The 113,249-nt window shown below is 45.4% G+C and overlaps 14 protein-coding genes, 4 long non-coding RNA genes, 1 other non-coding gene and 1 pseudogene across 24 annotated transcripts; 12 read left to right on the top strand and 8 right to left on the bottom strand.

Moving 5' to 3' along the window:
* The first annotated feature begins 2,789 nt into the window (after positions 1 to 2,789).
* Positions 2,790 to 3,890, top strand: LOC120646045 (NDR1/HIN1-like protein 13). Its single transcript, XM_039922751.1, has one exon. The coding sequence runs from the start codon at positions 2,875 to 2,877 to the stop codon at positions 3,742 to 3,744; it is 870 nt and encodes a 289-aa protein (XP_039778685.1). The 5' UTR covers positions 2,790 to 2,874; the 3' UTR covers positions 3,745 to 3,890.
* Positions 3,891 to 6,840: 2,950 nt separating this feature from the next.
* Positions 6,841 to 9,691, bottom strand: LOC120646044 (non-structural maintenance of chromosomes element 1 homolog). 2 transcript variants are annotated; one of them, XM_039922748.1, is made up of 6 exons: positions 8,890 to 9,691; positions 8,526 to 8,722; positions 8,352 to 8,432; positions 7,794 to 8,027; positions 7,518 to 7,595; positions 6,841 to 7,438 (listed from the first exon to the last, which is right to left on the bottom strand). In XM_039922748.1, exons 1-6 carry the CDS (start codon positions 9,008 to 9,010, stop codon positions 7,133 to 7,135), a joined length of 1,017 nt encoding a protein of 338 aa, XP_039778682.1. In that variant the 5' UTR covers positions 9,011 to 9,691; the 3' UTR covers positions 6,841 to 7,132. The 2 variants fall into 2 exon arrangements, with proteins under 2 accessions (XP_039778682.1, XP_039778683.1); XM_039922749.1 differs by having other exon boundaries at positions 9,392 to 9,690.
* A 172-nt stretch (positions 9,692 to 9,863) lies between these two features.
* LOC120646043 lies at positions 9,864 to 11,192 on the top strand. The gene is made up of 3 exons (XM_039922747.1): positions 9,864 to 10,369; positions 10,472 to 10,622; positions 10,719 to 11,192. Exons 1-3 carry the CDS (start codon positions 9,926 to 9,928, stop codon positions 10,973 to 10,975), a joined length of 852 nt encoding a protein of 283 aa, XP_039778681.1. The 5' UTR covers positions 9,864 to 9,925; the 3' UTR covers positions 10,976 to 11,192.
* An 869-nt stretch (positions 11,193 to 12,061) lies between these two features.
* On the top strand, positions 12,062 to 22,707 carry LOC120646041 (formin-2-like). Of its 2 annotated transcripts, none has more exons than XM_039922746.1 (8): positions 12,062 to 12,443; positions 12,580 to 12,771; positions 14,608 to 14,855; positions 15,632 to 15,805; positions 15,887 to 16,043; positions 16,155 to 16,294; positions 16,386 to 16,421; positions 21,386 to 22,707. In XM_039922746.1, exons 2-8 carry the CDS (start codon positions 12,627 to 12,629, stop codon positions 22,253 to 22,255), a joined length of 1,770 nt encoding a protein of 589 aa, XP_039778680.1. In that variant the 5' UTR covers positions 12,062 to 12,443; positions 12,580 to 12,626; the 3' UTR covers positions 22,256 to 22,707. The 2 variants fall into 2 exon arrangements, with proteins under 2 accessions (XP_039778680.1, XP_039778679.1); XM_039922745.1 differs by having other exon boundaries at positions 12,543 to 12,771.
* A 5,585-nt stretch (positions 22,708 to 28,292) lies between these two features.
* On the top strand, positions 28,293 to 28,365 carry TRNAA-UGC. Its single transcript has one exon. It is a non-coding gene; the product is annotated as a tRNA-Ala (tRNA).
* A 74-nt stretch (positions 28,366 to 28,439) lies between these two features.
* On the top strand, positions 28,440 to 32,194 carry LOC120646040. Its single transcript, XM_039922744.1, has 8 exons — positions 28,440 to 29,043; positions 29,294 to 29,362; positions 29,473 to 29,529; positions 29,640 to 29,717; positions 30,149 to 30,538; positions 30,627 to 30,764; positions 30,880 to 31,113; positions 31,560 to 32,194. Exons 1-8 carry the CDS (start codon positions 28,441 to 28,443, stop codon positions 31,947 to 31,949), a joined length of 1,959 nt encoding a protein of 652 aa, XP_039778678.1. The 5' UTR covers position 28,440; the 3' UTR covers positions 31,950 to 32,194.
* A 3,387-nt stretch (positions 32,195 to 35,581) lies between these two features.
* Positions 35,582 to 41,219, top strand: LOC120646036 (AP2-like ethylene-responsive transcription factor At1g79700). The gene is made up of 7 exons (XM_039922742.1): positions 35,582 to 35,993; positions 36,319 to 36,404; positions 36,747 to 36,755; positions 36,885 to 36,973; positions 37,368 to 37,492; positions 37,961 to 38,037; positions 40,098 to 41,219. The coding sequence occupies exons 1-7, from the start codon at positions 35,746 to 35,748 to the stop codon at positions 40,796 to 40,798; spliced, it is 1,335 nt and encodes a 444-aa protein (XP_039778676.1). The 5' UTR covers positions 35,582 to 35,745; the 3' UTR covers positions 40,799 to 41,219.
* LOC120646039 lies at positions 38,310 to 40,098 on the bottom strand. The gene is made up of 2 exons (XR_005664260.1): positions 39,470 to 40,098; positions 38,310 to 39,240 (listed from the first exon to the last, which is right to left on the bottom strand). It is a non-coding gene; the product is annotated as an uncharacterized LOC120646039 (long non-coding RNA).
* Positions 41,220 to 41,239: 20 nt separating the features above from the next.
* Positions 41,240 to 45,272, bottom strand: LOC120646038 (ELMO domain-containing protein A-like). Its single transcript, XM_039922743.1, has 10 exons — positions 45,118 to 45,272; positions 44,359 to 44,520; positions 44,169 to 44,277; positions 43,633 to 43,745; positions 43,046 to 43,114; positions 42,276 to 42,391; positions 42,128 to 42,182; positions 41,917 to 42,037; positions 41,632 to 41,774; positions 41,240 to 41,547 (listed from the first exon to the last, which is right to left on the bottom strand). The coding sequence occupies exons 2-10, from the start codon at positions 44,494 to 44,496 to the stop codon at positions 41,446 to 41,448; spliced, it is 966 nt and encodes a 321-aa protein (XP_039778677.1). The 5' UTR covers positions 44,497 to 44,520; positions 45,118 to 45,272; the 3' UTR covers positions 41,240 to 41,445.
* A 175-nt stretch (positions 45,273 to 45,447) lies between these two features.
* On the top strand, positions 45,448 to 48,111 carry LOC120646037 (annotated as a pseudogene).
* Positions 48,112 to 50,220: 2,109 nt separating this feature from the next.
* On the top strand, positions 50,221 to 54,355 carry LOC120646029 (protein DETOXIFICATION 21-like). The gene is made up of 8 exons (XM_039922735.1): positions 50,221 to 50,818; positions 51,968 to 52,509; positions 52,682 to 52,768; positions 52,958 to 53,014; positions 53,101 to 53,339; positions 53,428 to 53,546; positions 53,635 to 53,721; positions 53,847 to 54,355. Exons 1-8 carry the CDS (start codon positions 50,453 to 50,455, stop codon positions 53,925 to 53,927), a joined length of 1,578 nt encoding a protein of 525 aa, XP_039778669.1. The 5' UTR covers positions 50,221 to 50,452; the 3' UTR covers positions 53,928 to 54,355.
* LOC120646035 lies at positions 51,141 to 54,593 on the bottom strand. The gene is made up of 2 exons (XR_005664259.1): positions 54,456 to 54,593; positions 51,141 to 51,810 (listed from the first exon to the last, which is right to left on the bottom strand). It is a non-coding gene; the product is annotated as an uncharacterized LOC120646035 (long non-coding RNA).
* Positions 54,594 to 59,414, top strand: LOC120646032 (bifunctional aspartokinase/homoserine dehydrogenase-like). Its single transcript, XM_039922739.1, has 12 exons — positions 54,594 to 55,018; positions 55,124 to 55,274; positions 55,486 to 55,563; positions 55,679 to 55,794; positions 55,915 to 55,968; positions 56,351 to 56,438; positions 56,522 to 56,614; positions 56,824 to 56,864; positions 57,327 to 57,380; positions 58,277 to 58,440; positions 58,612 to 58,681; positions 59,027 to 59,414. Exons 1-12 carry the CDS (start codon positions 54,908 to 54,910, stop codon positions 59,159 to 59,161), a joined length of 1,155 nt encoding a protein of 384 aa, XP_039778673.1. The 5' UTR covers positions 54,594 to 54,907; the 3' UTR covers positions 59,162 to 59,414.
* Positions 59,415 to 61,782: 2,368 nt separating this feature from the next.
* On the top strand, positions 61,783 to 63,386 carry LOC120646034. The gene is made up of 2 exons (XR_005664258.1): positions 61,783 to 61,918; positions 63,261 to 63,386. It is a non-coding gene; the product is annotated as an uncharacterized LOC120646034 (long non-coding RNA).
* Positions 63,387 to 64,359: 973 nt separating this feature from the next.
* On the top strand, positions 64,360 to 69,047 carry LOC120646028 (triphosphate tunnel metalloenzyme 3-like). 2 transcript variants are annotated; one of them, XM_039922734.1, is made up of 6 exons: positions 64,360 to 65,310; positions 65,708 to 66,458; positions 66,565 to 67,019; positions 67,473 to 67,557; positions 67,650 to 67,740; positions 67,983 to 68,430. In XM_039922734.1, exon 1 carries the CDS (start codon positions 64,673 to 64,675, stop codon positions 65,300 to 65,302), a length of 630 nt encoding a protein of 209 aa, XP_039778668.1. In that variant the 5' UTR covers positions 64,360 to 64,672; the 3' UTR covers positions 65,303 to 65,310; positions 65,708 to 66,458; positions 66,565 to 67,019; positions 67,473 to 67,557; positions 67,650 to 67,740; positions 67,983 to 68,430. The 2 variants fall into 2 exon arrangements, with proteins under 2 accessions (XP_039778668.1, XP_039778667.1); XM_039922733.1 differs by lacking the exon at positions 64,360 to 65,310 and having other exon boundaries at positions 65,711 to 66,458; positions 66,565 to 66,709; positions 66,862 to 67,019; positions 67,983 to 69,047.
* Positions 69,048 to 70,459: 1,412 nt separating this feature from the next.
* Positions 70,460 to 71,504, bottom strand: LOC120646033. Its single transcript, XM_039922740.1, has one exon. The coding sequence runs from the start codon at positions 71,245 to 71,247 to the stop codon at positions 70,783 to 70,785; it is 465 nt and encodes a 154-aa protein (XP_039778674.1). The 5' UTR covers positions 71,248 to 71,504; the 3' UTR covers positions 70,460 to 70,782.
* Positions 71,505 to 71,645: 141 nt separating this feature from the next.
* LOC120646030 (type I inositol polyphosphate 5-phosphatase 10-like) lies at positions 71,646 to 76,810 on the bottom strand. Of its 3 annotated transcripts, XM_039922736.1 has the most exons (7): positions 76,569 to 76,804; positions 75,447 to 76,092; positions 75,170 to 75,363; positions 74,978 to 75,086; positions 74,745 to 74,890; positions 74,475 to 74,623; positions 73,352 to 73,933 (listed from the first exon to the last, which is right to left on the bottom strand). In XM_039922736.1, the coding sequence occupies exons 1-7, from the start codon at positions 76,769 to 76,771 to the stop codon at positions 73,803 to 73,805; spliced, it is 1,578 nt and encodes a 525-aa protein (XP_039778670.1). In that variant the 5' UTR covers positions 76,772 to 76,804; the 3' UTR covers positions 73,352 to 73,802. The 3 variants fall into 3 exon arrangements, with proteins under 3 accessions (XP_039778671.1, XP_039778672.1, XP_039778670.1); XM_039922737.1 differs by lacking the exons at positions 73,352 to 73,933; positions 74,475 to 74,623 and adding an exon at positions 71,646 to 72,067 and having other exon boundaries at positions 76,569 to 76,810; XM_039922738.1 differs by lacking the exons at positions 73,352 to 73,933; positions 74,475 to 74,623 and adding an exon at positions 71,646 to 72,106 and having other exon boundaries at positions 76,569 to 76,809.
* Positions 76,811 to 98,997: 22,187 nt separating this feature from the next.
* On the top strand, positions 98,998 to 100,524 carry LOC120646026 (transcription factor MYB60-like). Its single transcript, XM_039922732.1, has 2 exons — positions 98,998 to 99,374; positions 99,479 to 100,524. The coding sequence occupies exons 1-2, from the start codon at positions 99,112 to 99,114 to the stop codon at positions 100,164 to 100,166; spliced, it is 951 nt and encodes a 316-aa protein (XP_039778666.1). The 5' UTR covers positions 98,998 to 99,111; the 3' UTR covers positions 100,167 to 100,524.
* LOC120646027 lies at positions 100,292 to 103,030 on the bottom strand. The gene is made up of 4 exons (XR_005664257.1): positions 102,544 to 103,030; positions 102,304 to 102,335; positions 101,695 to 101,993; positions 100,292 to 100,376 (listed from the first exon to the last, which is right to left on the bottom strand). It is a non-coding gene; the product is annotated as an uncharacterized LOC120646027 (long non-coding RNA).
* Positions 103,031 to 108,348: 5,318 nt separating this feature from the next.
* Positions 108,349 to 110,764, bottom strand: LOC120646025 (cell division control protein 45 homolog). Its single transcript, XM_039922731.1, has one exon. The coding sequence runs from the start codon at positions 110,644 to 110,646 to the stop codon at positions 108,814 to 108,816; it is 1,833 nt and encodes a 610-aa protein (XP_039778665.1). The 5' UTR covers positions 110,647 to 110,764; the 3' UTR covers positions 108,349 to 108,813.
* Between the last annotated feature and the right edge of the window lie 2,485 nt (positions 110,765 to 113,249).

Here is a 113,249-nt window from a genome sequence, read left to right as displayed (position 1 = left end):
GGTCTCATCCTTGGCTATGAATAGCTTTGTCCCTAAGCACGATGATGTCTCCATTTGGACGTGCTTGCATAGTGCAAAGATTTTATTGCTCTTTATTTAAAAAATTGTTATACAAAGATTTCCGTGCGATGGATGGATTTCCAAAGTTGAAAGAAGTGCACATGAGTACATGGCATGCGACTTCGACACGTGCTGAACCCTTTTCTTTTGTGTCAGTGAAGTTTGCGACCAGTTCGTTCAATTCATGCGTGCGTGCGGTACAAACACAAGAAGGTACATGATCGCGTTTGGTCAATTCAATTGGCCTACTTACTACGTGTGACCGACAGCTTTGATCGTGACATGCACACCCTTTTCTTTTGTGCCGGTGAAGTTTGCGACCATTTCGTTCGTGCGGTGCAAACTTATTAGCATCCTGCACGGTTTAGCTAGGATGACAAACAAGAGAACATCATGTCAATACACAGCAGACTGACCTTTGATTATTGGAGCTGTACTGTATAGAATTTCCTAATTAAAACTTGAACCTCACATAGCCTTTTGTTCTACACAAATGAGTGCAGTTATAATTTTGGGAGATTCGTGAGTTCTTAAACTTGGCCCTAAAGTTAAAATCCCGAATGAAAAGTACAGAGGTTTTAGGGGGGGGGGGGGGGGGGGGGGGGGGTGAGAAAAAATACAGAGCCTGTCATGGTCTGGAAGGCTGGAAAGCACACAAATTTAATAGCATTCGCTCAAACTTGCTCAAAAGACTTATCAAATTTAATAATAATAATGAAAACTGGCTCACCGAGAAGTCGCTTCCAATTGGACTCAACACAAACATAGATGTGAAAGGGGCATGATGGATAATGCCAAGCACAATCTGGACTATGAAATTAGACAAGTACAAAAGACAAGGGAGAGATATGATACACGGAATGACGGAATGGAGGTAGAGTTGCGTAGTTAATTAACTACAAGTAACCAGTAACAAGAAGATTATTGGGATGGACAAAGCAAAGGGGGGGAAAACTCGATCGTCTGCCTAAACTTTGTACCTTTCTTTAATTTGCAGCGCCAATTTCCCCACATTGCCAAGTTAATCACTCTTGGATTCTTTCTTTTCCTTCATACCAACTACTTCTGAAATAGTACATCGATCGTCTATGAATAGCACCCTAATCAAATGGTTTTGTATGATGTGTCGGCTGAGAAAGGTAGTATATCATAGGATGCTTTTGCCCCCCTCTGACTAGCTGATTTTAGATGTTTTTTAGCTCAGCAGGTCATGTTTGAAAACATGAGGACGAGCGTTAGTTCGGTTGGTCGGTCTCCCAGTTACCGCTGCTCGCGGGATCGATCTCCGGCTGGGACGATTCCTGCGTGCCTCACCGGGGATTTATTCCCCTGAGGGGTGCCAGGCTGTGGTGTGTGTTAGTGAGTGTGTAGGTGTGTGTGCACTCCGGTAGGCACGTCCTAGATTTTTCGGCAGCCCACTTGCGTTTGAGCGCGCGGTCGGCGCGAGTGCCCAACTGAGTTTTTATATGATTCCTCAGTACTCCTGGGTGTTTTAAAAAAAAGTTTGAAAACATACACCTTTTTCAGAGTTTGATGTTGGAGCAACAATATAGATTATAGAGTACTCATTAAATTGTTAACATGTGGATGTCACTTGCTGAATAGTGCAATCTGGTCAATTACAGACATCAATTCCAACTAGTGTGAATAGACAAGATGCCTCCCAAATTGAATGAAAGCTGCACGCGTCGGCGTCGGCGACCGAAAAGGCCACTGTCGCGCGTAGCATATACTCCCAACGTTCTCAAATATAAATTATTTTGGGATTCAAAATTTATCTTTAAATATAAGTCATTCTAGGATGAGTGTTGACTCAAACATTTTAATTGTGCATTGTTTTCGGATCTTTCCCAATAGAAAGATGTGTACGCAACTATATAGGGGAAGGTATATTTAGGGAAGGTGCATAAAAAAAAGACATACTAGTTTAATTAGTACATTCTCAATGCTTAATAATTAGGGATAGTAGAGTTTTTTTTTGTACACAATCATAATTTGTCCTAAAAACTTTGGAATTACTTATATTTCAGAACGGAGGGAGTATATTATGACATCAAATGCATTAGACGACTTTAAAGCGCAGTTAATAAGGTAGCTAGAACAAGATGCTGCTAATCTCTTTTGAAAAATGGAATAATGTTAGAGCACAGCAAACTGGACTACGGTGTGAAATAGTACTCGAGGCTCTGGCACGCATTACAAACAAAAACAAAAAAGGGGATGAAAACGTGCATTACGAGATAAGAGGAGGGTGCATAATAAAGTAGACAGCAGGCATGTTTCGCAATAGACAAATAAACAAAGCTCTAGCAGAATTATTTTTTTTAAAAAAAAAGGAGAGGAGGAAGGACAGTGTGGAACCTTGTGTTCTCTGACTCTGCCTTTCGTCCTCGAGCGCCGAACTTCATTATCACGCATGATCAAAACACAACAACTCCGAGTCAAAAAAAAAAAACCACAACAACTCCTGCACAAAATAAAAAAATAGAAATAATACAATGGCACCTGGTCTGGGCTCAAGGAGAAGCAGTCTATTTTATACTAGGTAGCAGTGAAGTATGAAGAGCGTGAGATGACCGTTTCCCTGGTGTCCCTTTCCTTCGTCGTCTTCACCAGTTCATCTCACGCGCTAGCTGCTCGATCAACGATCCATCTCTCTGTGTCCACCGTCTCCATCAACCAACGCGGCTTCGATGCCCTCACGCATACATAAGCTCCCGCAGCCGTCTCCATATTTCGTCGCCTTGCCTCCTCTCCACCGGCTCAGTCAGCGAGACCTCAGCCTGCAGCTTGCTCCACCATCACCCTCCCTCCATGTCCGACCGCGTCCACCCCGTGCCGGCGCCTCCGCCTCGCCTCCCCAATCAACCACCCGCCGACGCCGAAGCCCCCGCCGCCGGTGCCAGCGCGCCGCCCACGGAGACTGAGACCACGCCGCTGCGCGTGCACCCGTCCTTCAACCGCCCGCCGTCGCCGCCGCCCGGCACCTACATCATCCAGGTGCCCAAGGACCAGGTCCTCCGCGTCCCGCCCCCGGACCGCGCGCGCCGCTACAAGAAGCTCGCCGCGCGCCCGGCCCGCCGCCGCCTCCTCCGCGCCGCCTGCTGCTGCTGCTGCGCCGCGCTCCTCCTCCTGCTCCTCCTCGCCGCGGCCTTCGCCGGCGCCGTCTACCTCGTCTTCCGCCCCCGCGCGCCCACCTTCTCAATCGCCTCCCTCTCCATCCGCGGCCTCTCGTCGTCCTCCTCCTCCGCCGCGCTCTCCCCCGAGCTCGACGCCTCCGTGCGCGCGGACAACGGCGCCAACAGGAAGGTCGGCGTCGACTACCGCGGCGGCGGGAGCGTCGCGGTCTCCTACGCCGGGCAGCGGCTCGCCGCGGGGCCGTGGCCCGCGTTCCGGCAGCCGCCGCGGAACGTGACGGTGTTCGCGGCGGCGATGAGGGGCCAGGGCGTGCGGCTGACGGATGAGCAGGCGAGGCGGCTCGCCGAGGAGCGGGCCGCGGGCGCCGTGACGCTGGCGGTGGAGGCGAGGGTGCCCGTGCGGCTGCGCTTCGGCAAGGTGCTGCGGACGTGGACGGTGGACGTGAAGGCGCGGTGCGACGTCGCCGTGGACAGGCTGGAAGGGGATGCCGCGGCGGTGAACAGGGGGTGCAGGGTCAGGGTCAGGCCGCTCTGGTGGTGGTGGTGATCGCCGCCGCCGCCGGCGCTCCTGTCCGCCTAATAATTAATATAAACGGCTAGTGATTAACTACTACTATTCTACTCCGTATAGCAGTAACGGTGTGCTACTATTGAATACAGAGATTACTAGTACAAGGTTGCCAGTGGAGTAAATTCTTGCAAAACAAAATTCTAGAGAATTTTTTTGGGGTTATGGGTGTATGTGTACAATATATACTAGTTGAATTCCCCGCGCGTTGCTGCGGGAATTTGAGATTATAGTTAAGATGATAGTTTGAGGTTATAGTTTAGGTAACATATTTGGAGATTAATGGAAAAAAATCTAAATAAAATATTCCTAAGGATATATATATGAAGACAACAAATTAATTTATGAATGATGAATGATAGATGACTATATCCATTCTAATGGACATATGTATAATCTGTGAGTTTTGGAATACAGGTGGCTTTAATAGAAAAAGGAAAAAGACTCTCCATCTCATAATACTTGATTTTATATATAGAGTATTTAAATTGTCACATAATAACACTATTAGGATATGATTCTTGTCTGATTTCGCCCGTTGATGGATCCCGTCACAGGCGATGACCAAGACCGTCGGCACGCTCGGCCCCAGGTCACGCTATGTCTATACCATCTCCACCTGCCTCATGCCTGGCATGTCCAGTAATTTCCCACGCCCTCTGTTGCTCTGACTCCATAAAAAAAAATTATTCTGCTTTATACTGCAACTACAATCCTTTTTTCCCACGACACAATGACACCTATTGAAGTTTATGCATTTGCTGACATTCTATCATCGAACATAATTTTACCTTTAAGATGAACAGATATAATTATTGTATCGATATTTTGTCCCCCATATATGTACTGCATTATCTATAATTTAGAATATATTTAGCGCACAATAGTTTCAATGGCTTTTGTCAAGTGGTTCACCACATATTTCATGTATAATAATTTAAGGGAACAATTTATAGATGAGGGGAGAGTGACAAAGAACTTGCCTAGTAGATGCGCGCATCGCTGTCTAGTGCATACAGGAGCACAGTGTTTGCTTTCAGAGAATAACCACTTGCAGTATCTGCGTGCTTCCATTGACGGGAAAGGAAAGAGGGTGCTTGAGCTGGTGTGGTCGAAGCTGCTATATGAATATATATATATATGACCATCCATTTCTCCCACCATTTCGGCTACTCAATGCAGTTTCGGAGGAGCCCATGCTTACTTTTATCTTGCCATGATTAATCGAATGAGTTATTGAAATAACAGGTGAGCAAGTGGAGAAATGGTAACGGTAGTTAAGCACTAAAGCGAGACGCTGAAGGGTCATTGGGAACTATTCTCAATTCAGTGTGAGGCGAGCGGAGTGGCACTGCCTGTTGGAGGAATTGAAGGACGCGTGCACATTTTACATCTCAGGTCATTATGGCCTGATATATTATTAAAAAATTATGGGCAGCATGCACTATACCTGTTGGGAGATGAAACAAAAAGTCATATGGCTGGCACACACAAAAGGTTAATGAAAGAAATTAAATCAATATGCAAGTATTGTAACGGCCAGCAGAAGTGAACCATCGCCTGTATTGGATGATAAACGGCTGCCTACCACTTGGATGGACAGATGTGTTGCCCGGGCAGGCGTGGTGAGTTGGGAGCGATAGGGGCAGGACGGAGGACCCCATGACATGGAGATGACGTGGACAGGTTGCATGTCAAGAGAAATACAATAAATGATAGATAGTGGGTTGTGTTTATATAAGATATATAGATTTGGGGATGATGCGAGGGAAGGCTGCCGTCAGTTATTCAGTACATATATGGATTGCATCATGACCTGGTAATGGTGAAATTGTAGATAACCTTTATGTTACTGTGCAGAAAAAAGTGGATTATTGGATCATTCATTTTACTGTGCAGTGACTAGCGAGGGTGCTGTGAATGTGATAGTGGAGTGGTGATCAATGGCAGGTCAGCTCAAAATTTCCTTGTCACCAATTAATGCAATGCAAATTATTAGGACAAATCATTTTCTCTTGCATTCTCATTCAGAATAATAATCGAGGTTAGTTTTGCAATTGCCGTGACGCGGGGAATGGCATGTAACTAAGTAATAATGGTGACGAAAGGAATGGAATGCCCTAATAAGTGGTGGAGCTGCAGGTTGACTTTGTCAAAATCTCGATGCATTAGCAGGTAGTACAGTAACTTAGCATCATCGGCTTGTGCTGATGCTTGATTTCCTATACTTTCCGAGTCTGAGAGGAGGGCCGGATTTATGTCTGTATAGGATATGTAATGAGATGGGCAGGCCTTTATGCGCGCCAATATGCCGGATTTACAACTGTCATGCACTGCAGCTGTTCTTCTTCTCCCCCCCCCCCCCCCCCCCCCCCAATTGGGATTGTCGATCTAATCCTGTCTGTCAGTCACAATACCTGAATGACGTGAGAATATTCAGCTTAATTTAAGGTCGATGGGTGTCATCTTTGGGTTCCTTCCAGCTAGCTAGTTGCATCAGCAAAGCAGAGTGCGTCAAGCAAGCAACTCCAGGGAGGTCAGGGATCAGATGGCTGAGTCTCGGGTGCGCAGGCTGTGTGCCCCGGAGTGATGCGTGTTCATCATCTTGGTGCCGATGCGATAGCTCCATTCCAAAGCACAGAGACAGTTCCAGACATTAACCAATTTCTCTGAATTTTACAAAGAAACAGCCAATGTATACATTCTTTGAGAACACATAATATAAGGAACATTGATCAGATTCGAACGGATTGGGACAGGATCAGGCATAGCTCGGTGTAATTTGCTCAGCTTCACCAAGATCCTGATCCTGCTGAAGAAACCTCTTGGGCAACCTCTGGTATCGACCGGGCATAAAACCCACGTCTGCATAGTATTTGACTATTACTGAACAAGAACTGAGCAACCCACTAGGTTCAGATGTGCACATGCATGCAGATCTGAGCTAAAAGATCAGGCAGTGTACTCCAATCTTGCTTTTCCTGCACCTTCCATTCACGTCCAATGTAAAACTTAAGTCTTTATAATGCATTAGCGTCTTTCTAAATAAGTGGAATATAGGAACAAGCGATGAAAATATCAAAATAACATGCTTGAAACCGACTTCAACATGCTTCAGTGCTCAGATAGGTTCTCCGCTTCCAAACCAATAAAGTGTACCCGTCCAGCTAGATTGATAAACTGTCAGATAAATAATCTCTAGGAGTTTCTAACACCATCATCTTAAGGCCTGCCAGCATTAGAAGCTGCAGCATTGCCGCTTCAAAATAGCCATCTTATCTACTACCATTACACACCAGCTTCCATATGTACAGACATAAGAGAGAGCCTGCCAATCTCACTACCTATCATTCATTAGACAGCAGCATCACTTCTTCCTTCTTTTCGAAGTCCTGGTTGCCTGCGAAGCTCCTGCAGAAGACGCCTCTTGAGCAGCCTCAACCGCTTCAGCTTTAGCACGTCGAAGGGTCCTACTCCTAGGCACTGCTGTTGATGGGCCTGCGTTGTTATTTTCTTCCACCAGCTCGGCTTTGACTTGCTTGCGCCTCTTCCTTGATGAATGGTTAGCTGAAGGGGCTTCATCCTCACCAGGCTCATTCACATCATCATCGCAATTGGCTTCACCATCCTGGCGGGGCCATTCAGTACTGCAACCGGGACAAGCTCTTGAAGCCTGCATATGCAGATAAATTAGCAAGCTGCAGCTTTAACATCAATAAGGTTAACAGTGTCAACTACAGTAAGGTGACTACCTTTCGCTGTGAAAATTTCTTCCTCAGACAGTACTCGTGAATTCTTACATTGCATTCCTCATTGGGACAACTTGATGCCTGTTGCAAACCATAAGCAATAGAAAAATAATCACAACTTTTGCAGGTTAGATGGTAAACTTATAACAAGACCGAGGCAACTGAAAATCATAAAATCATCACGAATGAGTACCTTTATACAAGCTTTTGCAGGTTAGATGGTAAACTTAAAACAAGACCGAGGCAACTGAAAATCATAAAACCATCACGAATGAGTACCTTTATACAAGCTTCGTTACAGACCACACATGATGGGATGTCATTACCACAGAACCAGCTTCGGAGATCAAGAAATGATCTGGTGCCCAGACCAATCTTGCCTGTGGAGGTGTATGACAACCAACGATCCCGTATCAGCTCATCCAGGGTTTTCTCTTTCTGGCTAAGTGAGAAGTTCTTTATGGAAGTAGGAAGAAGAGATTGGCTGTCCTGTGAACCGCCTACAATTATGACCTGGGATAGAACAGTCAACAACTCATCAGTCATCACACCATATTGCAATCAAGATTAAGGTCTAACAATCAGTATATATAATAGTGCTGCCGTGCCATGCCAAGCCACAGAAAAGACTGAAAGGTGCTACTTCTATCATTGATGACATGGTAACAGAAATATAGTATATGAAACTATTATATGCTTAACTGCTTGTAAATTTGTAGCTATTAAGAGCTACAACAAGCAAATGGTCATTTAGTACATGTTGACATAAGACAAATGCATGGTAGATAAATACATGACAACCAACAAATCATGTTCCTAGAATACTGTACAACAAACCTGGTTGTCCAGCCGGACATTGAGAGCGTCAATACTGGTTATGCTCCCATCATTTCCAGCTTCCTGAACAATTGCTTCTAACTGCCGCAGGAATCATTAGTTACATCAGTACATGTGAAAATCATCAGACTATGTAATGTCAGATTGAGCTATACAAAGCAAGCTAACACATACCAGTCCCTTGTAGAATGCAATCTGGGGCACAGAATACTTTGTCCCAAGCTTTGATTCTTCGTCAGCAATGCTATTAGCCACTCCGTAGTACACCATTCCATCATACTGGTTTATGCATGCTCGCAACTCAAACTGCAGAAATGCGAGTTCCTTGTTGATCTTGAGAAGTGTATCATTGAACAGTTGTTGATGAGTTGCTGCAAGCCAGGTTATGAAATAAGTGATTGGAGACTAGTGACTAGACAGTTGGCAAAATGAATTAGAAGCTTGCAACCCATAGATTATATATGATTCAGTCAAGTAGCGAGCCAGGCATCATCATTTGAACTGAAAATGACTTTGAGACAGGTATAGGAAGGGGTACCAGGGTCCCTGTCAGAGACAGCAGCGAAGACTGCGTGGAAGTCGGGCTCGGCAAGGGGGCCGCGGGAGAGGAGAGCCTGCAGCAGGGTGTGATGGCGCTGGCGCCAAGGCAAGGGCGCCATGCTCCGGCTGCTCCCTCTCGCTTGGAAGATAGCCCAGCACTAGCAGATATATGCAGTGAAGGATGGGTTGGCCGTTGCGTTGCGTACTCTGGAAGGAGAAGGGGGCGGCGGAGTGGCTTGCACTGTAAGCTGCTGCTTGCCTCTGCATCCCCCCTGTTGAGCAGTAACAAAGGCCGGCCCCCCATCCCATGTCCACGACTCTTTTACCCCACCCCCACCCCAGGCTACCCTTTTGACCCCACTCAGGGTGCTCGAACCTCCAGCCCTCCCGTGCAGGTGGAGCCGGCGCGGCGGCCCAAGCGGGCATGGCGCAGGAGCATTTCGTCGAGCACTTTATATACGACGCATAAAGGGAGGAGAGGAGCTGAGCAGGTGGCTTACCGGGGTTCTTGCCGGAGACGGCGGCGAAGACGGCGTGGAAGTCGCGCTCGGAGAGGGGCCCGCGGGTGAGCAGCGCCTGCAGCAGGGTGTGGTGCCGCCACGACAGCGGCGCCATCGCGAGGTCGGTGACCGGGTGCTGCTAGGTTTCGGGGTCCCCGGTCGGATTAGATCCGGCGCGAATCGGGAAGGAATTCCTCCGCCCGAGGGGGATTGGGAAGATGAGAGTAGAGGACGGAGGGAAATCGATGGTTTGGGGGGATGGATGCCGATGGGGATTTCGCGGGAAGCAAGCGCGGGGAGACGGGGAAGGAACCCGGGAAAGGAAATAGATGCTGCTGGGTGGGTGGGTGGGTGGGTTGGGCTGGCAACTGCAGCTGCAATGAATGGGCTGGGCTTCCTGGTGAGGTCTGCTTGCTCTTGGGCCGGAAGTTTGTGCTAGATATTTTGGCAGCCAGCGTGCTGCTGGTGGTGGCCACACACGACACGACGACTCCCACTCCCACCCCCACCCAGCGATCCTTGCATTCCATCTCCATGGCCGGCTCTGCGGCGCGCATCTACGCCGGCCTCGCGCCCACCACCACCACCATGATGGTGGCCGCGACCGCGACGACGCTCTTCTCGCCCCGTCTGCGACCACCACCGCGACCCTCTCCTTCTTCAAGCATATACCACCTGCACCGCGGCAGAGGCTGCTGCGGGGCGCGCAACGCCGACCTCCGCTGCCGCCGCCGGCTCCTCACGGCGCGGGGCGAGCGCCCGCCTCCCGACGACGACGACGAGGAGGAGGAGGAGGACCCATCGTCGTCGGCAACTGCTGCTGGGTTCGACGCGGCGGTGGCGCTGTTCAACCGCGGCGAGTACCACGCGTGCCACGACGTGGTGGAGGAGCTCTGGTACGGCGCCGAGGACCCCGCAAGGACGCTCCTCCACGGCCTCCTCCAGTGCGCCGTCGGCTTCCACCACCTCTTCAACCAGGTCCGGACGAATATAATTGTTGGATTCGGGGACTGCATACGCATGCCAGCTGCAATCGGTCGATGAATTATTCTGCATTTCACGCCAACAACCCGCGTTCAGAACCACCGCGGCGCGATGATGGAGCTCGGCGAGGGTCTCTGCAAGCTCCGCAAACTCAACCTCCACGACGACGACCCCTTTTCCCGGTTCCGGGAGGAGGCCGCCGACGTGCTGCAGTTCCTCTACCGCACCCAAAAGGAGCTCGCCGCCTGTACGTGCAGACTTTATTACCACGTAATCGTTCCTCACTTAATTCCTTCTCTCGTTAGCTCGAAATGCTGCTGATCAATCACCATTGACGATTCAGGCACCGATTACCTTTGCTTAACCATGGATGGCTCGCCGAGCTCGTACCAGCTGCTCGGCAACTTCGCCGCCGGCCAGCAACTCTACCGCTTGGAACCTGCTGACGATACAGACGTTGGCGCTTCATCAAGCGTAATCGTCTTCTCCGTATCTGACGATCGCACTGCACAAGCGGCTCCTCCCAGAGTGAAACTTCCAACATTACATGCCACGGAGCAAAATCTGACAGATCTTCAACGTGACTACCAATATACATAGCTAGCGCATCAAGTTGTATCTTTAATTCAGCTGACAAGTTTACCTCAAGTGGCTGAAATCATTCATCTAACAATGTGTATGTGTATGTAGCCTACCTAGCACATCAAGTTACGTTTTCAGCTGAGGTCCGGTCAAATAGCTGAACCATTGACCAACCAATATATGTTGCCTAGTAGCCCTTAAAAAATAAATATATGTTGCGTAACTCACTAATTTACGATTTTGAGCGAGCATTTACTTAATTAGAACAAAGTAGTCAATATAATAAGTCATTTCATTCAAAAGAATTATAAAAGAATACTTTAATAAAATTTGATTCGGGTCTTAAATTTGATCTAATTGTAGTCAATCCAACAAAAATAATCAATAAAATATCTCACGCATGGGCCACACGTTGCCTCAACAAGAAAAAAAATTATAACTTATAGAAAAGAAATTATTTTTAAAAATATAAAATATTTTGAGCTTTCATTACACAACATGTGAATGTTTGGACTTTACACAACACAGCTACAGACAAATCTGAAGTGAACGGGCCAAATAAGAGTAACTCCAGCAATAGTCCCTAAATCAGACTCTCCAAATGCTAATGAGGGTTGCCTCTATTTTTTAGGAGCATTCAAATTTGCTCCAACTCCAACAATAGCTCTCAATTTTAACTTACAATAGAGGGCTCTCTAGAGACCCCACTAGGAATGGAGGATGGTGCCCATTAGGAATGGAGGATGGTGGAGGAGGGAATTTGAAGACCTCCCAAAATTGAGGGTCTGCTGGAGTGTATCCTTTTAACTTAAGCCTCTAAATTTGAGATAAGAGGTTGAGGGTCTTCTGGAGTTACTCTAACATACAGTGTGGTGATTTATTTCTAAACTCGCAACTTAAGTATTGTTCCTTAATGATCCATCCATCTTTAACTTCATAGAACCGATGGCAATAGTGGTAGAATATACTGTTTTTTTTTTCTCTGAACTCATAGCATATACATTTCTTCACTAATAGTATTTTCTTCATATAACGTTTACATGGCATTAAGCTAACACTAAGCTAGGATGCAATCAGACAATATTATTCTAATCTTAACACACATATATTTTTCTATAAGTTTTTCTTCGAATTTTAATAAGATACCGACACAATAATAATCTCACTATCGTGTGTCATGATATACGTATTTTCTTTCATTACCATCCCTTTGCTTTGTCAATATATCAGTTTTCTTTACACCATCTATCCTAGGTTTTCGCACAAAATAACCGGCATCAATATTTTCGCACAAAAAAATAAAGAAAATGAAAACCCCAGAAACACACACGCACGCCCAAAGGGCAAGGGGGAAAGAAAAGGGTGGAAAGCCACCGCAGCAAAACCAAACCCTCTCGGCTTCCCCCCTCCTCCCCGCTCCCCTTCCCCTTCCCCTTCCCCTTCTCATCCGCGGCGGCACGCTCAAGCTCAGGGACTCGCTACCGAGGTATGCATCTCTACCCCCTACAACTCCGAGTTTCAATCTCTCACCATAATCCCAAAATTTCTGATTTTCTGGGATTTTTTATGAATTTTTACGCGCAAGATTGGTTCGATCTTGCGAAGACTACACATTTGTCTAGGTTTTTGGGGTTACCGCGAGGGAGCTGAATTAGTTGGAGCCTTCGTGATGGCGGGCGCGAAGGCGGATGCAGACGCGGAAACGGGGGACGCCGGCGGCGGCGCAGCGGGCTTCGGGGTAGGCGGCTCCTTCAGCGAGCAGAGGCTGGTCGAGAAGCTCAACAAGCTCAACAGCTCAGCGGCGAGTATTCAGAGTATCCTTTTTTCTGTGGTTACTTTCTTGCACGCTCGCAAATCCCGAAGCCTAGGTGTTGCTGTCCGTTTCATATTCTTTTGGTTAAGTAGGCCTAACATGCAAATTGCAATGTCTATGAGTAGAACTGCTCAGGAGATTTCATTGGGCATACTAAGTGGCCTGTTCCATTCCGTGCAGTGCTTATTGTCTTCTTGTTAGTTTTCTGGTGCACATGAATAGAAGTTAAAAATCCTCTTTGCGTATGAATTTATCGAATCTATATGACAATGTGATTTTATGGTTACCGCACTGTCAGACATTTTTCTTGATTTTAGTGTCTTTCTCAGGCAGTTTATTTGAGAAAAATAGTATTGTTAATGTAAATACATCATGGTAAAAGTTTTGGATATCTAATGAGCTTGATTTTTTAAGTGTTTTTACCCTTGGACTTAAAGGCGTAGAAATCAGGACTCCATGTGTTTCAGGCCCTGTTTGGCTCCCAGACTTTTTTCATAAGTCCCTATCACATCAAAAAGAATCTTACTATTTTATAGTATTAAATAAAATCTGTTTATAAATGTTTTTTGACAGCTGAGTGCTAATTCGCGAGACGAATCTAATGAGCCTAATTAATTCATAATTTGCTACAGTGATGCTACAATAACCATTCGCTAATCATAGATTAATATACCTCATTAGATTCGTCTCGCAGTTTAGCCCCAGGGTTCTGCAGTTAGTTTTATAATTAACATTTATTTAATACTTCTAAATACTAAAAAGTTCCAGGGACTTAAAATAAGTCCCTGGAACCAAACAGGGCCTCACTTCCATTAGCTCAAAAGGTGATCTAGGCTACCATCATCTTGCTAATAGCACTATTACCATCATCTTACTGTCACTAATACCCTTTTCTCTTTTACTTCTTTGTCCCCTTTATTGCTGGCTTCTGTTTGTTTTCAGCTCTAGCCTACACCAACTTCTGGTGACTAAAAGGCTTTGTTATTATTGTTGTTAATGGCAATGCTTGGTTACCATCTCTATAAATATGATTTTCATAATCTTTTGAGGCTGTTCCCTTTGTGAAATGGAAATGATAACAGGAACTCCTAGGACTCTACATTGCATATATTAATAATCACTATGTCTTTCTGCCATCTTGTTCAGTTTGCCAATTAAGTGAGGAAAACAATTATATGACATATCCTTCACTGAGGACTAAGGAGCTAAATATTGGTGAGGTGGTTCTAAGTTCTAACTGCCAAATTAGCTTGCTCTGGTTGCTTTTATTTATGTACTATGATAGTAACTAGTAAGCCGTTTTTACTCTTGGTTCGTTGATTGAACTTTATGGTATTCTGATCTGATAACCTTATGTTAACTATGCCATGTCCAAAATAAATTGTGGCCGCATATTATTGCACTGAAAATGTATTGTGAAAACTACTTCACCTTTTTATATTATGCCTGTATATCTTCATTTTGAGCCAACTAACCAGTGAGATGAAGATACTTCCTACACCCGTGACCCCCTATTGATTAAACAAATTCTGTAAGGCATATGTTTGGAGTTTGAAGTAAAGGTACAGTCTGCAGTATTAGCATTCTGCATGCCCTTCTTTATTGACCGTAGGAAAAGAGAATCCTATGATTTCAATATTATTGTGCTGCTTATTTGTGAGGAATTGCATGCCATATGTTGTATATGCCACTCCATATCTAAGCGAGGAACTGTGAGATATACTGTGTATGTTCTTGTTTTGTCCTTTTTTACTAGAATTGCCCTTTTTCCTGTGTAAGTTTGCATTTAGAGATTGCATTAGTAGTTCTTTTTTTGTATTCCTTAATTCTTGTGCAGCACTTTCACAATGGTGCATTTTTCACCGCAAGAGGGCCAAAAGGGTTGTAGACACATGGGAAAAGCAGTTTAATAGTGCAACGAAGGATAAGAAAGTATCATTCCTGTATCTATCGAATGATATCCTGCAAAACAGCAAACGCAAGGGAGGAGACTTTGTGAATGAGTTCTGGAGGGTTCTACCTAGATCACTGAAACATTTCTATGAAAACGGGGGAGAAGATGGAAAGAAAGTAGTGGCAAGATTAGTAAGTTTCATCATATTTCACTGCTACGTAATTAACTTTTCGCGTTCCACCAGCTCCTTTTATTCTAGAGTTGTCCAAGAACATTATCCAAGAATTCAGGAGGATGTAAATGTGCCAGTACCATTGGATTGACCATCATTGGTTTAGTTTGTCATGGGAAATTATTTGAGCCATATGCTATTGCTGCTCTATATTATTCAACTAGCCTTATTACTCCCATGGTACGCTTAACTGGATTCTAGATAGCACTTTCGTTTGCTCTGATGTATTTTGATGATGTGATCATAGTCATGTGCATCAGGGCATGGTGCATTGTATTTTGATTTATATAATCATGTGTAGAGAAAATGTGAGCTTAATACTACAGATGCATCAATTAGTAAAACAATTAACCTTTTGATACGCTGCTTTCCTGCGTGTTCAGGAAAAGCAGATACCCTTCTTAGTTTCTAGCCTAATTCCTCTATTTCTAGGAGTGTTGGGTTTAATGAGTACATTATTCCTCAAATGAGTGTCTTGCTTGATATGTTGCTAGTCAGCTGCCAGAAACATCGATTCAGACTCTTCCACTGGTATTATATGTATAAAGTATTTGCATAGTGTTTGTGAGTCATAGTTTGCTTGGACCTTCATCAACACTCTGTAAGGAAAGTTCCTATTCATAGCATGACTATATTGATTATGGAATTACTGATGGTAAATTTATTCATTCACTTATCGTTTATTACAAGTAAAAAAAAACTAAGTATATCTTGCTATTTTTTTCGGAATTACAGATAGGAATTTGGGATGAACGCAAGGTTTTTGGGGCCCGTATCGAAAGTCTGAAAGATGGCATTCTTGGTGACAACCCTCATATATTGGATAACAACGGGAATAGTTCAAATCCTAGCTCTAATCCCCCTTCAAATTCCAAAGTTTCACGGAAGGATTCTGGTACAACAGTAAAAGTAATGCTTACTCTCCTGCGTAAATCTAACTTATTGGGTTGTATATTAGAGCACCTTCTTATTTGTTGGCTTTTGCTGTAGAAACTTACTGTTGGTGGGATGCCTGAAAAGATTGTGACTGCATACCAATCGGTCCTTGATCAACATTTTGATGAAGACACAGCTTTAAACAAATGTAAGAGTACTGTTGGTGTTTTGGAGAGGATAAATAAAGATATAAACGATGCTAGCACCAATGGTAAGGACATTTCTTGCTCATATTTAGTGTTGTGAATATTTACTGTTGAATAAAGTTTGACAGCACTCTTATGTGCTCTGTTTTTTTTTGTCCTGTATTTTTTTTCATAAGGTAATCAGCCAGCATCAACATTGATTTCTGACCTTCAAGAACAAGAAATGACCCTAAAGCAGTGCATCGAACAACTTGAAAGTGTAGATGTGGCCAGGATATCCCTGATCAATCAATTAAAAGAAGCTCTCAGCGAACAGGTCTTGAGGCTTTCTTTATCCCACCAATGCTCCATTTCAATTACATGCCTTGTGCTGTTCAGAACTGTATGTTTTTTTTCTTATATGACAGGAGTCAAAGTCAGTGGTTCTTCGCAGTCAGTTGCAAGTAAGAATTATTCTTTATCTTGTTGCATGATGTTGTCCTTTTCCTTTGTTGTTATTTCCTTGCAAAATCATGTCCTAGGTCATTCTTCCCTATGATGCCTTTACTGTTAATGCCCAATTAAATGGGGTTTATTAGGTCATAAATGCTGATCATGTTCTAGATCTGTAAGTATTCTCATTATGATGCTTATATATCTTGTCCTGTCTATTCTATTAATCTATTTTGGAGTTTATGGACAATATTCTTTTATCTTGGTACTAGCTAAGATGCCCTATGATATGTGGCCATAAGTAGAATGTTTCATCTATCTTTGGCATCCCGTAGATGAATGCATCCACATGTTCAGAGTGTGATAAAATAATTAGAAATAGAGGCGGGGCGTGCACAGATTCTTAGGGAGGCGCTAACATTATTAAACCAATTGTGGTTTGCTTGGTATGTGTTTGTTCTTTGTTGCATGTATATGTCAGCGATCATAATTCATAAATCATAACAACTTGGTGCGCCTTATGTTAAAGACAGTATTTTGTGGTACTTTTTACATGCATTTGGGCTGTGAATTCAGATGTTTTCTGTTTTGGTAGGTGTGGGAAACTCGATTAACATCCATACCCATCAGAATCTTACCTATACGTCCATAGCTATAATAGAGAGTGTCTATAAGTGGATATGTGTTGACCTACAAGTAGATAATATTATCCATTACCCCTACATTGCAAGTGGACTCACCTGTGCAGTTGGTCCTGCCAGCTCCGCACCCCCAAGTTTCAGTTGAGCTATTAAAATTTATGGTGTCAACACTAGGTTGAAATTCCAACACTAAACTTTTGGTCGTCAAGGCTTCATTCATTTTCTTCATGCATATGGAGTCTGCTTGTGCATCTAGTTTCCCAATCTGTGCAAAGCAGGTCCTTTATATTATTGAATCATGCCCAACACATTTAATTAATGTCGTTAGAATTCTATGTTGTCAACATGAGTTGAGTATAGTGAAATTTTGCTCAATTTAATAGAGTGGGTAGTATTCTATGTTAGGCATAGAATTTCAGCTGGCTGGTTGAAATGTCGTCAAGCTTCTGGCATCCTTTGTGACGAAAGGGTGCCACAAAAGCTAAAAGGCAAGTTCTATAGGACAGCAATTCGCCCAGCGATGTTATACGATGCTGAATGTTGGCCTACAAAAAGGCGACATGTCCAGCAACTGAGTGTAGCAGAGATGCAAATGTTGCGGTGGTTTTGCGGGCACACAAGGAGGGATAGAGTCCGAAACGAAGCTATTTGGGATAGGGTCGGGGTGGCACCAATTGAGGAGAAACTTACTCAATATCGGCTGAGATGGTTTGGACATGTCCAACGGAGGCCTCCTGAGGCGCCGGTGCGTAGTGGGGTTCTTGAGCGGGTCGATAATGTAAAGAGGGGTAGAGGTAGACCTAAACTGACTTGGGATGAGTCGGTTAAGAGAGACCTTAAGGATTGGAATATCTCTAAAGAGATAGCTTTGGATAGGAGCGCTTGGAGACTAGCTATCAATGTGCCTGAACCATGACCTTTATTTCTTTTTGGTTTCATCTCTAGCCTACCCCAACTTGCTTGGGAAAAAAGGCTATGTTGTTGTTGTTGTTGTTGTTGTTGTTGTGTAATAGAGTGGGTAGTATTAAATTTCTAATGATCTGTGCAGGCGTGGGTAGGGGAGTGGGTCCTGTCCTCATACCCTATATTCGAGTGAATTGGTAGATTGGTGGAAAGGATTCTACTGCAGGAGAGAGCTGTGGTGTGTTTGAGTGTGTTAGAAGGGGTCTTGTAATTCATTGGCGCGACTGGATAGCTGCGCCCCCCAGCAGTGCTCAGCTACCAGACAGCCCCAGGGAGGCAGAGGGTTGAGACGGCACTGGGAAAGGCAGATTGCTAATTCTTACATGACTAATCTTGGGAGTCATTTTACAGTACTGTTCCTGATTATGGTAATCTTTACCCAAGGGCATCCCCATTGAGATTGATGGAAATTGTAGAAGATCAAATCATCACCCTATCTAACTACTACTTACTGTGTGTCTTTGTTAGAGGAGTCAAGGGCCTATTGGGCCTTAGCCCATTAGGGTTAATTAGTCGCTTGCTTAGGGGTCAAGTATATCTCTCTATATAAGGAGAGGAGATGTACCAATCTAAAGCAAGAGATTAGAAGGAAATCCCTTCTCTCTTGCCGGCCGTGGGCAAAGCCCTGCGGCCGGCCTCCCCCGGCGCCCAAAACCCTAGCAATCGCGCCCTCTCCCTCTCTCACGATCTCAGCCCAGCAGCCACCATAACAATTTGGTATCAGAGATCAGGCCCCGATCTGCCCACTCTGCTGCCCTTGTTGCGCCGGCCATGTTCCCCACAACGGCGGCCATGGCTGGCCTTGGTTCACCCGTCGCGCCGCCAGTTTTCAACACCGCCACGGCCACCACGCCGCCGCTGCCTGCGCAGCAGTCTACGCCTCCCACAAGCGCTCTCAACGCGTTGACGACGGCCGTCTACAGCATGCAGCGCCAGATAGACGACCTCTCAGCGCGTCTGGCAGCGCTCGCAGGCAGGCCATCGCTCTCCGTGCAGCCATGGGTCCGGGGCATCCCGGCCTTTCCGGCGGCGGTTCCGGTCGTGCCGGAGAGTTTCTCCGCGCCACGGGTCATTCCTGTGAGTTCGGCGCCCGTCTCCTTCCCGTCGTTTACCGCCCCCAGAGTGCTGCGGGCCTCTTCTACTGGGGCGTGGATGGCATCCAGGTAGCGGCGCGCGCAGCTGCAGGCAACGGCGAGCTGCTGGCGTCCAGTCATCCCTGCAGTAGTAGCCTTGCCGCCGCTCGGGAAGAAGGCGTTTGCGCAAGAGGATGTCTGCCATGTGTCAGGACTCAGGAGTGTTCTAAAAAATGTTTTTAAACATCGTTTAATCTTGATTAAACGCTGAACGGTGGCCAAGCGTTGCGTTTAATCACAGTGTCGTTTAATTACAACACACATTTAATCATGTTCAATCTATGTTTAATCACAAAAAACTCTACACCATAGGTAAGCGTTCGCCTAGCGTCTAGCGTTTTTTAGAACCTTGGTGTCAGCAAGAGATTAGAAGGAAATCCCTTCTCTCTTGCCGGTATGGATGCAAGCGGGGCGGGTTCTGCCGCTAACCCGCTGGGCAAACCCGCACCGCGTGCCCGCGAGACACTGCAATTTCAGCCCGCGTTGGTGAAGCGGGCCTACGCGGGCAGCCCGCGAGAGCCAACGGCGCCGCTGAGCCCGCAAAACAAAACGATAAGCCGTCGGCTCTCTCTCTGGCGTGTGGTCGTCGCATCTGTCCGCTCGCTGTCGTGGCCCAGTCTGCCGCCGCCGTCCACTTGCGTGCCGACACCGCGTCGCTGAAGCGAACCACGATGTTCTACTCGCGGTATCCAGCGCCGGCGCCGCCGCAAGCCTGCACCCGGCCCCGTCCCTTCCAACACACTACATCAGCGGCCAGCTAACCTGCAACTCCCGTGCAGATCGAGCTCCACGGATTGGATCGGGCATCTCTTCATTGATTAGCTAGCCTCATAGATAGATCGTGGATGCCGGCGGCAAGATCTGGTTGCCTGTGGCAAGCTCGTTCTCGCCGTGAACCTGCTGTCAGTTCTTAGTTACCGTCACTGGCATCCGCCCGCGGGAAGCACGTATTCGGGGCTGACAACCTCTCTGCCAGGAGCAAGCTCGTCCTCGCCGGCAAGGCCACCACGAGCTTCCCGACCCTCACGCCTTCCCTTGCGATGGAGCTGGCAGCCCGCCGTAGAGTCTGCCAATGGCCGTGACGGCGGCATGAGGTCAGATCACGGTGCAGGAGCTTGCAGCTGCAGGGGCACGAGACCAGCGATGCTATTCTTAGTCTTCGCGGCGCGTCTCCACCATTGAATGACCGCGATGGCTTCTCTGTATGCTGTGCGACCGGCGGACGCATGCGGGCTGCCGCAAAAACCCGCAAAAGCAAAGCGGCGCTATGCGGGCTGCCGCATATGCCCGCGATAGGACTCGCGGCTTGTGCGGACGCGGGGCGGGCAGCCGCAACCCGCCCCGCTTGCATCCATACTTGCCGGCCGTGGGCAAAGCCCTGCGGCCGGCCTCCCCCGGCACCCAAAACCCTAGCAATCGCCCCCTTTCCCTCTCTCACGATCTCAGCCCAGCAGCCACCATAACAGTCTTCACATAGATCTTGAACACTCTTGCCTCTTTCTTCTTTTGTTTCTTTTTTGAAGCCCCCCCCCCCCCCCAACCACACACGGTTCTTCTTCCTTTTTTTTTGTGGAGCGGGTATATCAGAAAAGGTGGTTTCAGTCTCACGTTAGCCAGCTCCCAGATCTAAATTCATGCAGGTTAGTTAAGAAAAGAAAAATCAAGACTTCATGAATTCTTTGTTTGCTGAATGCACTTGGGATAGTGAGCAGTGAGCACATGTGTCAAGCCATCTAGTGTTCCTCTAGCACAAGTATGGGTCTTACCAACTCCTATTGCTACCTGGCTACCCCACAGGCTTAATTAAATCCCATGGCTCACTTGAACTGCTTCCTGATCCAGCTATATTTTTGAAAAAAGCGCACCTAGACTACTTCCCTAGCACTTTGATAGTCCCTGTGCATCACCTTCTGGCTGTTGCTTGACATCCACCCAGTCTGGCTGTTGCATTCCTCTGTCTTATTGGGGATGAGCTGATAACAAAATGCCTGAGGTCTTAATTTGAAATAGAGATTTGTATCCCAGATTATGGAGTAATGCATGTCTTGTTGCCTATCACTGCCTCAATTAACTTTCTCGCTGGAATTTATCTGTGAGGTCACAATTAACTTTCTTAATATTGGTAATATCATTGTATTTGATATTTGTATCTGTTCTGCAATTGTAATTAGGCTCTACCCATTTTATGACATTATTAAAGTGATACCTTGCTAATCTTTGATCTCATTATCAAAACAGGTTGCTCGAGCAGAGGCTGAACTTGTCATTCAACTTAGACAACAACTGGGTGGTGCCCTTGCCACAAGCGCCACACAATCTAGTCCTAGTCCGCTCATGATTACTCCACCAGAGAAAACAGCTGGTATGGTGCAAGGTTCCGGAGTAAGGTCGACACCTCCACAGTCACAGCCACCGCCTCCAGCAACCTCACTTCCCCCTACGGTCAGTGCAGTGGGTGACGAGTCCAAGAGGTCGGCAGCAGCTATGGCAGATAAGCTTGCATCTTTGTCAGCACCTGTGCTGAGCTCCATTCTCTCATCTCTTGCCGCTGAGCAAGCTGCTTCCATAAATGGCGGACCACCGTCTGGAGAATTCTCTGGAGGACCACCAGGCTTCCAGATTGAAAAGAGGCCTAGGCTTGAGAAGCAGGCCGGTGATATGGGTGTTCTTCCCTTTTTTGGGCAAGCACCACAGGTGCAACAACAGATTGGAGCAGTGCCTACTACTCTTGGAGGCACGCAACCACCAACACCAGTTTCATTTCCACCACCTCCACCGCCATTGCCATCTCTATTGCCACCGCTTCTACAACAATTTGGTCAAAATACTGGTGGAATGATCGGAATGGGAGGACCTTTCGGGATGATGGCAAGCTCTATGCCACCTCCACCTCCTTTGTCCAACATTATGCCGGCAGGTTTCCCAGGACCAAGTGGGCCACCTCCTCCACCTCCACCTCCACCCGCTCAGAGCCAGCCCCAGCAGCAGCAGCAATCTCCTCAGGCACCACAGCAGTCACCGACATCAACTGGATTCTTTCAATCATCAGGCATGAGCTTCTTTCCTCCAGTGCAGGTGCAGCAATCTCCATCTGCCCAACGACAGTGATTTAGTGGTGGCATAGCATTCATGGGGCTATAAAGGCAGCACCTTGTGCTAACTTTGTACATTAAAAAAAATCCCCGAGTATCGAGCTTATATGTGACTGGTCCTGCAAGCGAAGCAGGACCAATTGTCACGGATTAGAAAGATTTGTAGAATAGGCGTGCGGCTTTTGTGATGTATAACTAAGTTCTTCCTTTTGGTCCGAGGAGTTGTCTGACTCTTCATGGTCATATACTCATATGTTGTAGTTAGACTTTGCCTTTTCCTTTGCATTGATCTTCTGAGGCAAAAAGAAACCGACGTTGGCATTGATGCTTAATAATGACCCACTGTTAGAACAGTTTAAGGGCTGAAACATCAGTAGAACTTACTGGTCATAGTCACATAGATATGATGTGAACTGCAAATATTTGTGATGAGATTGTTTAAATTTAATTATCATTATTCTGAAACCATAACGTCCTTTTTGGGTGCATAATCATGGCTCTCTCATTACTTGCTCTCAGTCAAGGAACAGTGATTAGATGAGTTGAAATGAAATGACAGAATTTGGGGAAAAGATCTTGTGCCTGTATGGTCAAGTTTGCTGGAGCAGAGATCCCGCTTGGGGTTATGTGTTGATGCAGTAAGCTATGTAAGCATACCCATGACGGCCAGGCTTGCCTTATTTTGCTTCCAAAGATAAGGGAAGGAAGACGGACGAGTATCATGCACAGATGGATCTCAAATTACCAACATAGAGTTCCAACTTGTGGATGAATGCCAAAAAAGTGAGCCCTCCAATGAAAAAACAACATTATGATCGTTTCTACTTTCTTTTATAACACAAGACTTGTAATTCTATGCTTAATTATGATCCAGCACTATTTTGAACTGAAATTACCTGCTCTGCTCGTAGTAGCCCTATCGGGTTAGTTGTGTCTACTGAAAAGAAGAGGGGGAAAAAATGCAAGCTAGTTACAACTTACAAGCCTACAAAAGAGGTCGTCAGAGGAGGTACAAGCTGTGAGACCCAAAGGGCGCTTGTAGATTCCGGCCAATCGGCCGTGACCTTCACTAGCTAATAAGATGGATTGGCTAATTAATTCTGCCTGGGGTTGAATCTGCTCCCCGGCGCCGACTTCATGCTGGCGTTGAACTCCACGGTGGGCTTGGCGCCGGCTCTGGCCGCCGCCGCCACCGCCGTCGCTGGTTGATGGGCGGCGCCCTTGTCATGGAAGGTGTTGATGGCCGTGGCCATGATCGCCGTCGGTTGCAGTAGCAGCAACCTCCTGGCAGCCGCCCAACCTTGGCCGTCCGGAGGCAGGGTTGTCGTCGTCGGCGATGCTGCTGCTGCTGCTGCTGCAGTGGCACTGCCGAGGAGGAGATGAAGCAGCAAGATCACGGCGCTCATGGCCGCGCTGCAGCATACAGCCTTCAGCGCCGATCTGCAGAGAGACTTGAGCTGCGACTAGCTTCACTTCACTTGTGAGCAGGAGTAGGAGAGTAGTAGATCTTCTGATCTTGGGGATGAAGATCGATGGATGCAATGTAAGAATGTTGGTGTCTGTTTGGAGTTGCACAGTGTTAGCTAGTAACCGCGGCCTGTACTTATATTGTGGCCGGGCAGGTAACATGGTTGCGAGGGAAAGAAGCACGCTGCTTCCATGTCCGCCACCACTAGTGGGAACATGCAGAGAACATGGATGCTTCTCAGTGCTGGAGTGGAGCAAAAGGGCATCAGGCATATGACCGACCTGTACGTGTAGTGAACATGCATGTCGCCGTGAGATCTGGAAAGATAATTCACTTTGACTAGCTATGATACAGTACTTTTCTCTCTCTCTTTGACTAGATAAAATACACTTTTTCTCGAGCTGGGCGGATCTAATCCAAGCATGCAGGCGCCTAAATGTTCGATAGTCCAGACATCCGCGTACCATTTCCGTCCTGCATTAGTTCTCTCATTCTCCCAAATCACACAATATTGCTGTCAGGTTAGATTATCTGGTCAAATGCTTAGTATGGTCAGTTCAGACGGAGTTCTCTGAATGCCGACCATGTGAAGTTCATGCATGTTCATCTTAATTACTCTGACTAATATTTGTACATATCCGGCGGCGGCGCCGTGTAAACTGAAGGAGTTTCTAGCTATCAATTCAGTTAAGCCGCGCCTTATGTGATCAAACGATACGCTCGCTTCTTGGGCTACGGTTAGGATAGCTGAGAATCTTATTTGGTTGTGCGTACAATAATATCGAAGCTTCAGATTCAGATCGGCAATGCGAGAGATGTACGGCCAGTAGGTCACAAGCGAATCATACGCAAATATATAGTATCATGCTCAGCTCGCTCTTTAATTTTTTTTAATAATTTTGTTCGGTTGGCCTTGGCTGGTGGCTGGTGCTGATTTGTTGTGAGAGAAAAATAATACTGGCTGGCTGTTAGCTGGTGCTGATTTGGTGTGAGAAAAAACACTGTTGGCTGATTGAAGCGAACAGAGTGCCTGGAGCAAATATTTGGCCAACAACATACATATCCAATATTCCATTATAGTTCAATTCCTAATGATAATAATTAAGTTCTACTGCTTGTAATGTCTCAGCTCTGAAGTTGGTTCATGTGAGCTTGGACTAGTTGCTCACTTATACCAACAAAGTGAAAATGATGCCACGATCCAACAATTCGAGTAAACAATACAGTACGTTGACAACTAACCAACTACAAGTCTATACAAGTGCATGCGTCTCCACATGGAAGAGGTGCTGGCCAAGGACCATCTGTCTCTCTAGCTAGTCCACAGATTTGACCTTGCTGATGAGCTCCTTCTTCCTTTGCTCCTCTGCATGCAATCATTGGTTGGAACATTCATTCTTGGCCCGTTTCCTCTTGGACTACAGTGGTAGATGGCACACTCGATCAACTAGTCTACAAATTTCTAATCGATGCTGCCACATGCTGTTTAGATTATAATAGTAGTACTGGACGGCTGCATGCAAATGAGATGACACTTCCTTATTTATAGGATCTTGACTAGAATAATGGTGGGATCAAATCCCTTAATCTCGATAGTATATATCTGTATATGTAAAAGCATATGACATAACCGAGATATAGATTTAAACAGCCATGCATGTGCGCAAGTAAAAGGACGAAGATAAATAATTATAAAACCAACTGTAGCGCAAAACTAAACAAAAACTGGGGACGGACGTAGCTCAATTTTAGCAGAGCACCATCTACTATCTTTTAGCATTGCACGTTAATCTCTGGTTAGTTGGTTAAGAAAAAATCTTGCTGCTTTTATGTAATTTTGCACTGTAAACCAAATAAAACTTGGGGATGTAGCTCAATTGGTAGAGCACTAAGCTTTGCATGTTAGTGGCACGGGGTTCCAATTTTTTTTTCCTTTTTCCCGTTAACTATAACATAAGATATAGAAACATTCTCAATGGTTTAATTAATCTTCTAAGGCTAGATTAGTATTGATGTCACCAGAACCGGCCCACTAAAATGTAGGCGAGGGCTGCAAAATCTTAGGCCCAAGATAATTCTTCTTTCACTGCCCAGCCCAGGCTTTGCAGGTCAGGATGGCTCACTAAATCGTTCGGTTTGCTGGCTGATTCGGCTGGGGCTGGCAAACATTATGGCACATATGTACTGTAGCTACAGTACATACCAGTTCCCCTAGCCAGCGCTGGTTGCCCAGCCGAACAGGGCGCTTGTCGTCGAGCGAGGGTCGGCATGCTACCTGCTTGACGACTACTCGTCCAAAAAAATTGTTCTCGAGAGTATGTACTTACTCGAACCTAATTAGTTAAGGATCGGTTGAGGAAACAAACAAATAGGTTTCAGCACAATACCATAGATCTGTTTGTTAATTGGCTGATGTTGCCCATCGAGCCTACTATCTCTTTTCCTGTTACGGTTTCCATAAATCAAGGAGGGTAGTAGTTTAGCTCGTGTCCATGGGCCTATTATCTCTTGATTGGTTTAATCAGTCAATGACGAATCTATTACTACGCGTGAATAATATCCTAAGCTATCATCTACGCAGCTCAATATGTAGAGGTTAATATATACGCTTAATAAAGCTACAGGGTTTGGTTTGACCCCTAGCATCTCCAAAGAAATAGTTTTTTTCTTTAATTTCTCTTCCATGCAAAAAAATAAAAGTCTTTTATAGTATGAAAGCAAACAAAAGATGGGGATATAGCTCAACTGGTAGAGCGTTATTCTATATACGCACGATAAAGGTATGGGGTTCAACTCCTCGCATCTCCAAAAAAATATTTTTGTATTTATTATCTTCCATCTATAAAAAAGATATAAAATATTTATTCCGCAAAGCCATTAAAAAGTTGGGGATGTAGCTCAATTGGTAGAGCACTATGCACAATGCATGGCTAGAGGCTCGAGGTTCGACCCCTCGCATCTCCAAAAAAAATATTTTTATTTAATTTATCTGTCATCAATAGAGAAAAGATATACAATATTTGTTATGCAAAACTAGGAAAAGGTTGGGGATGTAGCTCAACTGGTAGAGAATTAATCTATGGCTACTCCAAGAGTTTTTTTTCTTCTAATTTCTCTTCCATGCATGATAGCAAGAATAAGTTTTTTTCTTTATTTTTTTCTCAATGCAAAAGAGATGGTACAGTACTAATCCGTGCAATGATAATAAATATATCAATCCCAAAGAAGGTGGTGAGAATTTGTACTATTCTTAGGGTGTCCAACCGTTTGGTAGTGAACCTCGTAAAATCGCTACTCCTTACTCATGTGCTGGGTTTTTTTTCTTAAAAAACTTTCTGCCGTGTATCTTTTGTGAAACTACATCGGTTCAAGTAGACTAAGAGTAGATAATTATTGATTGGATTGGTATCGTTGTCCTCCATGGAAGTTGTCGGACAAATCGATGTTAGGAAAGCAATGGTTTGGGTATGATATGGTACATGGTACAAACGCAGGCAACAAAATTCATTATGTTCTAAGCTTAAACTATCAATTGGCTCTATTTTGTTAACAGGGAAACCTGCAAGTCTGCAACAACAAGAACACACTGCCAGAAAAATGAGCTTTCATCCTTTCGGTTAGTACCGATTAACTATTGGTCCGGTACTAAAGTTGCCCCGGAACCATTCTAGTACCGGGTTCAAATTTAAAAGCTCCCGGAGCCATTTTAGTATCGGGCAAGATACCAGTCGGTACTAATTAAAATGGTGAGGCCATTTAGTACCGGCCAATGACTCTATTTAGTACCGGATGGTGTCTTGGTTCGGTACTAAATAGTTCTTCACGATTTACTTTAGAAGGAATATATCTCCCACCTAGCGACATGTGATGCTAGGTGGGATGGCAAAAAAACTACAGGCGAGGCCGGAGATTGTGGGTTCAAATCCTCACGATGTGTGGGTTTGCATCTTTTCCGTTTCTCTTGTTGGCGCGTTAGTACCGGTTTGCATCTTTTCCGTTTCTCTTGTTGGCGCGTTAGTACCGGTCGCGGTGGCCAGTACTAGTAGGTACTAGTGCTACTTTTTCTAGGTGTGACAAATGTATAGGAATATATGGAGCGGGCATGATTTGAAGAAGAACCCCAACGAGGAATTCCAATCCAACGAGATCTCACATAGGTCTAATCGTGCATCATGTACCTACCAATCTAACTAACCTGTTTGCTTTTTGGGCGAATAACCAATCAAACTAACTTTATTTGATGCACACGTAGAAGATGGGACATCGCAGTGCATCCCAGCTTTCAAATTGACTGTATCCGATTCATGAAGTATTGGATTTTAAAAAAGAAAAAATAATTACAATGCAAAGGTAAATAAAATAAAAAGTAGGGGATGTAGCTCAATTGGTAGAGCACTGAGCATAGCGCATTGCAAGAGGCTCGAGGTTCGATTCCTCGCATCTCCAATCATATTCGTTTTGGTTTAGTTTTTGTTGAGATCATATTCCTTTTAATCTTAGTTTTGTGTCGACAATCCGTATTCCTCCTGTGAGCGGGATGTTGTTTTATGTTCAAGTATATTTTTTAATGGACTAGAACCACAAAGGGGATGTAGCTCAAATGGTAGAGCGCTCGCTTTGCATGCGAGAGGCACGGGGTTCGATCCCCCGCATCTCCACCATTTTTTTTATTTTTATTTTTTATCCGTCTCTCTCCTTCCCGGTGGTCGCCCCCACTGGTCATCGTCAGCTGAATGCCACCCACCCACCCACTTCCCGCCGCTCCACTCCACCCTCGCCGTTTCGTTTCCTCCGCCCGCCGTGCGCCGTGCCAATCGAGTCAACCACCGCCGTACCCGATGGCGTCGTGGGCGTTCAAGTCCACCACGCGCCGCGACCTCCACGCCTCCTCCTCCACCTCTCGCTCCGACCCGCCCCCGTGCCCGTGCCCGCGCCGCTCCCGCTCCCGCTCCCGCAGCGTCAGCGCCGCGCCCCGCGTCCGCGGCCCCGACACCGACAGCCTCCAGCTCCAGGAGGACTACGCCAACACCCGCACCAATCCGCTCTTCGACTCCGCGGCCTCTCCCTCCGCCTCCCCATCTCCGCCGCCGGGGGCTACTACTAGCGCCGGCGGCGGGGATGTGCTTCCCAAGCGGGGCAGAGGGCGTGAGCCGCTCAAGGGCGGGGGACGCGGCGGCGCCGCCGGGAGAGCGCGGTCGGTGTCCGTCGCGCCGCAGCGGCGGCACACCGCCTCTGTGCCGTCGGTGGACGGTGCTGGCGCTGGCGCTGTCGGTGGGAGGAGGGCTTCGCGGGCGCGGTCGGTGGCCGACGGCGCGCGCCCGTACAGGGGCTCTGAGGTCAGTCCCTGCTTCACATTTCACCCCAAAATTTTGTCTCCAGAAAAGCTCCCCGCTTTTCACGACTACAAAAATTTCTTTGTTTTCCCTTTCTGCTATACGATCAGCTAGTACAGGCCGTGTAGATAGATATGCAGACTAATTGATAGGCCATCTGCATTCTATGTGTACAGCAATCTGAATCTAGCTGACTAACTGTCGTCAGGGTATGCCAATTAATCGAAAGTTTTTGTCTTGCTACATCTGACAGACCGATGCTGAAACCATGGACGTGGCAAGGAAATTGCAGTCATGTTGGAGCCGGCATTCGAATTCAGAGGTATGTCAATGGTTCTGAACCTTACATTGGATGTTTTATGTGTACGGTAACAATTTAGTACTTTAAAGAAACGCTTATTCTTAGTTTCTCACAAAGTAAAATCCTCACAGGGCAAGAATAGTGGAATTCATGCAACCTGTTCATCTCAGGGGTCAACAAACGGAGTGGTACATAAATAGCTGTGTACTTTTGTGCTTTGGTCAAATGATGCGTGCCATGGGGTTCGCAGCCAACATGAATGTGTGTCAGTAACTAAAAGTGTGTTTATTGCACACAGGGTTCTCAACAAATGGATGAAACTACCCATTCAGAAGCTAGCACTGCTGCTTCCTCATCAGGTCAACATCTTGAGCATGTAAGAACTGGTGAATCACTCATGTGAAACTATTTTCTGTTGCAATTCCTTGGTGTAGCTATGAACTTTGAGAAAATATCACTTTTGAACATTGATGTTTTCTAACTGGAAGGAGTGGCACATATGCAGTTTCCTTTTTTAGGGCTATTACAATGGATAATGCCAACATGGTGCCCACTTGTTTCTCTAAGTTCACACCATATTCTCTTTCAGTACAATATTGCCAGGTTGAAAATGTGTTTTCTAGAAATATTTTGCTAGTCCCGCTTTCTGTTTGTGAAGGGAAAAAATTATTTGCCTTTATTTTCACCTTTTGCTTTTCATTTGGCTTTGCTGTTTTTATCCACTATATTCTGTCTGGACCTTTCATTCATATTTTATTTTCTTGTGCTATGTTGTTCATGATGCTATTATTTTTCATTGATCAATAGGCCATTTGGCAGCAGAACAATTCAAACGTCCCAGTGGATCCAGTTCTGGAAATTCCTCCCGAGTTCGATCCAGATTCTGCTGAGTTTATCTCTGACATAAGTGATTATGCAACAGATTACCGAAAGAAAGATATTGTACAAATCCCTCTTGAATTTGATTCAGATGTTGCTGAGATGGTTTCTGATACGATGAACAGTGCAGCAAAGCAGCACTGGGAGCAAATGGAAATTCCTCTTGAGTTTGATACAGATGCTTCAGAGCTGGTTTCAGACATTTGGCACCATGAAGCAAACCAACAACTGGGTCAGTTGGAAGCTTCTCATGAGTTTGATCCTGACACCTCTGAGCTGTCTTCTGACATTACAGAATATACAATAAAACTCAAACAGGTCTGTTAACTATTGTGCCAAATGTGTTGTGCCTTTAGTTAAATGTAGTCACTACTCATCAATTAAACCTTTTACTGCTTGATTGCAGTCACATGAACGTGCTCGAAAGCTTCGGGCAGATTTGGCAGTTGAAGAGCAGCGGGAACAAGAACTGAGTAGAATGCTGAAGGACATAGTAACAACTCCACAATTTACAGAGACACATAAAAAACGACCAAGAAGAAAGGTATTGTATGTGCTAATCCAAACACAAATACAATCTATTTATTCATGTAATCTTGAGATTTGTGTTAATAATATGCATTCTTGATCTTACCTTTATATCTGCTTTGGGATTACAGAGTAGCATAGAAAGGCTGAAAGTTTCGAGGCATTTAGCTGAAGAGGCAATGAATTATTTCGAGGAATGTGTTTCAATTTCAACAATGGATAGCACTGATTTCTCATCACCTGAGTACCCTCAACCAAATTCAATTTTGAATGTCCAACCAAAGAGCAATAGTAGATTTTTCCACAAAGGGAGATCAAGCTTTCAAGAGCCCCGCACTCTGGCTGATCAACATGGCCATCATGAGGTTAGTCGATTGATTTTTCTCTTAGCTTGGAGTTTTGTTGTTCAAGTTGGGTTGTTGAGATCCTTTTAATATGCTCTCATTTGTTGGAAGTGCACAGTAGTATGACCCTGTACTGAGACTCAAATTTGAATTATTCTTGGAATATATTGTGTTCCCTTATTTCGTGATATTATCTCCAGCATGTTAAGTGTTCTGAATCATGGGGAGCACTGCAAAAAATTCATTATTCTATTTTAGAAGATACTTAAATCTGGGGGTCATCCTGAAAATGCTACCCTTATATAATAGATTGTCATAAATAATAATATCATTGGTAGTTGTAATCCTTCTTTTGTATATCTTCTGTCTGATCTATATATTCAGAGGATATCCCCACCTTGAATTTGTCATGGTATTTCAGTAAAATGACATTTATGGGTTTTTCTCTCTCTCTTCATTTCTCCCAGGAATTGGACAAGCAAACTCAGTGCTCAATTAGCATAACTGGATCTGATGTCTCTGACAATGCTATATTTAGCCACACAAACGCCCATGGTTTGAAAGTTAGAAGCAAGTCAAATGATGATCTCGATGGCTTCGACACTCCACGGAGCAGAAGTTCCTGTTTCTCTTTCACCCATGAGCCAGTTAAAAGTGTTGAAAACTGTAATGTTCAGCAGTACCTTGGGAATTTTGGAAGGGGAAACAATAAAGAGTTAAGAGAGACGAGGTCTAGTTATTGTACTGATGACTATGTCTCCCAGAGAGTTAATCTGGACTTACTTAAGGATACGTTGACCTTTCAGAATCGAATAGAATATGGAGGGCTTCTTATATGTAACATTAGAACGTTCTGACAGTGAACAGAGTAAATAGTGCCCACCGGCTAAATAAGTGAAGTAATAGTCCTGCATCTTTTTTTTTTGGTGTACTTTGGGAATAATGTACACCAGTTAGCACTATAGGAAGAATGATACGAGAATTGTTGAGAGTTTGAGAATGCCATGGCCACTTTTATATTTTAAATCCTAGTCAGTAGGGCTTGTTGTCAACATTGCAAGTCAAAATATGCTATTACCGAGGTTTTGTTCGTGCGATAGCATACCATGTTACTATTTTTCTTTGGAGGAGACATGTCATGTTATATGTTACTCCTCTCCCTTTTATTGAAGTGGGTACTTTATACGCACGTTGAGTGAGTGGTTCATGTCAGTACCAGATTTGGGTGTTCTTCTGCCCATCCTCGTAAAAAACGCAGGCTTGATTTGTGCTATCTTATACCAGCATTATATTCTTATCATTTCCATATCAGTCAGCAGGATATACTCAAACATTTGTGAGGATATTCCCTTAGTACGTGGGCAGTTGTAAGTATCTCCAGGCAACATGCAGGCAAACATTCCTCCAAAAAACCTTCTACACGAGTTGCTTCATGACGAGTGAGTTATTATCAGATGGAAATGTTTGGAGTTCCCTTGTCTTCGGTTCAGGAATCTGGCGACCTAAAACTTTTACACGAGGTAAGCTCTCAGACAGGCAAAAGTGGATGAGAAACGAGGTTAACTGCTAAACTAAACACTCGCTTGACTTATAGTTAGAAGCAACGCGCTTAATTTAGAGTCTTCAGGCTTTTACAGCTAGCTGATGACAAAACCGAAATTGTTTTGGGTTTGGTAGTTTTCAGAAGCTATGGCGCGTGCCGCTGTGTAACAACTGTTAACAGGTGTCAGGTTCCCTTGAAGCTAGCTACAGAATTATTCCTTAAGCAACACGACGTTTGAACTATAGCACGGCAATGGATGATATGCATGCATATCATCCACCACTAATTCAACTTAAGGTCCAAGGAGGCCCATACGTACGTATCCTTCGAGACGAGCAAAGAGAGAAGAGAGAGGAAACAAGAGCAACATATACTACCAATTTCCACTATAACAGGTTGTCATGGAATTTCCCCTGTAGTTTTAGCAGATCAGGGCTCAAAACAGATGAAGTTTACTTATATTTTCTGAAGAGAAAGAATGAGAAAATTGTTGGAAATTGAGAGTGGCACACTTGCTTGTACTCCTATATTCTGAAGGAAACCAAAGTCACGGTTTTCTTCGGAGGGGACATCATGTTATCGATGCACTCATCTCCCTCAACCCTCATGTATGATTGTTAGTTCTTTTGTATACCACTGAGTTGCCCATGTCAGTTCAAGATCGTTTTGCCCATTCCCATGAAAACTGCATGCAGGTTTGACTTCTGCTGTCCTGTAGTACTACACTATTATATTCCTAGCTATTAAATACTTCCACCGATCTTAATCAGTCGAGTTATTAATTATATATATAAGTATTGGTGAGGATATTAGTTTAAGACGTGGGCAGATATGATGTAGTTGCAGGTAATAACTTGCAAGCAAGCAAACATGCATGTTGCTGCATAACGGGTGAGAGATTAGATGAAAGGTTTGGAATTCCCCCGTCTTGGTTCAGGAATCTGGCAACCTAAAACTTGCTTTTTACTTGGCTGACTCAAATGAAAGACGGAAGCCAAAAAAGTAGATGAGAAACCAGCATAACTACTGAACCGACAAAAACTTGGCGTAACAAGCAACACGGTTTTGAGGTTTTCAGACTTGTGCAGTTGAAAATAGATACTCGCATTGCTGCACTGCACAGATTACTGGTATGGTTGCGTTTCTGAATGCGAACAGCTGAACAAGCTTGATTATTCCTGTAGTGCACTGAATGCGAACAAGCTTGGTTATTCCTGTAGTGCAGATCGAGGATTTCTAATCGCTCTGGCTTTGGACTACTAATGAATGCGGCAGCAGGTCAAGGCGCGGACGAAATTAAAGAACTGATGGAACGGAACGGAAGGACGTACGGCGTTAGCATTTTGAATGAGCAGTCGGCGTCGCGACGAATTGGTTTGTGCAGTCGTTTCGTTTACACGGGAGGGGAGGGAGAGGTGGCTATTGGTTTTCGTTTTCCCCATGCTGGCAATCAGATGTTGCACATGATAAATGATGGATGATACATGCATCTTCAGTGGCTGTCAGTTTAGTTATCTGAAAATAATTCTCGGTCCACGGCCGTGTCAACTTTGGATGGATGGATGGTCCAATCCTCTCAGGCGTTGACGTATACTACCAATCACACAGTTGCTTAGCACGAGTATCTCATGCATGAAAGACCTGCTGAATTCAGTCGAGTTGCAAGATGGGATACAAAATGGCCATGCTCGTGCAACCTACGTCTCGATCAGCAGTAGTAGAATCTCTCGTTTGAATCGAGCGACACATTTTTATGTTTGTCGAGTAGTACTCCAAGTTGAATGCAAGAGGAAGACTCTGGTGTAGTGGTCAGTGATGGATGATCGAATGGTGATTGTGGATCGGTTCTTGCACTGCATTGAATTATTCTAGGCTCTGCTCTGCTTTGCTCTTGTCTGCTGTGTTTGGACAAGTGTCGCGGGCGTTGCAGAGCAGGAGAAACCAACGGCTTGGGAGAAGGCAGCTGCCTGCGTGCAGGCAGAGGTAGGCATGCCATTTGGAATTGGAGGCCTGCACTGCAGCTCATCGATGTGTTTGCTGACTACGCAAGCCAAGAATCGCAACGCGATTTTCGTCTCCTTGCGGCTCCAAACCAGAGGCGTGTTTATGTCCCTCCGTGCATCCCTTCTCCGTTCCTTTCGAGTAGGAGTCCTCCCTGCCTTTGATCCGGGTCACTGACACATGGGGTCGGATCCACGTGTCAGTGATCCAAATGCACAGAGTAACTATTTCCGTTTAGGATACGTATACAAACAAACAAATTCTTCAAAAAAAAAACCCTAACACGATAGAGACATGAATGAGCCTCATCACCCATATAAAAATAGAGAAGAGTATAAACATAAAAAATTACATGGGTCCTCTCGTAATGGATTTTTTTTTGCCGCCTAAAAGCTGCATGTTTTATGTGTTCTGATATTAATTAATTATATCCCATTTGTGCCCATTAATCGTCCGCTATAGCCATTGATTGGCCTCCAACGTCACTCGACTCATCCCATATATCATAAGGACGTGACAGGGACGTTCGATACACGACCAAATTGTGTCAATCAAAGCTGGTAAAGTACGAGATGAAACCTGGACCTGAGATGCTCTGCTGTAGGAGTGTACTAGGGTATTTGAAAAAAAAAACTTTTTTACCCCTAATTTCGTGTCTTGCAGTAGTGCCAGGTTCAAAGGCAGTCTCATCGTTGGATGGAGTGACTAATTTCCCAGCATACGGTGATCTGTTACATGCACTGCAGACTTGGCGGCCGCACAGGCACAGAACGGTGAAAACGGCAGCAACGGGATGCCGGGCGAGCAAGATTACAGCAGCAAAACAGGGTGTCATGTCATGTAGCAGTAACGGAGCGGAGCGGAGATCCATCCAGCATCTTGACCAAAACCCCCCACCGCTGCCTCCTCCTCCTGTCCCTGCGCCGCTGCCTCCTCCTCCTGTCCCTGCGCCCGCGCGTCCCTATAAAACCTCCCTGCTCCATCCACCTCGCCGGCGAGGCGAGGCAAATTCACCGGCGAAACACCAACACGCCACCTCCATTGATCAGTAGACGTCCTACGGAAACACGCTGCGTCCCCCGCCGCTCAGACAGAGGGAGAGATCGATCATGGTCATGGAGACAAGATCTCCTCCCCCTGTTTCCTCCCCTCCTTCCTCCTCCTCCTCCTCCATCTCCACCGAGGAAATTCCTCAACGCAAGAGGGCGAGGGCCAGGACCCAGGCCAAGGGCGCCGACAAGCCCAAGAGGCCCCGCAAAGAGGCGCCCCGCCAGACCCAGAGCAAGGACGACCCCGCCGACCCTGCTGCTCCCAATGCCGCCGCCAAGAGGAGCTCCGTCTACAGGGGAGTCACCAGGTACGCGTCTCGCCATCTGCATGCCGTCCTACCCCATCCCATCCACCCCCTGATTCCGATCGCCACCACTTCTCTCCTCGATAGGAGAGGTCGTTTTCTCTGTTCTTGAAACATTTCTGCGATAGGAGAGGTCGTTTTCTGATAGCTAGAAAGTAGGAAGTTAGTTCATCTGCATTACCGCCAGCCATCTTTTGTGGTGCTCAGTTTCTTTGACTTCTGCCCCCCCCCCCCCCCCACCTCTTCTCCTTGTTGTAAGGAGAGCGCTGTAAATTTCTTTGTAAATTAATGCTGCTGCTCATCAACATACGCGTCGCGTTGCATGCAGGCACAGGTGGACAGGCAGGTTCGAGGCCCATCTCTGGGACAAGCACTGCCTCACCTCCCTCCAGAACAAGAAGAAAGGCAGGCAAGGTGTGTGTGTATTGCTTGCTACTTGTATCACAGATGCATGTACACTTACTTGAAACTTGAAAGGGATATGGAAATGATTTCAAGTATTCTTGTCATACATATTTTTTTCTCTGAAAATTGGTTCCTTTTCGTCTTATTTATTTTTCCAAAGGAAAACAAAAATTCTAATACGATGATTGAGCAGTAATGCATCTGCCAGTAGTACAAAGCTTATTTCAAAAGTGCACCGAATTTCTTAAGGCTGACATCCTGATCAGGCTTTGTTTATCTCCTTTTCTTTCTGTTATCTTTGGCGGGGGCCCTTGCCTGGTGATCTGCATGTGACTGTGATCTACTCAATAGTCTATTTGGGTAAGTCCCACAATTCACTAAATACATCTAAGCTGTCTTTGCCAGATTCATGTTACTTGTCGCCAGATCATGGTGTGATCTGCATCCTTGTCTCGCTATGAAAACAAATTAATTCTCTACGATCTGCAGGGGCCTATGATACTGAGGAGGCAGCTGCTCGTGCATATGACCTTGCAGCTCTCAAATACTGGGGTCCTGAAACAGTCCTGAATTTCCCAGTAAGTTCCTGCGTGCTCCAAGAAAACAAATTGTCTCCAATCTGTCAAGAGTTCATATTGTTAGCAAACTCCTGCATGACCAAATAACCCAGAGACCGAGGGCGAACTGAAAATGGCTTCTTTTGTGCTTAGTTATTTATTATGAACAAGGCACCGTCTAGCAATAAATTTAGATGACATCAGATCGAGCAATGAGCTCACAACCCCTGTCGGCTTGTTGCAACTACTCCATTATGCAAACTCAGACAAGACTAGCCTCCATTATTGTGCGGTCGTAAGCAAGCAGGGGTAGTAACTGGCCGTCAAAGTTTGTTTGCATTTTGAATAATATTCATGTTAACAATATTTAGTAGATGAAATCAATCGACTAAGCTTGGTGATTTGATTGATGCAGGCGGAGGATTACTCGGGCGAGATGTCTGAGATGGAGGGGGTGTCGCGGGAGGAGTACCTGGCCTCCCTCCGCCGCCGGAGCAGCGGCTTCTCCAGAGGGGTCTCCAAGTACAGAGGCGTCGCCAGGTACTAATTAATCACCAACCCTTAAATCAAACCCCCTCACTTATTTTGGATTTCTGGTCCAACTAGCACATGCAGCAGCCAGCAATGTTCATCAAACACACCTGCAAAACTGTGCAACTCAAGTACCAAAAATGGAACTGAGAATGGGGTCCAGTCCAGAGTGCAGGCTGACTCAAAGGCAGAAACCTTTCTGCTGTAGTGTTCTCTAGTCTGCTGACACGGCATGTTGGAGAAGAGGTCCACCTGTAACGTGACTGCCATGCATCACCTGGGCCTATGACACGTCACACGCCAGCCATGTCATGCATGCATGACTCATCAGCATTGTGCACCTAGACATGCCACCTGTGTACTGCATGCATCACTCTTATTATCTCTCCTCATTGTTCAGAGATGCATGTCTTGAGATTCATTCAGTTTATAGTTGGAATAATGAAATTTCAATATTCTTATTGTTTTAATGATCAGGCATCACCACAACGGGAGGTGGGAGGCGCGGATTGGGCGAGTCTTTGGGAACAAGTACCTCTACTTAGGAACATTCGGTATGGGCTAGTGTACTGTATTCCCCAGTAATGTTTATAGTTGCATGCTCTTTGCATTTCTTTTAACAAGTTAGCTTATGCCAGCATTTAAGGGCTACTCTTGTTTGTTGTAGAATTGCCCTACTTACTGCCAGGGCCACCTAACTCTAACCAGTTTTTATGAATGTTCATCGACCTAACTTCTACACAATTGAATGGCTCGTAGTATTTCTTAGTTTCCCTTCAATGCAGACTAGCCAATCCCCTTGTATACTGTCCTACTCAGATATTAGTGATCCGAACTACTATGTCGCTTTTAAGAAAAATAAAGAAAAACAGTGAATCTGATCATCTATCGAATCATATCATACTAGGGAGCATAATACTGGTGCACTTTTCCTGGGGCAAAAGAATTGTCCTTTTCTTGATTGTCATGATCAAGACCATAAGACCAAGATACTCTCATGAAGCAATCCCCAGAAATTTGCTCCTTCAGAAGTCCAACTTGCCTAAAAATTAGTAGCATGAAACAGGCAAACTGTTGGCTAATTAGTAGCCAAAAGTACATGGCTTCCAAACTCGTGACAAGCACGTGGCGCGAGTAGTCACCACTCACCTCCCATCCACTGCCAGTTGCAGTAATAATAAGATGGTGCCTAGGGATCTTCAATTCATCAGCACTGCCGGCCTTTTGTTTTTTTTCACTTGCCTGCGTGATTCAGCACCAGCAGACAGTGATCTCTTAACGTGCATCAAGCATGCCCTGGGTGGCTGTGTCAAACCTAGATCGAGATTCAAGATCCAGACCACAGATTTGCTTTCACCGCTATTCCCATCATAAAAGGCCAGAGCCAGTGATAGAGGAAAACACATAGGTTAACTACTTATTGCATTAAGATTGGACATGTCCAGTGACTGGCGCATGTGCAAGGAAGCGGCCACCGACCATTCAAATTAGTGAATAGCCATTGTCTGCAATTCAGTATCTCCTTTTTTTTTTGCGAACCAAGATGTAGATTATATTAAACAGTGGCAAGCACAGTACATCCTAGCTTTGCAAAGACAACCCTAAGGAAAGCACAAATTACAACCAGGTCCCTGCACATCGTCTTCCACCTCCAGATAGGGTAGCGCGACCGCCTCCGCGTACTCCCAGCATCGCCCAAGAACTTGAAACCACCGATCAAACCAAAGCAAATCGAGAGGTGGACACCCAGAGGTAAACTGCAAGAGATCCGCGAGAAGAGGACATCAGCCGTCGACCTCATAGAATTGACCCTCCATCCGCCATCTTCCGCCTCAACCCGAGAAGCTCTGGAGCACCGCAGAAGAACACGAAGAACAACCCGCACTTGCTCCGCCATAGAGGCCATCCCCAAAGACGAGATCCAATTGCACGGAAGCGAAAGGACCCGACCCAATCTCACAGAAGATTTCAAGCGAGAAATCTCACCAGAAAATCCCCGGAGAAGCAAAATCCACCTTGCCGAAGCGGCGACTCCGACCATCAGCAAGAGGAAGACAAGCCACAGCGGCTCAAACTCCATCCCCTCCAACCCGTTGCAAAAGGAATGGACGAATTGAGGCCGCCAGCAAACCCTAGCTCCTTCGCCCGACGGCGACGAGCAGCATCTAGGCCTAGATAAGTAAATATCTAACCTATCTACAGCCGGACGGTGATCCCGCGGTCGTTCCGCCTCGCCGACGGCCGGCCGGCCATCGGAGAGGAAGAAGACCGGCGGAATCCCCGCCGGAAGCGGCGTCCGCCTCGGAGTCGCCCTTTTTCGCCTATGTTCACTGTAGAGAGGGGATAAGGACGAGTTCGGAGAGGAAACTGGACAACAGTGCCTGAATATAAGATCATCTCCTGCATGATGTATTCTCAAACCAACAAAAATATACATTCACCAGAATCTGTCACCAAATATTTGTCCTGCTTTCCAAATGCACTGTACTCCAAGGACAATGACACTGGAACAAATTCACGTTGTCGAATTTCTCAAGATATTAGTCAATGCATCATGTCTAAAGTTGAAAACATGCACTCATTCAGATAAGCTTACATCATTTTCTTCCTGCAGACACTCAAGAGGAGGCAGCCAAGGCCTATGATCTTGCAGCCATTGAATACCGAGGTGCCAATGCTGTAACCAACTTCGACATTAGCTGCTACCTGGACCACCCGCTGTTACTGGCACAGCTCCAACAGGAGCCGCAGGTGGTGCCAGCACTCAACCAAGAACCTCAACCTGATCAGAGCGAAACTACAGTCCAAGAGTCTGACTCAAGCGAAGTGAAGACACCTGATGATAATGCAGAGCCTGATGATAATGCTGAGCCTGATGCTAATGCACAGGCTGATGGCAGTGCAGAGCCCCTCGCACTCAATGACAGCATCGATGAGAGCTTATGGAGCCCTTGCATGGATTACGAGCTGGAAATCATGTCAATATCTAACTTTGGCAGTGCAGAGCCCCTTGCAGTCGATGACAGCATCAATGAGAGCTTATGGAGCCCTTGCATGGATTACGAGCTGGATATCATGTCAATATCTAACTTTGGCAGCTCAATCAACCTGAGCGAGTGGTTCTTTGATGCAGACTTTGGTAGCGACATTGGGTGTCTGTTCGATGGGTGTTCTGCAGTTGATGAAGGCAGCAAAGATGGTGTAGGTCTGGCAGATTTCAGCTTGTTTGAAGAAGGTGATGGTAAGCAAAAGGATGTTATTTCAGATATGGAAGAGGGAATACATCCTTCAACAATGATCAGTGTGTGCAATTGATCCTGAAGCCTATGCATGCTGTCTGGGATCCGAGATATCCAAGGAGGTTTTCACTTTTCAGGTGTCCTTTCTTGGGTATACTTGATTGTCCAATGCCATAATGCCACTACTGCAAAGAAGCTGAACTTCTTGTAGAAAGCCCCATGGCATTTAGGTTGGCATTAGACAAATGTGTTGGTGTTCTTTGATTCTTTGAATTTGCTCCAAGCTGCTTGACTAACCTTGAGAGATCGTCTCACATAGCCTAGATTCAACTAATCACATCCTGGTGAATCTGAAATGTGGTTTAAATGGTTGTGTAGCATCGCAGTTTTGCACGGCAGTGCTGCCAATGCAGCATATATTTGTGCGTTTCAACAGTTACAAGGCCGGAACCCTAATAGCTCCAGCTTAAGGAACAGTGTCATTTTTTTATTCAAAAGCTGATAGTTTACCCAGAGATACTTAAAAGATAATAGGAACTTGATGACGAGTTCCCCCCAAGGCATATATGAGGTGGAGCATACACCAGTATCACATACCAATGTCAAAACTTGATGATAAGTAAATTCTTTTCGAGGCATCGTCCAGTAAAAGAATGGAAAGCAAATTTAAACAACCTATTCACGGCGTAAAAGTATCTCTTTTCCTGCTAAGTACAAACATAACTACCTTTTCAGCATTCTGAATGATGGCAAGTCTTGAACGCTAGAAATGCACCCCATAGTAAGCTCTTTCTCTAATTGAACTCGTGTAGACTTCAGAACCTCCTGTAAAATGGAAATAACCATCAACTCAAACAAGGTAATGAAATGGAAAATGCATAGCTTATTGTCTAAGTCAACAATGCTCACATTGAATTGCATATAACTAGCTCGCCTTGCAAGCCATTGAGCATCAAGCACCTGAAATGCTACACAAAAAAGGTTATCGAAGGCCGCCTCGTCATCTTCAAGTAGTTGAACGAAGTGGACACCAGCTTTTGTACTAATTTTTCCTATAAAGAGATGTAGCAGATAAGATTTAGTTCTTCATTGATTGCCTGCTTACGGACCAAATTCCAAAGGCAGCGGAACCATGGCGGGAAAATGAATCTGAATGAATACTAAAAATATACAGCAGACATTACAATAAATCACCTGATTGTAAATCCAGCATTTGAACTAACATATAAGATATGTTTACACCACCTGCTGCAAAAGGATACTCCCACTCAGCTCTCTTACCCTCGGCCTTGTGTAGTAACCTATGAAAGGAATCCTGCATGTGAACCACAGAGGTTAAAAACAACAGGGTCACCCACAGATGACTGATTTATACAGTAAGTGTTCAGGATGGATCGAAACATACTGGATAATTTCTGGCAAAGTATATTAGGTTCTCCAAGGACATGAACCCACCTGCCCTGCAAGTTCAGCATATAAAACATATTGGTTCAAGTGGTGCCAACATAATGGAATGATAATTTTATCATGAAACTTCAATACTTCATAAGAACCTAAAATCTGTTGATGGGTCAGAGTTTTGCCAGCCCATCTCCTTCCACAGATCTGATTTTAGAGGAGGAAGTTGTCGGTTAGGATAAGCTAACCTCCAAAGCTCTTTCAGAGCATCCTGTAACAGAAAGAAGATATTACCTTTTCTGATTAACACTGCCTTGCCAGTCATGAATACCAGCAAATCAAATCTACTGTATTTATCCCCATAGTCACACGATTCGGGGTCGATGCCTCGTTCCTCGACCCGGGAACATCGTTCCGATTCGAGGGTCAGGATCGAAGAGGGTCAGTGTCCCATTCAAGGTTGGATCGTGTCCCGGTTTGAAAGGGATCGCAGCCCCATTGCTAGCAGATTTAATTGGGATAAGGAGGTTAAGGACAGTGGATTGGTGTGGTTTTTGTTAGACAATGAGCTAAGCACGTGTAGCATGGTCTAAATGTACTCTTTTATATGTTTCTTATATGCTTGTGCAGATTAGTTTCTTCATTAGTAGCACATATATAGTTTTTGTCTTTATCGACCCGAAGATATCGACCCCGATGAATCAGGGTCGCGTCCCACATAATAATTTATCGTTCCATAGATGTATATCCCCTTCGTACCACAATTTTATAAAATGACGACCCTCGACCCTCGACCCCGTTCCTCGACCCGGTCGACCCAGGAACTTTGTGACTATAATTATCCCATTCCTCTAGGCAGAAAATTAGCATTCATTTGATAGGAGAAAAGGATACCATAAAGGTAAACTATATAGAGAATGAAAACCTGGTGCTTGACAGAGGAGCAGTCATATGGCACATCTAACCTTTGTCTCAACAATTTCAATCTTTCTACCTGCAAAGTAAGTGAAACTGTTAAATAACAGAAAACAGTAACTTAACAAAGTTGAGCAATGTAAACACTACTTTAGCAACTGAGAAGGAAGTCAAGAATAATGTGCATAAACTTGCTCTCTAAAAGAAATTAAGATTAAGGGAAGAAAGATTCCTTTGTTTTCCTTTAGACACATGCATGCCCGCATCCAAGGGGAAAGTCATTTAAGAAAAGAAATTAACAACAGATGTGAAATGGATACACTCATACACCAACATTTGCAATAAGGTAAAGAAATAAGGACATGCAGATGCAGGGGAAGAAAAGGTTTTACTTTAAGCACAATAAACTCATCCAAAAACTTAAGCTTAAAGCTGTTCGGGGAATACAACTAATATCAAATTTCTACTTATACTAATAACAAAATCTCTTGATAGCATACTACTATACAAACTCATGCTATCAATAGAAGGATTCCCTTCCCTTTCTGTTGTACAGCAGTTCAAATAAAAATAGGATTTTTTCAAGCACCACTGTACCTGTAATGGACTGAGATTAAGTGGAACTGTCTGTCCATTTTGTGAACTTTGGGGAGCAGAAGAGCAACCAAAAAGCCTTGCAATCAAAGATCCAAATTCAGAAAGAACATTTACTGCATAGAGAGGAGTGGGGTTTTTCAGGACAGTACTTCAGAATGGCATGAGTGACAATTGTAAGTGCATCGTATTAATCAGAAAAGAATAACTAAGGTGAATTTAAACACAAATGGTAAATATATGTTTTAGATATAATCAAATCTTTAAACTAGAGGATCTTGTATAAACATTAAACAATGCACTGTACGTTTTCTTATCAATGCATGGATCGTCTGGTGTCCAAAGCATTAATTAAGAAATAAAAATGTGAACACAGTTGGTATTTTCAGAAATAGAATTACCAGCAGCAACCAAGTGGTAACTCATAAATACATGGACTAGGATGAAAGAATTTATCAAGTAAGACTGTAGGAGTATAATCTTTTATATACATGTAAGGAGGACACTATAGCATTAACATCTAGCTCTTCTTGAATTACCTATCTTTCTTGCAGATTGAGCAATAAAAATCGACAGAAGATGCGCCAAACGAAGGCACTCCTCTCTTGTCCCATCCCAGAAATCTGACCGTGTAGCAGGCTCATATCTCTGCAAATAAAAGGAAAGGGCATACTGAAAAACATGAACTAAAAGTTGGTCTATGATTCAATCATTGGAGGAGTTACTAACCTTGGTTTTTTCTTCATGAGGACCATTTCCCAGAAGAGGTTCTGTTACAGGATCTGATACTGTTGTCTCCATTGTTTTTTCACTTGTTTGATCAGATTCAGAACTGCAAGGCCTTCTTTTTATAGCTTTTGAGGCCATACTAGGTGGCTGTATGAATCATGCCTGCTCTCAGAGAAAATGGAGCAACATCAGAAAGTATACATCGAAACAACAACTAACCAATAAAGAGCAAGACCGAAGTACCAAACTAACGAATATGCTTTGGTCAACAAGAATCTTTTAGGAATAATGTAGAAGTTCAACACAAAGCAAACCATAGGGAAAACTGACATACAAAAGTTGACAGTTCAAAAAGAGCTATTTGACGAACCAAATTCGTAGTGAAATTTACCTAAAATTTCATAGAGAAACAAATCAATACCAGCAAATTTAAGCCACGGTATTGAACGAATTGGAGCACCTAGCTGCAATCCAATTTACGCCCAATTACTCAAGACATGGGAAGTAATTTTCACTAACTCGCAGATACTTGGCCTAACAACTGGCAGGCAGCCTCCTTGACATCAAAATTCGCAAATTTAGACCCTTCTTATCATCAGGAAGGAGGCTACCGGGGTTCGCGCCCGTTGAAATCTAGGGAAAAACCAGAATAGGTCGCCTCCACCATCCCAGTTTACATGAAATTTCTCCGAGAAAAAAAAAGTAGCTTTCCCCAAAAAGGGTAACTAACGGCATTGCATCAGATCGCGATTCGCTTACCTTGCTAATCGCCGGTGTTCGCCGCCCAACTGAAACCCGATTCCTCAGTCCCCGCGCTCTCTCCCTCCCCTTCTCCTCCGCGAGGTCAGCGGAGAGGAGCGTCGGTGTCAGAGATTCAGAGATCCCAACGACCACCCTACCTGCACGGCACGGCTCTGCGATTTGCACGCCATGGTAATTTCCCTTCATTACAGGGGTGTTTAAGAAAATGTATGGTGCCCACCTGGCAAAACACAAAATCGCACGTGACGAGAGTCTGGGTCCCACCTGTCAGTTGGCAGAACCATTTCAACCTTGCCGCGAACACCAGCTACTGGTTCGCGCCACAACGCCCCCGGCATGGCGCTCCTCCTCCTCCTCTCCATCCTACTCTGCTTCGCCTCCGCCGCGGCTGAGTCATCTCGTTCTCCGGCCACCGCGCTCTTCGTCCTCGGCGACTCCACCGTCAGCTGCGCAGCCAGCATTCTCCCCCTCAACCTCACCGCGCCCTCCCTCCCCGCCGGCCCGTGCCTCTTCCCCTCCGCGCGCCGCCTCCTCCCCGACCACCTCGCCGCCAAGATGGGCCTCCCTTCGCCGCCCCTCATCTCCACCCTCAACGGCACCGCGGCCGCCGCGGCGAGGGGCGTCAACTTCGGCGGCCAGTACGGCGACCGCGGGATGTTCCGCACGGGCGCCGTCGGGCAGCAGCTCCGCCTGGCCGCCGAGACGCTGCAGCTGCTGCGTCTCGAGGCGGGCGCTCCGCGGGACGTCTCCGCCGCCGCGGCGGGCGCGGTGTTCGTCCTGTCCTTCGGCACCGACGCCTACGCGCGGCTGCTCGCGCGCGGGCCCGCGGAGGCCGACGCCGCCGCGCCCAAGCACGGCCGCCGCGGGCTCGGGCGCCTCCTCGCCGACCGCATCGCCCGCGGCGTGCAGGAGCTGTACGAGGCGGAGGTGCGGAGGGTAGCGGTGATGGGGGTGGCGCCGCTGGGGTGCGCGCCGCGCGTCATGTGGGAGGAGGGGACGCGCGTCCGCGGCTGCGTGGAGGAGGCGAACGAGCTGATCGAGGGGTACAACGCCAGGCTCGCGGCGAGGCTGGATGACCTGCGGCCGGAGCTGCCTGGCGCCGCCGTCGTGTTCTGCGACGTGTACAAGGGGATGATGGAGATCCTCTCCAATCCCGGCAGATACGGTAACGATGGCATCTTTCCGCTATTCTTTTTAGCACTTTATTTATTTCAGTGAACTGTGGTTGAATTGACACTGAATTGTTAGGGATCTCTGAATTGCAGCATACTCTGCATCATGACCATGCACAATTCTCTGAAAATAGTTTGATGGTTTTCTGGTGAAAGTGAGAGGTATCTCTGACTGATCCCCCTTTGGCCTTTGTCCAACTCCAAGTACTGCATTGTGCTTCGATACACGATGGTGGCAGTCCATTTGGTTAAATCATGGAAAAGAAAGGGCAGAACATGTCCTGCATCTAACAAGCACACATAAGGAAACGTCCCAGTGCACCTGCAGTACTGCAATCGAAACCCATTGCATCATCGAAACCCGCACTGCTTCCAGCTGTCCGTCATCCTTGAGCTTCTTCCAAAAGGATTGGTCTCCCACTCTCTCCATGGTCGTGTTTGGTTTAGTAGCGTTAGATACTGTAGCTAACTTTGACTATTAATTGTGGGTATTAAATAAAGACAGTTTACAAAATTAACTCCACAATCTCTGTGCTACTTCGTGGGACGAATCTAATGAGGCTTTTGGACGCACGATCAGAGGATGGTTACTGTAGCTAATCATGAATTAATTAGGCTCATTAGATTCATCGCGCAAAGTTGCACTCATCTGTGAATTTTTTTTACAAATAAACTTGGTTTAGTACTCTATGCATGCAAGATTTCTTTCCATTCAAACCAAATATGGCCATGACTTGAGCTTTGTCACCGAAAAGGACACATGATATAAACAATGGTCCTTGCTGATGAATCATGAAAACAAACAGGTACCTATTCTACCGTGCGTCGCATGTCAGTTACAGATGATGGATTGGCAATGCAAGCAAAGGAATCGATTTCCATTGGTAAGGAGGTAAGCCAGTCCTGGGCTCCAATCCAACTGCCACCGGCGCAGCAGCTTCACCATCTCTGACGACTAGTGTTCGCCTGGCCATTTAATTTGTGAAGACCGCACGCGTAGTACATTGTGTGGTTGCTGGGTGAACACAGTACGTTTAATTAGTTTGTCCTGAGCTTTCCTAGCTAGAGAAGCATGCATGCAAGAATCCAAATAAAAACGGAGGTGTTTCCTTGTGAAAGCAAAGGGAATCTCTGACTGATTTGGCCGGCCTTTGTCATCCAAACTCCAAAGTGGTATTGCGCTTCATCATTGAAAAGGACATGACACGATCCATGTCGTCGTCATATAAATAAATCATTGGAAAGGAAAAAGGGCAGAACATGCAGGTTCGGTCGTGTCGTGTGGAACACTTTGTAGTAGACTATTAACAGTAAGGTTTGTTTGTTCCATGTGTGATTGATTGCTGAAGAAATTAATCATATATGCATGAATGGCATTATTGATAGGGTTGGAGGAGACGAGGGAGGCGTGCTGCGGTCTGGGCCCGTCCAAGGCGACGGTGGGTTGCCTGAGCAAGGAGATGGCGTGCGGCGCGGCGGCATGTGTGGTGGGATCTCTACACCCCCACCGAGGCCGTCCACGCCCTCCTCGCCAACTGGTCCTGGGGCTACTCCTCCTGGTCCACAACGACATCGTCACCGCCGCCGGCGATGATGAGCAGCATCTGCAGCCCCATGTCTCTGCAGCAGCTGGCTGCGGTCGTGTTAAATTAGTCCCTTGCTAATGTGACTCTAATATATATAAAGGTGGCATGAAACAAGAATATCGATATGGTTCGTGTTAGTTTTGCTAGCATGACAGCATGCACATGGTCATGCTCTGATCTGCACTACGTGTTTGTTACACATATGACATGTACATTACGATCCATCAGGCTCCATCTCTTTGGCGGCGTATCAAGCCAAGAAATTAAATGACCGCTAGCTGCCTGCATCATATCAGCATATCATCGAATCAACGTGCATCATCATGTAATTAACAAGGGTAATATATTAAGATTCAGATATCGTACGTGGATGGAAGCAACCTCTGAACTATATTTTCAATTAATAAGAATGCATGGGCCGACCGTCTTGCTCTGCTCCACTCGTTGTTCCATCGCTAACTGGTTGCTGCTGCGCGTGTGCATGCTGGCGTCTGCCAAATAAATAGATAAATAAATCTGCTGGATAGGAGTAGTAGCTAATTGCAAGAATGGCATGCATCTGGTCTGGGTGGGTGATGGATAGGAGATGAGTGTCCATGGAAGCGCATGCCCCCCCTACAAAACGCATTCATGGGCTACCTGCTCTGCTGTTGCTGTCCACCTTACTTTCATGTAAGTATATAAGCTTGTATACATAGTTGAATCCTCTAATCTACCGTAGCAGTAGCAGCAAGAGCATCCACATTATATTTGTACATAGGGCCGGTGTGTTTAGATCTCAAAATTTTTGCAACAACTATAGTAACTTCGAACGTTTGACCACTAATTAAGAGTATTAAATTAAATGTGAATAACACAAAACTCATTACATAACCCCGGGTGTAATTGCAAGACGAATCTTTTAAGCCTAATTGGATCATGACCAGACAATGTCATGCTACAGTAAACAATCTCTAATGACGGATTAGTTAGGCTTAATAAATTCGTCTTGTGATTTTCCGTCCGTCTGTGTAATTAGTTTTATAATTAGATCATACTTAGTCCTTCTAATCTTCGGTTGAAAATTGTTACAGTGAATTTTATCCAAATTTTTATAGAATCCAAACACCGTATATATCATGCACAAAGTTAAATAAAAAAGACACCTGCTATCCCCCCACCAGTTAATGAGGGAGGGGCAAGCCATCATTATTCATTAATGAGGGGTAAAGATAAACTAAACTTTATTTTTAAAAAGAGGCTAATCTTTAGCCGTTGGCCCTGAGCTTGGGTAGGCTCTGTTTAGTTCAAAAAAAATTTCTACATCAAATCTTTTGACATGGATGGAGTATTAAATTGAGTTAAAAAATAACTAATTACGCAGTTAGACTGATTAGGATAAAATGAATCTTTTAAGTCTAATTATTCTATAATTTAAAACTAAAATTCAAATTTTCTCACTAACTAAACACACTCGTAGCGAAGCCATTTTGCCCATCATCGCTAGTACTTTGCGAGGGCTTGGCGTGTGGTGAAGCCGCTTGAGGAGGTGAGCAACGAAACGAGGCCTCCCAAACAGAGACAGCCGAGCAATGATGATGGAGAGACCGCCGCTGCGGCTGGCACCCGTCGCTGTACATAGCTTTTATTGACAAACGTACGGCGCGGCATGGCCGCGGCCGCCGATGGATGGATGGAGGCCTGATGGACCAGACGTCCAGACGCACAAGCTACGTGCCCCAGCCTGCGCCGCAGGCCACACACATGTGCACCGTGGCTTTGCCTTGTCCCCTCCGGCCTCCGGCAGATCGATTTTTTTCGCGACCTGAGCACGTTTTCATTGAGGAGATTCGTCAGATCGATTTATTACTGGTATTATCCACAGCTAACTGCCCCCGGCCCCCCTAAAAAAAAATCAAATAAAGCAAGCACACAAGAAAAAACACGTAGCTACCTTGAAACTAAGGAACACAAGTAAAATAACATAGATAACTAAGGAACACAAGGTTTTCCACACGCCCTAAGGCACAAAACTATCTCCTCCTTGATCAGTTGCAACACCACCAAAGGTTCAGCCTCCTTTCCTTAAAAGATTCTCCTGTTTCTTTTATTCCACACCGTGTTTCTTTCATTCCACAAATTCCACACCGTGTAATGCATTGCATGCTTGGCCTGCTGGTGGCCACAACACCCACCCCACCCAACAATCCGTCCGTCAGCTGGTCAACATAATTAATTGAATATATTCCCACCATACCCTCCTTACCAACACAGATGCATGCAACAAGGGAGGGCAATCTCGTCCATGCCGGTCCCCACCTCAGCTCAGCTAACTCCCGCATGGCATTGGCAATTGGCATGCCGGCCCCCACCTCAGCTACCCCTCCCGGGCAAACTAACCAGCAGAGCGAGAGCATCGTCCCTTGTTGCCCTTGCTATAGTATAGATAGATGCCTCCTGCTCTCTCCGCATCCATTCTTAGATCCCGGCCCCCTCCTAATAATAGTAAGTAGTAGTCTTCTCCCGGTGTGTTTATTGGATTCCTTTTAGCTAGCGTACGTGTTCCAGAGACCACCACCAAAGCAGCTAGCCAACATGGAGAACGGCAATAAGATCACTAGTGGTAGCAGCAGGGGAGGAGAAGAGGAGGAGGAGGCCAAGGTGCCCCTGCTCGAGCCCAGAGCGGCAGACGACCACCATGGAGGTGGCAGCAGAAGCTTGAGCAAGGTGGAGCAGGAGGAGGAAGAGCAGCAAGATGATGAGTGGTCGTCGCTGGGGCGGCGGGCGTGGGAGGAGAACAAGAAGCTGTGGGTGGTGGCGGGGCCCTCCATCTTCACCCGCTTCTCCTCCTTCGGCCTCACCGTCATCAGCCAGGCCTTCGTCGGCCACATCGGCGCCACCGAGCTCGCAGCATACGCACTCGTCTCAACCGTCCTCATGCGATTCAGCAACGGCATCCTGGTATGGTATTTACTATTTAGTACTAATTAATCTTCTTGCTTCTAATTATATATATATATGCATGGTAGTACTACTAATCTTGCATGTATGCATGTATGTGTTCCTTTTAATGAGTGATTTCGTCTCCATCAACATTTAATTACACTTGTCATCGCTAGTACTAGATAGAAACCACTTTTTAATTTAATTTTCTAGGGGCACACTGCACAACACATAAAGGATAGGTACTAGAAAGAAGAGAACCGGTGCGTGCCCTGTAAAACAGCGACTCGCAGCAGGATGCGTAGCCGCCTAATTAGTCTAAACCAAGGCACCAGTCGTCTGTTTCAGTCTTTTTGCCTCCCTTGTTTTCCATCCATTCATTCATATATAACAGTGCATCGACAAGGACCAGAAAGAATACCAAGCCAAACTTTCTACTAGTAGGAACTTTGCTTTACAAAAGCGGACTGGCCACAATGAGACTGACGTGACAAACACCCAGGAGAGGAGTATTTTTATTTTTTTACATGCATGCATCATCTACCGTAGTTGTATTAGTCAAGGTTGAACAATCTAACAGTACTGTGGTGTGGTCCTTCATGGCTTCATCAACCATAGTATTAATACCTTCATCTGTATTCTGGGCCCACAGTTAAATTCAAGTAAAGTTCCACACCAACTTCACCGTATATTCATTCGGTGGAGCCTCTCACGTGCCGTGTAAACGAGGGAAGCACATTGAATGGGTTCGCCTTCAAGTTGCTCTGTTCTTTCCTCAGCCAAGAAAATGCGCCACCGAAGACGCCAACCAGTACGCATCATCGATTGTGCTGTCCACACACATCGCGCCCCAAAGTCATGGTAGAAAATTCATGGACGACTCCATTTGGTTGATTGCTAGACGTTCATTCATTGCTGTCAATATCAACGTACAATCTCTGCTCATACGCTGCTGCCGCGCACATCACCCAATCACCATAGTGTCACCCCACCAACAAGAAGGAAACAGCCTGCAAAAGCCATTAACAGCTGAAAACAACAAAATTAACCTAGACATGGCATGCATGATATCTGTATATGCCAGACAATGCAATGTAGTAGTAACACTCTAGAAGCAAGCTTGAATTAACTATGCATTTGATGGACGTTAGCTACCGTGAACTGCAGCTGGGCATGGCGAGCGCCCTGGAGACGCTGTGCGGCCAGTCCTACGGCGCCAAGCAGTACCACATGCTCGGCATCTACCTCCAGCGCTCCTGGATCATCCTCTTCGTCTGCTCCGTCGTCCTGCTCCCCGTCTACCTCTTCACCGAGCCCATGCTCGTCGCCCTGGGCCAGGACCCCAAGATCTCCGCCGTCGCCGGCACCATCTCCCTCTGGTACATCCCCATCATGTTCTCCTACGTCTGGTCCTTCACGCTCCAGATGTACCTCCAGGCGCAGAGCAAGAACATGATCATCACCTATCTCGCCATGCTCAACCTCGCCCTCCACCTCGCCCTCTCCTGGCTCATGACCGTCAAGTTCCAGCTCGGCCTGGCAGGGGTCATGGGCTCCATGATCATCGCCATGTGGATCCCCGTGTTTGGCCAGCTTGCCTTTGTCTTCTTCGGGGGTTGCCCTCTCACATGGACCGGGTTCTCGTCTGCTGCGTTCACTGACCTCGGTGCCATCATCAAGCTCTCGCTGTCTTCTGGTGTCATGCTCTGGTAAGCAGCATATTTATGCTTCAGTATGCATAATGCAGTCTCAGAAAAAAAAAAAACAGCACTGATAACTATAAGAGCAGTAACAATGCACATGCCTCTTTTTAATTAATTTATCAGGATTTTGATATGAATGTAATACATACATACTCATCGATCTGCTTGGCCTTTTCAGTTTGGAATTGTGGTACAACACCATATTGGTGCTCCTCACAGGGTATATGAAGAATGCAGAGGTTGCACTTGACGCCCTTTCAATATGGTAATATACACTACACTTAGTAGCTGTTGTTATTCACACTTCTTCCATAGACTTTAGTCTTTCCACTCATAATTAGTGTCAACTACCAGAATACTAGCTACCTGTCATTGTACTGGCATGATGTCCCTTCTGTGGTCGCAAACAGCTAGCATTACTAAGCAGTGTGGTATCTATTTGTGACATGTGCAGCCTTAATATCAACGGTTGGGAGATGATGATTTCTATCGGCTTTTTGGCTGCAACAGGGTACTTACTTTATCTTTACTTCTTTAGCCTATCATCCATTAATGTCTACTTTCTACCATTTTGATGCTAATGCAACCTATCTTTAGAGTGCGAGTGGCAAATGAGCTTGGAGCTGGAAGTGCAAGAAGGGCCAAGTTTGCGATATACAATGTCGTCATCACGTCTTTCTTGATCGGATTTGTGTTATTTGTGCTCTTCCTTTTCTTCCGTGGAAACCTTGCTTACATATTTACTGAGAGTCGAGCAGTGGCCGATGCTGTTGCTGACCTCTCACCTCTGCTAGCCTTCTCCATATTGTTAAACAGTGTTCAACCAGTGCTATCAGGTATGCTTTCGGTTCTACTGAATGACAGAGATTAGTGCAATTTACCTCATATTTATTTGACACAAAAATATTACTTAATCATCTATAGGTGTCGCTGTTGGTGCTGGCTGGCAAAGTGTAGTTGCCTACGTTAACATTACATCATACTACTTGATTGGTGTCCCCCTTGGAGGAGTCCTAGGCTATGTAGTGGGACTTCATGTAAAGGTAAGATTATGAAATCTGGCATTAACGTGTCTGGTGCACCTTGGCTGTAAGTCGCGTTCCTCACTCCACTCGGTATTCTGTTGTGTAGGGCATTTGGATTGGCATGCTGCTCGGAACACTGGTCCAAACTATTGTGCTTCTGTTCATAACATTAAGGACCGACTGGGAAAAACAGGTATCTTGGCTCACTGTTTGCTTAGTGCTGTACTTAGCTATGCTATTTGCGATCTTCATTGATAATACATTGACTGGTAGAAGGTTACGCGATATACTGAATTATTCTTTTATTCCAATTTGCAGGTGGTGACTGCTCAAGAGAGATTGAAGAGATGGTACATGGAAGAGAACAGAAGACTGCAGGGCTCTAGGAGCAATCCTTGAACCGGCCCTCAAAAGTGGACCTTTGTGAGTTCACAAAAAAAAAATTTTGATCGGCATTGGAAATCCCTTGGCAGACACATATCTTCTCAGTTCTCACCATCTCAGGAACGAAATGAGGGGACTTCAGCCTATCCAGAAAATGTGTTCACCTCCTCAAGCCAAGCAATGAAATCCATTGTCAGCAGTAGCCAACGTCCAGTAGAAAAGCACTGTATCAATTGCCAACAGGATTGGCATATATGCGTGAGCCTGTGTTGGCTAGCCGTGATGGCAAGACAGACTGTTACTCTGCATCAGTTTTGGGGTATGCTAATGTCCCATCAGAGCCGTGGTTGTGGTTTGGGGCATTTGTGCTGATTTTGTGTGTACATTTTGCGCATACAACTAGTTCTAGATGTGCATCTATTGGTTGGGTTCTTGTCGATCTATCTTGTTGACTGTACTACTGAGTTCGGCAAAATAAAACAGATTAGGCAAAATAAAATTGCGAGATCAGAGGACATGGTAGGAGGGGAGTTGGGGACGAACCGAGGTGAAGGCTGTAGGTGAATGGGCGATCCCATCCTGTCCTACAGGCTCTTGTGCAGTCAGCGACCGAGCGTGGCCTGCTCCCTTCCTCGATTTAACCCATGGCTGCCGATCGAGGCTTGTCCGCCGGCGTGCAGGGCTCATTGCCGCCGCCGGCGATCCACCGGCTGGGCCTGGGCCTCTCACTTCTCAGCCTCTGAAACTGACACCATGGCCCCACACTTCTAGTTGTGGCTGAATCAGCACGGCCCACACATTGGGCCCACACGTCAGAGAGACGAGCTCCGTCTGTGCGAGTACACCACACGAGTACATCACAGGCGACGGCGGCGGCGACGAAGGATTCCCGGCCGCTCTTGGTGGACTCGACGGCCGTTGGAGGTCTGCGGCCAGCGGTTTCAGGAGGGCCTAGATAGACTCTGCTTGCCTCTGGACAAATCCAAGTTGGGGAAATGCCGACGCCGGTGAAGTCGGTGCTGCCCGTGGTGCTCCTCGGCTGCGGCGGCGTCGGCCGCTACCTCCTCCGCCACATCGTGTCCTGCCGTCCCCTCCACGCCAACCAAGTAGCGCCCTTCTTCTCCCCCTGCCCACTTGTGCGTCCGATCGATTCGGCGATCGCTGATTGGCTGACGGTTTCTGTTCTTTAACTACCCTGCTACCGCCGGCAGGGCGTCGCCATCCGGGTGGTGGGCGTCGCCGATAGCTCTTCCCTGCTCGTCGCCGACGACGTCAGCTCAAGCGGCCTCGATGACGCGCTTCTCACCCACCTCTGCGCCGCCAAGTCCGCCGGCTCTCCCCTGTCCTCCCTGCTCGGCCAAGGTAGGCATCGTCCATTTTGTCCTACCTCCTGTTGTGGGATTTCAGCTGTAGTCGTTTTAGGGACTTCGGCAATTCCTCTGCTGCTATCATATCTAATTACCGCCTGCGCTCCATCTCTGTCGCTGCCTTGCGTCGTTGCGCCATGAATCAGCATTTGCATCTGATAACATGATATTAATAGATAGTTCAAGAGTTGAATTTGCAATTCCAGGGAACTATCAGCTGTTCAGGAACCCTGAGGCTAGGAGCAAAGTCATTGACGCTGCTACCACGCTCGGAAGAACAACCGGTTCGTTATTCTGTGCCCTTACATCTTTGCTTTTTGTTTGTTTCTGATAGATTTGAGTCATATTTCTGATTTTGAACCTACATTTCACATTTCATTGTCACACACCTGTTCGCAGGTCTCGTCCTAGTTGACTGTTCAGCAACCTATGACACTGTTAGTCTGATGAAGGATGCCGTGGATCATGGATGCTGCATTGTATTGGCAAACAAGAAACCCCTTACTGGTGCTTATGTAATGCTACTTGACTTCTTCTTTTCTGCTAATAGTCTTTCTTGATGCTGAATTCACACTATTTCCTGTAATTCAACAAAGAGCAGTTATCTGAATAACAAATGTATTTGTTACCTGCAGGAGGATTTTCAAAATTTGGTCTCCAACTTCCGCCGTATAAGATTTGAATCTACTGTATGCTCTTGCTTCTATCGGTGGTTTCATTTTCTTATCTATCTCCCATTTTTCATGCCTGGACACACTACAGTTATTTATATATGATCTTAGTTTTGCTGCAATGGGTATATCTCACAACCTTGCCTGTAATATTTGAGTGTTGTGGTATTATTATGTAAGTTAACAATGCCATTGCAATTTCATTCTTTCAATCTTTATTGTGAATTATTTTGTATTTGACTGTTGTTTGATTATTGTTTGCTTGAAATCAAAAAATAATGCAGATATATACACGATAACAGTCAGGGCATACATATAACATAGTTCTATTTCTATTTAGCTCTCTCTCTTTTCACATTCACTAGGGATCCTTGGTGATTTATATTTGCGTTACTTTCAGGTTGGAGCAGGTTTACCTGTGATAGCTTCTGTAACCCGTATTATTGCATCTGGAGATCCAGTTTCTCGTATAGTTGGCAGTCTAAGTGGTATGCAGCTATTAGTCTATTGTAAGAAAAGGCACCGTGTTTCTAAAAAATTAAAACAAGTTTTCCTTCATATGGGTTTGTAGGTACACTTGGTTATGTGATGAGTGAGCTGGAGGATGGAAAGAGATTTAGTGAAGTTGTAAAAACAGCCAAGTCTCTTGGCTTTACAGAACCAGGTGTTACAAAATTAACACAAGTTTTCCTATTATGTTGATTTGTAGTTAGCTCTTTGTTTGTGAAGTGTTGCTCAAACAGAAATCTCTATAGTAATTAGTATGTAACTAAGATAAACTAATATAAGTAATCTAAGCACAAGGAACACAACTTTTGTATTATTATTTACCAGCTTGAAATGTGCATTTACTGATATCTTTATTTTTACCAGATCCACGTGATGATCTTGGTGGAATGGATGTGGCTAGAAAGGTTAGATGCCTCTTAATTTCTAATTTAATAAGTGGTGTTCTGTTTGTCATTTTCTTTTATTTCCTATGTTAACTGTTATGCTGCTGCTGTGTTCAGTTTATCTGTGTCCTAAGATTTGATGTGGAAAATCTTATGAATATAACCATTGTCACAAAATGCTCATTCTGTTTCAGTAGGCCATGTTATTCATTTGTTCATATTCTGTAAGCCAAGAAGGCCTCACAGGTAGCTCTGGTGCTCATGCACAGAAGTACAGAACACACATACACGAAAAGTAGTATTCACATATTCGACTTTAATACCTTCACAGCTTCAACTTCCACATATCCATCTGCATATGGTTAAATCACAATATAGAAACTTACTTCTTATGTGAAAGGGGTAGCTGAGGTTCAGATCAAATGTTTCAATTCATCTTTGTTAACAGGTAGTCAGGTCTAAGAATTTCATGTTTGCATGCAGGCATTGATCCTGGCTAGGCTTCTGGGGCAACAAATCAGCATGGACAATATCGATGTATGCCTATTTATGCTATTTCTCAAGATTCATAGCTTCAACTTTGATATCGTTTTTTTACAAACATGGTGCTTTTGGACTCTAGGGGATATTCTCACTGTTATTCATTATAGTTGAAACTTATATCGATGTGACTGTTACTTTGGCTATTCACGTTGACAATAATCAAGTAGATCTGGGCAAAGTTAATTCCTGTCCACATGCTGTACTTGTGAATAGTCTAGTCTGCCTCCAATCCATTTGAATGGTTACATGGAGCCATCTTTTAGGCTTGCTACTGGTTTATGGTAGCATAAGCATAATATATAGTTGTCTGAATTTGTTCCAGCAGTCATAACTAGATATGCTAAGTCTGTAATAGTATCCTAAACAGCCTCCAAACTTCTAAAGTTGTTTATATAGCTGATTGATCACGCCATTTGTTTCTTGTGGTGCATTTTAATTCATTTATATAATTATATGGCATGAGAACTTTTAACTAGATTTTTTTTGCAATTGATGGCTATCAATTTGAATGTCTTTACGCCAAAAAATCATTTGTTACTTACTCTAGATTCCTTTGTTTATACAAAACTACATCATTGACCTTAAGTTTGACCACTCATCTTATTCAAAAATTTGTGCAAAATATCACTTTTTTTGTTGTGGGTTGCTTTATCAATACAAGGTCTTCAAGAATGACTTAAATTTGGCAATGTTTGCACAAATTTTTTTGAATAAGACGAGTTGTCAAACTTAAGGTTAAAAAATTCAAACGAACTACAATTTGGAACGGAGGTAGTACAAAATTACATCACTGTCCTACAGTTAATTGAACCACTTAGATGTAATCAATCGGGCACTGTGTTTTTTATAATGTCTAAGTGAGCCAATTTTGTGTTTTTCTTCACTTTCAGGTTGAGAGTTTATATCCTAGCAAACTAGGACCTGATGCCGTATCCACAGAGGACTTCCTTGAAAACGGTTTAGTGCAACTTGACAAGGGCATGGAAGAAAGAGTTAAAGCAGCATCTTCTAGAGGAAATGTTCTCCGCTATGTCTGTGAGATTGGAAGCACAAGGTATGCATCAAGCCTAGTGTTATAGTACAATGCAATATGCACTGGCATCATAAATCAGGGCCAATCTTGTTACCTATCACTTCTTTACTTATTTAGAGCTTCCTACCAAGCTTGTTTCTTGCTGGCTGTTTTTCAACCTTTCTGTGGTATATCTAACGCCCCGGTTTGCAGGTGCCAAGTAGGCCTTAAAGAGCTCCCAAAAGATTCCGCGCTCGGTAGATTGAGGGGAAGTGACAATGTGGTATGTACCCTTCTTTTACTTCTCTGTTTTTGTTTGAGCATCTGTCACCATTGTCTCAATTCCTCCTCGTAGAGAAACAAATCATTCTATGCCTAGAGAAACAAATCATTCTATGCCACGGTATTATATGGGGCACTGTTGTATTTCTTTTATAATTACTAAGGTCTGTATTGTGTCTGTTTCACTCTTTCCAGAGTAATCTGCTTTCTTTCTACAAGAGGGCAATCTCACTCTTTGGATAAAAAAAAAACTTTTTTTGTTCCCAAAGCATCAATGTCCCAGCTACCATTTGGTTGTCCCTGGTTTGAGAATTCACAAGAACATTTTTGTGTGGTGATCAATCAGGTGGAGATATACAGTCGGTGCTACGAGAGCTCACCTCTGGTGATCCAGGGCGCAGGAGCTGGCAACGACACCACAGCTGCAGGCGTTCTTGCTGATATAATGGACCTCCAGGACCTGTTCCAGAAGCCGGCATGATTGTTGTCCACGGCGTGTTGTTAGCACCGGAGCGTTTAGTTGTTGTGCGTGATAGCATCCTTGAGTACTGCTGATGTCTCGGGCCTACGGGGAGGGTTGGTCGGTCGAGGAGCTAGGGACTTGTGGTCGTCGTCGCACGGACATTTTTGTTCATTCAGCTGCTGTACTGTACGAGCAATTTGTCAAGCTACATTGGAACAACACTGGCGAGTTTTCTAAGAGAAATAAATCTTTTGTTCCATTGAAATATTAAGATTAAGGTCCCATTCTGTACAACCAAGCAGACATGGGCCCTATTTGGAGAAATAGCCAAGAGTTATTTTGAGGGCTAAAGTTTAGTCTAAGAAAATAGCTCTTCAATGAAATAGCTCTTGAGATGTTTGGATCCAAAGACTAGGCTCTTAAAAGCACTTTTTCAATTATTGGCTACTTTTTCAAGAGAGAGAGTTAGAAAATTCTACGAACACTTTGGTTTTTTTTTAGAGGTGCTTTAGGGAAACGAACACACCAACGAATGGGCCGGGAGCCCACCGGTGCTGGAGGGGCCAACGAACTGGAGCTCATTTGGGTTTTTTTTTCTTTTTTATATTTTTAAAAATAAAAATTTTAAAAATATATGTCCGTTTTGAAATATTTCAAAAATACCCCCCGGTCGCCCCCCATAGGGCGACAGGCCTTAAGTGCAATTTTTTTCTTCAAATTCGCAACGAGGTTCCTGGAAAAAAAAAAGGGCCTGTCTGTCGGTGTCCTGACCCGGGGGCCTGGATCCCAACTAGTAAATGCTGCGTGTTTTCTCGTCCCAGATGATGATGCAAGAGGCAATCACAGTAACGCACGGTTTATCCTGGTTCCGGCCGCAGGGCCGTACGTCCAGCAAAGGGGGTGTGCGAGGGCACTGTATTATCTTGCACCCGAAGTGCTCGTAGTAGGGGATACAAGCGAGGCGAGAGAGGGAGAGAAGCTCCCAAGTCTCTGCTAGAGGTGGAGTTGGTTGAGATGAGAGCTCAGTCGTGCTGAGAGTTCTCTGAGGGGGAGTTCAGAGAACTTACTTCCAACCTTTTATTGGAGGTCGTTTTATCCACCCGAGCAAAAGGAAGCCCACCCCCTCCTTTTATAGTTGTAAGGAGGGGCGGTGTACATGAGTGTAGGGGCGTGGAAGTCGTCGTTTTCCCCTGAATCGCGGGTACAGTGGTCGAACACTGTAGGAAGTGTACTGTGGAAAGGCGGCGCACGTCGCTGTCATCCCAGATTTCGTCCTTGGTCCCGTGGAGATGGCGGTGGTCGTCCTGCAGTGTCCCGGCAGTAGTAATGGCGAGGGACGGTCCCGGACCCCCCGGTCGGAGTGCGGGCGTGCACACTAGAAGGTCCGGGGGCGCGTGGAAGTCCCGGACCCCACAAGAGGGAGGTCCAGGGTCCCGCCCGCGCATGCAGAGTGCTCCTCTCGGAAGGGCGCATGACATCGCCAGACCCCTTCCCCAGGGGGAGGTGTGTTCGGATGGTTGATGTCGGCATGACAGTAACGGGGGCGGCGCCAACTTGTCTTGTACCGTGTTGAATGCTCCACAGTGCTGCTACAGCGGCTGGGGTGGCAGAGCGGTGACCGGGGTCAGTGGACGGGACGCCGGTCACATCCACTGCGGGAGTGGCAGTCTGACGCCGCCCGTCCTTTGAGCCGTGGCGGAGTAGCTGGCCTTTAATGCCTTTGTACGGCGGTCAGTTGGGCGGCGGGGCCATTTGTCCCTTGTGCCGAGAGATGGCCTCGAGCGAGGCGGAGAGTGGCCACCCGCTCGAGGGCAGGCCCGCTGTCCTCGAGCGAGGCGGAGACTGGCCACCCGCTCGAGGGCAGGTCCGCTGTCCTCGAGCGAGGCGGAAATGCGATTGCGCGGTCGAGGGTCCCGAGGGGAGCCCTCGAGCGAGGCGGAGATGAGTGACCCGCCCGAGGGTAGATCCGCTACCCTCGAGCGGGGCGGAGATTGTTCGGTGGGCCTGAGAGGGGTGCGAATGGGCCAAATGCTGGGCTTCTTTGAGTCCTTTCCTTTCTTCCGGATTTGGAAGGAGGCCGGGGGCCTTCGTGGGCCCAGTTGCCTTAACAGGTATTCGTGTTTTAAAAGCGATCTTAGTACCCCAATTAGGGTGTCCCTAATTGTGGCACCCGACACTGTCGCCCACCCCTGGGGCGACAGGGGCTTGTCGCCCGTTGGGGGGCGACAGGGTCCCCTCCTCCTATATAAGCCCTGGCCGTCATATGCCGCCATTCCCTTTGTCATTTGAGCCAAAAAATTCAGGAAAAAAGAGAGGGGTGAGGAGAAGAAAAACGGCGAAGCTCTGCCGAATTGCGTACTTGTGATCTACCGGTAACTTCCGTATGAATCCATTGATATTGTATATCAATTAAATTTAATTAGCGGATTAGCTGAATTAGATTTGGTGCTTTAGAACACTCGTTTAGTATTACAATTTCAGTACTATTACATACTTGTTTTTAAATTAATTATGAATTAGAATAGAATTATGAAAGTACCTTATTGATATTGCAGCATAAGGCAATGGCTGCCTCCAATTGTGGAGGATTTTCATGGACCGAAGAAAAATCTAGTATAATACTTGATATCATGAATCTCTTGCTTAGAGAAAGGTCAAAGTTGAAAGATGACATAATTCAAGCCGTAAGGCAAGAGTTCGAGAACAAGAGGATACATATTGAAGGTGAAAAGTGTAAAGCCAAAAATTCTCAAGGCCAAAGCATGCAAACCTGAGGTACTATTTGATATGCCATTTTTTTCTTAAGCTCTGCACGCATTAAGATTCAAACTTTTGTGATCCTTGATGAATTATTAGCCTCGCTATCGTGGGTTTTTGGGTACCCACAGCCGGGTGGCGGAACGCACCCGCCTTTTCCCCGAGGGGGAGTACTCGGGGGAAGTGCTAAGCTATTAGGCCGATCTAGCTTCGGGGCAAGAACGCAAGAACACGCGGATTTAGAGTGGTTCGGGCCGCCGGAGCGTAATACCCTACATCCACTGTGTGGTGTATTGCACTAGGAATGAATGAGTCTATCCTCTGCGCTCCAAGTCTCTCCTCTAACGGGCGTCTCCCTTTTATAGAGCAAGGAGGACGCGTACACAGGCGTCGGACCCCGACATGTGGGCCCAACAAGGATGTATATTTTACTAGGCAGTAGTGGCGCTACGGTGATGGAGAATCTCTTGCCGGATACACTTCATCGTCCTGTAAACTCTCTGGCCGAGGGGGTCTTCTCCTGTCTTATCGGCGAGGCGCCCGTTGAGACAGTGTAGGTTGCGGCGTAGACTGCTGAGTCTACCGTGTAGGCGTTATGATACTCCGTCGCCGAGTTGTCGTATCTAACTGGTGTAGCAGACTGACGTGCGTGGCGTGAGTGGCGCCAGCGGCTGTACAGTGTATCTTGGTAACGCGCGGTCAACAGTACAGTCTGGCGAAAGTCTCCTCGGGCTCTGTTGTGGCAGAGCGCTCTTAACGCCTCCCGCATTGAATGCGGTAGGTGGCCAAGTCTTCCCGAGGAAGCTTGGCAGCCGCGCGCGTATCTGCGTCTGCGGACACGTGGCGGCTCCGGACCCCCCAGGCGGGGTGTCTGTTCCCTCCCTGCCGAGGGGTCCGGGACCCCGTGGGAGGTCCGAGGCCCCCGGCTGTTTTGTCTGAGTGCTTCCTTCTCCGGGACACGTGGTGACTCCGGACCCGACCCCAAGCGGGATGCGGGTCCGAGACCGTTGGTTCGGTGAGATGGAGTCGGACCCCAGGGGTCCGGTTGCTCAGCTCCCTTGAGCGTAGTTACGGATAACTACGAGTCTTGACGCAGCAGGAGGGGGTACCCTAGTCCAGAGGTACCGACACTCGGCATGTATTTTTTATATAAAATGGTACTATTTCGTCATGGTTTTGTTGATTTGGGGATGGAATTGAGAGAAGTCCAATGATATCTTACCATCTGGCCATTTTGGAAGGCATACGGGGACCGCATCTGTTTAGTTTCCTTTCAGCTATTGCGCATTAATAACATATATGTCGTGTTGCACTGTAACAGTGCAATTGCTAACTTGTATTGTATTGGTATGTGCAACAGGAAATCATGGTAGGTGGGCACCAAGCTTTGGATGATTTAGATGAGGCCTAGAGTAATTACTAAGCCCGGAAACCAAACAAAGTAGTATTGAGCCGAGAGGCTTTATTAGTTGTGCACTTTGGGGGGGGGGGATTCTTCTTCTCAGTGTAGGAAAGTGTAAAGTTTTATGATAGCTGATACAATGATCTGAAGGTTGTGGAGCGTTGTTAATTTTTGCATCTTGTTGCCTGTCCCTGGAAATTTCCGTTCGTGCATACTATTACTAGGTGATTAGCGAAAGGTTGGGCGGTCGAGTTGGCTAGCCCAGTTAGCGTCGCTCCCATGAGATCGTGAGTTAGACGAATTTTCGCTCGTGGATAAAAAAATTCTTTCGCTGTGCTCGTCGCAAGACTTGGCCTTCTCAGGCATGAGCCAGGGTTCAGAAGTTTTCCGCGGTCGGAAAAAGCCATAGTGGTTTTCTTTTATTGAAAAACGATGGGTCCGTTCACCCCGCCAGGATTGACCATGCTCAAATAAAGGCCATGGCATCCATACGTAGCAACAATTAAACATTTGATGAATTTGTGAGCTCTATCAAATCCTGGTTTTCGAGATGTTGCACGTTGGACGCACGCTGATGTGGATGTCTGACTTGCGAGTTGCGAGTCTTGGACGCACGCTGATGTGGATGTCTGACTTGCGAGTTGCGAGTCTTGCGACCCAAGGCCCTGTTTCTTTACAGGTTTTTCAAAAAAGTCGTAAACACATTAAAGTGAAATGGAATCTTACTAATTTGAAGTACTAAATGAAGTCTATTTACAAAACCTTTTGCATTGATGGGCTGTAAATCGCGAGACGATTCTATTGAGCCTACTTAATCCATAATTTGCAACAGTGATGCTACAGTAACCATCCACTAATTATTGATTAAACATGAATTAATTAGCATCATTAGATTCGTCTCGCGATTTACAATCCATCTATGCAAAAAATTTTGCAAATAGACTTCATTTAGTACTTCAAATGCCCTCTTTACATCTTTACACAATTTTGCAAAATGAACTAAACACCCCCAAATCAAGTAAGACTCCAACCATCCAAATCCCAATCCATTGCAATCCAATGCTGCGCCGCAACCCCACCCGCATCGAGCTCCGCTCCTCCGACCGCGACGAGCTCGAGGACCACCTCCGCGCCGCCGCCGGCACCACCCCACCACCCGCCACCCCCACCGGCTACACCACGCCGCCCCGGCACACCACCTCCTCCTCCTCCTCCAACCCCCTCCTCCACCTCCTCCACCCGCCGCCCGGCGCCGCGCCTTCCAAGGCCCAGCGCATCGGCCTCTCCACCACCACGACCCCCTCGGGCTCCAACCCACCCAGGCCCTCCTAGCTCCCTCCCCTCCCCTCAACCCCCCAAAGTCCATCCCCATGGAGGTCGAGATCAAGCTCCGCCTCCCCGACGCCGCCGCCCACCGCCGCCTCTCCTCCTTCCTCGCGCCCCGCCTCCGCCGCACCCACGCCCAGCGCAACCTCTTCTTCGACGCCGCCGCGCGGACCCTCGCCGCGGCCACCGCCGCGCTCCGCGTGCGCCTCTACGGCCCCGACGACCGCGCGCCCCTCCGCGCGGTGCTCGCGCTCAAGCGCCGCCCGCGCATCGACGCCGGCGTCAGCCGCGTCGAGGAGCTCGAGGACCCGCTCGACCCCGCCCTCGCCCTCGCCTGCGCCGACGACCCCGCGCGCCTCGGCGGGGTCGACTCCCCGATCCTCCGCCTCGTCGCCGCCGAGTACGGCGTCGGGGGGCACGCCGCGCCCTTCGTCTGCCTCGGCGGGTTCCGGAACACGCGCGCCGTCTACGAGCTCCAGGACGAGGGCCTCGTGCTGGAGCTGGACGAGACGCGGTTCGACTTCGGGACCAGCTACGAGCTCGAGTGCGAGACGGCCGACCCTGACCGGGTCAAGGAGGTGCTGGAGCGCCTGCTCACGGTCGCCGGCGTGCCGTACCAGTACTCCCGGAGCAATAAGTTCGCCTGCTTCATGGCAGGGAAGCTGCTTCCTTGAGTAGGCATGTACGTGCTTGTTCTTGGTAGTATTCTCATCGCTAGATTAAACAACTTACTTTTCGAAGAAGATTAAACAACTTAGTCACAGAGCAACATTTTGATTAAGGAAGGAAGGACTTCTCAATTTGTATCGAATTGATGTAAAATCCTTGAATTTAATAAAATTTCCCCTATCGTAAAAAGGGCTTCTCAATTTGGTGTATCCTTTGGTTTTGTGGCATACTATGTAGTTAACCAATCATTCTATCCGATATCCAAATGCAAGCTGCCATTTTTGCTGTTATTTACAAACTCTACCTGATGATAGTACATCATAGGTGCCATTACAGTTTCCAAAGCATCAATGTTCCATCTATCATTTGGTTATCCCTGGTTTGAGAGTTCAGAAGAAAACTTTGTGCAGTGATCAGGCGGAGATATACAGCTGATGCAGAGAGGTCCCCTCTGGTGATCCAAGGACCAGGGCACAGGACTCCACAGCTGCAGCTGTTGTTGCTGCTGTTCCAGAAGACGGCATCACGCCATCTTGTTAGCACCAAATCAGAGCATTTGATTGTTGTTGTGTGGCGGTGTGCGCTTTTGTGGGAGCGTTGTTCGAGATCCAATCCAATGAACATTTTGTCCATTCAGCTGCTGTAGTGTGCGAACAACTGAAGCGTGCGACACTGGAATAGGTTTTGAGACACGGCATGGCGAGTTTAATGTGCTGGTCACTTTGCCATGAACAGCTTATTCCAGACAAGATTTCTGCAACATTTTGTACACGGTGATCCAGACAAGATTTCTGCAACATTTTGTACACGGTGGTGTCCGCAGTCATCGGCAGCAGTGCTCGCCGGCCGCCGGTATACGGCACCGGATTCCGTGGGAAAACAACAGAGCCCCGTGAAGGTCTGGCAAGTGGGCCGGGTGCAGTACAGGATGACAGGTGGGCCCTACCGTAACCCTCCCATGGCCGTTGCCCTTCGGAGGGAGATAAAACCAAACCAATTCGAAATGGGAATCTCGCCTTGCCGGCCGGCCGGCCGCCACTCAAATCGAATCGGAGGCATGGCCGCCGCCGCAGACGGAGAGCAGGACAAGGAGCTCCTCTCCTCGGTGGTGGCCGACATCCGGAGCTACTCCGGCTCCGACCCCCTCCGCCCATGGCTCCGGTACGCCGCCACCATCCACCACTCCCTTTTCTCCCACTCCCCGCCCCAATCGCTTCCTTTGTCGGTCGATCGATCGATTGATCCGCGCCCGCCCGTTGTTCGCTAGAGGCGTGCGGAAGATGGAGCGGGCGCTGCCGCCGGCGACGTTGCGGGAGAAGCTGCCCAGGTTCCTCCAGAAGTGCGCCCAGGAGTTCCAGGACGACCTACGCTACCGCGACGATCCCCGCTACCTCCGCGTCTGGATCCAGCTGGTGACCCACCCTCCGACTCCGATTGCTGCAACCACCCGTCTCGGCCCTCTTCCTCGTCCCCTCTTTACTGCCGACCCAATGCATCATAAATTCATGGTGGGGCTCTTGAGCAAGTAAGAAACCATCTTACTGGGTTTTTCTTCATTCTGTAGATGGACTACGTGGCGGATGCGAAGCCATTGCTCAAGAAGATGGAGAGGAATCGAATTGGCCTTAAGAGAGCTTCATTTTATATGGCTTATGCACTATATTATGAGAAGCACAAGAGGTTCAATGACGCGCAGAAGATGTACAATCTGGGGATCCACAAGTAAGCAAATCTCTTACCTCGTACACTCATATTTCAGGCTTTCACCGATACAATCATCTGCTAATAAAATTATTATTATTATTATTATTGTGTGAGCTCAACTTCCATTAGCTATATCTGATATATTATGAGCTACAGAAAAGCGGAATCTTGCCTGTACTTTCATCATCTGGAAATATGCATATCTCAGGTTCAAATACTGCAAATTAGTTGTTAGTAGTAGTTAAAATAGTTGTCTTTTTTCATTCCCTGTTCCTGAGGGGATTTTAAAGATATCTTTGGATCTTATCATTTCCGTACGTTAATACAGCTCCACTAAAACAGTATGCACAGTTATGCAACAATAAACAATCGAGACAATTAGTAATTCCAAGTAAAACTTCATGTCAAAATAGATCTCAGTGCACTGTTCCGTTTAGAATAAAGCTGGTTCCTTACTGAATTGTTTAATAGCCTGGCAGAGCCTATCAGTGAGTTGCACAAAGCACATGAACAGTTTATTCTTCGAGTGGAATCATACAAGAGGAGGAAAGATAAAGTATGACTCTCATTTCATGTATCAATATAGTTTAGACTATGACCAATGTTCAATTTGTTCACCTCTTTTTCTTTTCAATTTATGTGGTTTAGTTGCAGCAAAGAATGCCTACGAAAGCTGATCCAAGTGCTAAATTGCCTACAAAAGCTGGGCCTAGTACTACATCTATGAAGCAAGTTGAAGGTAGGCCTGTGAAAAAAGGGTACACAAATCAATTGCTGGTGTAAATGATGTTGTATTTCCCGTTTTTCTTTCTATTAAAAACCTTAGTGGTCAATCTTTCCCAAAATAAAAGAAACATACTTCTTGTGGATCCTTACATCGAACTTTCCTTTTCATAACACATTTTCTGATTTAAATGACATACAAATGTAATGGATGATATGTTCCAGTGGTATCTTGCTTATTTCTGGAATATCTTGCAGGTGAAAGCAGAAACGGTAAACAACCGAAATCCAATACAACTCAGAAGTCAGGGAGCAGTTCCACTTCATTAGGTTGTTATCCTCCATTAGGGCCAGCTAAAGTTGGTATGCTATCCAGAGGCAACTCAGGAGCAAACAACAATTTGTCCCGTTGTAATAGCGACGATACTGTAGTTGTAAGGTTTGTAGGCTCTGCATTGGTTGGGAAGTCAGAAACTGAAGATGCCTGCCATCATGGCCTAGTTGAACCAACTATAAACACTAAGGAGGCTATGGATGCCATCAATAGCATGTTTTTGGAGCCAGTGGAACCTGAGACAACACTCAAGAGACGCTCAAAGCGTGAAAAGACAAGCTGTAATCAGCAAACAAGTGCATTTGATATCTTTGTTGATGAAGATGAGCCTAACCATAATAATCCAAAGATGATCCACAGCAATAGCATGAAGCAAGAGCATCCAAAGTTCGGTCAGCAAACAAGAGGGTTTGAGATCTTTATTGATGAAGATAGTACAAATGGAAACAACCAAAATGTGGGGCAGAACAAGAACTCTAAGAAGGAAAACATGAAGTCAAATCAGGAAACAAGTGGGTTCGAAATCTTTGTTGATGAAAATGAGGCTAACTGCAATGTACAGAATGTCACGTGTCACAAGAAAAATAGATTTCCTCCAAGACCATTGCATGATTCATCTAGACATGAAGGTCAAAAATGACTTTCAGAAGCCATTTGTTGGAGGATTTGCAATATTGCCAGATGAAGAAGAAGAACAATGTGAGAAAAGTGATGATGGTGTCAAAACAAACTCTAGAACTGTGCAGCCTACTCATGATAATAATACTTTGCTCTGTCCGGTTCAAGCTGATTCCAGGACACGATATCATGAACGTCCTCATCCTGCGAGTTCTGGGCTTCAAGAGGACACAGTCATTCATAGGTTTGTTGGATCTGCTACTGATGATGAGGCTAAGGTAGAAAATGCATGCCACCATGGACTAGTGGATCCAACTGTCAATCTAAAGGAGGCTATGGATGATATAAACAACATGTTTGGGAGACCACTAAACTTCAAGGGTGAGAGAACAATGAAAAAAGCCAACACACTGTCAGATAGAAAAGCAGCTCCAGTTTCGGGTTTCTCCATATTAGCTGATGATGACCTAAAAGAGAACACCTGCAAAGCCCTTCAGAGCAAGTCCTGCAAATTTGGGGATGAGAATGGTCTATTTGAGCCCACGATCACCACTCGTGATGTCATGGCGGAGATCAATGATATGTTTGGGATGCCACTAGACTTCTAGATATTTGTTCAGTGTGAACTGAATAACTCAACTGACAGTCAGAAAATTTCCTTTGGCTTTTCACTCTTCCCTTGAGAAATATGCAGTTTGTTGGTGTATTGCTGATATGAACTATGAAGAGAGCTTGGAATCAGTTGCCTTATTTGGTACAGATATGGTGAGCATTTTCTTAAACTATTGTCAAATGTTTAGTTCATGTTGATCACTATTTGAGTATGAAACTATGTGGGTAATTTTGCCAGTAATTTTGTAACCTTACATATGTCCGGAGAGTTGGCACTTAGCTTTTGCTATTTACATTTTGCAGCTGAAAATATTATTAGATACTGCTCTTTGTTTTCTTCATAATTTATTTGGTTTCTATTGTGCTTTGAAGTTCTAAAAAGATGGAGGAAAACTGCAGTCCCCCTTGTTTGAGGGGTGAGCAGTGAGCTTAGTATCTAGAAAGCTTTTTTTTCCATTTGATTTGCTGATCAAATGGGGAAAAAATAAGCTTTCTAGATACTAATGAAGAATTCCTCATCAGTTTTGTTCTGTCGGGGGAAAATCCGAACAGAAAGATAAGTTTTGTATGTCTGTGCTAGCTATTAGTAACGTATATTGGAGTGTGAAGAATGAACATTTGCTTTACTGAACTTCACATGAATCCATCTACTATGCCCCGAGTTTTGCTCTGCTACTTCTTACTTTATTGAAAAAGGCTGGTCAATTTAGTGATAACTTGATTCTGGTTACTGCTGATGTGAAAGCTAACAAATGCATTGCATCTCCTGGTGCAGAGATTACAGCAGATGTTAGGACACTCATGTGATTCAGGGGGCGCAGAGCTGGTGAAGATGCATTGCTTCTGCTGGAGTTGTCGCTGATATATTTTATCTTCTCGAGAGCAGGGCATAGATAGCATTCACATCTTGTAAGCATCAACCAAGAGATCCTGTTGCGCTGTCATATAATGCTGATACATTGACATCGCCACATGGGCTTAAATATTGGCTCAAGGCTCAACTTTTTGATGATGAAAAAGCCGAGACCTCGTTTATTTGTTGGAAATTGTAGCAGGCATGGGTACGCATGCTGCTCTGATCATCTGATGCTTATAAAAAACCCACTTTCTGGTATCCAAGTCTTTTGGTTGCACATGTCTACCTTAAGAGTTAAACCTACTCATCAACTCATGATAGTTACAGGTCTGCATTTAGAGAAACTAGTGTTTCAAACATTCTAGCTTCTGGAAGTAGAAGCTGCGGTTCAAGCACCTGAAGAACAAATCTTGCAATCGTAGAGAGAAACATGAGAGAAGAGCACTGCCATTGTTGATCCCATCAGATTTAGCAGATACTACTGCAGTGTATATATGTACAGGTTAAACAGGCGACCAGATGAATCGCGTCGACAAGACGACAACGACTGAAGACGACGACGGCCTAACTGAAAACTGAAACCTAGCTCAAGTCTGTATGAGCGGTAGCTGGTTGGCTTTTTCCGCCAAGATTTCAGTTCACGGGCGGCCGATGCTGAGCTGCGCGAGCCGCGCGGCGATGTCCCCTCCGCCGGGCGCCGGCGCGGCCTCCTCCCTCGCCACGCGGAGCCCCGCCAGGGTGTCCGCGATGCCGTCGACCGCCGGGCTCCTCACCACCGGGGCGATGGCGCCACACACGGCGGCGTCGTCGCGGAAGCAGAGCGCGAATCCGTTCCCGGATTCGGGCTCCGCCCACGACAGCGTCGCGCTGTCCAGCCTCTCGAAGGCGTCGCCGGGGAGGATCGGGTACACGAACACGATGCGCTGAGGCTGCTGCTGCTGCTGGCCGTCGGGGCCCGCGGCGTAAAGGACCAGGGACTGCCCCTGCGGGCGGAGGAACGTCACGGCGGCGTAGGCGCCGCCGAGGTTGCGCCATTGGCCGCCGCCGCCGCCGCCACCGCCGGGGAGGTGGAGGAGCTGCACGGGGTAAGCGCCGCTCGCCATGGGATCCGACTCGATGGATCTGTTTGGCCAACAAAGGAAGGAGTTCGCTGGAGCCAAGGGATAGGTAACCTGCCGACTGCTGAGTCTGGTCACGCCCGTTCGTTTTTCATAAATCCTAGATTGTTCAAGGCTTTGTTTGGCCTTTTATGATAACACAAATTTGAGTGTGAATTTGGAATGGATGTTCAAATACGGCAACTAGCAAACTCTAGAATTTCGAATCTTTAACCAACATGGCTACTTATTTGCAATTCCTGCCTATGGAGAATACTGAATAGGACATGGATAATCAACAATGTACTACGTACAGTAGGGAAAGGCTTCTCGTGAAATTGGTACACCACTGCCTCAATCATTTTGTGGGAGAAAAAGAAAGAAAAATAGGGTAAAATGACATCTGAAAATAACTATCATTGCTGATGTTATGCGTTGATACTTGATAGTGAGATTCTATCCTTTTCTGTTTTGAAAAGAACCTGGCATTTTCTCAATTATTAGAGTGGTAACAACTAGTACCAACCAACAAAAGTTGGAATGAATAGTCAACTTCTATCAAATGATACACAATCAAATATATTTTTCTTTAAGAAACAGAGCATCAACTACAGTTTGTTGGCCCAGGCAGAGTAATGTTAATGTAGACAATTCTATCATCCTATCACCATGAAGATTGATCCAGAGGTACCATGAAGATTGATGGCCTAGGCACCATGAAGATTGATCCTATCATCCTATCAGTTTGTTGGCCCAGGCACCATGAAGATTGATCCAACTACAGTTCAGAAAGTAAGGTGCTTCAACTATACTGGCCACCAAATGCCTGCGCCAATTAGGATTTTCAGCAGCAAGAAGCCTCATTCTGCATTACAGTGATAAGTATGAATGTATGATGTTGCATTTTCCACATAAGCTTCAGTTATTCTGGAAACATTTCAAACTATGGATCTCCAAGTACATGAATGGTGCAAAAATGAGCAATCTACTCTACCAACTGTTAGTATGCTGTGCATTACTAACATGACCATGCTTTCCAGGAAGACTAATGTTACATCGGGTCAGTATCACCAATCAACCTGTAGAAATGGTTGCCCACCAAACACTAACATGTCCTCTTTCCCTTAAAAAGGAAAAAAAGGGGTGCCTGCTGACTCTTCACTAGTTCTCTATGCATAGACATATCTCTCTCTCAACCATGTACTGAAAACAGTAACACAGGCAACCTGACAGGACGGATTCTATATAGCAATCGAAGCACACAAGCTAACAAATTGTCCGCAAAGTGTTACTGTGTCATTCCATCTATTAGAAAAACATCAAGCGCTCCCTCACAATGGCCACCACACCCTCAATATCTCAGTCTCAGAAGCTTGATCGGTGGCAGAAACGAGAAATAGGGATGAAACACACGGCAGCCACACTGGGACTGGGATTTGTGTTCATTCACTGCCACCTGGAATCATGCAGATGCAGCCGCTCCATTTTCTGCAGTATTGTGGTTCATGCAACCGGGCACTGCACCTGGAGGCAGATATCTACATTTACAAGTAGGTTTCTTGGCTTTGGCTTGGTGATTAGTGACTTCTTGAGTTATTTATATTCTGTTCCGCATTCCTAAATCTTCTGTTTTAATCAAATTAACTTTTGTTTTGGAGCTTGTTAGCTGTTAGTTCTTAAAATTTGCAATGTTTTATTAGGTAGGGTCATAAGGAGGTCTAATTGAGTTAATTTTCATCAGAATTGTGTTCTTATATAGTAAGAAAGAGTTCTGTTTGACTGTTTGTTCTTCTTTTACAAATGCTTGAATTCTTGAACCATTCTTCTTAAGATATAGCTATTGTATCGTGGATCTTTGCCTCAGAAATTTCTCCCTTCCTTCTTTTGATGCTGCAGGGGAGAGAGTGCTTTCTGTAGTACTGAATGCCGAGAAAAAGGAATGATGGTTGACCATGCTCAAAGGAACCCGTCTTAAAATTACACATCCTTATCTAGCAACAATTAAACCATTTGAAATTGTGTTCAGTGAAAGTATAGTTCTCATGCTCTGTAATATAGTCGTTTATTTAACTATTCTGGACTATATTGATTTATGAAATGAAACTGGCACTTTTGTGTTTGATGTGTTCCTTTAGCCAACACCAAATTTTTAACATGAAAAATAATAAATCACAAGGCATGTAGTGTTTAGGCATTACAGTAGCAGAAATTGGAACACTGTACACTTCAATTATCTGATACCAAATGAGCTCCTTTCATGCTCCTATAGATTCACATCTTGATTGACATGTACGGAACAAAGTGCAGAGATGCATGTGACTGACTTAATCAAATATTAATTATTGTCCATGGATTGAGGGTTTTGTATCAGTTCTGGACTCATGGTCATGGGAACCCTTGGGCTCCCAACCTGAAGCAGAAGGGAACAATTTTGATTCTTGAGTGCAGACTCAGTTCTATGAATTATTATACTCATGACTTCGTCAGCACTATGGTCAGCAATTGCCTCTCATGAATATCTCCTAATATTAGTAGTGTACACAATGTTTCAAGTTAGTGCTCTAGGGGTCCAGGTATTTGCTGTGCCCCGTATGTGATCTTGATTCTTGAGCAAATGCTGCATTCCATGTACTGCTATCTGCTACATGGGGGGCACATAGGAGTTCTTCCACACCAACTTTCATGTTGGGACCAGGGTTTTTTCCCCGACCGGACACCCCAAACCGCCGGCCACCGGTTCCGGTTTACCGGACCGGTTTGACCGGTTACCGGTAGAAACCGGTCAAATTCAAATTTGAATTCAAAAAACTCAGTTCAACCGGTTCGTACCGGTATACCGACCGTTCTAACCGGTTTACCGGTCGGTCTGACCGGTTTACCGGCCAGTTTGAATTCAAATCCAAATTTAAAATCGCATGTGTAACCGGTATACCGGCCGGTTTGACCGGTTTACCAAGTGGGCCTTAATGGGCTGTCTCATTTTTTTCTTTTTCTTTTTTCTTTTAACTTTAAATGCCCGAAAAGTATGTTAAAAGAATGAATTTTTGAGAAAATTTGACACCATTAGATTTATCGCACCTTGAAGTATTTTTAGGAATTTTTTAGGAATTTTTCATTTTTTTGAATTCAAATTTGAATTTTGGCCGGTTGGGTACCGGCCGGAACCGGTCCGGACCGGTTTGACCGGTCAAACCGGACCGGTTCCCACCGGTTAGGTGAACCCTGGTTGGGACCTGATGCAAACTTGATGAGTTTGTTGTCAGGAACTGCAACCTCGACAATGAACGCACTACAGACAGGACGATGGTCTGAAAATTTTGACTCCCCGCGGATGTAGGATAGCTGCACTATCCCTTCACCATACCAGAGAATCCGGTCACACCTACAAAATGTTTTTGGTGATCCAGCAATGAATATTTTAGTGGACCCACAATGTTCAGAAACACATGCGGAAACTGAAACAGCTGCAGGCCTGTTCTAAACTCACAAGATTATTGCCATACCATGCTGGTGTTCTTCGCTTCTTCTTTGACGTCACATCTTCACCGGCATAATTGTCGGAATTCCAAGAGTACTTGTACGTGGGAGCAAATAAGATCTTGCCCTCATTCCACCCTCTGAAAACTCCACTCTCTCTTTCAGTCTTGAGCTGTTCAGTTCAGAATAGCCAATGAACACTTGCAGGTATCTGACAGAATACATGCAGAATGCAGTACACTGAATTTGGTAAGCTTACCTGATCCTTTTCGAAGAGAGTACCCCAGTCGTTGGCCTCGACGAGCTTCTTGGCCTCCGAGTAGCTCAGAGCAATCCGGTAATTCAGATCACCGAGCCAGATCACACGGCTGCAACCATTACCATTTGTCAGTTCTCATTTCTGAATTCTGGCATCAAGTGAATGCACAGTGAGCAGTGTATGATAAATTACTCGTGATCGAGGATTCTCTCGGGAATCCTGCGGCCGGATCTCTTGCAGAGGCGTCGGAACTGCGTGTTCTTGAGGATCTCGACGACGTCGGAGTTCCTCCTGAGCTCGTCGCCTTCCTTCTCCCCGGACGCCAGGTGGCTGCACACGAAGCACAGGCTCGTCTGGTGGAGCGACATGCTCACAGAGATGCATCCCTGCAACCAAACACATGATGGCATCTGAATCTTTGATCTTGGCCAATGGCGTTGGCTTGGCACTTGAGAGTTCAGACAGCGACCTTGTTGCCGAGGTAGCCCATGATGCCACGGCCGACGCAGGAGAAGCGGACATGGCCGACGTGCGGCACCAGCCCTCGCTTCACCCACACCGTCGCGAACAGCCCCACCATCTGCTTGCAGGCAACCAGGCAGTACCTCTCGCGCCGGCTCGCCACCGCCGCGGGGCTCTTCACGTCGGACACCGCGAAGCTGCTGGTTCGGACCTCGTCGTCCTCCTCGTCTGACGTCGTCGTGTCGCTCTCCACGGCGTCGGCGTAGTTCTTGCCGCAACCCATCAGGCACGGCGCCCTGTAGGACCTCCGACGGCGAGGAGGCCGCTCCGACGGGCAGGTGCAGGTCTTCAGCCGGCGGCCGCGGGTGATGGCGGCGCGGCGGATCTCTCTGTTGGAGGATTTGTGGAACCGCGACGGATCGAGCGGGCTGGAGCTGGGCGTTTGGAGAGCGGAGGCCGGGGATGCAGAGGCCGTCGTGTCTACGGATCGGCAGAACGAGAAGCTCGCTGCAGCTTCAGAAATGGCGTGCGCGTCAGATGGTGGTGAAGGCTGGTTCAGCGCCTGGTTGATGAGGGCAAGCCATCTCGACGCCGGCTCGTTGTCCTCGATCACCAGGACGTTGCCGGCGTTGAGGGGGACGACTTCTTGGAATCTGCATTGCGATTGTGGCGGGAAAAATCCTATCAAGTTACTGTTTCAACTGCAAAGTAACTTAGGTAGATGCTGACATTTAGTCCCTGGATTAAAATTGCAGTTTTTCCTTGTTGAATGCAGTTTTTCCTTGTTGAATTAGGATGTTGATCAAGTTACTACGGTAACTGATTTTCCAGGATGAAATTAGTAAAATGGGTAGCTGACAAAGTCAGTTGCTAGGTAACTGTCGCGGTTGGATAGATGTGCAGGACAACCACAAGAAAGGAAAATTATGATTGGTTTTCATGATTGGAAGCTCAAAAGCAAAACATTAAATGTGCTGAAATCTCTTGTGGTGCAGGTGATATGAAAATGACAACGATTTAAGCTCAAAAGGAAACGTGTAAGAGGCAAATACCCTAGCAATCTGGAATCTCAATCTGATAAGACAATAGCAATAATGCAACTTTGTGATGTTTATAAATTTGTGCATACCCTAACACATAGATGTCTGAGTGATCATCAGAAGGCAGGAAATCATTCAGATTGAGACCCCTGTCCGGAGTCTTTCCAGCTACGTTCCATGTGGCTGCAAATACCCTATGAAAATCAGAGCAAGAACAGAGTAAACATCTAAACTTGAGCCAATGAAAATATCCTATCCGTGACATGTAATTAAATAAATATTTGAACCTCATAAAAGATTGAGTATAGCTTTAAAAGATCAGGGATTTTACTGGCAATTATGCTCACCTGAAAGCTCTGTATGGTTAGTGCTAATTGTTGCAGGAGAACTGAAGCTGCTGAATTTTAGACTTCTACTTTCTATTTTGGAAAGATGAAGTTAGGAAAGGGGAAGGAAAACCAGGCTTAGAATTCAAGGTCAAAAGAATTGATAATACATAGAAAAAATAAACTAATTAATGACCAAGTGTAGAAGAAAATAAGTACTGAAGCAAGATGAAATAGGTACATACCTGAAAGACTTCTGAAGAAGGATGAGGATGATGCTGACGGGGAAGCCACTGATGACTGCTTTGGGGAATCTTTCAAATCAACTGAAAAGGCATAAATGATGTTTTGTTTTGAGTAAATTAAATACAGTAATATTTAAAACAGGTGAGAACTAGTATGCTTCCACTTGGCCAACTCTACAATCATGGCCATACCTATCCAATATGCTATGAACTCAAGAACCAACCTGTAGAGTTGATGGAGTACTCTGTACCATGCCTTGACAAGGCATTCCCATCCTCTGCTCCTAGAACTCTTGGAGAAAGAAACTGAAAAGAGAGGGTAGATAAACTGACTTGTAAGTTTTATCTCAGATGATGAAACTTGGCTGAAAGAACAGAGAATATATTACCATCTTCTTTCTGTTGTGTTTCTGCTCCATTTCTGCAGAGTTTCTGCCTCCAGCATCAAATGAACAACTTATGAAACAAAGGAATCATGAAGCAATGAAGACAGGTAATAGAACGCCTGCAGAAGGATTTTTTTAGAGAAAGTTAGGTAGGTACAACGGTAGAAGTTTTCATTATGCACGAAACTATGTAGAAGAGTCTGGTGATCCAGAAAGCAAATCAAAGGTAGCTACAGGGTTTCAAGACTTGTTTCTTTGGACAAAGACTGATGCCAAAAGAATTTCAAAGCTAGAACATGAAAGTGAAAAGGCACCAACAGCTAGCTCATTTAGAAACGTTACTTGAATAGTAGTATGAACATAACTCTGTACTTGAATAGTAGTATGAACATAACTTGACATAAGAATCTCATCACATCACCAAACAGAAAACAATTTATTTTGTACAAGAGACCTCTCAAAATAGATGAATAAAATGCAAATTCAACCGAGCAGACAACAAAAGATCTAGAACAGAAAAACTTCTATACGAAAGGAAATATTTTGTCACAAAATACGGCATAAAATGTTTGAAAAATTTATAGAGACCACAAAACAAGGCTGCCTGCTCATTCCAAGGATGAACCAATTACAATAAAGCATGCATTCCGTTCCCAAAGGAAAAATCTACATGATGGACTTTCATCCAGAGTTGGGGCGGTGATCAGATCCTATGGAACAGTGGTAGTTGACCAAAACAGTTTTAAAAGAGATATGTGAAGTTCCAAATGGGGGATACAGCTGCTACTGCTGCCATGGACATGCCATTAAGATAATTGGAATTGAGAAACATTATTCAATAAGATGCTAAAGAAAACGAAACAAACCACAAGGAACCTCATCAAAACAATGGACAAACGAGACAGTGGGACGGGGTCGCATTTGCTCGCACAAGAATAGGCATATTCGACTAACCTACTATATCCTAACTCCTCGATAGATTGAAATGGCCATTGCAGGGAATGTGGAGATCTTGCAAACCTCTGGGAAGCATGAAAAGTAATTGCGCAGACAGTTGGAAACAAAGACGCTTCAGAAAATGGGGAGTTTCACAAGCTGTCTTCCAGTAATGAAGGCAAAGTTGTCACGAAATGAATAAACTAACCTACATAGTATAAACCAAGGCTGCCAATTGCCAAGAACTGCATGGTGCTGAATTAAGAATTCAAAGGAAGCATCCAAATAAGTATAGTGGTTGCTCTAGGAACCACCGGAAGCTAGAAAATAGCTGAAAGTTTTGAAACAGGAGGCTGGAATAGTGAGCATAGGAAACCTCCAACACCGTATGAGATAGAGACAACGGGAAGAAACCAAAGCTGAGCAGCATACTTTGTGATTCATAATGAAGTAGTAATGACCAATTGAACACGGAAACCAAGAGTGGGGGAGACTAAGACCACATTATTGATTCAATAAGGTAGCCGTTTTGGCCTTGGAAGCATCCGAAGCAGATGTTTAGGCTCCAAGGGAAAATGACTAAAACGAATGGTTCAAAATTCATTGGAAACTTAGAGCATGGTAAGTTGGAAGCAGCAGCAAACCTCAAAATATTGAGCAGTGAACAGCATGACAACCTTATTATGGGAAATGTATATCGAGTAAAGTTTTTTTTTAAAAAAAAACTTGCCATTGGTATCATCAGATCAACTGATGGGGTAAAAGAAAAACTCTGTTACTGCATTAGAAGCATCAGAACGGGAAGAAAGGTTAATGGGGAAGAAAGAAGCGAGTCCAATGATGAAGCGAACTCCAGCAGCAGATAATTAGAAACAAAAGGAAATCAAGACGAGAAATTAAAGGAGAGAAGTTGTCTGATGATTTTCATACCGCAACGAAGCAGCCGGTAGTTAGGTAGACCGCCCCTGTTGATTGGATTCAGTTTTGTGGAACTCGTGCAACTTTAATGGTGGCCGCCATATATGGCCATGGCGGCGATGGACGGGGAGAGGCGTGCCCGGCCAAATGGAGAGGATCGGATGCGACTCTCTCTGAATGCAAACTGGAGAAGAAGGAAACGGTCGTTTGAAAAGGAAACAAGTGGTTAAATAAAAAGAGATGGATTTTATGTTGTGGTGGTGTTTGGAAACCGCTGGGTTTGGGAAGCAAGAGGCGATGGCGATGGCGATGGCGTCGTGGTTCGTGCCATTGCCTGCTGCTGCTGGGTTCGGACCGGACGGACGCGACAGGGAGGTTGACGAGGAGCGAGGGGTTGGGGATGGGAGAACGACGTTGGGCGTATGTGATGGTTGGTGCCTGTTGGAGCCTTTTACAGGCCAATACATGATCGCGCGATGCGAGGAGGAGCTTCTTGCAGCACCTCCTGTGTGGAGCGATTAGACCGGTCAGAGGGACCGATCAGACCGGTCGCCGTGCACAACGGCGACGATCCGACGAACGCTCGCCCGGGAGGGACCCTGTCGGGGCAAGCGCGCGTATGGTTGCCCTAGGCTCGGCAGACCAGCTAGGGCGTCCTCAAACGCCATGGAGACGAGAGAAGAACAGCATGTCGAGGTTGGAAAAGTAGGATAACGAGAAAGAAAGGTAAAAACGATAAAGATAAATGTATTTGATTGGTTCGATTGGGTTCTCCCTTCAATCGGCCGTGACCCTTTATATTTATAGGGTGGGGAAGACTTACCCCGCAAGAAATCATGTTTACAGATCTAAATATATTAAGAACTCTAATTGTACTCGGACTCCTCCTAGACCGGTCAGACCGGTCGGTCCTACCGGTCAGACCGGTTGGTCATGCCAGACCGTCTACAGACGCCTAGACCGGTCAGACCGCCTGGACACACCGGTCAGACCGGTCTGTTCAGGTTACTGCCAATTTTGGTCGTCAACATATGCCCCCCTGTTCTTTGGCAAAGCTTGCGTGCCAAAGAACACTTCTCGGGACTAAAATTGTCTAAGGGCGACGATTAACAATACGTCGGCCATACATTATATTTAAACATGCTAAAATAGCCGAACTAAGAGAACTAGTATGTAACAATTTCTAACTTACGATCAGCAAACTATTTCGGCTTTATATTCCTTAGCATGTTCAATAACAAAAATCTTGAAACAGCCAATGCGGCCGATTATACAAATCATAGCTCCTTGGTAAAGTATAAAACTGATAATCATAATATGGCAGCCAAGGATTATGACCAAACCATGGATTAAACAAACCTGAATATGCAGACTATGGTACGTGCATCGACGGGATAAATGACGAAGACCAATACGATGACCGTTGATGCTTTCTTGATCTTGGTGATGAAGAACCCCTTTTTGGTTTGCCTTCCAATTGATTGCTTTGTTTTTGCGCATATATCTTCTTGTATTTATCCAGAAGCTCCTCAAAGGTCAGCTTGATCCTATTTTTTGCACCAGCAGACTTTCCAGGTTTAGACCGGTCAGACCGATCTGACGAACCGGTCAGACCGGTCCTGTCAGGACCGATATGGTTGCTCTTATTTTGCCCCCAGCCGAACTTAAACATTGTTCGACTACATTGTTTAAATCAGGATAATCATTGGGGACAATTTTACTAATTGAGCTATCCGATTGCTCTTCAACAATCGGCTTTTCTTTATCTAGTGTCAAATCTGAATTTTTGTTTAACCGTCCATCTTTTTTGACACGATAAACTTGCTTGATCACCTTGTATTTCTTTTTCTTCATAGACCGATCTTTTTCATCAAAACAGTCATTAATGGTAGGTGATGATTTACTAATTGCCGGCTCCCTATAGGTAATATAATCTGGATACAAATATTTAGGAAGAGACGGCATACATGAATTATAATACCATGACGGATAAAATGAAGGCATGCTATAATAAGATTCGTATGGCATATGTATAGACGACCTATATGATGAAAACGGCATTGAATTAGGAAAATTATTCAGCTGCCGATTCCGATCATGGAATTGCTGTTTTGGAGTATACCTCGAGTGTTTGGGATGTTTTGACCGACTAGCATCATTATTTTGTTTTTTGGATTTAGCCGGAAGATCTCTAAGAAAGGGCTTCGGCTTTTTCTTTTGATGTTTGTGACGGCCTTTGGATTCAACAGTTTTCCAAACACAAATCTCGGGTTTTTTTTGGGCTTAACCATCTTAGATTTTGATTTATTTTGCAAAACCCTAGATGAATCGATTAGACCGATCGTGGAACCGGTCAGACCGGTTGCAATGCAACCATCATTTTTACCTTTGTTTTGTTGCCCCCCGAGCGTTGAAGTACTAGATTTAGTCTCTGTGCTCTTGTTAGGGGATTTTGGTTCAACAATTTCGGCTTGAGACGGCAGAATTGTATCTTGACCAGCAACATCAGGCAAATTTTTGCAAGATTTATTAGTCGGCTTTTCAATAACCGACTTTTGAACAACAGGAATTGGATTTACTTTATCCACTATATCAATTAGTTCAGGTTTATCAAGCAAATACTTGATATAAATACAATCACTATTGGATAAAATACTTGTAGACAGTACCTCTCTCAGAACATCGTGGTATGATGGCGATCCTTTGTTCTCCTTCCAGCATGAAAAACTCAGGTCGATCTGTACTCGAAGAATCTCTTGACCTAGTTCAGAAGTCAACGCCAAAGGTATGTCTTCAGATTGCGCCATATTGCTAGGGCTTGATTTCGGTTATGCAAAAACCGAAACATCTTTGTCCCCAGCGGAGTCGCCAAAATATGTTGGCGCCTTTTACAGGCCAACACACGATCGCACTAGGTCGCGCGACGCGAGGAGGAACTCCTTGCAGCACCTCCTGCGTGGAGCGGTTAGACCGGTCGCAGTGCACAACGGCGACGATCCGATGAACGCTCGCCCGGGAGGGACCCCGTCGGGGCAAGCGCGCGTAGGGTTGCCCTAGGCTCGGCAGGCCAGCTAGGGCGTCCTCAAACGCCATGGAGACGAGAGAAGAACATCATGTCGAGGTTGGAAAAGTAGGATAACGAGAAAGAAAGGTAAAAACGATAAGGATAAATGTATTTGATTGGTTCGATTGGGTTCCCCCTTCAATCGGCCGTGACCCTTTATATTTATAGGGTGGGGAAGACTTACCCCGCAAGAAATCATGTTTACAGATCTAAATATATTAAGAACTCTAATTGTACTCGGACTCCTCCTAGACCGGTTGGTCATGCCAGACCGTCTACAAATGGCTAGACCGGTCAGACCGTCTGGACACACCGGTCAGACCGATCTGTTCAGGTTACTGCCAATTTTGGTCGTCAACAGTGCCTCGATGGATCGGTCAAACCCAAACACAAACCCAGTCGCTGCTGCTGAGTCCTGAGCTCCTCCTGTCGTGTCGTCTCCTTGTCTCCTCCTGTGGCGTCTGCAAATAAAGGGCAGCTGGCTCGCTGCTTCGTGCAGCCACGCCAATACGGTGTGTTGGTCTCGATCATCGGATCCCTAGCTCCTGGATGCTTCATTCCAACAAACAGATTGAGGAATTGAGAATCTCCAATAAGGAACAGTCCAAGGTGAATGGTGGTAGCTGCCTGCCTGCCAAACTATGTTATTATAATGCTGAGGTATGCGGATATCCGCTGTTAGTTCAGGACATGTGTCAAGCTACCTAGATATGGAGTACTATGTAGTGCTAGCTGTACTATTCCTTTCGTTCTAAATTATAGATCGTTTTACTTTTTAATTTTAAATTTGACCACTCATTTTATTCAAAAAAAATTATCTTATATAGTCAAATTTAAATTATTTATGAAGAACTTATATTGATAAAGCAAGCCACAATAAAAGAAGTGATATTCTGTACAAATTTTTGAATAAGATGAGTAACCAAATTTAAAGTTAAAAAAGCCAAACAACCTATAATTTAGAACGGAAGAGTACTAAATTATTTATATATATGCTGAGGAGTGAGGACAGAGCAGGCAGGCAGACGATAGCTCTATTTATCGAGTTGCTCGAGTAATCCAATGCCTTACTACTCAAAAAAGATGATTTTTTAAAATTGAAAGGGAAAAGGATGAAGTTTTAATTATTAACTAGTAAGGTTGGTGCGCTATGCGCGCCCTGTAGAAAATTACAAATAGTTGTACTTCAAGCGGTATGTCGTGGTGTGAATTTGAATCTAAATATTAAGATAAAATAAAGAAATAGGTTGCGTGGAATTCATTTTTGGAAAAAAAATAGTTATGTCGTTTTGTTCGTTGCGGAGCCGTAGAATAGGTTCTTTTCTTGCAAATTGATTACTTTTTAAGGCTTTTAGTTTATGTATTTTGTTTTATAGGAGAAATTGTTTTGTATACATTACATTGAATTGGTTTATGGATTTGATAATTTGTTGGAGTATATGTTGGAATTTATCATTGTTTATAGGAATTTAAAATTTAGAGCGTTGTTTATATGAAGTTGGAAAATTGAATATTGTAATGAATAAACGGAGGGGGAAAACTTGGAGGAGAAGGCTAATATTATAAGGGAAGCGCGTTGGAGAAATGGTGTGGCTTGTTGTCGATAGTAGTGTAGAGTTCATTTTTTCTAGAGGAATATTGGAAGGTATAAAAAAAGATGATATTGCAAGAAAAGGAGAAGACACAAATCGGTTGGTCTGATAGGAAAGAACAGATTTATATATGTTATAGAAAAGTGATTTATGGTTTTGATAATTTTTATTTGTAGTATATGTTTGAGTTTATGTTTATTTAGAGAGGTTAAAAAAATTGGAGTGTTGTTGTATATAAAATTTAGAAATCAAATATTGGAAAGAATTAAAAATAGAATGGGGAGCAGAGAACAACAAAGGAGGGGTCGGCTGCAGTACCGTGAGGCCTATTCTGAACAGTATTAGGATCTACAGTACTGTGGGCCCCACCGTGAACAGTAATGGGTCCACTATAATCAGTGTTTCGTGGACCCGACGTGGGCCCCATCATGAACAGTATGGGTCCACTATGAACAGTATTGTGTGGGTCCCACGTGGGTCCAGAACGCACGGCAGGTCGCGAAATCTTGGCGCGTTAGTATAAGTACTTAATTATTATGACTAATAGAAGAATCATGGAGAAATATGAGCGATCAGTAATGCTAGGGCTTACCGGGTCAGCAAATCTCTACCGAACGAAATCTGCACCAGAGAATCTGGCCACACATTGGGCCACGTCGCCCTTTTATCTCAGTCACTGGATGTTGATCAGACGGCCAAGCAACCAACGTTCCAGAGCCTTCGTCGTGTCCCTCTGCGGCTCGCTGCCAGCCTGCCACGCTACCTGCTCCAACCTCCATCTAGCGGCCGCCGGGATGACGAGAGGCCACACTCCACCAGCTACGGCCCACGGCACACGTTTATCTCCACACCGGCAACCCCCCCCCCCAATCGGATCCTCTGCAGTACTCAAAGCGGAACAGTAAAATAAGTCATGTGCTACAGTTCACCACTGTAGCATGCGATTCCATCAATCCATTCTAGATCAGACGGCTCTCACCCCTTTCACCTCTCTCTGCAGTACTTTCAAAGTACTGCAGAGGATCTCAATCCCCCCTCCCCCCTCCTCTCGCTGATTTAATTTACTGAAACGAGTGGTTGTGGTTGCATATAAAATCAAGGAGTACTGCATGCATCTTCTATTACTGTTTGATATTTAGCTCAAAACCTGATAGGTATTCACCTCCTTTAACACGATTCATATATCTGATTTGAGACTATTGGTTTATCTGAAGATTTGCATATAAAATCAAGGAGAAGCAGTACTGCATGCAGCTCTACTACTGTTTGCTATTTAGCTCAAAACCTAATAGGTATTCACCTCTGTTAACACGATTATTTCAAGTTGTCCTATATGATTCATATATCTGATTTGAGACTTACTGGTTTATCTTTAGATTGTGACATCCAAACATATTGATCTTTCTGTAGATTTACACGTTGTACAACAGAGCTTCTCTATATTCTTAATTGAAATTTCATTGTAGGTGTTATAATACTTTCACAAGTAGGCATACCCTGATACCCATGACTTAATGGATGGCTGATCCCTATAATATCTATAATATAACAACTTCTTATGCAAATGTTGCATGAGGATTTGATACCCTTTCCGAAGATTGTAATTTGAGGGACCGAAACCAGCGACCAGAGGGGGGTGAATGGGAGCCGATCAAAATTTCTTTCGAAATCGATCCGTCGGCCTATATCCCAGAAATCACCTCAAGCCCTCACACCTAGGAAATGAGAGAATAGCTATGAACTAGCTATCTCTGTGCAACAATGCCCTAGGGAACTACGCGGAAGCAAAACGAGTCGAAACGTAGAACTGGACTGCAGAGACCGGTCAGACCTGTGCAACTCACCGGTCAGACCGGTGGAAGGGACCGGTCAGACCGGTCGCTCCCAGAAAGCTCGAGAACAGGACTTCAAAAGTTGAATCTCGAGCAAACGAAGTCCAAATCCAACGAAACTTGGAGGATACCTTCACAACTGTCCCGTGAACATATCCCCAAGAGATCTCTCCCAAAAGATTAAAGAATCTTGAGAATTCGAGGGAAGATCAAAGTGGATTGGGGTTTTCTCAAGAACACAAAAACTCCAATTCGTGAGAACTCGCGATTCCAGGGGGTTTGGCACTAGGCTAGATGCATCGGAATCGTCACAAAGAGTTCAACAAAGCACGAATTCAAAGGGTTATCTCCTCCAAACACAAAACACACCAAAAGAGGCGAATTCGAACGCAAAACGCAAGAGAGGAGGGGGAGGACGAGAACTCAGCACACAAAGGTGAATCTCAAATGAATTTCATTCATTAAACTCAGAGGAATTCACCTATACAAAGGCTAGAGCCTACCATACCATCATCCACCCTCTAGATTGGAGAGATTAGCTATAATCTAACCTTCCTTTGCGTTGGAGACCTTGGCCCTAACCTGGAGCAGGAGGAAGGGAAAGAAAAAACCGAAAAGGACCCAAGAGACTCAGAGGCCCACGACCTGGAGAAGGGGCGACTTAAATACTCGGCTGCCGCGGCCAGACCGGTCAGACCGGTCCATGGGATCGGTCAGACCGGTTGGGTCTGCAGCAGCCCGCTGTACAGACTCAATCGACGGCGGAGTTTCTTTCTTCGACTCGAAGACTTTGCTGCGATGCCGCCACGTCGACGAAGTTCCGGTCCGCGGTTTTGGAGGGTCCGCGAAACCCGGGTAGGTGGCCGGTTTTCAGAAAACCGCCAAAACTACATATGCGGGAAGATTCCCGCCTCCACGCCGTGGCCCTAGACGCCGTTCCCGCCTCGGCCTCCTGACGGCCCTAGACGCCGCCCGACGCCCGTCACCTCCTCGCCCGCAGCGAGGCCCTAGACGCCGTCGACGCCCGTCGCCTCCGCCAGTCCCGAGACCGACGCCCGTGCCTCCACGACTTGGCATCTTCAACCGTCGTCCGCCTGCTTGGTTTTGTAGCGCAAACCAAGAAACCCGCCTTCCGTCGCCGCTTGCGCCCTTGATCCAGGAGTGGATGCCACACTTGCCGCCCGGCCTGAGCTCCTCCACGGAAGCTCTCCGTCGACACTTGACGCCCGTGTACCTGCAACCAAAGACCAAGCGCACGATCACACCGCACGGTTGACAATTCACTCATCACAGACAGGATAGAGTACTCAACATTCCTCATAATTTGATATGTCTGCTGAATTTGTAGTAACATTTCTTCCTTTAGAAATTTTGGGATACTCTCAACAATGTTTTCAGGTACTTCTCTCGATCATGTGGTCAAAACAACAGAGACATGCAATAGACGACGGGTATGCATCTCCATACTATGTCTTGGCTAAGCTAATTTCGAGGGCAAGCAAAACAAAACAAGGAGTAGTAAGGCACATACCAAAAATTCTTATCTTGTTACAAGTAATGCACGTGAAAATCTCACATGGATCACTTTTGTATATATTGTATAAATTGATGCACATCTAAATGCTAATATTACAAAATAAGTGTGGCACGATTATGTTAACAGAAAACATTAGCTAGACAATTAGCTTACAAGAAAAAAGCCCAGTCAGCGTGTAGCTTGCTGGATCGCGTTGGATACATGGACTGGACTGCTCTTTTCTGGGCCTTGCATTAACTCCTGGGCTTCTTTCCCTCCATTTTTCGTTTCCCAGGCCCCATCCATGAAAATACGAGTTTTCATACGTGGACTGGTGCCATTGTTGCAGCCAAGTGAGCTCACCTTCACGTCTCAAGACAAGACTTTGACACTACTTTATGTTGGTGATATGACCAAGAGTCCATCATCACAATACGGTTTAAAGGCCCAAGAGGATATTGATCCAAAAGGGATTAGGGTTACTAATGGGCCTATGAGATAGAAGCTCATTAGTATACTCTATATATACGAGGGAGGGGCTAGGGGGGCGAGCCCCGGTGAGCCGCGCCACCTCCTAGCCGCCGCCCCTCCCTCTCTCTCTCGGCCGCCACCCATGCCGTGCGTGCGGTGCTAGCACACCGACGCCCGGCGTTTCATCCCCGTACGTGTGGACTCCGTGGAGGCGCTGCTGCGACTGCTGCGCTGATCGGCTGCTGGGATCAAGTACGGAGGAGCTCGGTTCGTGGGACGTGATCGACTACTTCCTCTACATCGACGCGCGACTTCTTCCGCTGCACTGCGCGTCTAGTGGTAACGATCTATGATCTTCTACTCGCAAGTATCCTGGGTATATGCGGTAGTGATGCTAGCGTAGCCTACCCGTTTCCCATACAGTGGTACCAGAGCCATCTTGCGTAGTTTTTGGTCTGGATCTTTTGCATATAGGTGATATGTTGTTGTAGTAGATTGGATCTATTACTTTTGCACGGTTTGATTAGATCAATTGGTCATAAGGGGTTAAAACTGGAGCGAGTTGATTGCGCGGCATGTGACAAAAGATTAGTTTGTGTTCTTTCTCTGTTATGCATACGACATGTCCCTACCGGCTGGAATCACCATCGGGACTAACTGTGTGCATAGTCAGCAGATTGAACCAACAGATCGAGGTCATGTGTAGATGCAGTCTTCTCAAGTGCAAAGTTTGCACGGTCTATGTGATTGACCTAGTAAAAATTGAGGCATTATGAATGGCTCGGATTTGAGGTGATGCGATCACTCTGATGAGATTTTCATAGGGATTCCATAGATGCGATCTGTGTAATCACGGGACCGCCGTTGCTTTCTCGCTGTAGCGGCTTCCCAAGCGCTACTTTGGTAGAACACGTCATACGCCTAACTTGTTTTTGCAGGGTGTGATGTGAATGATATGGCCTCAATGTCATGTGATGATGTATGTGATGATTTGTGCGGCCTGCGTGTCGCAAGTTAACACAATCGGGTTGAGGTTGCACCATTATTGTATAACGACCTGCGTGTCGACTTGTGATGTTTGAATCCTCATGTAATTATTTCACTAGCTATTAGATGTAGTAGCTTAGTATCTTTTCATGGAGGCTTCAATCACGATGGCGATGATGATCACCACAAGACAGGACGGATGGCAATGGAGATCACCTTGGAGCCATGGCGATGGAGCCCATTGTGATGCAAGAGGCCATACTATTCACAATATAATATGATTATATGCCTGTGATGATTATTTTCCTGTCATACTATTCTTTCATGCTTTTACATATGGTGGATGCTTTAATCATGATAGAATAGCTTCCCTCGGAAAAGGTTGAGTTTTTGATGCCTTTTACCAATAGCTGCACCTATAAATTTTGATCGTTGTGTGGTAGGTTTACCAAAGTAGAGTACCCTCAGCTATCACTTTTGTATAGGGTGGATGTCGGACATTCACAAGCATAGTATTGGTTTACTCAACAAAGCTATCAAAACAGTTTTGGGCTTTAAGGCATAGGGTTGGGGCCGGGGCATTGGATGCCACCCAACATACAAGAGTCACATAGAGATGTGATTAGTAATTTGTTGCTTACCTGTATCACTACTTTTCTAGCCGTGATGCTAAAGCTCACTAGGATTTTAGTGATTATGAATCTTGAACCACTATATGTCATTAGAAGGAAGATGACTTTGATATAGTAGGTTGTCTTTTGTTAAATCAGTTAATGAAAGTCTTTTACATAAACTTAGTGCTGAAATCTTGCTTTACTTTAATGTTGTAGATCATGTCTGCCAGTAACAATTCCGCTTTCAATTTGCGTTCTGTTCTTGAGAAAGAAAAGTTGAATGGAACAAACTTTATTGATTGGTACCGCAACCTAAGAATTGTTCTCAGGCAAGAGAAAAAGGAGTATGTTCTTGAGCAGCCATATCCTGATGATCTCCCTGACAATGCAACTGCTGCTGATCGTAGAGCTTATGAGAAGCACTGCAATGACTCACTTGATGTCAGCTGTCTGATGCTCGCCACCATGTCCCCTGATCTACAGAAGCAGTATGAGCATGCGGATGCTCATACCATGATCGAGGGGCTGCGTGGGATGTTTCAGAACCAAGCCAGGACTGAGAGGTTCAATATCTCAAAGTCCTTGTTTGCGTGCAAGCTGGCAGAAGGTAGCCCGGTCAGTCCTCATGTGATCAAAATGATTGGTTACATTGAGACTTTGGACATACTTGGTTCTGAACTTCACCAAGACTTGGCTACTGATGTTATTCTCCAGTCGCTCCCGGCGAGCTATGAGCCTTTTATCATGAACTTTCAGATGAATGGCTTGGATAAAACATTGAGTGAGTTGCATGGGATGCTAAAGACAGCAGAGGAGAGCATTAAGAAGAATCCCAATCATGTGATGATGATTCAGAAGGGGAACAAAAAGAGGAAGCGTTGGACGCCTCCTAATCCCAAAGGTAAAGGCAAGGAAAAGAGTTCCAGTGGTGAGTCCTCGGGCTCTAAGCTAAAGCTAGCACCTAAGGCCAAATCTGGCCCTACTTCTGAGGATGAATGCTTCCACTGTCATGAAAAGGGACATTGGTCTAGGAACTGCAAGAAGTACTTGGAAGAAAAGAAGAAGAAGGGAAGTGAGACTTCCACTTCAGGTATAAATGTTATAGAAATAAATATTGCATTATCTTCTAGTGAATCATGGGTATTTGATACTGGATCGATGATTCACACTTGCAAATCGTTGCAGGGTCTAAGTGAGACTAGAAGATTTGCAAGAGGCGAGTTGGACATTCGCGTCGGCAATGGCGCAAAGGTTGCGGTGTTGGCGGTCGGCACCTACCACTTGTCTCTACCCTCCGGATTAGTTTTGGAATTAAATAATTGTTATTGCATTCCTGTTTTGAGCAAGAACATTATTTCTTCTTCATGTTTGGAAGAAGTTGGTGATTTTAAGATTGTAATAGAGAACAAACGTTGTTCTATTTTTTGCAATGGTATTTTTTATGCTCATTGTCCATTGGTGAATGGATTATATGTTCTTGATCTTGAGGATAAATCTGTCGTAACATTAATACTAAGAGGCTTAGACCAAATGATTTGAATCCCACTTTTATTTGGCATTGTCGCTTAGGTCATATAAATGAGAAGCGCATTGAACAACTCCATAAAGATGGATTGTTAAGCTCATTTGATTTTGAATCATTTGACACATGTGAGTCTTGTTTGCTTGGAAAGATGACCAAAGCACCTTTCACAGGTCAGAGTGAGAGGGCGAGTGACTTGTTGGGACTTGTACATACCGATGTATGTGGACCAATGAGCTCAATAGCCAGAGGTGATTTTCAGTACTTTATTACTTTCACTGATGACTTTAGTAGATATGGCTATATCTACTTAATGAGGCACAAGTCTGAATCATTTGAAAAGTTCAAAGAATTTCAGAATGAAGTACAAAATCAATTAGGCAAGACAATTAAATTTCTGCGATTTGATCGTGGAGGAGAATATTTGAGCCTTGAATTTGGTGATCATTTGAAGCAATGTGGAATTATTCCGCAGCTAACTCCGCCCGGAACGCCTCAATGGAATGGGGTATCCGAACGGAGGAACCGAACCTTGTTGGACATGGTTAGGTCCATGATGAGCCAAGCTGACCTTCCATTGTCATTTTGGGGTTATGCTCTTGAAACTGCTGCGTTCACACTGAATAGGGTTCCAAGTAAGTCTGTTGAGAAAACACCATATGAGATATGGACTGGGAAGCATCCCGGATTATCTTTTCTCAAAGTTTGGGGGTGTGAGGCTTATGTCAAACGTTTGATGTCAGATAAGCTCACTCCAAAGTCAGACAAATGCTTCTTTGTGGGGTATCCTAGGGAAACCAAAGGATATTATTTTACAATAAGGCTTAAGGCAAAGTGTTTGCGCTCGCAATGGTGTTTTCTTAGAAAAGGAGTTTCTCTCAAAAGGATTTAGTGGGAGCAAGGTGCAACTTAAAGAAATTCAGGAAACACCCGAAACTGTTTCAGCACCCACTGAAGATCCACGGGATGTGCAAGATGTTGCACAACCCCTAGTTGAGGCACCAGCCCCACGAAGGTCTATAAGGGCACGTCGCGCTACTGACAAGCTCAACCTCCTGATTAGGGATGAGCGCCACGTATTATTGATGGAAAATGATGAGCCCTTGACCTACAAAGAAGCAATGATGGGACCCGACTCTGACAAATGGCTTGAAGCCATGGAATCCGAGTTAAAATCCATGCATGATAATCAAGTTTGGAACTTGGTCGATCAAATTGACAGTGTGAGACCTGTCGACTGTAAGTGGATTTTTAAGAAAAAATTAGACATGGATGGAAATGTTCACATCTATAAGGCACGATTGGTGGCGAAAGGTTTCCGACAAATTCAAGGTGTTGACTATGAGGAAACCTTTTCACTCGTCGCAATGCTAAAGTCTGTTCGGATTCTCCTAGCAATTGCCGCATATTATGACTATGAGATATGGCAAATGGATGTCAAAACCGCTTTCCTTAATGGACATCTAAGTGAGGATGTGTATATGACACAGACTGAAGGTTTTGTCGATCCTAAAAATGCTGGGAAAATATGTAAACTTCAGAGGTCCATCTATGGATTGAAGCAAGCATCTCGGAGTTGGAATATTCGTTTTGATGAAGTAGTCAAAGGGTTTGGTTTCATCAAGAATGAAGATGAGCCTTGTGTTTACAAAAAGGCTAGTGGGAGCGCACTTGTGTTTTTGGTCCTATATGTGGATGACATATTACTGATCGGAAATAATATTCCAATGCTTGAAGCCATTAAAACCTCATTAAAAAAGAGTTTTTCGATGAAGGATTTAGGAGAGACGGCTTATATTCTGGGTATTATGATCTATAGAGATAGATTAAAAAGGCTAATTGGATTAAGCCAAGACACGTACATTGACAAGATATTGAATCGGTTCAACATGCAAAATTCCAAGAAAGGTTTCTTGCCAATGTCACATGGCATTACTCTAAGCAAGAGTCAGTGTGCTACGACACCTGATGAGCAAAAGAGGATGAGTACGATTCCTTATGCTTCAGCCATAGGGTCGATCATGTATGCTATGCTTTGCACGCGCCCAGATGTTTCCTTTGCTCTAAGTGTTACGAGCAGGTATCAGTCAGATTTCGGTGAAGCTCACTGGACAATTGTAAAGAGTATCCTTAAGTACTTGAGAAGAACTAAGGATATGTTCCTAATATTTGGAGGCGAAGATGAGCTCCTTGTAAAGGGTTACACCGATGCTAGTTTTCAAATAGATAAAGATGACTCCAAATCGCAATCCGGTTTTGTTTTCTGCCTCAATGGTGGGGCAGTGAGCTAGAAAAGTTCCAAGCAAGATACGGTGGCTGATTCGACGACAGAGGCCGAGTATATTGCAGCTTCTGAAGCTGCAAAAGAAGCTGTTTGGATCAGAAAGTTTGTTTCTGACTTGGGTGTTGTTCCTAGTGCGTCCAGTCCAGTGGACCTCTATTGTGATAATAATGGTGCCGTTGCACTAGCAAAGGAGCCTAGAACAACTAAAAAGTCCAGACATATACTGTGGAAGTATCATCTCATCCGTAACTTTGTTGAGAGAGGTGATGTGAATGTTTGCAAGGTGCACACGGATTCAAACGTTGCTGATCCGTTGACAAAGCCTCTCCCACAACCAAAACATGAGGCACACATGAGATCTATGGGTATTAGATACTTACATAAGTGATTCTAGTATGCGGGGAGATTTTGTGTCATGAGTATGTTTATGTAATGATAAATAATTGTTATTTGTTCCATGGATGATTATTTTTTACATTGATTATCAAGTATGTGACTTGTTCGTGAAACTCTTTGTTGACAATGATATGATTCTAAATTATCCCAGTTTATGTCGTTGTGTGGGACAACAACGACGTTGAGACTAGCACATGCATTAATTGATGATCATGTTTCACGGATCATGGATATGGAGATATCGGATTAATGATGTGGACACATGTTGGTGAACATGGTGTTGGATTGACCCACTCCAAGACAATGTTGGGATTGTTATTTTGTATGTGCCATCAGTTGTTCTTGAGTGTTATACCTACTGGATCCTTAGACCTGAGATCGTCATTGTTTCTCACTGTGTGTAGTGGTGCATCTTGGGGCTGCTAAACGCTACTCCGTGACTGGGTAGTTACAAAAGTAGCTTACAGGTGTGTCATGAAACATGGAATGGGATGTGAGCGGATCAAGATGGAATTTGCCCCTCCTAGATAACAGGAGAGATATCTCTGGGCCCCTCGAGATAGTTGGATTTGAAAGTGCATGGCCATGTCAAAGTGATTAAAGAGTTAATCATGATGACTAAAGGTTAGTTATGAATGGAATCCACTATTAGATCGAGAGAATGGTCGAGCTATCACAAAGGTGGCACGCATCTCGCTTTGAGCTTGATTGGTATCGTGTGGCAAAGGGATCGGTGTATGAGTATATCTAAGGTTCGGCCGATATGATCTTTATGTGTATTTGTGAGTCACTATGCCCTGCTAGGTGCCGCTATTGACTTGTGATTCGGAAATAATTTTCGATCACGACCACCTACACATGAACCTAACGGGTCACACACTTAAGGGGTTTGGAATGTTGAAAAGCTTGTCTGTATGATTGTCTCTAGTGCAAGTGGGAGATTGTTTGTGATATGCCCAAGAGCCCATCATCACAATACGGTTTAAAGGCCCAAGAGGATATTGATCCAAGAGGGATTAGGGTTACTAATGGGCCTATGAGATAGAAGCCCATTAGTATGCTCTATATATACGAGGGAGGGGCTAGGGGGCGAGCCCCAGTGAGCCGCGCCACCTCCTAGCCGCCGCCCCTCCCTCTCTCTCGGCCGCCGCACATGCCGTGCGTGCGGTGCTAGCACACCGACGCCCGGCGTTTCATCCCCGTACGTGTGGACTCCGTGGAGGCGCTGCTGCGACTGCTGCGCTGATCGGCTGCTGGGATCAAGTACGGAGGAGCTCGGTTCGTGGGACGTGATCGACTACTTCCTCTACATCGACGCGCGACTTCTTCCGCTGCACTGCGCGTCTAGTGGTAACGATCTATGATCTTCTACTCGCAAGTATCCTGGGTATATGCGGTAGTGATGCTAGCGTAGCCTACCCGTTTCCCTACACTTTAGACAATCTCAAGTCCAATAAATACAAATCCTCTTACACGGTCTTTTTTTAAGACAGTCTAATACTATTTCCAACCTCTTAAACGTTCAACATAGTATTGATTTAGGTTCTAGCTAGCTAGCTAGGATGTAAAAAAAAAAGTGAATGTTGTGCTTAATATGGAGGGAGTACGTTGAGGACCGCGCGCGCTGGTTGTCTAGTCCAAGTCCAAATAAAGCTAGCTTGCTTTTCCTCACAGACATGAGCAAGTAGCTAGCACTAGGCAATTCAGAAGAAATAAAACGATGATCAAGCCGCCGTACGTGCTGGACCAATGGTTTTATTAGTAGAGAGACCCCTGTTGACGACCTGCAGGCGAGCAGGGCCAGGGACCACCATCTCCGATCCGTCCTCCTCCTCTCCAGCAGGCAATCGACGATCTGATCCCCATTTCACCGGCGCTAACTCAGAAGCACAGACTGTGTACTCCACGTCGGTGCCTTAATTAAACGAAGAAACACAAGCGTGCACATAGTTTTGAAAAGTTGGGTCAAGTCGATGCTATGGTGGGTCGACGATACGGCACAGGATTAAATTAAATATAACGGAGGGTGGTATGAGACATCTTTTCCTTCATTTAGTAGTTTGTTCCCCCTACAGTAGTGGTCCTAATCATGCATGAAGGAGCTAGCTAGCACTATGTGACACATGTATGATGCACTATAATAGCTAACTAGTATTATATCCCCCCATATCACATACTGCTGCTATGCCATGCTTCCAACGTCCTGAAATGTAAAGCATTTTATTTTATCCTAAATCAAAGTAGTCTAATAAGTTTGATCAAATCTATGGAAAAGAGTAATAACTCGTGACTACTATACTCACTGTGACTCTAATAACTCGTGGATCGGCCGGAAAAAGAGGTCTAGCCTGCCTGGATCGGAAGTGAATAGATATACGTATGATTAATAATTGCACACAATTTTCTATTCTTTTTTCCGGATTGTAGTGTGCAGGTGGGTTCTTTATTTTGTGTTCAAGGTATCATTCAGCAATTGATGCGCAAAGCGTGTCTCAACTAGTAGTTTCTAAGACATATATAATATAATATTCTCTTTTCTCCAAAATTAAATGTATATGTGTGGTGTTTAGTCCATTGTCGAGGCAACACTTTAGCCAGGAATTTCTATATGTAAAAGTAAAAAACTCACAACATGAGTGTACTCGCTATAACAGTTTCTGTCTTAGGTATATTATATAATACTACTCCATTCCTTAAAAAAATGTAAGTCATTTTAGCATTTAAGTTGAAATTATCTACCTTAATCAAACTTAGGAGCTATTGCTGGGGTCGCTCTAATATGCTAACAAGGCATATTACATGGTGTTTTAGCAAAACTAAGTTGACATCGTAGATGTTGGTGTAGGTTTCTAATATGGATTTGGTTAAAATTAAATTTCTTTGATATGGACAAAACCAAAGCGACTAATATTTTGGAACGTAGGGGGCAATAATGGTACTTAAATTAAGTTGTATTTTAAGAAGCAATTTTATATCTTTACTTATTCTCTACGCGTACAATCAAAATCGGACGTCAGCACAGTTATAGCTAGTTGAAATGGATCGTAAAATATATATATATATATTCAATGCATTAAGCTATGTATGTATGCTAGTAGAGCGGTGGGCACGTGAAAAGGATTTGTTCTTGCGCATGTGCAGTAGGAACACACGAGTAGAGGACCGTCCACCTCGCATGAGGGCTGCTAGAATCCAGTATACTAGCAGGGATCTGTTTGTTTGAGTTTTGGGGTAATTTTTTAGTCTGAAAAACTTGAAACTCAAACAAACAGTAAATTTCTCGCAAAGCTTCCGAAAAGCTAAAAGCTTAGAAAAAACTAAATTTATATAAAAACTAGCAGCAACAGCATTATTTTATAAAAACTTCAAAAGCTGCAATTCAAACAAACACACCGTGGGCACGTGCGTTTAAGCGACGGGTTGGGAGGCGGGGTGGCTGTGACGACGTGGAACCCCAAACTCCCACAAGCTAGCTAGCACAAGGAGAAATCAATGCTACTGCTGCCTGCAATGTCGTGCTCGTGCACACACCATCGCAGAGCCAGGCCCACATGTCAGTGGCAGAGTGCGGATTTGCTTTGGCAGGCAGGGCACTGTAATCTCTTCTGGATACTTATTGATGCATGCATGGCTGTGAGTGTTTAATGGATGCTGCAAAGTCTAGCAACAGGAGGGGCCAGGTCATACATAACATACCCTGATGAGTTCTCAGCTAGCAATGCCAACTCAGCGTCTATCAAACCAGCATGCATGCAATTATAAACTCATCAAGAGTGACGAGACCTGATCCACACATGAGAAGAATTAACAATTATAAAATCAAGTGTGTACATATACCGAAATCTGAACACACTGTTTTGGTTGTGGGAGATAATAATTGAATTATTTCTAGGATCAGTTTCTCCATAAGTTTCATTGCATATATATATATATATATATATATATATATATATATATATATATATATATATATATATATATATATATGATGTGGCTGGATTGTAGGCACACACATATATCCCTGCCAATGCATGTGGACCTACATTGCAAGTTGTCGTGTTATGAGGGTGGACCTGCTAACTGCATCACTTGACAATATAAATATCGTGTGCTTAATTGAGATATAGATATAGACTAATTAACCAAAATCACAGAAACAAAAAAACTAGTCCTACTAATGATGTTGTATCTGTGCTAGTAAGTTATCACCATTCTTAAATATATGCCAGGTTGGATATTTGCAAGTCGGAGTAGCTGTCATGCATCCAACTTTGGGGCAGCCGCACTACTACAGAAATCTTAACCGAGACGGATAAAAAGCATTAACCGAGATGATCTTTGCAACCACCTCGAAGTCAACATCACAGTTAATGTGGCATTAACCGAGGCGATTTGCTGCCCGCCTCAGTTAACCACCGCAAGCTGCACCGCTGCCACCGCGGGCCGCTCCTCCCCACCGCGGGTCGAGCCGCCGCCGCGGCAAGCCGCTCCGCCCCGCCGCATGCTGGGCCACCGGATCCAGGCGCCGCGGAGTGGAAGGAGGCGGAGGAGCCGCCGCCCGCCCGCCCTAGGACCGTTGGATCCGGGCGCTGCGCCGGTTCCGGGCCTCGTCGGCCCCCGTGCAGTGCAGCAGGCACCATTGCCGCGCCGAGCCGCGGGAGGGGAGGGGCTGCGCGCTGAGGCCAGAGAGAGAGAGTCTGTGAAACCCTAAATGTTGTATATATACATGTGCTCCTAATAGGGCGTTTTGGGCTAGCGGGCTGGGCCTAATTTACCGAGATGTTTACTTTAAAACAACCATCTCGGTTAACAAACATTAACTAAGACGGACATCTTAAAGTGCCCGCCTCTGTTAATTAATTTTGTGAGGCAGTTTTCTTTAACCGCTTCGGTTGATAAAAAATGACCGTCTCGGTTAATCGCGGGCATTAACCGAAGGCGGTTATAAATCATGCCCTCCTCCGAGGACATTTTTAAGTCGTGATTAATGATTTTTTTTGTAATAGTGCCGCTAGATGTTTCCTAGTTCCTACACGCCGGAATAAAATGCCTTGAGCTCGCGCGCGAGTATGCAAATTAAAAGTCTGTTAGTAGATCGAAAGGCTCGCTAGCCTAGCCTTAAATTTCACACAGTATTAAGCAACAGTAGCAAACTGTTCCTCTAGGTAATCCTTGCTTTAAAAGTGAGGTGGGCCTGGGTCAATATCTATGGTATTCATGTGATGTCGTTGACAGAAAGGGAAAGCATGCATGCAGACATGCATAGAGCTGAGTGAAAACAAACTAAATCATCAGCGAGCGCAGGTAGTTGCTGGCTGCTAGTAGGTTGTTAGTTAGATGATAGCAAGTGAAAATGAGCTCACTCACATTCACCTCTTCTCCTATATATAACCGGCCGGCCGGCACACGCTTGCCTGCCTCATGGGACACATTAGTAGGGTACCACAACTAGTACTCCGTCCGTCCGATCCACTAGCTGCATCAGGCAGCCACATCAGCCACTAGCTGCAGGCACCGGCCACCGGCCGGAGAGAAGAGCGAGAATGGGGAGGCCGCCGTGCTGCGACAAGGTGGGCATCAAGAAGGGACCATGGACGCCGGAGGAGGACATCATCCTGGTGTCCTACATCCAGGAGCACGGCCCCGGCAACTGGCGCTCCGTGCCCATCAACACCGGCCTCATGCGCTGCAGCAAGAGCTGCCGCCTCCGCTGGACCAACTACCTCCGCCCCGGCATCCGCCGCGGCAACTTCACCCCCCACGAGGAAGGCATCATCGTCCACCTCCAGTCCCTGCTAGGCAACAGGTACACAAATACCTTGTTCATCAATCCGGCCATGGCGCCGTCGTCCATGGTGATTGACCACCAATATAATATAATCCCTACACTACATGCATGTATGTATGCAGGTGGGCAGCCATAGCTTCTTACCTTCCGCAGAGAACCGACAATGACATCAAGAACTACTGGAACATCCACCTCAAGAAGAAGCTCAAGAAGCACCAAGCCATCGGCGCCATCTTCGCGCCACCTCCGCCCTCCGAACCTTCTTCCATCATACCAACCACCGCCGGCGCCGGCCATGTCGATCTCCATCATGACATGCCCCTCTCCAAGGACTACAGCTCCCTACACCCGGCCGCCTGCACCAACACAGCTGAGGTCACCCATCAGCTCATCGCCCGGCGATCGCCGTTCGCCGCCACCGACGGTGACAGCTCCTCCTCGTCGTACGCCTCCAGCGTGGACAACATATCCAGGCTGCTCGATGGCTTCATGAAGAGCTCCCCGCCGCACAACAACACTGCCGACATCAAGCCCTCGGCCACCGAGGTTAACCCTTTGCTGTCGTTCAACCAGTACCAGTACCACATGGCCGGCGGTACCACGCTACCAACCTTCAACGACATGCTGCCGTCGCCACCGCCGCAGCAGCCGGCGTTGATGGGACACAGCGGCTACGACGAGCCCAGGCAGCAACACCAGCAGGGGCCACTGTCTCCGATCGAGAAGTGGCTGTTCGAAGAGGCCGCCGAGCAGGTCACCGGCCTCATGGATCTGTCCGACGGCTGCTGCTCAGTCCCAATGATGTTCTAGATCAAACAGAGTGATCAATATATCATACACGTCAGTTAGATAGGTTAATTTGTTTCTGCAAGTTACTTTATTTTTAGGAGAAAGCTGATGCATGAGAGAGACAAAACAAGATACGCGTACATACTGGTCAAATTCCCCTGTGAACGCCACGCGGCCATCGTCTTGCCCATCTAGGATTGTACGTACTTGTGGTAGAATTCAGATTTGACACTGCAAATCCAAAGTCAGAAGAATAAGAGATAGCAACAGGAATAAGTGTGACCAAATGGCATGCAAGCATGTCAGCATGTTGTAATTAGTTACGTGTGATCTTTATTTTATATTTGTTATACAAACATAACTCGGTGCATTTAGATCAGTCTATTGAGCATTTGATTTTATTTGTATTTTCCCCTTAATAGAGAAGCAGAATTGTTTCCCAGATCACAGAAAATTTCTATATATATACTTGTGTCCAGCAAGCATGGCGTGGACAACTTTGCCGTGACTTCCAGCCGTACTTTAATTTTATACAGTACTAAAATAATATGAAATGCAGTCTTTTATAAAAATATGAAATGCAGAATGGGAAACAAAAAAAAAGAGAAAGTAGTAATGAATGAATGTATGGAGCTAGTGTAGACTTAATTTTGCTAGATATATAAAAGCTGAAGAGAGGTGAAGTAATTGCAAGTCTCAATCGGCAAGCTGATGGTCCCTGATCACATTTAGTGCAGAAAGAAAACCAACACCCGATTTATGTTATTCCCCCATCCCAAAGGCCCCATTCATGTAGCACAAATCATTTCTTTTCCTTCCAAATGCTTTAATGCTTCCATGGAACATTAAACAGGTGTTAAAGTATTTATGCAATAGCTTTATTTCAATGGAAAATAACACAAATTTGCAACCAGGGTGCAAAATATTGGCATAGTTGTTGCCTAGCAAGCCATCAGCATAAATGGAAATGTGTTGCTAGTTAGTCACATATCAAATTTAATCCAAAGGTAGAACTGAGAATGATGACATCAGTATGTAGGGAATGTTAGTATTACATGATTAAGGGTGTGTTTGGTTGAGCTACGACTTTTGAAAAAATTGCTGTGAGCTATAGGCTGTGGAAAAGTTGTTGTGAGCTGTGGACTGTTAAATAGTTCAAAATCATTAATTTTTTAAAAGTGGCGGTGGGTAATTTTTTCGAAGTTATCCACCTCCACAGCAGGTAAAAGCCAGTGCGTTTGGTTGGCTTTTGACTTTTTGAAAAGCACAAAGTAGTTTCAAAAGCAAAACCAAACACACCCTAAGACACTAATCTGGCGTGTCCTTCCCAGGTACATCCATGGCATTATACTCAGCCTACCATCATATAGATATATAGAAGTACGACAGCTTGATGGTTTTGTTCAAAAGATGCAGTTTTCAGATGGTATATTGATCGTTAGATGAGAGCAAAACCCGAGAAAGTGTAAGTAGCTAGATGACGTCTCAAGCTTTGATTGTTCTGCCTGTACAACGCCTAGCCTGTCGCCAGAATCCTGATGTTGCACACCTGAGTACGGAATGCATGACCCAGCTTGCTTGGTGCAGATATACGCATGTCTCGGATCAAGTAGAGCTGGACCAGAGATCATATCAGCATATAACGTTTAAACTTTGTCCTATACCAACCACAACTAGGAATGTTCAGTCCAGTCATAATCTATAACTGATTTCATTAAGTATTCAACCAAATGGAAGGAGGACGACAACCTTCAATCTGTCCCGCCAAGGATAGGCAACTTGGGAGCAGCGGCCATTTGCATCAAGCCAGGGGAAAAAACAATGATAGCGGCTAGCGCACTGCACACTCTGAAGCGATTCAAACTAAGAAATATGAAATGCCAACTGAACTTAAATCATACTTCGTCTGCATATGTTGTGTATGATTAAAGGCAAGGCCATGATAACTGCATGTTTAGCTCATATATGCAAAAGCATCCAGTAACTACATAGGTATCTACAGAACACAATATGCATCGATTAGAAGCACACATCTCAGTCCCGGTATAAAGGAGGGACCAAGGCAGGACGACATATGGCTCACGTATAATTTTAAAGAATGTGCCAGCACAACCAACCCACAGGTAGGGATTAAGTATGAAAGGTCAATTCATGTTACCTCTGGATGAAGCTCCACTGCCTTTCATGAAACTTCTTGCAGCATAGTAATACAGATTAGTTGTTAGCTTCGTCGAAAAGTTGTTTATATATCTGTTTTCGTAACAGGCAAAATCAATCCTCAGTTCTAGAACCGAAGGATGTGAAAACCGTTGCAGTTGCAGCACATGCTGAAGGGCAGTACATGACCACTGATTATTGGTCCTAAAGAATTCTGAAGTCTCTTGTGCAAAGGTTTTACCTTACAGTCCATAATCATCAGCTGAAAAGGGAGTCTTTATGTGCAGAGTCTTCAACTGTTCTTCTCTTCATGCGGACTTATACCACTTCTGCGAGGACAGGTCCTTGTTCTGATGCCTGCATTGGTCTTATGTCCAGATGCACATTCCAATGACATTGTCGATTGACAGACACGAGTTGCCATCACTATTATTTCTGCCAAAGGCAATGGACTCAAAGCTGGACCTTATTAACACCAGGTGGCCCCAATACATGATACCCTCCCTCAAGAGCAAGAAATACAAGTCGTCTGAATGTGACACATTCTGTAGCATATGGATAGTGTCATCATCAGTTCTTTAATTGCGCTTTAATAGGCAGATGATGAACAAAAGAAAAGGAAAGATCTGACGACTTGAACAGTATCACCCATGAATATTTGAATTGAATAAGGATTTTAGTTAACACAAAAACACATTCCAGTCCAGATTTGTAGAACTGTGAAAATATTTTTTTATGTGAGTCTGCAGTATACCTGATGCAAACAGGCCTAAGTTTTTCACTTTGCTCTGCAAAAACTATTTGTTCATGGAAGAGCAAAGTGAAAAACACACAAAATCACAAATAAATGTGCCTTCTGGAACCTTAATATATCAAGGAATTGTCAATAGCACTCCAGTTCCTGGAAACTATATGGTGATCTATAAAGAGGGAATATTACAAAAGTGCATGATCTTTAACAGCATAACTCGAGGTTGCTAAAGAAAAACAATGTTATTATTTATCTTTTACTATAGAACACCTTGCACTTGCGCTATGTGTTCAAAAGACTGCCAAAAACAGCTTTAGACAAGTCTTTAACTTGTTCTTATCTTTGTTCACATGGAAGTACATTTGTACAGCATAATCACAAAGTTAGTAGCTACCTCCCAACTACTAACAAGACTCCACAAGGAGTCAAGGACCACCTCAGGCCTCAGCCAGCCAGTTATTTTGTTTTTAAGACATCCGTGGTCATTGCCTTCAACTAAGACTAACTAGTCCTGTTACAACTACTGTCTTGTCATGAGAATTAAGAATTCCAAGCTCTTGGTAGAACCCTTTTTTTCAATTTCAGAAGAATAGTTTCTAGATATAGCTGAGTACAAGGGCCCACAAGGCACAAAGTGACCAGGAGAATTGTAGACAATAGGAAGGTTGATGTTATCAGAATTAAGAAAATAAATGAAAGCTACTAACCTATACTAGTGAATATGCAAACAATATTTCTTGCTTAAGAATTGTGTTTAGACATTTAGTACAGAACACTTATATAAACTAGAATTGTAGATAAGTTCGAGCTTTCTAATTATCCAGGCTACACTAGTAAACTTCACTGCCATAAATTGTTCACCGCATATCTTCCACTTGAATAGCTGTCAAATATAGGATCATTCTTTATAACTACATGATCATTATAGCCGTGCTTATTGTCACCCTTCATAAGCATATGTATGACATCATCCCATAACCAATTATTAAATGCAGGCTTTCCCCACTAGAGCACAATTAATAGGCTTGATATTGTATTCAAGAGGTTATGAGACATGCCGCATTGCCTGCTATGTTATCTAGATAATGTGTCAAGACTCAACCTCCAATGCAGATGGCAAACAAAGAGCTGATGAAGCCGTTTGGCACAAATTAGTACAATCTGTATATTCGAAGTAAAGATTGGTGGACAGCACTATCTGGTATCTGCAGACTGCAAGTTGGAAAAATAATATGAATTTGTCATCACAGGACCATCAATCGGTTATAAATATTGAGATAAGAAAGGATATGATGGATGACGGTAACAAAAGTTGACAGAAAGTGTTAGTTAAATTTATTTTTGAGATCAAGATAAACTAGAGCAAGTATTTATTTGGCTTAATGAATTGTGGACAATTCAAAATGCTCAATATTTACACCATTTTATCAAGCAAAATATTTTTATGTAACTGCTCGTGTACTTTCAAATTTGAGTGAAAGCTATTTTAGGCTCTTGATGCTTTAATATATATTTTTGTTCATGTAGAAAGCAAGGTATATAAGGACATAAGTGTGCAGTATGGACTAGCAAGTCAATTATGTTGCCCGGATACGCGGATACGGATACCGGTACGCGATACGGGGATACTCCGATACGCCATTTTTCCAAAAACAAGGATAAGGGGATACGCTAATATATATAAAAAATAAAAATAAATAAAAGTTTCAAGAACTGGAATGTGAGAAAATAGAAGTTCTAAGGACTATAACAGGGTTATTAAAACGATAAAACGACGAAACGAATAGAGGGTAGATTTTAACGAAACGATGGACGTTTTATCGTTTAAACGGACGTTTTAACGTTTAAACGTCGTTTTAATAACCAGGGACTATAATGCGTCATAAACTCATATATTCATATGTTCTATAATTATTAGAAAAGGGAAGGGGCAAAGGAAAAAAGAACCAAACTTATCTTACCTGTTCGTCTGTTCCACGAATGGATGTCGGTCGTCTTCTTCTCGGCTCCTCTCCCTCTCCGGAGGCCGCGGCTCATCCTCTCCCTCTCTAGCGGCCGCGTGGGCCGTCCAGAGGCGAGCTCCGACGGCCGTGGCGGCCCGCCAGCGGCGAGCTCCAGCAGCGCAGCACCACCCTAAATAGTGCTTTAACAGATGTGCGGGCCTCAGTCTGGACAGGCCGCGCAGCCGCTGGAGCAGTAGGAGGCACGGACGGGTGGACGGGCGGAGGTGACGGCAAGGGAGCGACGAGCGATGGGGAAGGAGCAAGAGGAGGCGTGGGCGGGTGGCCGAGCGGCAGTGACAGCAAGGGAGCTGTGCGAGGCTGCTGCGGGCCTGCGGCTGCGCGAGTGGGGATGAGAGGATGGCACAACTGAACGGAAGACCTTTATACGAAGCGATTGAGTGGTGTTGTTAGGGTTTGAAGGTATCGGACAGGTATCCACAGGTATCCCACGAGTATCCGATTTATTTTTATTATTTGAAAATACCTAAATAGTCTGATACTTACGGGATACGTATCCGGGAGTATCCGTGGAGTACGGGTATCCGATACAGTATCCGATACCGGTACGTGAGTTTTGCGAAGTATCCGCGTATCATAGAGTCATGATTCATGACAATTTACACTGAGCTTATGTGCCCCCATCAACCAGAATTTTAAGGAAAACATGGCACATAATTAAGCTGGTTGTAAGGAATTATCATAGGACCACACTAGTTTTCTGCAATTCATACAGGGATAAAAGTACCATCAAATTGGACGATGAATTTATGATTTCCACGATTGAAAATGACCAACTTAACAGAAAGAAGACCAGCAGTCAATAGGACGTCGAACCACAATGAAAACCCCAGGGTGCTCTAGGCAACAAGTTCGATGTGCATTGTGTAGAGAAAGGGGGCCTATCTGACTGATGTAATCTAAACTGTACAAGCAAAGCTCTCAGTTGAAGATATGGTCCAAAATTATTTGCTGGTGGCAATCAAATTGATGCTATCTGATAGAAACAGCACATGGCACTCTTTTAAACAAGAAAATTAACCAAAAGAAGGCAGGACAGAGTAACAGAACACAAGATATAGGTGGATGTGAAGTCATTATCAAAGATTCAATTGTTTATGGAGCCGACATCTATGCATCAACATCTAGTTAAACAGTTTTCCAGCAACCGTCAACCTTGATCAACGTTGGATTGGACATCATCATTAGACCTAAGTACAGGCAAACATGAGATAGGCAATGCAAAATTGTGCTTCCTAGCTGTTAGGTTGGAAACCATTTGGGCAGTGTTTTATTAGAGGGAGGAATTCAAAAAAATGACTGAAAGGAAGATGAATTATTGAAGAAGATTAGTAAAAACTGCAGAGAAACTTACATGCCCAGTAAACTGAGATGTTTAGCTAGTGATGCATAATAATGATGTAATGATAACCTAATGAAAGCGATCCTTATTGGTATCAATAAAAATCTAGCAGGTGTCCAGAAAGGAGGTGACTTACAAAACAGACAACGACACAACGCAGGTGCAACAGATTGGTAACAACATGCTATGGCAGTGAAAGCCTGAGGCAGTTGCATAGTCAGACATGCCTGTGTCCAACAGCATTGACCATCGCCATCTGAAAAATGTGGACGAAATAAATTTAGTGATCTGGAATCTGGATCTCTAGAAATTAGCAGGGAAAAAGGAAAAATGGGCCGTCCTGCAGTCCCTGTTCACAGCCCAAATGGTTTCTAAAACCATTTGTACTTCAACATAGGTCCAGAATTTATAAAGCCCACAGTTTATTATTACAACCCAGTCCAGAAAACCCTATCATCACTTCATAGTGCAGAAGTATACTTGAAGCAAAGAATGAAAATCACAGCAAATAAACAAAAGCTTTCAACTTACAAGCAAACACTTCCAGTAAGAGGAAGAGGGAAACCCAAACCGAACTGAACGTGTCATAAGGTTATGGTGCTACCACTGTCAATTCAAAGTACTCTACAAAAACCATAGTAACAGAACACAATATATAGGTGGATGTGAAATCATCGTCAAAGATTCAGTTTTTTATGGAGCCGACATCTATGCACCAACATCTAGTTAAACAGTTTTCCAACAACCATCAACGTTGGATTGAACATCATCATTAGACCTAGTACAGGAAAACATGAGATAGGCATTGGAAAATTGTGCTTGCTAGCTGTTAGGTTGGAAAACGTTTGGGCAGTGTTTTATTAGAGGGAGGATTTTTATTTAAAAAAATTAACTGAAGGGAAGATGAATTATTGAAGAAGACTAATAAAAATGCAGAGAAATTCACTTTCCTTAGATGCCCAGTAAACTGCGATGTTAAGCTAGTGATGCATAATAATGATAAACGATAACCTAATGAAAGTGATCCTTATTGGTACCAACAAAAATCAAGCAGGTGTCCAGAAAGGAGGGTAACTTACAAAACAGACAATGACACAATGCAGGTGCAACAGATTGGTAACAACATGCTGTGGTAGTGAAAGCACGAAGCAGTTGCATAGTCAGACATGCCTGTGTCCAACAGCATTGACCATCGCCATCTGAAACATGTGGACAAAATAAATTTTAGTGATATGGATCTCCAGAAATTAGCAGGGAAAAAGGAAAAATGGGCCGTCCTGCACCTGTTCACAGCCCAAATGGTTTCTAAGACCATTTGGACTTCAACATAGGTCCAGAATTTATAAAGCCCACGGTTTATTATTACAACCCAGTCCAGAAAACCCTATCATCACTTCATAGTGCAGAAGTATGCTTGCAGCAAAAAATGAAAATCACTGCAAATAAACAAAAGCTTTCAACTTACAAGAAAACACTTCCAATAAGAGGAAGAGGGAAACCCAAACTAAACTGAACATGTCATAAGGTTATGGTGCTACCGCTATTAATTCTAAGCACTCTACAAAAACCATAGTACTTTGTTACAAATCAGCACCTTCTTCACTGTATAAAACATATTAGTTCGTCAGGAGCACTTGTTCACTGCATTGAGGAAGTACAGCTCGTGTTGCTAAGTTACCTGAACTATCTGGTCCAGGAGATGACACCCGATATATATATATATATATATATATATATGTACAAAAATCAACTGTGGAAATTTGTTGAAGCGCTGAAAATATCATGAATAACATGGTACAGATTTACAGCCATCAACACTGAAAAAAAATAAAGTGACCACTTCCTTGCTTCAGCATTATTTGTAACAGACAAGAACATAGCTGCTCCTAAGATGGTTTTGTAGTTTGTGCAAATTAGAGCAGGCTCAGACACTAGATAAAGGAGCTTTATATAACTCAAAGAATTTCAAGACACTTGATACAGAATTGAATACAGCAAATGTCCACAAGCATGTTTGTGCAGATACAGATACAAACATCCATTGTATCAGATAAAGAAAAACAGTAAACAAATATACCTTCCCCCCTCTACGTTAGGACCAGGTTTGCATCTGAATCTGTAGATCTATCATTTGCTAATGGGGGAGTTAAAACAGAGGAAAATCCTCTTCTCAGTTTCTGAAGTCATGATCAGTCAGCAGCTCAAACATCGAAAGCAGAATGCTTACCAGGCTGCTTTCACTATGTTAGTGAAATGGCAGGTGGACTGTTATTTAGGAAAAACACAGGCATGTACCACCTGGCCTCAAGCACCTTTATTCAGAGAGAATCATGCCTGAGCATTCCATCTTGGACAGTGGAAGAACCACCTGGGGTTTTACAAGCTCATGATATTTGATCATAGCTTCTCCGTTAACCGAATCATGAAAGAACTGACAGAAACAACATCCAGAACAATCCATGATGACTCAAACATGTCATGGAAATAGTCTGCGCCAATCTCCTCTGCTGCTGATCTGAATGCATTTCCAAACGCATTACCCTGAACAGCCCCAAGCCTTGGCTTCCCGCATACCCCGACAACCAGCACCTTCTCAGGCTCCTTTGCCAAGCAAGCACAGATTAGTGGCTTCATCCTTGCACCCCTTTCCTTCAGCGCATCCATCAGAAAGAAGCAGAACTTGGTAAGGGCCTGAGGGTGGCAAAGCTTGTTAGTGTCGACAGGGTCATCAAGCTTCACCCACCGGAACTTCTTGGCGCTCCGTATAAACCCCGTCTTAGTGATTGCTGAGCTTCCTTGCCTCAATATTGCCCGCTGTATTTCAATTGCAGATTGCATCCCTTTCCGCAACTGATCAACATTGCTCAGTGACAATGCAGAGTAAGCAACCCAAAACTGCTCAGCTGCCGAAGACTCCTTGGAGTCCCTGGACTCGGAATAATTGAGCGACTCGAGCAAAGCTGTGACGCCGTACACAACATCTGCAGCAGAAACCTTGGACCTGTAGCCGTGCACTCTCAAGAAGCTCCGGTAGTAGAACTCAGTGAGGCCATACTCAGGCAGGAAGCGGTCAAACTCATCCCTCATCTTGCGCTTGACCTCCATGCTCATGTACTGGAAATTCTTCTGGCAGTCGGCAAGGGGGAACCCCATCCTGGCCAGCAGCAGCTTGAGCTTCTTGAGACCATTGTCACTCCACGTCTTGAGCTTGGTGGCGACATAGGAGGAGCAGAGCATGGAGTCGAACAAGCTCCACTCCCGCAGCAGCATGAGCCTGGGCTCGTCCTCATAGGCGATGCGGGAGGTCTCCGGCGCCCGGATCTTGGTGCCGTCCTTGAGCGTGACGACGGAGCCGGCGCCGGAGGGGTCGAGGTTGCCCGAGCCGTTGATGTGCTGCTCGAGCTCCATGACGGCGGCCTGGTAGCGCTCGTTGGTGATGCGGTCGTGGACGAACTGGTCGGTGAGGGCGACGCAGGCGAGCCAGAGGAGCTCGTTGGTGTTCTTGCGCAGCGCGTGGGCGAGGTCGTACATGAGGCACCCCGACGGCTTGCCGTGGAAGGTGCCGAGGCGGTAGTACTCCCGGCGCAGCTTGGCGAAGAGCCTCACGGGGTCGGCGCCTTCCGCCTCGGCGTCGTCGGAGAGCCGCCGCCGCTTCCTCCTGCCGCCGCCGGGATCCTCGGCGTCGGAGTCGGAGTCCGAGGCATCGGAGTCGTCTTCGTCGTCGTCCTCGTGAGGGACGCGGAGGTGGTCGTCGGCGTCCCCCTCCGCCGCGAGGTCGGAGGCGTCGGCGAGCGAGGAGAGGTCGAAGTCGTAGGAGAGATCCGCGGTGTGCTCGTCGTCGGCGGTGAAGAGCACGACGACGCGGTCGTTGTGGGCGCAGAGGTTGTGGAGGTGGACGGGGCGGTGGGAGTCGACGACGAAGGCGGTGGCAGCGGGGGGCAGGAGGCGGCGGAGGTCGCGGTGCGCGCCCCAGTTGACGAGGAGGCAGCAGAGCGGGGCGGCGGCGGAGAAGGAGGCGAGGAGGTCCCTGGCCCTGGCGGCGGAGGCGACGGGGTAGACGGAGAAGCGGATGGAGTCGGCGGAGAGGACGTGGGCGAGGACCCTGACGGCACAGAGCGAGTCGGCGTCGGCGGCGGAGGGGAGGATCAGGAGCGGGGAGGAGGAAACCGCGGCGGAGGCGGCGGCGCGGAGGCGCGCGTAGAAGGAGTCGACGCGGAGCTCGCGCACCATGGCCGGCGCCGCATCAATCGGGGGATGGGGGCGTGGGGAATTGGAGGAGCTCGGAAGGATTGGGAAATGGGGATCTGGAGCGAGCGGGAAGGAGAGGGGGATTTGGATTTGGGCGTTTTGTGAGGGCGCGCGGCACGGAGATCGAATTTGGAATTTCGTTTCGTTTTGGGAGGGAAGCCCCCGCCAATCATTCCACGCTACGCTGTCTGCATTGGAGTGTGACATTTTTTTTTTTTTTGAGTGTGGAGGAGTGTGACATGTGGGTCCATCGTCTACTTTTTTTTTAGAGGAGGGTCCATCGTCTACTTGTGGGCTGCACATTGATGCTGGCGAGATGGGCTTGGCCCAGTTAATGTCGGACGAATAACAAAATTTTGGGCCAAAATAAAACATTGAGTTGTTAGCGGTTTTTTTATTTTTATATTTTATATTTTCGTTTTTTTAAAAAAATATATATTTTCGATTTGGAAATTTATAGGAATATACCCGGCCGCCCCGCTGCCGGGCGGCAGGGACATTTCTGAAAAAAAATTCGCAGAGAAAATTGCGCGCAGGTCCGTGGGGGCAGGTCGCCCGGCAGCGGGGCGGCCGGCCCTGGCCGCCCGGCAGCGGGGCGGCCGGCCCTGGCCGCCAGGCTGCAGGGCGACCGGCTCTCCCACCCTTATATAAGGGTTGGCTGGTCCTCCCACCCCTCATTTGCATCACTAAAATTCCAGAAACCAAGAAAAAAGAGGGAGGGAGGGAGAGAGACGAAGCCCTACCGGATTTTCGAGCCGGCGACTGTAGGTAACCAAAATTCTTCTATGTTTTACAAATAGATTATGTTGTAATTATTTTTGTTGAAATAGTAGATTAGCAATCAATTTAATTATTGCAGGTAACCTAAATATACCACTAATCACACCTAACAATAATTAAATTGATTGCTAATCTACTGTTTGAACAAAAATAATTACAACATAATCTATTTGTAAAGCGTAGAAGAATTTTGGTTACCTGCAGTCGCCGGCTCGAAAATCTGGCAGGGCTTCGCCTCTCTACCTCCCTCCCTCTTTTTTTTTGTTTCTGGAATTTTAGTGATGCAAATGAGGGGTGGGGGGACCAGCCAACCCTTATATAAGGGTGGGAGAGCCGGTCGCCCTGCAGCCGGGCGGCCAGGGCCGGCCGCCCCGCTGCCGGGCGACCGGCCCCCAGGGACCTGCGTGTAATTTTCTCCGCGAAATTTTTTTCAGAAATGCCCCTGCCGCCCGGCAGCGGGGCGGCCGGGGTATATTCCTGTAAATTTCCAAATCAAAAATATATTTTTGTAAAAAATGAAAATAAAAAATAAAAAAACCGCAGAGTTGTTATATGAAACGAAATGTTAATCTCAAAAAAATGAAACGAAATACAGTTTTTCTTTGAAACGAATTTAATTCTTTTTAGCATCGAAAGAATAGCCAGCCGAATGGAATTTGGAATATAAAAATCAACGGAAAGAGACATTTGACGCACATGATGCAAATGCAACTCGACATTGCGAAATCCCATCCCAATCGAACAGAGCCGGCTTTATTTATATATTTGCAGCCCCAATGGATGAAAGAGCTAGCTTAGAAATATACTCCTACATATTTTTTTTCGCAAACGTGCTTGAGCACGTATTTTATTAAAAAGAAAGTAGTTAAAGACAATTCGGGATGCGGTCAAACAGAGTTTAACCAACACAAGATCACAAAAGGACTAAAAATAGAAGAAGAAAAAAAGCTGAAGAAACATAGGCAAACAACCAAAGACCACAACAAACAACCAGCTGCAGAAGTGAGACCGGGGAGAACACCTCTAACCCTACAACCCAAACCAAGGCCAACTTAACGCCAACCAATAACTGGACCCGCTAAAAGAAACTACACCGCCAAAGGTACGAAGATCTGCAACACAAACAAGGTGGCACAACATCCACCCGACCGATCAACAATGACGGCAAAGCATCCGTCTGAAGAGAACTCAAGCCAACGACGAGGCGGCAAAGTATCCGTCAGCTGACGACCAACGCGACCTGGACGATGTAGAGTAGACTAAGTGAAGGTGGGCGCAGAAGTGGATCCTCCTCGCGAAGTTCCATCGACCACCACTGGTAAGAGCTTCCAAGATAACGCCTCCAGAGAGGGAGCGATGCAAAAGGCGTCGTCTTCGTCCGACCAACATAGTCTAGGTTTTCACCTGGAAAGCTCACCGATGGGGATGACATAGGGGGAAAGAGTGACTCTTCAACAAGGTAAGTGATGCCCTCGGGCGTCGCCGTCACCGGCCCGCAAACGAGCCAAGGGCCCAAGGTCAAGCGGCGGCGGCGCGCGCGGCCCTCCTACCCGAACCGGCGGCGGTGACGGAGGAGCCGGCGGTAGAGGCCCATACCGACAACAGATCTGGCCAGGGGGCCAGGATCCGGCGAGGAGGAGGCTGGATCCAGCCCCGGCGATCGGTGGCGGCGAGGAACGTCGTGGCGAGGTTGCAGTGCGGGAGGAGAGAGGTGGGAGAGGAAAAGGAGAGGCGGGGGTGGGGGGAGGGGTGGGGCGGAGCCGACTTCGACTCGGCCACCGGCCGCCGCCGCCACCCGGACGACG

Source organism: Panicum virgatum, chromosome 8K (assembly GCF_016808335.1).
Source record: "Panicum virgatum strain AP13 chromosome 8K, P.virgatum_v5, whole genome shotgun sequence".
Taxonomy (NCBI): domain Eukaryota; kingdom Viridiplantae; phylum Streptophyta; class Magnoliopsida; order Poales; family Poaceae; genus Panicum; species Panicum virgatum.
Note: the sequence above shows the minus strand (reverse complement) of the source record. Positions and strands in the feature narration are given on the sequence as shown.

Excerpts from the sequence above, each read along its gene's own strand:
- LOC120646045 (XM_039922751.1), top strand. The coding sequence starts at position 2,875 with ATGTCCGACCGCGTCCACCCCGTGCCGGCGCCTCCGCCTCGCCTCCCC.
- LOC120646044 (XM_039922748.1), bottom strand. The coding sequence starts at position 9,010 with ATGGCGCCCTTGCCTTGGCGCCAGCGCCATCACACCCTGCTGCAGGCT. Across the intron at positions 8,028-8,351 it reads ATGTCCGGCTGGACAACCAG|GTCATAATTGTAGGCGGTTC; the intron begins GTTTGTTGTACA and ends GTTCTATCCCAG. Across the intron at positions 7,596-7,793 it reads GTAACGAAGCTTGTATAAAG|GCATCAAGTTGTCCCAATGA; the intron begins GTACTCATTCGT and ends GGTTTGCAACAG.
- LOC120646043 (XM_039922747.1), top strand. The coding sequence starts at position 9,926 with ATGGCCGGCTCTGCGGCGCGCATCTACGCCGGCCTCGCGCCCACCACC. Across the intron at positions 10,370-10,471 it reads TCCACCACCTCTTCAACCAG|AACCACCGCGGCGCGATGAT; the intron begins GTCCGGACGAAT and ends ACCCGCGTTCAG. Across the intron at positions 10,623-10,718 it reads CCAAAAGGAGCTCGCCGCCT|GCACCGATTACCTTTGCTTA; the intron begins GTACGTGCAGAC and ends TTGACGATTCAG.
- LOC120646041 (XM_039922745.1), top strand. The coding sequence starts at position 12,135 with ATGATATACGTATTTTCTTTCATTACCATCCCTTTGCTTTGTCAATAT. Across the intron at positions 16,295-16,385 it reads AAGAAGCTCTCAGCGAACAG|GAGTCAAAGTCAGTGGTTCT; the intron begins GTCTTGAGGCTT and ends CTTATATGACAG. Across the intron at positions 16,422-21,385 it reads TTCTTCGCAGTCAGTTGCAA|GTTGCTCGAGCAGAGGCTGA; the intron begins GTAAGAATTATT and ends TTATCAAAACAG.
- LOC120646040 (XM_039922744.1), top strand. The coding sequence starts at position 28,441 with ATGCCACCCACCCACCCACTTCCCGCCGCTCCACTCCACCCTCGCCGT. Across the intron at positions 29,044-29,293 it reads GCCCGTACAGGGGCTCTGAG|ACCGATGCTGAAACCATGGA; the intron begins GTCAGTCCCTGC and ends TACATCTGACAG. Across the intron at positions 29,530-29,639 it reads AGGGGTCAACAAACGGAGTG|GGTTCTCAACAAATGGATGA; the intron begins GTACATAAATAG and ends TATTGCACACAG.
- LOC120646036 (XM_039922742.1), top strand. The coding sequence starts at position 35,746 with ATGGTCATGGAGACAAGATCTCCTCCCCCTGTTTCCTCCCCTCCTTCC. Across the intron at positions 37,493-37,960 it reads AAGTACAGAGGCGTCGCCAG|GCATCACCACAACGGGAGGT; the intron begins GTACTAATTAAT and ends TTTAATGATCAG. Across the intron at positions 38,038-40,097 it reads CCTCTACTTAGGAACATTCG|ACACTCAAGAGGAGGCAGCC; the intron begins GTATGGGCTAGT and ends TTCTTCCTGCAG.
- LOC120646038 (XM_039922743.1), bottom strand. The coding sequence starts at position 44,496 with ATGGCCTCAAAAGCTATAAAAAGAAGGCCTTGCAGTTCTGAATCTGAT. Across the intron at positions 43,115-43,632 it reads TTAATCTCAGTCCATTACAG|GTAGAAAGATTGAAATTGTT; the intron begins GTACAGTGGTGC and ends CTTACTTTGCAG. Across the intron at positions 42,392-43,045 it reads GCTCCTCTGTCAAGCACCAG|GATGCTCTGAAAGAGCTTTG; the intron begins GTTTTCATTCTC and ends TTTCTGTTACAG.
- LOC120646029 (XM_039922735.1), top strand. The coding sequence starts at position 50,453 with ATGGAGAACGGCAATAAGATCACTAGTGGTAGCAGCAGGGGAGGAGAA. Across the intron at positions 52,510-52,681 it reads TCTTCTGGTGTCATGCTCTG|TTTGGAATTGTGGTACAACA; the intron begins GTAAGCAGCATA and ends TGGCCTTTTCAG. Across the intron at positions 52,769-52,957 it reads CTTGACGCCCTTTCAATATG|CCTTAATATCAACGGTTGGG; the intron begins GTAATATACACT and ends TGACATGTGCAG.
- LOC120646032 (XM_039922739.1), top strand. The coding sequence starts at position 54,908 with ATGCCGACGCCGGTGAAGTCGGTGCTGCCCGTGGTGCTCCTCGGCTGC. Across the intron at positions 55,795-55,914 it reads AACCCCTTACTGGTGCTTAT|GAGGATTTTCAAAATTTGGT; the intron begins GTAATGCTACTT and ends TGTTACCTGCAG. Across the intron at positions 58,441-58,611 it reads TGTGAGATTGGAAGCACAAG|GTGCCAAGTAGGCCTTAAAG; the intron begins GTATGCATCAAG and ends CCCGGTTTGCAG.
- LOC120646028 (XM_039922733.1), top strand. The coding sequence starts at position 66,025 with ATGAACAGCTTATTCCAGACAAGATTTCTGCAACATTTTGTACACGGT. Across the intron at positions 66,459-66,564 it reads CCCCTCCGCCCATGGCTCCG|AGGCGTGCGGAAGATGGAGC; the intron begins GTACGCCGCCAC and ends GTTGTTCGCTAG. Across the intron at positions 67,558-67,649 it reads ACAAGAGGAGGAAAGATAAA|TTGCAGCAAAGAATGCCTAC; the intron begins GTATGACTCTCA and ends TATGTGGTTTAG.
- LOC120646033 (XM_039922740.1), bottom strand. The coding sequence starts at position 71,247 with ATGGCGAGCGGCGCTTACCCCGTGCAGCTCCTCCACCTCCCCGGCGGT.
- LOC120646030 (XM_039922736.1), bottom strand. The coding sequence starts at position 76,771 with ATGAGGTTCAAATATTTATTTAATTACATGTCACGGATAGGATATTTT. Across the intron at positions 76,093-76,568 it reads TCAGACATCTATGTGTTAGG|ATTCCAAGAAGTCGTCCCCC; the intron begins GTATGCACAAAT and ends ATCGCAATGCAG. Across the intron at positions 75,364-75,446 it reads TGGGCTACCTCGGCAACAAG|GGATGCATCTCTGTGAGCAT; the intron begins GTCGCTGTCTGA and ends GTTTGGTTGCAG.
- LOC120646026 (XM_039922732.1), top strand. The coding sequence starts at position 99,112 with ATGGGGAGGCCGCCGTGCTGCGACAAGGTGGGCATCAAGAAGGGACCA. Across the intron at positions 99,375-99,478 it reads CAGTCCCTGCTAGGCAACAG|GTGGGCAGCCATAGCTTCTT; the intron begins GTACACAAATAC and ends GTATGTATGCAG.
- LOC120646025 (XM_039922731.1), bottom strand. The coding sequence starts at position 110,646 with ATGGTGCGCGAGCTCCGCGTCGACTCCTTCTACGCGCGCCTCCGCGCC.